The 126,179-nt window shown below is 50.6% G+C and overlaps 1 protein-coding gene across 1 annotated transcript; it reads left to right on the top strand.

Annotated features, from left to right (window-relative positions):
* Positions 1 to 53,066: 53,066 nt before the first annotated feature.
* CASTOR2 (cytosolic arginine sensor for mTORC1 subunit 2) lies at positions 53,067 to 121,539 on the top strand. Its single transcript, XM_008018305.3, has 9 exons — positions 53,067 to 53,281; positions 97,425 to 97,495; positions 107,886 to 108,079; positions 108,282 to 108,414; positions 109,250 to 109,373; positions 110,547 to 110,657; positions 112,078 to 112,160; positions 114,390 to 114,484; positions 114,585 to 121,539. Exons 1-9 carry the CDS (start codon positions 53,169 to 53,171, stop codon positions 114,648 to 114,650), a joined length of 990 nt encoding a protein of 329 aa, XP_008016496.1. The 5' UTR covers positions 53,067 to 53,168; the 3' UTR covers positions 114,651 to 121,539.
* The last annotated feature ends 4,640 nt before the right edge of the window (positions 121,540 to 126,179 follow it).

Below are 126,179 nucleotides of genomic sequence, written 5' to 3' on the forward strand. Positions count from 1 at the left end.
CATCCTTGAACTCCTGGGCTCAAACAATCCTCCTGCCTCAGCCTCCTGAATAGCTGATACTTCATGTGAATGCCACCACGCCCAACTAATTTTTTAATTGTTTGTAGAGATGTAGAGATAAGGATCTTGCTATGTTGCCCAGGCTGGTCTTGAACACCTGACTTCCAGCCCTCCTCCTGCCTCAGCCTCCCAAATTACTGGGATTACCAGAGTGAGCCACCTCGCCCAGCCTCCAGACTTTTTTGAATTCCAGAATTGAAAAGCAATCTTAGATCTATAATATGGTTTTTGGAGGACTGCTGAGGGACTCGGTAAGAAACAACAGTGGAGACAGGAGAGCTTGAGCTAACACTTACTGGAAGAAGACAAAGAAATCCTAGGCCAGGCGCAGTGGCTCATGCCTGTAATCCCTACACTTTGGGAGGCTGAGGCAGGCAGATCACTTGAGGTCAAGAGTTCAAGACCAGCCTGGCCAGCATGGTAAAACTCCATCTCTCTCTAAAATACAAAAATTATCCAGGTACAGCAGCGCGTACCTGTAGTCCTACCTACTTGGGAGGCTGAGGCAGGAGAATTGCTTGAACCCAAGAGGCAGAGGTTGCAGTGAGCCAAGATTGTGCCACTGCACTCCATCCTAGGCAAAAGAGTGGTATTTTGGTATTTTAGATACCAAAAATAAAAACATTAAAATATTAAATTAAAAATAAAAACATAAAAATCTGCCTAGAGGCCATGTGTGGTAGGTCACTCCGGTAATCCCAGCACTTTGGGAGGCTAAGGCAGGAGGATCACTTGAGCCCAGGAGTTGGAGACCAGCCTAGGCAACATGATGAAATCTCATCTCTACAAAAAATACAAAATTTAGCCGGGCATGGTGGCAGGCATCTGTAGTCCCAGCTGCTCAGGAGGCTGAAGTGGAAGGTTGGTTTGAGCCCAGGAAGCAGAGGTTGCAGTGAGCCAAGATCTCGCCACTGCACTCCAACCTGGGCAAGAGAGCCAGACTCCATCTCAAAAATAAATGAATACATAATAACATAAATAAAATATATTTTTAAATGCCTAGAACATTCTGTTGTTGTTTTTGTTTTGTTTTGTTTTGTGTTTGTTTGTTTTTTCTTTTTTTGAGACGGAGTCTTGCTCTGTCACCCAGGCTGGAGTGCAGTGGCGCTATCTCTGCTCACTGCAAGCTCCTTCCAGCCCCTGGCAACCACCACGCTATTCTCTGCTTCTGTAAGTTTGACTCTTTTTTTTTTTTTTTGAGACAGAGTCTCACTCTATCTCCCAGGCTGGAGTACAGTGGCACAATCTCGGCTCACTGCAACCTCCGTCTGCCAGGTTCAAGCAGTTCTCCTGCCTCAGCCTCCCAAGTAGTTGGGACTACAGGTGTACCCCACCACAACTGGCCTGCAGAAAAAGAAAATGTCCAACCTGACCCCCCTCCTTCCACAATTGGATAAGAGAAATACCTATTCCAGCTCCCCCAGCCTTCCTATGTAACCTAAAGGGCAGTGGGGATGGAACTGAGAGAAATCTGTGAAAGTCACAACCCTGGGGCATAGGCTCACTGAAGACTGAGACCTGGTCTGGCTTGGTGGCTTGTGAATTACCGGTGCTATTTTGGACAGCAGATCTCAAGAATTGACTCACCTTATATAACAGAAACTTTGCACCCATTGAAGAACAATTATCCATTTCCCCTCCTCCCAGCCCCTGGCAACCACCACGCTATTCTCTGCTTCTGTAAATTTGACTCTTTTTTTTTTTTTTGAGACAGAGTCTCACTCTATCTCCCAGGCTGGAGTGCAGTGGCACAATCTCGGCTCACTGCAACCTCCGTCTGCCAGGTTCAAGCAGTTCTCCTGCCTCAGCCTCCCAAGTAGTTGGGACTACAGGTGTACCCCACCACAACTGGCTAATTTTTGTATTTTTAGCAGAGACAGGATTTCACCGTGTTAGCCAGGCTGGTCTCAAACTCCAGGCCTCATGTGATCCGCCCACCTTGGCCTTTCCAAGTACTGGGATTACGGGCGTGAGCCACCGCACCCAGCCAGAGTTTGATTATTTTAAACACCTTATATAGGTGGGATTTTATAGAATTGGCTTCTTTCACTTAGCATAACATCCCCAAGTTCGATCATGGTGTTGCAAATGACAGGATCTCCTTATTTTTAAGGCTGAATTAAATACTCCATTGTATGTGTATATCACATTGTCTTTATTCATTCATGTGCTGATGGACATTCTTTTCTTGCTCTTTTAAAATAATTTCACTATCTATTAGCCTGGGCAACATGGCAAGACCCCATCTCCACAAACAATAAAAAAGACTAGCTGGGTGTGGTGGTGCGTGCCTCGTAGTCCCAGCTACTCAGGAGGCTGAGGCAGGAGGAGCACTTAAGCCTGGAAGGTGGAGGATGCAGTGAGCCATGATCACCCCACTGCACTCCAGCCTGGGTGGCAGTGATATCTTCAAAAAATAAATAATAAAATAAAATAATTTCATCATTTATCCCATCTATATATGTATTCTTGAATAATATATATGTAATCTTAAATAATATTGTTTTGCCTGGCTTTTTGTTTGTTTGTTTGAGATGGAGTCTCGCTCTGTCGCCCAGGCTGGAGTGCAGTGGTGCGATCTCAGCTCACTGCAAGCTCCATCGCCAGGGTTCACGCTATTCTCCTGCCTCATCCTCCCGAGTAGCTGGGACTACAGGCACCGGCCACCACGTCTGACTAATTTTTTGTATTTTTAGTAGAGATGGGGTTTCACAGTGTTAGCCAGGATGGTCTCCATCTCCCATCTCCCGACCTCATGATCTGCCCACCTCGGCCTTCCAAAGTGCTGGGATTACAGGCGTGAGCCACCGCGCCTGGCCCCTTTTTTTTTTTTTTTTTTTTTTGACACAGCGTCTCACTCTGTCACCTAGGCTGGAGTGCAGTGGCACAATCATAGCTCACTATAACCTCAGCCTCCTGGGTTCAAGTGATTCTCCTTCCTCAGCCTCCCAAGTAGCTGGGATTACAGGTGCACACCACCATGCCCAGCTAATTTTTTGTATTTTTAAATAGAGACAGGGTTTCACCATGTTGCCCAGGCTGGTGTCAAACTCCTGGGCTCAAGGGATCCACCCACCTTGGCCTCCCAAAGTGCTGAGACTACAGGCATGAGTCACTGCACCTGACCTGTTTTGCCTGTTCTTAAATTTGACATGCATGGGTGGGGGGGAGGGGTGCTAGGGATAAAAAACAACACATCAGGTACAATGTACACTACTCGGGTGGCAGGCACACTAAAATCTCAGAAATAAAAACGTTGAACGCTATTGAAATAAGAATTTAAAAATATTAAAAAGTCAGCCTGGCCAACATGGTGAAACCCCATCTCTACTAAAAATACAAAAATTACACGGTCATGGTGGCACACGCTTTGTTGTCCCAGCTACTCAGGAGGCTGAGGCTGGAGAACGGCTTGAACCCAGGAGGCGAAGCTTGCAGTGAGCCGAGATCGCGCCGCTGCACTCTAGCCTGGGAGACAGGCTGAGACTCCGTCTCAAAAAAAAAAAAAAAAAAAAAAAAAAAATATATATATATATATATATATATATAAAAGACTTTGCATGCATGGAATCATATTTTGTACATGCTTTTGTGTGTTGCTCCTTGGTCTCATCATTATGTTCATACCTGGTGAACATGAGATACATACATGTTGTTGAATGAAGCAGCAGCTTCTTCTTTCTTGTTCCATTGTAAGAATATGCTACAATGGCCAGGCGCAGTGGCTCACACCTGTCATCCCAGCACTTTGGGAGGCCCAGGTGGGCAGATCCACCTGAGGTCAGGAGTTTGAGACCAGCCTGGCCAACATGGGGAAACACCATCTCTACTAAAAATACAAAAAATTAGCCGGGGCCAGGCACAGTGGCTCGCTCCTGTAATTCCAGCACTTTGGGAGGCTGAGGCGGGCGGATCATGAGGTCAGGAGATCGAGACCATCCTGGCTAACACAGTGAAACCCCATCTCTACTAAAAATACAAAAAATTAGCCAGGCGTGGTGGTGGGCACCTGTAATCCCAGCTACTCGGGAGGCTGAGGCAGGAGAATCGCTTGAATTCAGAAGGCGGAGGTTGCAGTGAGCCGAGATCGCGCCACTGCACTCCAGCCTGGGCGACAGAGTGAGACTCTGTCTCAAAAAAAAGAGAAAAAAGAGTATGCCACAGTGCATTTGCTCATTTCTCCTGCTGGTGGACACTTGGGTCCTTCCAGCGCCACTGCGAACAGTGTTGTGATGAACATTCCTGCACACACGCATCTTTCTAGAACATTCACCCAGGAGGGGAGCTGTTGGGTTATGGGGTATGAGTAAGTCCATTGCTGGTACTGGGGTTTCCTTGGTGTTTCTACAACTTCCATTCCCACCAGCACATATGAGCGAATTCTTTGTTTCAAATCTCTGCCAACACTAAGTATTCATGAGACTCATCTTTTTACAAGTGTAAATCAGATCATGTCACTCTCTCACTCCCGATTCAAGCCCTATTTCTTTTTTTTTTTTTTTTGAAACAGAGTCTCACTGTGTCACCAGGCTAGAGTACAGTGGCACAATCTCGGCTCACTGCAACCTCCGCCTCCTGGGTTCAAGCGGTTCTCCAATCTCAGCCTCCCAAGTATCTGGGACTACAGGCACATGCCACCACGCCTGGCTAAGTTTTTGTATTTTTGGCAGAGATGGTGTTTCACCATGTTGTCCAGGATGGTCTTGAACTCCTGAGTTCAAGCAATTTGCGCACCTCAGCCTCCCAAAGTGCTGGGGTTACAGGCTTGAGCCACCCGGCCCAGCCTAGATATTTACCTTGATGAAAGTCCTGATTTGGGAATAGAGTCAGCTCCAGAGGTCATCATATTTTCTTTCTTTCCCTTCCTTCCTTCCTTCCTTCCTTCCTTCCTTCCTTCCTTCCTTCCTTCCCTCCCTCCCTCCCTCCCTCCCTTCCCTCCCTTCCTTCCCTCCCTCTCTTTCTTTCTTTCTATGGAATCTTGCTCTGTCACCCAGGCTGGAGTGCAGTGGCATGATCTCAGCTCACTGCAACCTCCGCCTCCCACGTTCAAGTGATTCTCCTGCCTCAGCTTCCTGAGTAGCTGGGGCTACAGGCACCTGCCATCATGCCCGGCTAATTTTTGTATTTTTGTAGAGATGAGGTTTCACTATGTTGGCCAGGCTGGTCTTGAACTACTGACCTCATGATCAACCCGCCTCGGCCTCCTAAAGTGCTGGGATTACAGGCATGAGCCACTGCACCCAGCTGTGTCATCTAATTATTAATAAAAATGGGGAGCCAATCTCAGATTCAACTGAAATAAATGGAAATCTGGGAAGAACGTGGCCAAGCATCCAGTAGGGGCTGAACAAAGCCAGCGTGAAGAAGCAGAAAGCCCCTTCTCCCGGTGCCCTGACCCTACTGAAGCAGGTTCAGACAAGTCAGGACAGGCTGCCAGAGACAGCAACAGGCCAAACTCACTGCAGAAGCAATTGGGAAGGTGTGACAAATTGTTGTTTGTTTGCTTTTTGTTTGTTGTGTGGTCTTGCTCTGTCACCCAGGCTGGAGTGCAGTGGCACAATCTCGGCTCACTACAACCTCCGCCTCCTGGGCTCAAGTAATTCTCCTGCCTCAGCCTCCCAAGTAGCTGACTCTACAGGCGCCCACGACCACACCTGGATAATTTTTGTATTTTTATTAGAGCTGGGTTTCACCATCTTGGCCAGGCTGGTCTTGAACTCCTGACCTCAAGTGATCCACCTGCCTCAGCCTCCAAAAGTGCTAGGATTACAGATGTAAGCTGCCACACCTAGCTGACGAATTATATTTTCTAGAGATAGCCACAGGGATCTCCCCCATTCCCTATGCCCTTTCTCCATATGACCTCTTGCCCATCAAGAGGTGGGGTCTGGCCGGATGCAGTGGCTCATGCCTGTGAGCTCAGCACTTTGGGAGGCTGAAGCAGAAGGATCATTTGAGCCCAGGAGTTCAAGACCATTCTGAGGAATATAGTGAGGCCCTGTCTCTACAAAAAAAAATTTTTAATTAGCCAGGCATAGTGATGTATGCCTATGGTCCCAGCTACTTGGGCGACTGAGGCGAATGGATCCCTTGAGCCCAGGTGTTTACGGCTGCAGTGAGCTATGATGGCACCACTGCACTCCAGCCTGGGCGACATAGCTAGACCCTGTCTCAAAAAAACAAAAACAAAAAAATCCTGGTTGCAGTGGTTTGTGCCTGTAATCCCAGCACTTTGGAAAGCTGAGGCAGGAGGATGGATTGAGCCCAGAATTTCAAGACCAGCCTGGGCAACATGAAAAAACCCGTCTCTACAAAAAATATAAAAGTTAGCCAGGTGTGGTAGCACACACCTGTGGTCCCAGCCTCTCAGGAGGCTAAGGTGAGAGGATTGCTTGAGCCCAGGAGTTCAAGGCTGCAGTGAGCCATGAGTGTGCCACTGCACTCCAGCCTGGGCAGCACAGCGAGACCCCATTTCTAAACAAAGAAACAGACAAACAAAAAGATGAGGAGGAGGAGAGAGATGAAGAGATGAAGAGGAATAAAACATTGATAGAGACCAACCTTCCTTTTCCAATTAGCCTTTGTAATTTTGTCTGGACCCTGGGAGCAAGAGCAAGAAGTGGTTTTTTGTTTTGTTTTGCTTTGGTTTGTTTTGTTTTGTTCTGAAACGGAGTCTTGCTCTGTTGCCCAGGCTGTAGTGCAGTGGCGCGATCTCAGCTCACTGCAAGCTCCGCCTCCCAGGTTCACACCATTCTCCTGCCTCAGCCTCCGGAGTGGCTGGGACTACAGGCGCCCACCACCACGCCCAGCTAATTTTTTGTATTTTTAGTAGAGACAGGGTTTCACAGTGTTAGCCAGGATGGTCTCGATCTCCTGACCTCATGATCCACCTGCCTCAGCCTCCCAAAGTGCTGGGATTACAGGCGTGAGGCACCGCACCTGGCTGTTTTGTTTTGTTTTTGAGATGTGTCTCACTCTGTTGCCCAGGCTGGAATGCAGTGATGCAATCTCAGCTCACTACAACCTCCTCCTCCTGGGTTCAAACAGTTCTCCTGCCTCAGCCTCCTGAGTAGCTGGGATTACACCTGGACAATTTTTGTACTTTTGATAGAGATAGGGTTTCACTATGTTGGCCAGGCTGGTCTCGAACTCCTGACCTCAAGCAATGTGCCCTCTGGGCCTCCCAAAGTGCTGGGATTACAGGCGTGAGTCACCGCACCCGGACGGTTCTTTTCTCTTAGCTTTGGTGACCTGGTGCCTCTGAACTCCCTCTTCCATTCTCTCTAAATCCTAATGCACAATTTATTTGAAAAAGAGGAAACATTGGCCGGGCGCGGTGGTTCAAGCCTGTAATCCCAGCACTTTGGGAGGCCGAGACGAGTGGATCATGAGGTCAGGAGATCGAGACCATCCTGGCTAACACGGTGAAACCCTGTCTCTACTAAAAAATACAAAAAACTAGCCGGGCGAGGTGGCAGGCACCTGTAGTCCCAGCTACTCGGGAGGCTGAGGCAGGAGAACGGCGTAAACCCGGGAGGCGAAGCTTGCAGTGAGCTGAGATCCGGCCACTGCACTCCAGCCTGGGCGACAGAGCGAGACTCCGTCTCAAAAAAAAAAAAAAAGAGGAAACATTTTCTGCCCCAAAAGTCCTTTTTACTCCTTTCTTTCTCAACAAAACCTGTACCAAATTCACACACTACTATGTTCTATAGAGTAGTGGGGAGGGGGACGAGTTCTCCACTCCCCTGGTCCTGCTGACACCTGGAGGGTGCCAGGAATGTCCATGGAAACAGTAGCATTGCAGCCTTCCTTCCTTCCCCGCAGCTGTATCCGTGTGAGTCTGGACAACAAGGACTTGTCAACACGAATCTCTCTCTTCTCCCGGTATAAAACAGGAAACAAACACAAAAGACGTTGGAGTAGAGAAGATCAGGAAAGGGTGGGTTTGAGATGTTTGGGAGGGTTGAGTGGGCATTTTGACAACTTAGTTTCTCCTTGGGTGGTATTTAGTAGACGCCCTTGTGGTTTAAACTGTAGCTTTAAAAATAAAATCCATTCCTGGTCGGTGTGAACCTGGGAGGCGGAGCTTGCAGTGAGCCGAGATCGCGCCACTGTACTACAGCCTGGGCGACAGAGCGAGACTCCATTTAAAAAAAGAAAAGAAATAAAATCCACTCCTAATGCTACCCAGGGCCCTGCTGCTTGATGGAGAAACTGAAGAACATAAAGGATCTTATTTGAGGGCTTTTTATTGTTGTTGTTGTATAACTTGTTTGTTTTGAGGCAGGGTTTCGCTCTTTCACCCAGTCTGCAGTGTGGTGGCACAATCATGGCTCACTGCAGCCTCGACCTCCTGGGCTCAGATGATCCTCCTGCCTCAGCCTCCCAGCTGGGACCATAGGGACCATGCCTGGCTAAATTTTATATTTTTTTTAGAGATGGGATTTTGCCATGTTGCCCAGGCTAGTCTTAAACTCCTGGGCTTGATCTAGCCTCCCACCTCCGCCTTCCGAAGTGATGGAATTATAGGCGTGACGCACTACACACTACACCTAGTTTTCTTGTTTGTTTGTTTGTTTGTTTGTTTGTTAGAGACAGAGTCTCACTCTGTTGTTCAGCCAGGCTGGAGTTCAGTGGTGCCATGATAGCTCACTGCAGTCTTAAACTCCTGGGCTCAAGTGATCCTCCAGTCTCAGCCTCCCAAGTAGCTGGGACTATAGGTGTACATTACCATGCGTGGCTAATCTTTAAAATTTTTTCTAGAGACGGGGTCTCTGATACTGTCCAGGCTGATTTCAAGCTCCTGGGCTCATATGATCCTCCTACTTCAGCCTTCCAAGTAGCTGGGACCACAGGCATGTACCACCACGTCTGGCTTTTATATTTTTGTAGAGATGGGGGATCTTGCTACGTTGCCCAGGCCAGGCTGGTCTCAAGCTCCTGGGCTCAAGCAATCATCCCACTTCAGCCTCCCAAAGTGCTGCAATTACAGGCATAAGCCACTGCACCCAGCCTAACAGATCTTTTTTTTTTTTGAAACAGAGTCTCGCTGTGTTGCCCAGGTTGGAGTGCAGTGGTGCGATCTCGGCTCACTATAACCTCCACCTCCCAGGTTCAAGTGATTCTTGTGCCTCGGCCTCCCAAGTAGCTGAGAGTACAGGGGCATGTGACCATGCCTGGCTAATTTTTGTATTTTTGTGGAGATGGGGTTTCACCATGTTGGCCAGGCTGGTCTTGAACTCCTGACCTCATGTGATCTGCCCCCATTCAGCCTCCCGAAGTGCTGAGATTACAGGCACGAGCCACCATGCCCGGCCAGATCTTATTTGGAAATAGTATTCTTCATTGTAATTTTTGTTCTGTTTTATTTTTACATTTTCTTTTTACAACATATCTAGGATTTGCTTTAAAACATGCCAGCCAAGAAAAAGAGGGGAAGGGGAGAATAGTTTGAAGCACATTGGCAAAATCCTGATTGCTATTTAAGCTGGGCAATGGGTCCATGGGGGTTCACTGTACTCTTCCTTCTACTGTTATAAATGTTTAAAAATGTTTGTTGTAAAAAGTTCCTTGGTTTTCCTTATATTTCTCCAGAGAGGAAAAAAGATGTTCAGTTTTATATCTTAAAATATACAAGCTACTTTGTTAGAATAAAACTAAATGTGTATGCAACTGGCCACCGGGGCTCACACCTGTAATCCCAGCACTTTGGGAGGCCGAGGCGGGCGGATCACCTGAGGTCAGAAGTTCAAGACCAGCCTGGCCAACATGGTGAAACCCGGTCTCTACTAAAAATACAAAAATTAGCCAGGAGTGGTGGTGGGCGCCTGTAATCCCAACTACTCAGAAGGCTAAGGCAGGAGAATCACTTGAACCCTGGAGGCGGAGGTTGCAGTGAGCCAAAATAGCACCACTGCACTCCAGCCTGGGTGACAAAGTGAGACTCCATTTCAAAAAAAAAAAAAAAAAAAAAAAAAAGAGAGTTGTGCATTGGCACCAGTTGGTTTAAGACTGCTATGGGCTACATTTTGTCATCCCAAAATTCACATCTTGAAGTCCTAAGTCCCAGAACCTCAGAATGTGGCTGTGTTTGGAGACAGGGTCTTTAAAGAGGTGATTGAGTTAAAATGAGTTGTCAGAGTGGGTTCTAATCCAATATGGCTGGTCCTTATGTTAATAAGAAGAGGAAATGTGTACAGAGAGAAGACCATGTGAACACACCAGGAGAAGACAGCCACCGATAAGGCAAGTGTCAGAAATAACCTCATCTGCCAACCCCTTAATCTGACTTCTAGCCTCCAGAATTGTGAGGGAATAAAATTATATTGTTTAAACCTAGGTGCGATGGCTCATGCCTGTAATCCCAGCACTTTGGGAGGCTGAGGCGGGCAGATCACATGAGGTCAGGAGTTCGAGACCATCCTGGACAACATGGTGAAATCCCGCCTCTACTAACAATTCAAAAATTAGCCAGGCATGGTGATGGGCACCTGTCATCCCAGCTGCTCAGTAGGCCAAGGCGCAAGAATCTCTTGAACCTGGGAGGCAGAGGCTGTGGTGAGCCAAGATCGCATCACTATACTCCAGCCTGGGTGACAGAGCAAGACTCTGCCTCAAAAAAAAAAAAAAAACAAACAAACAAACAAAAAAAAACCCAGGACTAATTCATCAAAAGGCAAAATAATATGACAAACTCTACTTTAATGATTTCATCTGGTTTCAACCACTATCCACTGGTTTGATCCAGTTTCCGCTGGTTTCAAATGACTTCATCCAGTTTCAGCCAGGTTAATCCAGCTTCAGCTGGTTGTGAACAGTTTGTGGCTCCTTTCAACCAGTTTCATGTGGTTTCAGCCAAGGTCATTCAATGTTGGCTGGCGCCAACTTGTTTAACTCCTGTTTCAACTGGATTCAGCTGGTTTCCACTGTCCTTAAGGCTGTGCTGTCCAATTCAGTAGCTCCTAGCTACGTGCAACTCTTTACATTTAAATTGATTAGAATTAAAGGAAGACCAAGTGTGGTGGCTCTTGCCTGTAAACCCAGCACTTTGGGAGGCCTAAGTGGGAGGATCACTTGAGGTCAGGAGTTCGAGATCAGCCTGGCCAACATGATGAAACCCCATTTCTACTAAAAATACAAAAAACATTAGCCAGGCATGGAGGTGGGTGCCTGTAGTCCCAGCTACTGGGGAGGCTGAGGTAGGAGAATCGTTTGAACCTGGGAGGTGGAGATTGCAGTGAGCCCAGATCACGCCACTGCACTGCAGCCTGGGTGACAGAGCAAGACTCTGTCTCACATAAATAGATGAAATGAAATAAAAATTCTATTTCTGGTGTTATAGGCAGAATGTTTGTGGACTCTCCAAAATTCATATGTCAAACTCCTAACTCCCAGTGTGATGATATTTGGAGGTGAGAAGTTTGGGAGGTGATCACGTTGAGATGAGGTTGTAAGGGTGGAATTCACTGGATAGGATTCGCACCCTTTTGAGAAGAGTCATCACAGAGCTTGCTTCCTCTCTCCCTGTCTTGGTCCATTCTGGCACTGCTATAAAGAAAAACCTGAGACTGGGTAATTCATAAAGAAAAGAGGGGTGTTTTGTTTTGTTTTGTGAGATGGAGTTTCGCTGTTATCACCCAGGCTGGAGTGTAATGGCATGGTCTTGGCTCACTGCCACCTCCACCTCCTGGGTTCAAGCCATTCTCCTGCCTCAGCCTCCTTAGTAGCTGGGATTACAGGCGTCCGCCACCACGCCCAGCAAATTTTTGTATTCTTAGTAGAGATGGGGTTTCACCATGTTGCCCAGGCTGGTGTTGAATTCATGACCTCAGGTGATCCACCCACTTTGGCCTCCCAAAGTGCTGGGATTACAGGCGTGAGCCACCACACCCAGCCAAGAAAAGAGTTTTAATTGGCTCACGTTCCACAGGCTGTACAGGATGCATGATTCTGACATCTGCTTAGCTTCTGGGGAGGTCTCAGGAAACTTACACTCATGGCAGAAGGTGAAGGGGAAGCACGCACATCTCAATGGCCAGAGCAAGAGGATGGGAGAGAGGTGGGGAGGTGCTACTCACTTTTAAACAAGCAGAGCTCATGATAACCTTCCACCATGAGAACAGCACGGAGGGGATGGTGCTAACCCATTGATGAGAAATCCACCCCATGATTTAATCACCTCCTACTAGGCCCCACCTCCAACACTGGAGATTACAATTTGACATGATACATTTTTCTTCTTCTTCTTCTTCTTCTTCTTCTTCTTCTTCTTCTTCTTCTTCTTCTTTTTATTCTTTTCCTTTTCTTTTTTTTTTTTTTTTGAGACAAAGTTTCGCTCTGTCACCCAGGCTGGAGTGCAGTGACACTATCTGGGCTCACTGCAACTTCTGCCTCCCAGGTTCAAGCAATTCTCCTGACTCAGCCTCCCAAGTAACTGGGATTGCAGGCGCCCACCACCACACCCTGCAAGTTTGTATTTTTAGTGGAGACAGGGTTTCACCATGTGGTCCAGGCTAATCTCAAACTCCTGACCTCAGGTGATCCACCCACCCTGGCCTCCCAAAGTGCTGGGATTACAGGTATGAGTCACTGTGCCCAGTCTCGACATGAGATTTAAGCGGGGGACACAGAGCCAAACTGTATCATTCTCCATCATATGAGGATACAGGGAGAAGACAGCCATCCACAAACCAGGAAGTGGGCCCTCACCAGACACCAATCTGCTGGTTCCTCAATCTTGGAATTGTGAGAGAGAAATGTGTGTTGTTTAAGCCACCAAGCCTATGGTTTTCTGTAATAGAAGCCCAAATGGACTAATTCCAAAACACCAAATGGACAATTCCAGTGCCCAAAAGGGCCAGGACCACATGTGTTCAAGTGGCCAGCAGATTGGATGGTGCATTCATAGAATATTTCCATCACCACAGATGGTCCTTCTGGGCAGCTCTGCTCTTGGGAGCAGTTCAGATGTAGAGATTATGGCAGCAAAAGTCTCTCAGAGTCAGGTGAGAGGCAGAAAGATAGAGAAGTCTGTTACTGGCCGGGCGTGGTGGCTCACGCCTGTAATCCCAGCACTTTGGGAGGCCGAGGCAGGCGGATCACAAAGTCAGGAGATCGAGACCATCCTGGCTAACACGGTGAAACCCCGTCTCTACTAAAACTGCAAAAATTAGATGGGTATGGTGGCAGGTGCCTGTAGTCCCAGCTACTTGGGAGGCTGAGGCAGGAGAATGGTGAGAACCTGGGAGGCGGAGCTTGCAGTGAGCCGAGATCGCGCCACTGCACTCCAGCCTGGGCAACAGAGCGAGACTCCGTCTCAAAAAAAAAAAAAAAAAAAAAAAGTCTATCACTATGCCTTCCAACAACTCTATAGAGTGGACATTATCACCCATATTAACAGAGAAGGAAAATGAGGGTTTTTTCCTTTTTGTTTGTTAGGTTGGTTTTGGTTTTTGTTACTGAGACAAGGTCTTACTCTGTCTCCCAGGCTGGAGTGCAGTGGCACCCCTCATAGCTCACTGCAGCCTCAACCTCCCAGACTCAAGTAATCCCCCCAAATACAGGCGTGCACCACCATGCCTGGCTTTTTTTTTTTTTTTTTAGAGGTGGGGTCTCAGTATGTTGCCCAGGTTGGTCTCAAACTCCTGTTCTCAAGCAATCCTCCTGCCTCAGCCTCCCAAAGTGCTGAGGTTACAGGTTACAGGCATGAGTCACTGCACCTGGCTAGGAAACTGAGTTTTTTCAGTGGTAGAGGCTCCTAGCAAGTGGCCAAGGGAAAGAGAGAGTTCTGGGTTCAGGGGCTGGCAGGAAGTTAGCAAGACACCAGGGACTCAGCTACACTGGCTGGATCTCAGGGAAGAGCAGCCACCACAGTGGGGACCTGGAGCATGAGGGGACACTGAGGCAGAAGCTGCACCACAGGGTTGGCAGTCCCTGAAAAGGAAGAGGATCCATAAGTAGGCCCACAGGTGCCCATGGCTCCCCATACCCACTGGGTACCAGGTTTAAAACCATGAGACCAGTACCAGCACCAACCTCTCAAGGAGCTGAAACGGCCGGCCCACTCTCTGCCCTGGCTAGGACTGGCCCCAGCACCCCCAGTGGGGAGGCCTCAATGATCCCAGCTGCCAAGGGCCCGGGAACACTAGCAACAGAAGAATGGCCAAAGTGACAGGGAACCCTTGAGACCCTAGTGTAGCGATGCCTGGGCCAGGCCAGATCCTCCCCACCAGCCCCCAGCCATTCCTGGCCTTCTGCCATGCTTCCTGGTTGGTCTGCAAAGTGCCTGGGGCAAACGCCTTCTGGGAGAAGAGTAGAGAGGGTACCCAGGCTCCAGGACCCTCAGGATTGGGTCCTCCAGTGGGAGGCTCCTCTCTGATAAAGGGGCCACCCTGCTCTGGCCAGGAAGCCCCTAGCCTCAGGGACATGTTGAATCTTGTCACCCAGAGGAACCAAGTGGCTGGGTGGTGGCCTGGTGCGGTGGCTCATGCCTGTAATCCCAGCACTTTGGGAAGCCAAGGCAGGTGGATCACCCGAGGTCAGGAGTTTGAGACCAGCCTGGCCAACATGGTGAAACCCCGTCTCTACTAAAAATACAAAAAATAGCTGGGTATAGTGGTGGACACCTGTAATCCCAGGTACTCGGGAGGCTGAGGCAGGAGAATCGCTTGAACCTGGGAGGCGGAGGTTGCAGTGAGCTGAAATGGCACCACTGCACGCCAGCCTGGGCGACAGAGTGAGACTCAATCTCAAAAAAAAAAAAAGGGCCGGGCACGGTGGCTCACACCTGTAATCCCAGCACTTTGGGAGGCCGAGGCAGGTGGATCACGAGGTCAGGAGATAGAGACCATCCTGGCCAACATGGTGAAAACCCCATCTCTACTAAAAAAAAAAAAATACAAAAAAATTAGCTGGGAGTGGTGGCCGGTGCCTGTAGTCCCCGCTACTTGGGAGACTGAGGCAGGAGAATGGCGTGAGCTTTCTCCAGGAAGCAGAGCTTGCAGTGAGCTGAGATTGCGCCACTGCCCTCCAGCCTGGGCGACAGAGTGAGACTCGGTCTCAAAAAAAAAAAAAAAGAAAGAAAGAAAATAGAGGCTGAGCAGCAAAGAATAAAATGGTTCCCCAGTTCAGCCTTCGGAGGTACCAATCGTCTGTTAGCAGAGCTCTAAGACCAACTGGGCTCTCACTCCAGGAAAATCTCCCTTCCCACAGGGGCTGGGGAGATGGGGTCCGGGGCTGTGCCGCCCTCTGGAGCAGCCCACTTGGACTGGCCCTCACTGTTCTCCCATGCCCTGGGAAGCCATGCAGAGAGGCAGAGGTCCTTTATGTGCCAGATGAGGCTGCTGTCAAGGGACTGCAAATCTGCTTGAGGTGTGACATATCTGTTTTTAGAACAAGAACACCATATCAGCAGGAGCCGGTAGCCAGAGCTGGGGGGAAGGGGGGATCCAGGTCCAATTCCCGTGTATCTAGGACACATGAACACAGCACCGAGGGCCACTCCAGCCCCTCCCCAGCTTTCAGAGGACCCTGCTCCCACCTGCCCTTTGCTCTGCTATCAGGTAGATGGCATTGTCTGTGCTTTGCAACTGATGAAATAGGAACTCTGACTTCTGGGCTGGGCTGAGAGGGTGCTTGATGCTGCCATTCTGGGACCAGGTGACACATTCAATTGTGAGCATCTGCAGCTCTTTCTGAGTCTCGAGCCTGCCAGAGCAGAGCAGGAACAAATGCATGAAGGCCCCCTCTCCCGGGGGCTGCTCTTAGCCAGTGACTGATGACAATGAGTGTATAAACAGCTCGGCCACGTCACCCCACACAGGTGGGACAACCATGGGTTTCCACATTCTGTACTGCCTTCCAGAGGCCCCACCAGGTTTAAGCTCAGTTGCCCACACTGGTAACTGGTAACTTCCTTGATAACACCCATTTCTCTTTTCATTCTTTTGGGGTTTTTTTTAGACAGAGTTTTGCTCTTGTCACCCAGGCTGGAGTGCAGTGGTACGATCTCAGCTCGCTGCAACCTCCACCTCCCAGGTTCAAGCGATTCCCCTGCCTCAGCCTCCTGAGTAGCTGGGATTACAGGCATGCGCCACCATGCCCGGCTAGTTTTATATTTTTAGTAGAGAAGGGGTTTCCCCATGTTGGCCAAGCTGGTCTTGAACTTCTGACCTCAAGAGATCCACCCACCTCGGCTTCCCAAAGTGCTGGGATTACAGGCATGAGCCACCGCGCCTGACCATTTCCTTCCTTCCTTCCTTCCTTCCTTTCTTCCTCCCTTCCTTCCTTCCTTTCTTCCTTCCTTCCTCCCTCCCTCCCTCCCTCCCTCCTTCCCTCCCTCCCTCCCTCCCTTCCTTCCTTCCTTCCTTCCTTCCTTCCTTCCTTCCTCTCTCTCTCTCTCTTTCTCTCTTTCTTTCATCTTGCTCTGTCACCCAGGCTGAAATGCAATGGTGTGATCTGGGCTTACTGCAACCTCTGCCTCAAGTAGCTGGGACTACAGGTGCACACGACCATGTCCAGCTAATCTGTGTGTGTGTGTGTGTGTGTGTGTGTGTGTGTGTGTGTGTGTGTGTGTGTGTGTAGAGATAGGGTTTGGCCATGTTGCCCAGGCTGGTCTCCAGCAATCCTCCTAGGCTCAAGCAATCTTCCAGCCTCAGCCTCCCAAAGTTCTGAGCTTACAGACCTGAGCCATTGTGCCCGGCTAACACCCCTTTCTTTGCAGCTTTCCTGTCCATATCTGGCCTCTCTACTCCCCTACCTGGGTTTCTGGGATGACTTGCACTTAAATCCTTGGAAGGAACTTAAAGCAGAAGGAGAGAGGAGAAAACTCAGAAATGGTGTGGGACCAGCAGCTTCCCCATTGTCTGATCTGGAGTGGAGGTGGTCCAGGGATCCGGGGACTCTGGCTCAAGCAGGATAGAGGTGACATCCAGGCTGGCCATCAGGGCTGCAGTTCAGCAGCAGAGTCTCCCGGCCTGCTCACACTTGGGCTGGTGTAGGATTCTCTTCTGGACAGCCTGTTTACGTTACAGTAGGACCTGAAGACATGAAATTGGTGTCCAGCCCTTGGAGAGGGGTCTAGCCTGGCTTGCACAGAGGTAGAAGCATAGTGTTCATCACAGCTGGAGCAAAAGCCCAGAAGAACGAACTTAACACTCCCAGCGGGTCGGAGGAAAGGCTAGCACGGGGTAGAGACAAGATTCTGCAGACAGAGGCCAGAAGACTTTTGTAGGCTACAAGATTCTGTAGACAGAGGCTTGCACCTATAATCCCAGCACTTTGGGAGGCCGAGGCAGGCGGGTCACTTGAGGCCAGGAGTTCAAGACCAGCCTGGCCAACATGGTGAAACCCTGTCTCTACTAAAAATACAAAAAATTAACCAGATGCGGTGGTGCCTGCCTGTAATCCCAGCTACTCAGGGGGCTGAATCAGGAGGATGGCTTGAACCCAGGAGGCAAAGGTTGTAGTGAGCCGAGATCGCACCACTGCACTCTGGCCTGGGTAACAGAGCAAGACTCTGTCTAAATAAATAAATAAATAAATAAGATTATGCAGACCTCATCCCCAGGAGGCAGTCTGAAATGGCTCAGGAGGAAAAAAAAAAAAAAATAGCAGGTTAAATTTGTGCAGGGGATCTTACCTGGACAAGGTTCAGAAAGACAAGGGGTTGTGCGCAAACCTCCCCACCCTCCTAGTGGCAGCTGGACCCTGGACTCCCTCACCACCACCAGCCTGCCCCACGCCATCCATCACCAGCCAGCTCATCTCCTAAACATCTCTGCATCCATCCTCTCTCCATCCCTACTGCTACCTCACTGGTCCTGGCCACCACGGCTCTCTCAGCTAGGCTGCGATCACTTCCAGGCTGGATACCCCACCTCTGCCCTTGACCTTCTCCTGCCCTCTACTCCACAAGGCAGCCAGAAGAATCTGCCAATGTATCAAGTCTTTTCTTGGCCTAACGCCTTCCGGTGGCTTCCAATCTGCACCCATCCCAGCCCTTTGTGTCAGGTACCATCTCATCTTCATAAATCCTGTTTCTATTGCCCGGAAGACTCCCCCAGCCCTTCCTTCCCCTGTTCCTAAATGACATTTTGCCACTCTTCAGATCTCAATGTCACTTTTGAGAGAAACCTTAGCCAGGCATGGTAGCACGCACCTGTAGTCCCAGCTACTCTGAAGACTGAGGACAAAGGATCTCTTGAAGTCAGGAGTTGGGGGCTGCAGTGAGCTAGGACTGCACCACTGCTCTCCAGCCTGGACAACAGAGAGAGACCCTGTCTCTAGGCCAGGTGCAGTGGCTCACACCTGTAATGCCAGCACTTCGGGAGGCTAAAGCAGGTGGATCACCTGAGGTCAGAAATTCGAGGCCAGCCTGGCCAACATGGTGAAACCCCGTCTCTACTGAAAATACAAAAATTAGCCAGGCGTGGCGGCATGCGCCTGTAATCCCAGCTACTTGGGAGGCTGAGGCAGGAGAATTGCTTGAACCTGGGGGGCAGAGGTTGCAGTGAGCTGAAATCATACTGCATTCCAGCATAGATAATGAAGCAAGAAAAAAAAAAAAAAAAAAAAGCACCTTGTCTCTAAAAAGAGAGAGAGAGAAAACCTGCATGGACCTCCATTCAGATCAGATGGCCGTTCTGTTACTAGAAGGGTCCAGACCAACACAAGAGCACCAGGAGCCAAAGATGAAATTCACAAAAGAGTAACTATGAGAAATGGGAGAAAGATGGAGGGACTGTAACATAGGTCTAATGGAAGTTTTAGAAAAACAGAAAGCAGAAAATCACAGAGAAGCAATATATGATGAACAATCAATGAGAATTTTCAAAAATTAGTCTGGGCATGGTGGCTCATGCCTATAAACCCAGCACTTTGGGAAGCTGAGGCAAGTGGATCACCTGAGGTCAGGAGTTCCAGACCAGCCTGGCCAACATGGTGAAACCCCGTCTCTACTAAAAATACAAAAATTAGCTGGGCGTGGTGGTGCGCGCCTGTAGTCCCACCTACTCGGGAGGCTGAGGCAGGAGAATCCCTGGAACTCGGGAGGCAGAGGTTGCAGTGAGTCAATATCATGCCACTGCACTCCAGCCTGGGTGACAGAGCAAGACTCTATTAAGTAAGAAAGAAAGAAAGAAAGAAAGAAAGAAAGAAAGAAAGAAAGAAAGAAAGAAAGAAAGAAAGAAAGAGAGAAAGAGAGAAAGAAGAGAGAGAGAGAGAGAGAGAGAGAGAGAGAGAGAGAGAGAGAGAGAGGAAGGAAGGAAGGAAACTAACTAGAGACATACAAGTCCTCAAATCAAAAACATACTCCAGCTGGGTGCGGTGGCTCACGCCTGTGATCCCAGCACTTTGGGAGGCCGAGGCGGGTGGATCACGAGGTCAGGAGATCGAGACCATCCTACCTAACACGGTGAAACCCTGTCTCTACTAAAAATACAAAAAATTAGCCAGGTGTGGTGGCGGGAGCCTGTAGTCCCAGCTGGGAGGCTGAGGCAGGAGAATGGCATGAACCCGGGAGGTGGAGCTTGTAGTAAGCCGAGATCACGCCACTGCATTCCAGTCTGGGAGACACAGCGAGACTCCGTCTCAAAAACAAACAAACAACAAAAAAAACATACTCCAAGAAAAAACAGCATAAATTAATATGCCTGTATAGGGTTCTATATTATTAAACCACTTAAAATCAAGGATAAAGAGGAATTTTTTTTCTTTTTCATTTTTTTTAAATTATACTTTAAGTTCTAGGGTACATGTGCACAACGTGCAGGTTTGTTACATATGTATACATATGCCATGTTAGTGTGCTGCACCCATTAATTCATCGTTTACATTAGGTATATCTCCTACCTCCCCACACCCTGCACCCCATGATAGGCCCTGGTGTGTGATGTTCCCCTTCCTTTGTCCAAATGTTCTCATTGTTCAGTTCCCACCTACAAGTGATAACATGCGGTGTTTGGTTTTCTGTCCTTGCGATAGTTTGCTGAGAAAGATGGTTTCCAGCTTCAACCATGTCCTTGAAAAGGACATGAACTCATCCTTTTTTATGGCTGCATAGTATTCCATGGTGTATATGTGTCACATTTTCTTAATCCAGTCTATCACTGATGGGCATTTGGGTTGGTTCCAAGTCTTTGCTATTGTGAATAGTGCCTCAATAAACATACATGTGCATGTGTCTTTATAGCAGCATGATTTATAATCCTTTGGGTATATACCCTGTAATGGGATGGCTGGGTCAAATGGTATTTCTAATTCTAGATCCTTGAGGAATCACCACACTGTCTTCCACAATGGGTTGAACTAGTTTACAGTCCCACCAACAGTGTAAAAGTGTTCCTATTTCTCCATATCCTCTCCAGTACCTGTTGTTTCCTGACTTTTTAATAATCACCATTATAACTGGTGTGGGATGGTATCTCATTGTGGTTTTGATTTGCATTTCTCTGATGGCCAGTGATGATGAGCATTTTTTCATGTGTCTGTTGGCTGCATAAATATCTTCTTTTAAGAAGTGTCTGTTCATATCCTTTGCCCACTTTTTGATGGGATTGTTTGATTTTTTTCTTGTAAATTTGTTTAAGTTCTTTGTAGATTCTGGATATTAGCCCTTTGACAGATGGGTAGATTGGAAAAATTTTCTCCCATCCTGTAGGTTGCCTGTTCACTCTGATGGTAGTTTCTTTTGCTGTGCAGAAGCTCTGTAGTTTAATTAGATCCCATTTGTCAATCTTGGCTTTTGTTGCCATTGCTTTTGGTGTTTTAGACATGAAGTACTTGCCCATGCCTATGTCCTGAATGGTATTGCCTAGGTTTTCTTCTAGGGTTTTTATGATTTTAGGTATAACATTTAAGTCTTTAATCCATCTTGAATTAATTTTTGTATAAAGTGTAAGGAAGGGATCCAGTTTCAGCTTTCTACTTATGGCTAGCCAGTTTTCCCAGTACCATTTATTAAACAGGAAATCCTTTCCCCATTTCATGTTTTTGTCAGGTTTTTCAAAGGTCAGGTGGTTGTACATGTGTGGTATTATCTCTGAGGGCTCTGTTCTGTTCCATTGGTCCATATCTCTGTTTTGGTACCAGCACCATGCTGTTTTGGTTATTGTAGCCTCATAGCATAGTTTGAAGTCAGGTAGCATGATGCCTCCAGCTTTATTCTTTTTGCTTAGGATTGTCTTGGCCATGCAGGCTCTTTTTTGGTTCCATATGAACTTTAAAGTAGTTTTTTCCAATTCTGTGAAGAAAGTCATTGGTAGCTTATTGGGGATGGCATTGAATCTATAAATTACCTTGGGCAGTATGGCCATTTTCATGATATTGATTCTTCCTATCCATGAGCATGGTATGTTCTTCCATTTGTTTGCGTCCTCTTTTATTTCGTCGAGCAGTGGTTTATAGTTCTCCTTGAATAGGTCCTTCACATCCCTTGTAAGTTGGATTCCTAGGTATTTTATTCTCTTTGAATCAATTGTGAATGGGAGTTCACTCATGATTTGGCTCTCTGTTTGTCTGTTATTGGTGTATAGGAATGCTTGTGATTTTTGCACATTGATTTTGTATCTTGAGACTTTGCTGAAGTTGCTTATCAGCTTAAGGAGATTTTGGGCTGAGACAGTGGGGTTTTCTAAATATACAATCATGTCATCTGCAAACAGGGACAATTTGACATCTTCTTTTCCTAATTGAATACCCTTTATTTCTTTCTCCTGCCTGATTGCCCTGGCCAGAACTTCCAACACTATGTTGAATAGGAGTGGTGAGAGAGGGCATCCCTGTCTTGTGCCAGTTTTCAAAGGGAATGCTTCCAGTTTTTGCCCATTCAGTATGATATTAGCTGTGGGTTTGTCAGAAATAGCTCTTATTATTTTGAGATACGTCCCATCAATACCTAATTTATTGAGAGTTTTTAGCATGAAGGGCTGTTGAATTTTGTCAAAGGCCTTTTCTGCGTTTATTGAGATAATCATGTGGTTTTTGTCTTTGGTTCCATTTATATGATGGATTACATGTATTGATTTGCATACGTTGAACCAGCCTTGCATCCCAGGGGTGAAGCCTACTTGATCATGGTGGATAAGCTTTTTGATGTGCTGCTGGATTTGGTTTGCCAGTATTTTATAGAAGATTTTTGCACTGATGTTCATCAGGGATATTGGTCTAAAATTCTCTTTTTTTTTTTTTTTTTTTTGTTGTCTCTCTGCCAGGCTTTGGTATCAGGATGATGCTGGCCTCATAAAATGAGTTAGGGAGGATTTTCTCTTTTTCTATTGATTGGAGTAGTTTCAGAAGGAATAGTACCACCCCCTCCTTGTACCTCTGGTAGAATTCGGCTGTGAATCTGTATGGTCCTGGACTTTTTTTCGTTGGTAGGCTATTAATTATTGCCTCAATTTCAGAACCTGTTATTGGTCTATTCAGGGATTCAGCTTCTTCCTGGTTTAGTCTTAGGAGGTGTATGTATCCAGGAATTTATCCATTTCTTCTAGATTTTCTAGTTTATTTGCATAGAGGTGTTTATCGTATTCTCTGATGGTAGTTTGTATTTCTGTGGGATCAGTGGTGATAACCCCTTCATCATTTTTTATTGCGTCTATTTGATTCTTCTCTCTTTTCTTCTTTATTAGTTTTGCTAGCAGTCTATCAATTTTGTTGATCTTTTCAAAAAGCAGCTCCTGGATTCATTGATTTTTTGAAGGGTTTTTTGTGTTTCTATCTCCTTCAGTTCTGCTCCTGGATTCATTGATTTTTTGAAGGGTTTTTGGTGTCTCTATCTCCTTCAGTTCGGCTCTGATCTTAGTTATTTCTTGCCTTCTGCTAGCTTTTGAATGTTTGCTCTTGCTTCTCTAGTTCTTTTAATTTGATGTTAGGGTGTCAATTTTAGATCTTTCCTGCTTTCTCCTGTGGGCATTTAGTGCTATAAATTTCCCTCTACACATTGCTTTAAATGTGTCCCAGAGATTCTGGTATGTTGTGTCTTTGTTCTCATTGGTTTCAAAGAACATCTTTATTTCTGCCTTCCTTTTGTTATGTACCCAGTAATCAGTCAGGAGCAGGTTGTTCAGTTTCCATGTAGTTGAGAAGTTTTGAGTGAGTTTCTTAATCCTGAGTTCTAGTTCAATTGCACTGTGGTCTGAGAGACAGTTTGTTATAATTTCTGTTCTTCTTCTTTTTTTTTTTTTTTTTTCTTTTGAGATAGGGCCTCACTCTGTCACCCAGGCTGGAGTGCAGTGGAGCAATCATAGCTCACTGTAGCCTCAAACTCCTGGGCTCAAGCAATTCTCCCACCTCAGACTCCCAAGTAACTAGGACTACAAGCCTGCAAGCAGGCACCACCATGCCTAGCTAATACTTGTATTTTTTGTAGAGATGGGGTCTTGCTATATTGCCCAGGATGGAAATCTTTTTGTTGTTGTTGTTAGGGGTTTTTTTTTGTTTTTTTTTTGTTTTGTTTTTTTTTTTTTGAGACGGAGTTTTGCTCTTGTGGCCCAGGCTAGAGTGCAATGGTGCGATCTCGGCTCACTACAACCTCCACCTCCCAGGTTCAAGTGATTCTCCTGCCTCAGTCTCCCGTGTAGTTGGGATTACAAGCATGTGCCACCACACCCAGCTAATTTTTTTCTTTTTTTTTTTTTTTTGTATTTTTTTAGTAGAGACAGGATTTCTCCACATTGGTCAGGCTGGTCTCGAACTCCCGACCTCAGGTGATCCGCCCGCCTTGGCCTCCAAAAGTGTTGGGACTACAGGCGTGAACCACTGCACCCGGCCTCAGGATGGAAATCTTAAAAGTTATCAGGCCGGTGCGGTGGTTCATGCCTATAATCCCAGCACTTTGGGAGGCTGATGCGGGCAAATCAGCAGAGGTCAGGAGTTTGAGACCATGCTGGCCAACATGGTGAAACCCTGTCTCTACTAAAAATGAAAAAAAAATGAAAAAAAAAAAAAAAAAAAAAAAAAAACTTAGCCAGGCATGGTGGCGGGTGCCTGTAATCCCAGCTACTTGGGAGGCTGAGGCAGGAGAATCACTCGAACCTGGGAGGCCAAGATTGCAGTGAGCCGAGATCATGCCACTGCACTCCAGCCTGGGCAACAATCTGTGAAGAAAAATAAAAGAAAAAGAGATAAGAGAGAAAGAGAAAGAGAGGAAGGAAGGAAGGAAGGAAGGAAGGAAGGAAGGAAGGAAGGAAGGAAGGAAGGAAGGAAGGAAGGAAGGAAGGAGAAACACACACACACACACACACACACACACACACAAAACAGGCAAAGAATATGAACAAGCAATTCACAGAAGGAAAACCCAAATGTCCCCCAAACATGAATAGATGTTCAACCACAATGACAATCAGAGAAATTGTAAAAATAAAACAGCAACAAGATATCATTTTACATTCATCAGCTAAGCAAAAGCTAAAGTCTGATAATACCAATTATTGATGGACATGTAGAAAAAGGAAATTCTGATACATGCTGGTAGAGTGTCAGTTGGTATAAGCTCTTGGAGAACAAAGCAGAGATATTCACCACCCTCTTGTCCCAACTATTCCACTTACTATTCTAGGTAAATATCTTGCAGAGCTATCCCAGCACTGGTGCTATAGAATACATTTACAGGAATGTTTATTGCAACATTGTTTAAAACAAGAGAAAAAACAACAAACATAAACAAAGTAAATATTCACCAACAGGAGACTGGATAAACAAAGTATAATGTATAATGGAATACGTTGCAGCAGTTAAATAAAGAAAAGCTACATGTATCATTATAGTCTATGCAGTATCAACTTGGATAAACCTCAAAAGTCATTAGTAGTGAGCAAAAAAAGCAGGTTGCAGAAGAATACATACAATATGATACCAGTTATATACAATGTTTATGGTTCAACTTTTTCAGTCTGGTTTATTGAGCTACAATTTGCAGACAGTGAAATTGACTAGCCTTTGTGTACAGTTCTGTGAGTCTGGGTGAATGCATACCCTTAGGTAGACATCATCACAATCAAGATATAAAAGGGTTCCATCCTTCTCCAGTATTGCACACTGCCCTATTGTAGTCGAGTCTTTCCCTCACCTCACATCTCCTGTAAACAGGGAGTCCGCGGCATTTTGAGTCTGTCTTCTTCCACTTAGCATAATACCTTTGAGATCCATTCATGTTGTTGAGCATCTCAATCGCCTTTTTTTAACTGCTGAATAGTAGTCTACTGTGTGGATGTACCAATTTATTTATCCATTCCCTAGTTGAAGTGCAATTGACTTGTTTGTAGTTTTGGGGCAATTATAAATAAACCTACTGTAAATATTTGTGAACCGACTTTTGTTTGAATACAAATTTTCATTTCTCCTGGTTAAACACCTAAAAATGGGATTGTTGGGTCCTGTGGTAAGTGTATGTTTTATTTATTTATTTATTTATTTATTTATTTATTTATTTATTTATTGAGACCGAGTCTTACTCTGTTGCCCAGGCTGGAGTGCAGTGGCACCATCTCGGCTCACTATAGCCTCTGCCTCCCAGGTTCAAGTGATTCTCCTGCCTCAGCCTCCCAAGTAGGTGGGATTACAGATACCAGCCACCATGCCGGGCTAATTTTTGTATTTTTAGTAGAGACAGGATTTCACCATGTTGGCCAGGCTGGTCTCAAACTCCTGACCTCAGGTGATCCACCTGCCTCAGCCACCCAAAGTGCTGGGATTACAGGCGTGGGCCACTATGCTTGGCTTTATGTTCACTTTAAATTTTTTTCTTTTCCTTTTTAATTTAAAATTATTTTTATTTATTTATTTTTTTGCTGAGGCTGGAGTGCAGTAGCACAATCCCAGTTTACTGCAGCCTCAACCTCACAGGCTCAACTGATCCTCCTACTTCAGCCTCCTAAGTAGCTGGGACCACAGGAACACACCACCATACCCAGCTACATATATTTTGTAGAGACAAGGTCCTACTGTGTTGCCCAGGCTGGTCTTGAACTTCTGGGCTCACGCTATCCTTCTGCTTTGGCCTCCTAAAGTGCTGGGATTACAGGCATAAGCCACTGTGTTGGCCTATTTGGCCATTTTTAGTTTAGTTATTAATTTTCTTACTACTGACTTTTGAGGATTCTTTACATTCTCAATAAAAGTCCTTTATCATATATGTGCTGTGCAAACATTTTTTCCTGGTTTGTGGTTTGTTTTTCCATTTTCATAAGAGTGTCTTTTGAAAATCAGATGTTTTTAATTTTTATGAAATCTAGTTTAGCATATGTTTTTGTTTATGCTTCATGGATATAGAAGCTATATCTAAGAAACATTTTTCCTAATCTCAGCTCGCAAAGGTTTTCTCCTGTGTTTCCTTTGGGAAGTATTTTAATTTTGAGGTTTGGATTTAGGTCTATGATCCATTTTGAAATAATTTTTGTTAAGTTGTGAGATAGAGGTGGTCAAGGTTCTTTCTTTTTTTAAAAAAATATGCATAACTAGTTGTTCCAATATCATATGTTGTTTGTTTGTTTGTTGAGACAGAGTCTTCCTCTTTCAACCAGGCTGAATAGAGTGCAGTGGTACAATCACAGGTCACTGCAGTCTCAAACTCAAGCGATCCTCCCACCTCAGGCTCCCAAGTGGCTGGGACTACAGGCACATATCACCACACACAGCTGCTTTTTTTTTTTTTTTTTTTTTTTTAAGAGACAGGGTCTCGCTATCTTGCCCAGCCTGGTCATGAACTGCTGGCCTCAAGCCATCCTCCTGCCTCAGCCTCCCAAAGCATTGGGATTACAGGCGTGAGCAACCATGCCTGGCTGCAACACCATTTGTTGACACGACTACTATTTATCCATTTGATTGTCTTTGCCATTTTGTAAAAACCAACTGACCTTGAGGCGGGCAGATCGCTTGAGCCCAAGAGTTCAAGACCAGCCTGGGCAACATGGTGAAACCCTATCTCTATTATTAAAAAAAAGAAAAAAATCAACTGACCATGTATGTGTTGGTTTATGGAGTTTCAAAACATGGTTAACAGGATAGAGCTTTTCCTGTTAAGGAGAAGGAAAGGGGAATTTAGAATTTAGATAGATAAAATTATTTAATTTTTTTCAAGATTTTTTATTTAGTTAGTTAGTTTAGTTTAGTTTTTGAGATGGAGTCTCACTCTCGCCCAGGGTGGAATGCAGTGGCACGATCATGGCTCACTGCAACCTCCATCTCCTGAGTTCAGGCAATTCTCCTGCCTCAGCCTCCTGAGTAGCTGGGATTACAGGCATGTGCCACCACACCTGGGTAATTTTTGTATTTTTAGTAGAGACGAGGTTTCACTATGTTGGCCAGGCTGGTCTCGAACTCCTGACCTCAAGTGATCTCTCCACCTCAGCCTTCCAAAGTGCTGGGATTACAGGCATAAGCCACCGCACCTGGCCTGTTTTGTTTCAATTGCAAATAAGAATGCATATATTTATGGGGTACCTAGGGATGTTTTGATACATATGCACAGGTGTATGTGCAACCTCACAGATGACATTCCCCAGGAAACACTCTGAGATGGATTGAGCAAGCAGGATATTTATTAAGCAGTGCCCTTGAAGGCCAGGCACAGTGGCTCATGCCTGTAATCCCAGCACTTTGGGAAGCTGAGGATCACTTGAGCCCAGGAATTGGAATTCAAGACCAGCCTGGGCAACATAGCAAGACCCCCACCTTTACAAAAAATAAAAAATTATCTGGGCATGATGGTGCATACCTGTAGTCCTAGCTACTCAGGAGGATGAGGCAGGAGGATCACTCAAACCCAGGAATTAAGAGGCTGCAGTGAGCCATGATTGCACCACCGCACCTACAACCTGGGTGACAGAGCAAGACACTGTCTCTTTTAAAAAGGCCGGGCGCAGTGGCTCACACCTGCAGTCCCAGCACTTTGGGAGTCCAAGGCAGGCGGATCACGAGGTCAGGAGTTTGAGGCCAGCCTGGCCAATATGGTGAAACCCCGTCTCTACTAAAAATACAAAAAATTAGCCGGGCATGGTGGCGGGTGCCTGTAGTTCCAGTTGCTAGGGAGGCTGAGGCAGGAGAATGGCATGAACCTGGGAGGCGGAGCTTGCAGTGAGCCGAGATCCCACCACTGCACTCCAGCCTGGGCAACAGAGCGAGACTCCGTTTCAAAAAAAATAAAAGTGTTCTTGAGAGCAAGAGGCCGGAAGGAAGCAGGAGCAAGCAATGGAGAAATGGCGAGAAGGTAAGCTTCCACTGAGCCCAGAAGGAGAACAGGAGCTGAAACAGCCATTCACACTTGTCCAGGCTTGGCCAAGATGGCTGGGCCTCCACCCCTCTACAGACATGGGATATTGGGAGAAGGAGCTCTCTGCAGTTGAGACAGTTCCTGTGGACAGCATTCACAGAGGAGTCACAAACCCTTCACGGAAGGTGGTGTGAACCACGTGCCTCTGCAATCTGCCATAGTAGGGTTATACTTTGTGTTTTATTTTTCTTTTTTGAGATGGAATCTCACTCTTGCCGCCCAGGCTGGAGTGCAATGGCACGATCTCAGCTCACTGCAACCTCCCCCTCCCAGGTTCACGCAATTCTCCTGCCTCAGCCTCCCCAGTAGCTGGGACTACAGGTGTGCACCACCACGTCTGGCTAATTTTTGTATTTTTAGTAGAGACGAGGTTTCACCATGTTGGTCAGGCTGGTCTTGAACTCCTGACCTCAAGTGATCCTCACACCTTAGCCTCCCAAAGTCCTGGGATTACAGGCATGAGCCACCACACCTAGCCCCATCCTTTGTGTTTTCATCCGCATCTGCCACAAATGAGGAAGAAGGCCTTTTCATATTCTTGGAGGGAAGTTCTGGAGAGGGTGACCAAGTGGCTTCGGGCCTTCCTGGGACACAAGGGAACCCCGCTGGAGCAGCCTCTAGAGTGGTGGAAGGCCAGGCAGACCTGGATCTAATTTTAGTCTTTTGTGACCTAACTCTGTGCTCTGAAGGGAGTGACTCGACTTCTCTGAGTCTCAGTTTCCCTCTCAGAAAATGACTGGGAATGCGATTGGGGTGGGGGATAAAAAGGAAGGGAAGGAGATGTCCTTGCTTTAATCTAAACTCTGATCCTGTCCAAAGGATTTAAGGACATTTAGTCAAATTCAGAAGCCCGGCAAAGTTGTTCCCATGGGTCAGTTTGCAAGAGGGAACCAAGAACTAGGAAGAGGCTGGGCACAGTGGCTCACACCTGCAGTCCCAGCACTTTGAGAGGCCGAGGTGGGTGGATTGTTTAAGGTTAGGAATTCAAGATTAGCCTGGGCAACATAGCAAGATTCCATCTCTGAAGAAAATGGGCCAGGCGCGGTGGCTCACGCCTGTAGTCCCAGCACTTTGGGAGTCCGAGGCAGGTAGATCACGAGGTCAGGAGATTGAGACCATCCTGACTAACACGGCTAACACGGTGAAACCCCATCTCTACTAAAAATGCAAAAAATTAGCCGGGCGAGGTGGCGGGCGCCTGTAGTCCCAGCTACTTGGGAGGCTGAGGCAGGAGAATGGCGTGAACCCGGAAGGCGGAGCTTGCAGTGAGCCGAGATCGCGCCACTGCACTCCAGCCTGGGAGATTGAGCGAGATTCCGTCTCAAAAAAGAAAAAAAAAAGAAAATGAAAAAAAAACTAGCCAGGCATGGTGGTATGTGCCTGTAGTCCCAGCTACTCGGGAAGCTGAGGCAGCAGGATCCCTTGAACCCAGGATTTTGAAGCTGCAGTGAACTGTGATCACACCACTGCACTCCACCTGGGTGACAGTGCAAAACCCTGTCTCAAAAATATATAGATAGATAGATAGATAGATAGATAGATAGATAGATAGATAGATAGATAGATAGATCTGAGAAGGACCATTGACAACATGCCGGGTTCAGTGTGACCTTCTGAGCCTGGTTCCAGCCTTCTATCTCCTTAGGCTTGGGGTGTAGATGATGCCTGACCCGCTTACTCTGTTTGGGAGTTGAACAGTAAATTAAAGGGCTTCATTATCTCATTTGAGAGTGGAGTAAAACACTTTGGAAAGGCTGGGGCATTCATAGCAATCCAGCTCTGAAAGGTTCTCAGTCGCTGGAAGGAATATCCTCTGATAGATTGCTCTTTTCTCTGAAATGTGGTTTACATCTCATGAGCAATTCCAGCAGCGTCCACTGCAGATGTTTTTGGCATCTTCACAAAGGAGTTAAAGAGATCAGACTCCTTCCCAAGAGAGAAAATCATCTTTGCAATGTCCAAAAACATTCCCTGGGCACAGCTCCCTCTGCCGTGACCTGCCAAGAAATTCTGGGGCTGCTTAGGACGTGGGGTCATTCTCTAGCTCCAGGATACTCACCTGTGGTCAGCCACCACCTATGCATCGTGAGTCGCTCCACAAACCTTAAGTGAACATCACGTTGGGGAAGGCCATGCTTCGTCTCAGCCCTGCTCTTCCTGGGTTTACCATCCAAACTTGGCCCTGTGTAAATTCTACAGGAGTCACCCCTGGTTTTCCTATCCACTGACTCAAATGGCCAACATCTCAACACCTTCCTGGGGGTCAGACATGCACAGACTTGCATTTTAGTGATCATAAAATTGAGGCACAATGTATCCAAAATAAACCGTCAGAATCTCAGACTCCAATCCTCTCCAGAATTAGTTTACAGATTTTTAAAAATTTAATTTTATTTTTAGAGAAGGGTTCTTACTATGTTGCCCAGGCTGCTCCTGAAGGGCTGGGCTCAAGCAGTCCTCCCATCTCAGCCTTCCAAAGTGCTGAGATTACAAGCATGAGCCACCATGCCTAGCCACTTAAAAATAATAATAATAATAATAATTTCTTGCTCTGTTACCCAGGCTGAAGTGCAGTGGTGCCATCATAGCTCACAGCAGCCTCAAAATTCTAGGCTCAGGTGATCCTCCCACTTCAGCCTCCCAAGCCACTGGGGGACCACAGGTGCTCACCACTGTGCCTGGCTACTTTTACATTTTTTTTGTAGGGAGAAGGTTATGCTATGTTGCCCAGGCTGGTTTCAAACTCCTGGGCTCAAGTGATCCTCCCACCTTGGTCTCCCAAAATGCTGGGGTTACAGGCATCTGTCACTGTGTTGTTCCAGTTTCCAGAATATTAAAGAACTTAAGTTGGGTTAGCCTTAGGAACAGGCAAAATAATAACAGCAACAATTTTCCTCTGTTAGGTACTTCCCATTGGCCAGAACTGTACTCAGAACCAACACACATCACCCAGAATCCTTATAACAATCCCAATTTATAGATGGAAAAATTGAGGCATGGAGGTATGAATAGCAGGGGTGTGGAGGGCCAGCAACCTCTGTCTTTCACCAGGTCAACCTTTTGATTCTTAGAAACTGTGCAGGCAGGATAGGCATGATGGCTCATACCTGTAATCCCAGCACTTTGGGAGGCCGAGGTGGGCAGCTCACCTGAGGTCAGGAGTTCGAGACCAGCCTGGCCGACATGGCGAAACCCCGTCTCTACTAAAAATACAGAAATTAGCCAGGCGTAGTGGCATGCACCTGTAGTCCCAGCTAGTTGGGAGGCTGAGGCAAGAGAATTGCTTGAACCCAGGAGGCGGAGGTTGCAGGGAGCCAGGATCATGCCACTGCACTCCAGCCTGGGCAACAGAAACCACACGCAAGTCCTCAGTCATGGATTAAGACCAAAAAGAAAGAAAAAAAAAATGTTGAAAGGGCACAAGCTGAGGAGTGGGGAGGAGAGGAGAAGAGACAGATGGAGGTGAGCCCAGGTGCAGACAGAAATAGGAGGGAAAGATTGAGTGGCCTCTTGTCCTGCTGCAGCCTTGCCTACGGACAACCCGGAGCTGTCACCCTCACCACGGTGCCTAGTGTTCCCTCACTGATCCGACCCATAGCTGTTCTTCATCACCTCTGCCTGCTCAGCCCTGGCGCAGCCCTGGGGAGACCCAAGGAAAGCTGGGTCCACGTGCTCCTTTCCTCCTAACCTCCTCTAGCCTCAGTCTCCCCATCTGCAGAAAGAGCACACGAATCCCCGTCTCTCCAGAGGATCAGATGCAACAATGTACCCACGGGCACCAAGGAGAAGCCCTGGACACACTCGTTTCTTCCTCTCCTCCTTCATAAGTCAGGAAAGAGTACAGAATACAAGCCACAGAGGGAGCCTGCCCTTAAGCAGACTGCCAAAGAATTGCTTTGTCCGTGCATACATTCATTCATTCATTCAACAGATACTTCCTGAGCATCTAGTGTGTGCCAGGAAGATCACTGAGGCTTTTCTTTCCTAAAAGCATTTTCCTTCCTTCCTTCCAGGCTGGAGTGCAGTGGTGCGATCTTGGCTCACCGCAAGCTCCGCCTCCTGGGTTCACGCCATTCTCCTGCCTCAGCCTCCCGAGTAGCTGGGACTGCAGGCGCCCGCCACCACGCCCAGCTAGTGTTTTGTATTTTTAGCAGAGACGGGGTTTCACCGTGTTAGCCAGGATGGTCTCAATCTCCTGACCTCGTGATCCGCCCGCCTCGGACTCCCAAAGTGCTGAGATTACAGGCGTGAGCTACCACGCCCAGGCTGTTTTTTTTTTTTTTTTTTTTTTTTTGAGACAGAATCTTGCTCCGTCACCCAGACTGGAGTGCAGTGGTGTGATCTCGACTCACTGCAACCTCTGCTTCCTGGGTTCAAGAGATTCTTGTGCCCCACGACCCGAGTAGCTAGGGTTCCAGGCATGCATCGCCATGCCTGGCTAATTTTTGTATTTTTAGTAGAGACGGGGTTTTGCCATGTTGGCCAAGCTGCTCTCGAACTCCTGGCCTCAAGTGATCCACCCGCCTCAGCCTCCCAAAGTGCTGGAATTACAGGTATCAGCCATTGCGCCCAGCTCTAAAGTCATTGTTTCATGTAATTCCCATGCACACACACACAGGCATGCACACGGCGAGACAGGCACCATTATGCCCATTTTACAGATAAGTCAACAGAAGCAGAGAAAGCGGAAGTAACCACAAAGCACAGAAAGCGATGGAGACCAGATTCAGACGGGGCCTGGCTCTCTGGGATGCAAATGTCTGCTCGTTTTCCAAATGCCACACTGTCCACCATGGTAGGGCTGAATGATGCCTGGTATCTGTGTCTAAGTGTGTGAGTCTGCACAGAGAGGCTGGCATCTGGTCCTTGGGGGTTCCTGCAAGGCTGGGCAGGCCTGGGAGCACTGGAGAAGGAAAGCCTTGTTCCCAAGATCAGGATAACGGCTGATGTGGATTAAGCCATGCCTGTTCACAATAATACGTCTCCTGCACTTTGAGAACCAGTAATCCTTTCCCGTGGGGGTGCAGGGGAGAGCCAGGAGGGAGGTGGCATCTCTAGCAAAGAATCAGAGAAATCTTCTCTTCCTGAAGCGCTGTGTAAAGTGTGAGAAAGGGAGGTGACGGAGGCCTGGGCTTTCACAGATGAGGCCAATGGGACATCCATTCCATCTGACTCCTCCCCTGCTCAAGAACCCTCAATGACTCCCCATGGCCCTCAGTGTTGTTTGTCAGACTCAGAGGAGGCGATGCAAAGTCAGCTCACCTAGAGACTAGCAGAAGAACCAGAAAGAACCTGAACCCCAGGAAAAGATGCCTGACAAAATAGAGCTAGCTCTCTGTTCCTTCCCCCCCGCCCCCAAACACGAGGAGCCCACAGCCCTCACATCCAGCACTCATCCCTTCCCAGGATTCTGGGGAGGCTGAGGATCTTAGGGCTCTAGGCAGAGTCAAACCAAGGCTTTAAGCATTCCCCACAGTTTGGCTCCAACCCTCAGCTTCTCAAATCAAACCTGCCGGTGGAGATCCCTGAACAATTCCCGGCCACCATTCACCCTCGGTGGTATCCTCCCAGATACAGGACAGGAAACTCACTACCTCAGAAGATAGCACAGCACTTGCCTGTAGGCCCTCATACCCTCACCATTCCTTCCACTTGCAACTCTTTATTATTATTATTATTATTATTATTATTATTATTATTGAGATGGAGTTTTGTTCTTGCAGGCTGGAGTGCAATGGTGTGATCTCGGCTCACTGCAACCTCCACCTCCTGGGTTCAAGCGATTCTTCTGCCTCAGCCTCCCGAGTAGCTGGGATTACAGGCATGCGCCACCACATCCAGCTCATTTTGTATTTTGAGTAGAGACAGGGTTTCACCATGTTGGTCAGGCTGGTATCCAACTCCTGACTTCAAGTGATCCACCCGCCTTGGCCTCCCAAAGTGCTAGGATTACAGGCGTGAGCCACTACATCCAGCCTGCAACTCTTCCAGATCTTTGCAGGATGGGCTCCTTGCAAATGTCCCCACCTCAGAACATCAATCTGGTGTATTGCCTTTGGAGCATGTATATGTCTTTTCTTTTTCTTTTTCTTTTTCTTTTTTTTTTCCAGACAGGGTCTCACTCTGTTACTCAGGTCTGGAGTGCAGTGGTACAATCACAGCTCACTGCAGCCTCAACCTCCCAGACTCAAGCAGTCCTCCCAGCTCAGCCTCCTGAGTAGTTGGGACCACAGGCATGAGCCACCACACCGACTAATGTAAGTAAATTTCTCATATAGACAGGGTTTCACTATATTGCCCAGGCTGGTCTCAAACTCCTAGGCTCAAGCAATCCACGATTTCAGACTCCCAAAGTGTTGGGATTATAGGCATGAGCCACCATGCCTGGCCTCAGAGCATGTATATATCTTTACTTGCTTCTGGACTAGAACCTTTCCCCCAATTAGAATGTCACTCTTTCTCACCTCTGAACACCCAATAGGACCCCTTTCCCCATCCACTCAGAATTTGCCTTTGATTGCCACCTTCTGACCCAGTGTAACAGATACACATGAAAAGAGCATCATCTCCCAGGCATGTCATGTGTGTTTAAATAGGTGGCCACACAGCTTTACACTTACTTGGTGTCACACGGATTACCTGGGGCTCCTACCAGTGCCAGTTCCACGAATCCCACAATAGCTCTATGGAGTGGCATTATTATCCTCATTTTATAGATGTGGAAGCTGAGGCCAGGTGTGGAGGCTCCTGTCTGTAATCCCAGCACTTTGAAAGTCCAAGGAGGGTGGATCACGTGAGGTCAGAGGTTTGAGACCAGCCTGGGCAATGTGGCGAAGCTCTGTCTCTACTGAAAATACAAAAATTAGCTGGGAGGCTGGGTGCGGTGGCTCACGCCTGTAATCCCAACACTTTGGGAGGCCGAGGCAGGCGGATCATGAGGTCAGGAGATCGAGACAATCCTGTCGAACACAGTGAAACCCCGTCTCTACTAAAAGTACAAAAAATTAGCCAGGAGTGGTGGCATGCACCTGTAGTCCCAGCCACTTGGGAGGCTGAGGCAGGAGAACTGCTTGAACCCAGGAGGTGGAAGTTGCAGTGAGCCAAGATCGTGCCACTGCACTCCAGCTTGGGCAACAAGAGCAAAACTCCATCTCAAAAATAAAAAAATAAAAAAAATAAGCTGGGCATGGTGGCAGGCACCTATAGTCCCAGCTACTCACAAGGCTGAGGGACAAGAAGCACTTGAACCTGGAAGGTAGAGATTGCAGTGAGCCAAGATCATGCCACTGCACTCCAGCCTGGGCAGCATAGCAAGACCCTGTCTCGGGGAAAAAAAAAAAAAAAAAAAAACTCTGAAAGGTCATGTGATTTGCCCAAAGACACTGAAATCCAAACACACCAACAACTCAGTCTAAGGTTCTTTTTCTTTTCTTTTTCTGTTCTTTTTTTTTTAAGACGGAGTCTGGCTCTGTTGTGCCAGCTGGAGTGCAATGGCACAATCTCAGCTCACTGCAACTTCCACCTCCCGAGTTCAAACAATTCTCCTGCCTCAGCCTCCCGAGTAGCTAGGATTACAGGCTCCCGCCACCATGCTCTGCTAATTTTGCATTTTTAGTACAGATAGGGTTTTACCATGTTGGACAGGCTGGTCTTGAACTCCTGACCTCAGGTGATCCGCCCATCTTGACCTCCCGAAGTGTGGGATTACAGGAGTGAGCCATCACACCTGGCCTGTTTCTTTCTTTTTTGTTGTTTTTAATTTATATTTGTTGGTTTGTTTGACCCGCTCCTTTGACATCTGTTTGTTTTTGTTGTATTGGTTTTTTTTAGAGACAGGGTCTCATTCTATCACCCAGGATGGAGTGCAGTGGTGTGATCACAGCTCACTGCAACCTCCAACTCCTGGCCTCAAGTGATCCTCCTGCCTCAGCCTCCTGAGTGTCTGGGATGCAGGTACGTGCTGTCACACCCAACTAATTTTTTTAATTTTAATATTTTCTTTTAGAGATAGGGTCTGGCTCTTTCACTCACGCTGCAGTGCAGTGGCAGTAGCATAGCTCACTGCAACCTCAAATTTCTATGCTCAAGCAATCCTCCTGCCTCAGCCTCTTGAGTTGTTGGGGTTACAGGCACTTGTGATTACATTTGGCTGATTTCTTTTTTTACGATTACATTTTGTAGAGATGGGGTCTTGCTTTGTTGCCAGGCTGGTCTTGAACTACTGGCTTCAAGTGATCCTCCTACCTCAGCCTCCCAAAGTGCTGGGATTACGGGCTTGAGCCACCACACCCGGCCTTGTCCGTTTTTTATAACCAAGCCATGAGTAACAAAAAGTCAGAAGAAAGTGTTGCCACCTCTGATGGCAAATCCCAATAGGGGAGCTCAGATTTATTCTGAGTGATGGTGGCATGGAACTAGAGACCTAGAAGAAGATTCACGATCACAGGCCACCCCTTCTAGTTTACAGACAAAGAAACTAAGTCCCAGCCCGGCACGGTGGCTCACACCTGTAATCCCAGCACTTTGGGAGGCTGAGGTTGGGGGGGGGGCATCACCTGAGGTCAGGAGTTCGAGACCAGCCTGGCCAACATGGTGAAACCCCATCTCTACTAAAAATACAAAAATTAGCCGAGCATGGTGGCACACACCTATAATCCCAGCTACTCGGGAGGCTGAGGTAGGAGAATCGCTTGAATCTGGGAGGCAGAGGTTGCAGTGGGCTGAGATTGCACTATTGCACTCCAGCCTGGACAACAAGAGTGAGACTCCATTTCAAAAAAAAAAGAAAGAGAGAGGCAGAAAGAAGAAACTGAGCCCCAGAGAGGAGACTCTGAGATGAGAGCCCTGTGCCATCCCCAATCCCACCAGCTGCCACTTCTCCCAGCCTCCATTTAGTTATTTGTTTGTTTGTGTATCCAATAAACTTTTTTTTTTTTTTTTTTTGAGATGGAGTCTTGCTCTGTCACCCAGGCTGGAGTGGGATTACAGGCACCTGCCACCACGCCCAACTAACTTTTGTGTTTTTAGTAGAGACGGAGTTTTGCCACGTTGGCCAGGCTGGTCTCAAACTCCTGACCTCACGTGATTCGCCCATCTCAGCCTCCCAAAGTGCTGGGATTACAGGTGTGAGCCACGGCACCCGGCCTATTCAGTAAACATGTATTCAGTCCGGACCTACTGTTCTAGGGACTGTGGACAGAGCACTGAGCAAGATAGAAAAAAAAAACAGCACCCATTCTCAGTGAGTGTCAGGAGAGCCGGCCTCAGGAGTATGGCTCGTGCAATTACACACTCGGTTTCATGCTTTACTGTAGCCATTTGGAAATCCTTAATAATGTTTCAACAAGAGCCCTCGAGTTTCATTTTGCGACGGGCCCTGCAAATGATGTAGCCAGTCCTGTGTGTCAGGCCAAACTAGCAGATAAGGAAATGAGGCACAGAGAGGGAAATAACTCCACCAAGATTCAGACAGGATGCAAGCCACATAGCTGGGATTGAAACCCAGGTTAGGCTGAGTGCAGTGGCACACGCCTATATTCCCAGTACTTTGGGAGGCCAAGGCGGACAGATCATCCAAACTCAGGAGTTCAAGACCAGCCTGACCAACATGGTATAACCCCATCTCTACTAAAAATACAAAAATTAGCCGGGGGTGGTGGCGGGCGCCTGTAGTCCCAGCTACTCGGCAGGCTGAGGCAGGAGAATCGCTTAAACCTGGGAGGTGGAGGTTGCAGTGAGCTGAGATCACGCCACTGCACTCCAGCCTGGGGGACAGAGTGAGACTCCGTCTTGAAAGAAAGAAAAGAAAGAAAGAGAGAAAGAGAGAGAGAAAGAGAGAAAGAGAGGAAGGAAGGAAGGAAGGAAGGAAGGAAGGAAGGAAGGAAGGAAGGAAGGAAGGAAGGAAGGAAGGAAAAGAAAGAAACCCAGGCTAACAGACTCCAGATAACAGCAGCTGCCCTTGAAGCATGTTGCCTAACTGTCCCCAAGGAGAAACTTCCCAGGTCTTCAGAAGCAGCAAAAGCTTTCCTGGCACAGAGCTAGAAAAGAAGATTCTCATGGTGTCTTATGTAGCAGGAACTACAGGAGCTGGGGTGGGTGATCCATTTAGGCCACTTGGCAAACACCTATTTTTAGGTCAACTCTGAGAATAGAAAGATGAAAAAGGAGTGGCCTCTGTCATCCCAGAGCTAAGTGTAAGGGAAGTGACAGCCCCCATGGAATCGGACCATTTCAACTTCATGCGATGAATGACAGGTCAGGGCTTCTGGGTGTGACTGTAGGAACGACCACAGCTAACACTGACCGTTGGCCTACTTTGTGTGCTGTTTGCTTTTTTGTTTTGTTTGTTTGTTTTTGAGACGGAGTCTCACTCAAGTCGCCAGGGCTGGAGTGCAGTGGTGCGATCTCAGCTCACTGCAACCTCCGCCTCCCAGGTTCAAGCAATTCTCCTGCCTCCGCCTCCTGAGTAGCTGGGACTACAGGCAGGCACCACCACGCCCAGCTAATTTTTGTATTTTTAGTAGAGACCGGGTTTCACTATGTTGGCCAGGATGGTCTCGATCTCTTGACCTCATGATCTGCCCACCTCGCCCTACCAAAGTGCTGGGATTTCCTGCGTGAGCCACTGTGCCCAGCCCTGCTGTGTGCTTTTTAGCATTTTCTTCAGTTTTCATTGCAACGTGTGAGTCAGGAACTCTTATGCTATTTTACCTAGGAGGAAAAGAGCAATTACAAAGATTAAACAGTGTGTTCAGGCCAGGTGCAGTGGTTCATGGCTGTAATCCCAGCACTTTGGGAGGCCAAAGCAGGAGGATTGCTTGAGTCCAGGAGTTCAAGACCAGCCTGGGCAACTTAGTGAGACCCCCCATCTCTTTAAAAAAAAAAAAATACTTTGGAAAGGCCAAGGCAGGCAGATCACTTGAGGTCAGGAGTTCAAGACCAGCCTGGCCAACATGGTGAAACCCCATCTCTACTATAAATACAAAAATTAGCCAGGTGTGGTGGCATGCGCCTATAGTCCCAGCTACTTAGGAGGCTGAGGCAGGAGAATTGCTTGAACCGGGGAGGCAGAGGTTGCAGTGAGCTGAGATCACACCACTGCACTCCAGCCTGGGCGACAGAGCAAGACTCTATCTCAAAAATAACAAAAATAAAAATAATGATAAAATAAGATAAAAATATAAATAAAAAATAAACAACATGTCTAAAATCACACAGCTGGAAGGAGGCAGAGTCAGAATTCAGCTATGTCTGACATCAGAGACTAAGATTTTTTTTTTTGAGACAGAGTCTTGCTCTTGTTGCCCAGGCTGGAGTGCAATGGGATGATCTCAGCTCACTGCAACCTCCGCCTCCCAGGTTCAAGCGATTCTCCTGCCTCAGCCTCCCAAGTACCTAGGATTACAGGCGCCCGGCACCTTGCCTGGCTAATTTTTGTATTTTTAGTAGAGACGAGGTTTTGCCACATTGGCCAGGCTGGTCTCGAACTCCTGACCTCATGATCCATCCACCTCGGCCTCCCAAAGTGCTGGGATTACAGGCATGAGCCACCGCGCCCCCTGACCTTTTTTTTTTTTTTTTTTTTTTTTTTTGACGGTCTCTGTCGCCAGGCTGGAGTGCAGTGGTACAATCTCCATTCACTGCAACCTCCACAACCTGGGTTCAAGTGATACAGTGATTTTCCTGCCTCAGCCTCCCAAGTAGTTGGGATTACATGCATGCACCACCACACCCAGATAATTTTTGTATTTTTAGCAGAGGAGTTTTGCCATATTGGCCAGTCTGGTCTTGAACTCCTGACCTCAAAGTGATCCGCCCACCTTGGCCGCCCAAAGTGCTGAGATTACAGGCATAAGCCACCATACCTGGCCAGAGACCATGATCTTTTTTTTTTTTTTTTTTTTTTTTTTTTTTTGAGACGGAGTCTCGCTCTGTCGCCCAGGCTGGAGTGCAGTGGCCGGATCTCAGCTCACAGCAAGCTCCGCCTCCCGGGTTTACGCCATTCTCCTGCCTCAGCCTCCCGAGTAGCTGGGACTACAGGCGCCCGCCACCACGCCCGGCTAGTTTTTTGTATTTTTTAGTAGAGACGGGGTTTCACCGTGTTAGCCAGGATGGTCTCGATCTCCTGACCTCGTGATCCACCCGTCTCGGCCTCCCAAAGTGCTGGGATTACAGGCTTGAGCCACCGCGCCCGGCCGAGACCATGATCTTAACAAGCATATGGACCTGCCCCAAAGAACTGTGGACATACAGATGAGAGGCAGAGGCAGCACCCCAGACTGCTGGGGAAAATCACAGAAAGCTTCCCAGAGGAGGTGATGACAGAGGTGAAATAAATATGGATCTGTCAGCCTGTACAAGGGCCAGAGGCCGTGAGAGAGTATGGAAGAGGGAAGCAGACCTCTCTCTGGAGGGTAAAGTAGTAGGCTGGGAATGGTGGCAGATGGGGCCAGAGATATAAGCAAAGACCACACCACAGTGAGCCTTGAATGCCAAGTACATCAGTTAAGGATCTTAGTTGCAAGTAACAGAATCCATTCTGGTCAGTCTACATAGCAAAGGAATTGATTGATTGACTGATAGATTGAGACGAATTCTCACTCTAACGCCCCAGGCTGGAGTGCAGTGGCACCATCTCAGCTCACTGGAACCTCCGCCTCCGGGGTACAAGCCATTCTCCTGCCTCAGCCTCCCAAGTAGCTGAAATTACAGACACATGCTACCACCTCCAGCTAATTTTTGTATTTTTAGTAGAGATGGGATTTCACCATATTGGCCAGGCTGGTCTTAAACTCCTGACCTTAAGTGATCCACCCGCATTGACCTCCCAAAGTGTTGGGATTATAGATGTGAGCCACCTCTCCTGGCCAGAAATTTATTTTTAATATGTCAAGTAAACTAACCAGGTGTGGTAGCTCACAGCCATCATCCCAGCTCTTTGGGAGGCCAAGGCAGGAGGATCACTTGAGGCCAGGAGTTTGAGACCAGTCCAGGCAATACAGCAAGACTCCATTTCTAACACACACACACACACACACACACACACACAAATTAGCCAGCGTGAGGCTTCAATGCTAACTGCATCAGTTATCAGTCTTAGTTGCAATCAACGGAATCCATTCTGGTCAGTTTACATAGCAAAGGAATTTATTTTTAAAATATCAACTAAACTGGCCAAGTGTGGTGGCTCCTACCAGTAATCCCAGCACTTTAGGAGTCCAAGGCGGGCAGATCACTTGAGGTCAGGAGTTCAAGACCAGCCTAGCCAACATGGTGAAACCTTGTCTCTACTAAAAATATGGGAGGCTGAGGAGGGAGGATCACTTGAGCCCAGGAGATAGAGGCTGCAGTGAACTATGATCATACCGCTACTCTCCAGCCTGAGTGACAGAGTGACACTGTCTCAAAGAAATTTTTTTTAGTAAACTATCACAGCCAAGAGGAACCTAAGAAGACATCACTACTAAATGTCACATGGTGTCATGCATGGGATCTTCGGACAGAAAAAGGAAATTGAGCCGGACGCAGTGGCTCACGCCTGTAATCCCATCAATTTGAGAGGCCAAGGCAGGTGGATCCAGCCTGACCAATATGGAGAAATCCCGTCTCTACTAAAAATACAAAATTAGCCAGGGTGGTAGTGCATGCCTGTAATCCCAGCTACTCGGGAGGCTGAGGCAGGAGAATCACTTGAACCCACGAGACAGGTTGCGGTGAGCCAAGATCGTGCCATTGCACTCCAGCCTGGGCAACAAGAGCAAAACTCTGTCTCAAAAACAAAAAAAAAGAAAAGAAAAGAAAAGAAAAAAGAAATTGGTAAAAATTAAGGAGGTCTAACTAAAGTATGGACTTCAGTGAATTACAATGTATTAATTTCAGTTCATTAACGGTAACAAATATACTATACCAGTGCAAGATGTTAATAAGTGGGGGAAACGGTACAGGATACATGAGAATCCTACTGTCTTAACAATTTTTCTGTAAATTTAAAAACATTGTAAGATGAAGAGTCTATTTTTAGAGTACTGAGTACATTGCATGGAACTAAACACACACGCACAATTACATGTAAAACTGATAGAACCGGCCGGGTGCGGTGGCTCACGCCTGTAATCCCAGCACTTTGGGAGGCCAAGGTGGGTGGATCACAAGGTCAGGAGATAGAGACCATCCTGGCTAATATGGTGAAACCCCGCCTCTACTGAAAAATACAAAAAACTAGCCGGGCGTGGTGGCGGGCGCCTGTAGTCCCAGCTACTCCGGAGGCTGAGGCAGGAGAATGGCGTGAACCTGGGAAGCGGAGCTTGCAGTGAGCGGAGATTGCGCCACTGCACTCCAGCCTGGGCGACAGAGCGAGACTCCGTCTCAAAACAAACAAACAAACAAACAAACAAAAAACTGATAGAACCTGAAGAAGTTCGGTGGATGGCATTGAAATCAATTTCCTGGTTGTGAGATTGCACTCTAGTTTTGCAAGCTGTTACCATTCGCGGAAATTGCATGAAGGGCACAAGGGCTGTCTGGGTATTAATTTCTTTTTTTTTTTTTTTGAGACAGAGTCTTGCTCTGTCGCCCAGGCTGGGGTGCAGTGGCCTGATCTCAGCTCACTGCAAGCTCCACCTCCCGGGTTCGCGCCATTCTCCTGCCTCAGCCTCCCGAGTAGCTGGGACTACAGGCGCCCGCCACCTCGCCTGGCTAGTTTTTTGTAATTTTTAGTAGAGACGGGGTTTCACCGTGTTAGCCAGGATGGTCTGGATCTCCTGACCTCGTGATCCGCCCGTCTCGGCCTCCCAAAGTGCTGGGATTACAGGCTTGAGCCACCGCGCCCGGCTGGGTATTAATTTCTTACATTGCACGTGAATCTACAATTATTTTAAGATAACAAGCCTAATTTTATGTATTTATTTTATAGAGACAGGGTTTCACTCTATTGGCCAAACTTGTCTCAAACTCCTGGCCTCAAGCGATCCTCCCACCTTGGCCTCCCAAAGTGCTGAGATTACAGACATGAGCTATAGTACCTAGCCAAAACGCTTAATATTAAAACATTGAATGGAGAACAGGATCTTTCGGAAAGCTGAAGAAAAAAGGTCTAGGCTTGAACTTCTAGGACCCTTAGCCAGCACCATGGGGCAGAACTGGCCTGATAAGAAAATGAAGCTGTGGGCCAGGCACAGCGGCTCACACCTGTGATCTCAGCAATTTGGGAGGCTGAGGTGGGTGGATCACTTAAGGTCAGGAGTTCAAGACCAGCCTAGCCAACATGGTGAACCCCCATCTCTACAATACAAAAATTAGCTGGTGTGGTGGTGGGCACCTGTAGTCCTAGCTACTTGGGAGGCTAAGGCATGAGAATCACTTGAATCTGGGAGGTGGAGATTGCAGTGAACCAAGATCACACCACTGAACTCCAGGCTGGGGAACAGAGCAAGACTCTGTCTCAAAGAAAATGAAAGAAAGAGAGGGAGCGAGGGAGGGAGGGAGGGAAGGAAATGAAGCTGTGGCAACTTCCACAACCACATCTTCTCCAGGACTTCATGTTTCTAAATGGTAACTGTATTTTCCCAAAATGGCTACAATAGTAACTTCATCCAACATGTTCTTCTACAAAGTAACTTTGTCACTCCTCCATCAAGAAGCAAGGTCTATGACCCCATCTTAGTCTGTTTTTGTTGCTATAAAGGAATACCTGAGGCTGGGTGATTTATAAAGGAAAGAGGTGTATTTGGCCCTGCAGGCTGTATAAGAAGTACAGTGCCAACATCTGCTGCTAGTGAGGACCGCAGGAAGCCTCCTATCATAGTGGAAGATGAAGGGGGGGCTGACAAGATCACATGGTGAGCAAGAGATATGCCAGTTTCTTTCAAAGATCCAGCTCTCATGTGAATAGAGCAAGAATTCACTCATTACCACAGGGAGGGCACCAAGCCATTCATGAGGGATCTGCCCCCATGACCCAAACACCTCCCACTTGGCCTCATCTCCAACACTGGGGATCACACTTCAACACGAGATTTAGAGGGGGCAAATATTCAGACTATATCAGTCCCCTCCCCTAACTCAAGCTGGGGTTGTACCTGTTTCAACCCAGAGAATACCATGCAAGTGACATCCCTATGATTTCTTTTTTCGTGTTTTGTTTTGAGATGGAGTCTTGCTCCATTGCCCAGGCTGGAGTGCAGTGGTGCAGTCTCAGCTCACTGCAACCCCTGCCTCCCGGGTTCAAGCAATTCTCATGCTTCAGCTCCCAAGTAGCTGAGACTGTAGACGTGCACCACCACGCCTGGCTAATTTTTGTATTTTTAATAGAGACAGAGTTTCACCATGTTGACCAGGCTGGTGTCAAACTCCTGGCCTCAAGTGATCTCCCCGCCTCAGCCTTGCAAAGTGCTGGGATTATAGGCGCGCACCCCCACACCCTGCTAATTTTTGTATTTTTAGTAGAGACAGGGTTTCACCACACTGGCCAGGCTGGTGTCAAACTCCTGGTCTCAAATGATCTGCCCACCTCAGTCTCTCAAAGTGCTGGATTACAGGCTCGAGCCACGGCATCCAGCATGATTTCTGAGGTTAGGTCATAAAAGGCCATGTGGCTTCCAGCTGACTTCTTGGAACATTTGCTCTCCAGATTCTCCCTGCGATGTCCTCTCTGGGAATCCAGCTGCCAAGCTGTGAGAAGCCCTAGCCCCATGGAGAGAGGCACCCGTCAACAGTCCCAGCTCAGCCCAACCAGGCTCCAGACATAAAGAAGCTTCCAGGCGATCCCAGCCCCCAGGCATCCAAGTCACTGCCAGCATTCAAGTCTTTCCAAGTAAAGGCCAGATACCACAGAGAAAAGACAAACTGTTCTCACACGCCCTGTCTGAATTCACAACCTATAGAATTCGTGAGTTCAGGCCAGGCACGGTGGCCCACACCTTTAATTCTAACACTTTGGGAAGCAGAGGTGGGAGACTCACTTGAGATCAGGAGTTTGAGACCAGTCTGGGCAACATGATGAAACCCCATCTCTACCAAACAATACAAATATTAGCCAGGTGTGGTGGTGTCTGTAGTCCCAGCTGCTTGGGAGGCTGAGGTGGAAGGATCACTTGAGTCCAGGAGATCGAGGCTGCAGGGAACTGTGATCACACCACTGCACTCCAGCCTGGGTAAGAGTGAGACCGTCTCAAAATAAAAAGAAGAAGAAGAATTATCCCAGCACGTGGGGATGCCAAGGCAGGTGGATCACCTGAGATCAGGATTTTGAGACCAGCCTGTCCAACACGGTAAAACCCCGTTTCTACTAAAAATACAAAAAAATTAGCTGGGCATGGTGGTGTGCACCTATAATCCCAGTTACTCGGGAGGCTGAGGCATGAGAATCACTTGAGGTGGAGGTTGCAGTGACGGAGATTGTGCCGCGGCACTCCAGCCTGGGCGACGGAGTGAGGCTTCAACTCAATAAAAAAAAAAAAAGAAAAATTCATGAGTTAATATAACGTAATTTCCTATTTTCCTTCCTTCCTGCTTTGCTTTCTTTCTCTCTTTCTTTCTTTTCTTTCTTTCTTTCTTTTTCCTTCCTTCTTTCTTTCTTTCCCTTTCTCTCCTTTCTTTGACCTTTTTTTTTTTCTTTTGTCTTTCTTTTCTTTCATTCTTTCTTTTTGACAGGGTCTTGCCCGGCTGCCCAGGCAACAGTGCAGTGGCACAATCATAGCTCACTGCAGCCTTGAACTCCTCAGTTCCAGTGATTCTCCTGCCTCAGCCTCCCAAGTAGTTGGGACAACAGGCGTTAGAGACAGGATCTTGCTAGTCTCAAACTCCTGGTCTCACAATCCTCCCATCTTAGCCTCCCAAGTTGTTGGGATGACAGGCATGAGCCACTGTGCTTACAGGTATAAGCCACCACACCAGGCTATCTTGTCATTTTTCTCCACTAAGTGTGAGCTATGTAGTATATAGTAATCGTTACCAGAACAAATCCCGGCTGCCTTCTCTGAAAGCCCATCCACGCACCTTTTGCTCACTTCTGAACCTGAGTCATACATAGGTCTGATTTGCCTGCATCTTAGCCGCAGGGAGGCTGCAGAAGCTCACCTTGTGAAGACAGGGCTCATAACATGGGAAATCAAAATCTATGCTGGGTGGCCGCCATGCACAGATGGCCACTAGGTCAGACCAAATGTGGACTAACAGTAGCCTGTAACAGAAGTGACCTCTACTCATCGCACCCTGCTCCATCATGATTTGAACCTCTCTAGAACCTGCCATGTTGAATTGGGTGCTGACTTCACTCTGCTTGCTTTTTTTTTTTTTTTTTAGACAGAGTCTCGCTCTGTCGCCCAGGCTGGAGTGCAGTGGCATGACCTCAGCTCACTGCAACCTCTGCCTACCAGGTTCAAGCAATTCTCCTGCCTCAGTCGCCTGAGTAGCTGGGATTATAGGCACCCACCACAACGCCAGGCTAATTTTTTTGTATTTTTAGTAGAGATGGGGTTTGGTTTCACCATGTTGGCCAGGCTGGTCTCAAACTCCTGAACTCAAGTAATTCACCTGCCTCGACCTCCCAAAGTGCTGCCAAAATATTAGCATTTTGGCCAAGGACAATGGTTCACATCTGTAATCCCAGCACTTTGTGAGGCTGAGGTGGGAAGATCACCTGAAGTCAGGAGTTCCAGACAAGGCTGGTCAACATGGTGAAACCCCGTCTCTATTAAAAATACAAAAATTAGCCGGGCATGGTGACGTGTGCCTGTAACTCCAGCTACTCAGGAGGCTGAGGTAGGAGAATCGCTTGAACCCGGGAGGCGGAGGTTGCAATGAGCCAAGATTGCGCCACTGCACTCCAGCCTGGGCAACAGAGCGAGACTCTGTCTCAAAAAAAAAAAAAAAAAAGCCGGTGCAGTGGCTCACGCCTGTAATCCCAGCACTTTGGAGGTCAAGGCGGGTAAATCACCTAAGGTCAGGAGTTCCAGACTAGCCTGACCAACACAGTGAAACCCTGTCTCTGCTATAAAATAAATAAATAAATAAATAAATTAGCTGGGCGTGGTGGTGAGTGCCTATAATCTCAGCTACTCAGGAGGCTAAGACAGGAGAATCACTGGAACACAGGAGGCAGAGGTTGCAGTGAGCCAAGATTGCACCACTGCTCTCCAGCCTGGGTGACAGAGTGGGACTACCATTTCAGAAGGAAAAAAAGTGTTTCAACATATAATCAATATTTTTAAATTATTAATAAAATATTTTAATTTTTTTCATAATAATCTTTGCAATCCAGGGTTCATTTTACACATGATAGCACATCTTAATTTGGATGCTTAATTTTCATTCACAGTACTCAATCTGTATTTAGAGTTCGTAGATTTACCTAACTAAATTGTTTCAAAGTCATGTGACCAACTTGTGTTCCTGCAGAGTGTCCTGGTTTCAAAAATGAAAGTCTTACATCTTGAAATTCTCCTTGGTTCCAGGGAAATCAGGGCAGTTGGTCACCCTATTCCAAACATATTTGGACATTTTTCTTTTTTTCTTTTTTTTTTTGAGACATAGTCTCACTCACTCTGTCGCCCAGGCTGGAATGCAATGGTGCCATATTGGCTCACTGCAACCGCCATCTCCCAGGTTCAGGTGATTCTCCTGCCTCAGTCTCCTGAGTAGCTGGGATCACAGGCACATGCCACTGTGCCCAGCTAATTTTTTTGTAATTTTAGTAAAGACGGGATCTCACCATGTTGACCAGGTTAGTCTCGAACTCTTGACCTCAAGTGATCTGTCCAATTCAAGCCTCTCAATATGCTGGGATGACAGGTGTGAGCCACCGCACCCGGCCGGGTTTTGTTTTTTGGTTTCTGTTGTTTTGTTTGGTTTATTTGAGATGGAGTCTCACTTTATCTCCCAGGCTGGAGTGCAGTGGTACAATCTCAGCTCACTGCAACCTCTGCTTCCCAGGTTCAAGCGATTCTCCTGCCTCAGCCTCCTGAATAGCTGGGATTACAGGTGTCTGTCACCATGCCCAGCTAATTTTTGTATTTTTAGTAGAGACGGGGTTTCACCATGTTGATCAGGCTGGTCTCAAACTCCTGACCTCATGATCCACCCGCCTCAGCCTTCCAAAGTGCTGGGATTACAGGCATGAACCACCGCACCTGGCCGGGTTTTGTTTTTTGGTTTCTGTTGTGTTTGTTTTGTTTTGTTTTGTTTTTTCGAGATGGAGTCTCACTCTACTGCCCAGGCTGGAGTGCACTGGTGCAATCTCAGCTCACTGCAACCTCCGCCTCCCGGGTTCAAGCAATTCTCCTGCCTCAGCCTCCCAAGTAGCTGAGATTACAGTCACTCACCACCATGCCCTGCTAATTTTTGTATTTTTAGTAGAGACAGGGTTTCACCACATTGACCAGGCTGCTCTCAAATTTCTGACGTCAGGCAATCCACCTGCCTCGGCCTCCCGAAGTGCTGGGATTACAGGTACGAGCCACTGTACCTGACTTGTTTGTTTTTGTTCTTGTTGTTTGTTTGTTTTTTGAGACAGAGTCTAGTTGCCCAGGCTGGAGTGAATGGCGTGATCTCGGCTCACCGCAACCTCCGCTTCCCTGGTTCAAGCGATTCTCCTGCCTCAGCCCCTCAAGTAGCTAGGATTGCAGGTGCATGCCACCATACCCAGCTAATTTTTTTTTGTAGTTTTAGTAGAGATGGGGTTTTCACCGTGTTGGCCAAGCTGGTCTCAAAATCCTGACCTCAAGTGATCTGCCGGGTGTGGTGGCAACCACCTGTAGTCCCAGCTATTCGGGAGGCTGAGGCAGCAGAACTGCTTAAACCCAGGAGGCAGAAGTTGCAGTGAGCTGAGATCGTGCCATTGCACTCCACCCTGGGTGACAGAGCAAGACCCTGTCTCAAAAAAAAAGTTGTTTTTTTTTTTACCAAGACCCACAGTAAAACATACCTTTATATCAAGTTCTAGTGCATGTAGGCAGACACACACACGCTTGCACCCCTTACACACGGACAAAAAAAATTTTTTATTTTTTTTGAGACAGAGTCTTGCTCTGTCGCCCAGGCTGGAGGGTAGTGGCGCGATCTCAGCTCACTGCAAACTCCACCTCCTGGGTTCACGCCATTCTCCTGCCTCAGCCTCCCGAGTAGCTGGGACTACACGCGCCCACTACCACACCCGGCTAATTTTTTTTTGTATTTGTAGTAGAGATGGGGTTTCACCGTGTTAGCCAGGATGGTCTCGATCTCCTGACCGCCTCAGCCTCCCAAAGTGCTGGGATTACAGGCTTGAGCCACCGCGCCCGGCCGCATGGACAAAATTAAAGTGTCCTGCGGTATAGAAAAGATAATAGTAGCCTACCCATTTTGTATGCAACACTGTGCCATTTTCTAGTCTATTTTAAAAATGTTTTTTGTTTTTTTTTGGGGGGGGGAATTTTTCCATTGTGTTGAAGAGATGGTCTCACTCTGTTACCCAGGTTAGGGTCCAGTGGTACAATAATAGTTTACTGCAGCTCCGAACTCCTGGGCCCAAGGGATCCTCCCACCTCAGCCTCCTGAGTAACTAGGACTACAGGCGCATGTCACCACATCTAGTTAATTTCTTATATTTTCATTTTTGTAGAGATGAGGGGTCTTGCTATGTTGCCCAGGTTGGTCTCAAACTCCCGGCCTCAAGAGATCCTCTTGCCTTGGCCTCCCAAAATGCTGAGATTACAGGCATCAGTCACTGTACCCAGCCTGTTTAATTATTTTTTTTTAATACTTGCCATGCCCTGCTAAATTGATTTCACCATCCACTAGATGGGTCATACATAGCCTGCAGATTCAAAAATGCTACCTTAGGCCATCCAGAGCAGAAGTCAGAAAACTAGCCAAATCTTGCCTTTAGCCTTGTTTTGTTTCACCTGCTTTTTGTTTTGTTTTGTTTTGTGTGTGTGTGTGGTTTTTTTTTTTTTTTTTTTTTGAGACAGAGTCTTGTTCTGTCGCCCAGGCTAGAGCGCAGTAGCGCGATCTCAGCTCACTGCAACCTCTGCCTCCCAGGTTCAAGCAACTCTCCTACCTCAGCCTCCCAAGTGGCTGGGATTACAGATGCATGCTGCCATGCCCAGCTAATTTTTGTATTTTCAGTAGAGATGGGGTTTCACCATGCTGGCCAGGCTGATCTCGAACTCCTGACCTTGTGATTTGCCCGCGTTGGCTTCCCAAAGTGCTGGAATTATAGGCGTGAGCCACTGTGCCCTGCCAGTTGTTTTTTTTTTTTTTAAGAAATTGAATTTTATGCCTTCAGGCAGGCTTCGCTTCATCTGTACCATATTCAACCTTTTTTTTTTATCTTGAGATGGAGGCTCACTCTATCACCCAGGCTGGAGTGCAGTGGCGTGATCTCAGTTTACTGCAACCTCCACCTCCTGGGTTCAAGCGATTCTCCTGTCTCAGGAGAATACACCACCACGCCTGGCTAATTTTTTTGTGTTTTTAGTAAAGATGAGGTTTTACCATGTTGGTCAGGCTGGTCTCAAACTCCTGACCTCAAATGATCTACCCTCCTTGGCCTCCCAAAGTGCTGGGATTACAGGCGTGAACCATCGCACCCAGTCACATTTCCAACTATCTGATAGCCAACTGCTTCACACATCTGTGTAATCTGTCTGGCCCCTGAATACATTTCTGTTTGGGCTTTCTAGATCTCTAGATTCTAAAGGCATAGATAGGTGCATTGATGCATTCCACAAATATTGAATGAGTGTCTCTCATAGGCCAGTCACTATTGCTGACAATGGGAACACAGCCGAGAGAAGACAAAAATCACTGCCTTCTTGGAGTTGAGATTGTATAGGGAAGAGACAGATAAGCTTAAAAAAAAAAATTGCTGAGGCTGGAGGATCACTTGAGGCTGGGAGTTCGAGACTAGCCTGAACAACATAGTGAGACACCCCTCTCTACAAAAAGTTAAAAAAAAAAAAAAGTCAGGCACAGTGGCTCACGTCTGTAATCCCAGCAGTTTGGGAGGCCAAGGTGGGTGGATCACCTGAGGGCAGAAGTTCAAGACCAGCCTAGGCAACATGGTGAAACCTGGTCTCTACTAAAAATACAAATATTAGCCGGCCGTGGTGGCCCACGCCTGTAATCCCAGCTAGTTGGGAGGCCGAGGCATGAGAATCGCTGAGGTGGAGGTTGCAATAAGCCGAGGTCGCACCATTGCACTCCAGCCTGGGCAACAGAGCAAGACTCCATCTGGGGGTGGTTGGGGGGGTTGGAAGTAAAAAAAAAAAAAAGTTAGCCAGGCATGGTGCTGTGCAACTGTAGTCCCAACTACTCGGGAAGCTGGGGCAGGAGGATCGCTTAAGCCCAGGGGTTCCAGACTGTAGGGAGCTATAATTGCGCCCCTGCATTCCATCCTGGGCAACAGAGCAAGACTCTGTTTCTAAAAAATAAGTAAATAAAAGAAAGAAAGTAACAGAAAATAAAGTGGGAGGGGGATATGCATGCTCTAAGATTTATCTACCACAGATTCCAGGTTTTTCACCCTTTTGTGGAAATGACAAAACCTAGTATGTTCCTACCTCACAGAGGAGGGCTGAGGGAAGGTGAGGGAGCACAGCTGCAATTTTCCCCTAAAAGAGAGTTCTCAGCCTGCCCCGGCAGCCTCACCCATCACGTCCCCAGATTACTCTGCCAAAGGTCGAAGCACCAGTCACTTTAACCCAGAACATTTCAAAACCAGACAGCCATGAAGGAGGAACCTCTGTGGTCCGGGCGCATGGGCCCTGGCGTTGGAAGTGCCTCAGACGCATTTTACATTTTCTCCGAATTCAGCCTTCGTAGTCCCCATCACCCCCTCTCCCGCGGGATAAATGGCCACCTCATTAGCTCTGCACACATGACCTTCCCGACCTGACTCCTAGTGACTGTGCCTGCCTTATCTCTTTTCTCTCCTCCCTCACATTTTCCGCTGCAACAAAACCAAACACAGCACCGTGGGGGCTTTCACGCTTCTGTGCCCTTGGACACGCTGTATTGCAGCCTGGAAGGCCTCTGTCCTCCATCCGCGCGTCCTCACTCCCTTGCTACGAACTCCCATTCATCCTTCAAAACCCGGCCTGAATGTCCCCTCCTCCGGGTCACCCCCTTTGACCTGTCAATCCCCTCCCACCGTGTCCCCAGCAAGCTTTTCGGTTTGGCTTCTCTGCACTCTCATGACCGATTGCCCTACATCTTGGCGCTCCCAGACTCGGGCCTTCTCCAGCACCGGAGTCGTCTGGGTTGCTCGCTTTACACTCCAAGCGCCTAGTACTGAGCCTGAGTGGGTGCCAGAGGGCGCACTTAGGCTTGGGCTGGCTCCACCCGCCCAGTGCCTCCCCTCGGCCTTCCCCGCGGCCCTGAGGGTGCCCGCGCTCCTGCATTTCCCGTGCACCGGGCTGCCGGTAGTTCGACCGCCCAGCCCCCGCGGCAGCAACAGCAGCAGCAGCAGCACCGGGGGAGCCCCCCAGGCGGACTACAAGTCCCGGCAGGCCGCGCGCGGGCTGCGCATGCGCAGCGGGGGCCGGCGTTTGAGTGGCAAGTTGTTTGTTACAGCGAACACCAGCTGCTCCCCGCGCCGGGCGCCGCGCGCCGCTGCTCCGCCGCTCGGCCCCTCGGTTGCTGCTCCGCCGGCGCTGCCTCCCTCGCCCCGCGGCTCCCCCTCGCAACTTGGCTGGCCTCCTCCCTTTTGTCCGGCCCGGCCTGGCAGCCGCCGCCCCCCGCGCCCGGCGCCGAGCTCCCGGGTCCCCGGGCCGGCTGTCGGTGCCGGCAGGGCGCGGAGGGGGCGGGGGCCGCGGCTCGTCCCCCCGCGGATGAGCCGCCGCGGACGGGGCGCGGGCGGACGATGGAACTCCACATCCTGGAGCACCGGCTGCAAGTTGCCAGCGTCGCCAAGGAGAGTATCCCGCTGTTCACCTACGGCCTGATCAAACTTGCCTTCCTGTCCTCCAAGACCAGGTGAGCGCGCGGGGACGCGGCGCCGGCCGGGGACAGACAAAGGGGGCGCACCCCGGGCCGCTGTCCTCGCCGCCGCGCCTCGGAAAACAACTTCGGGCCCTGGGAGCGCCCCCGCCCCGCCCCCGCCGCCGCTTCGCCCGCGTCTGACAAAGCCCGAGCCACAGGGTCCTGGCTCCCGGACCCCCCGCAACCCTCCACCCCCCGGTGCGCCACCCCCCACCTCCGTCGTACCCCCCCCATCTCCCACCCCCTCCCCCATCGCAGCCCCCTCTCCGAAATCCGGGGGGCTGGAGCGGCTGCAGTGACGGATCCGTGAATGGATGAAGGAACGAACGAATGAATGAATGAAAAACAGGTGTGAGGACGCGGCCGTGGAAAAAACAAACTAACGCCCCCATCCCCCTCATCCCTCGGTTGGGCCGGCCCCCGTCGCCACGGCGGGGGGAGGGATTCCGCTGAGCGCGGTTACCCAGAGCAGAAAATCATAAAATCATTAGTGGGTGTTTATCTCAAGGTGCCTACGAGGCTTGTTCGCGGACGGCCTGGAATTGGGGGGGAAGGGGGGCTGGGCGAGGGCCAGGGAGGGGCTGCAGAGGACGTGATTCTTTCTCCTTGGGGTCCTGGAAAAGGGGTGGGGGATGTTTTGCCCAACCGTGGAAGGGGAGGAGCAGGCGTGTTTATGCATCTGCCTTGAGGCTGGGCTTGGATGCTGCAGGGGCAAAAATAGTTGAAGGCCTTGGAAGGTAAAAGAGGGAGACACACACACTCACAGACATACACACACTCTCACTGTCTCTCTCTCACTCGGATTTTCCCTGTGCCAGGTAAAGCTTTGACTTTGTGAGCTCCGGTGGGTGCTTGCATTAGGGTTTTGTTGTTGTTGTTGAAGGAGCCTGAGCCCAGGGGAGTGTGAGGACCAGCTAGCTGCTGTAACTTAAGTCTCGTTTGCCCACCATTGTGACTGTTAAAAAGGAATGATAAAGTTGTTACTGGCTGGTTTTTCGCGGTTTGGGGCGGTGGTGGCTCTCCCTCACTGCAAAATGAATGAATACATTACAGGTCAAGGTTAGCGTGAAAATGACAGCCCCCTTAGGCTGCCCCCTTTGGCACTGAGCTCAAGGGACACAGGGAAATAATTCTATCCGAGCCTGTTATGCGCCTGTGAAAGTTCTTGCTTGGAAATCTCACTTTGATGTGTGTATCTGAGCCGGGTGCTCAGTCCGGCTATTGTTTGCGAGATGGAGCCAGATCTGCCGGTGGTATCTTGTTTACTTTCTTCTCCGGCTGCTCAGTAGGGTTTGGAGATTTGAAATCCTCGCCTAGACTCTGCCACGGAGGCTGTGCTCCCCGTTGATTGCAAAGGGTAATGATTAAACAGGTCATTTGAAAACAAAAGCCAACAGCTCGGATTCTGAACCGCGCCCCCACCCCTCACACAAAAGACCCCTCTGGCTGTTGACACTTTCAGATCCTGCTTCTGCCTGCCCTCTGCCCCCCACTCCCTAGCCGGGCTTGACGTTCCAAGGCTTGGAGGTAACAGAACAGCCTTGTTTTTCCAAGCCTTGGCCCTCAGCCCTGGGCAGCCCCCTGGCTGATTTCTCGGCCACCATTCAAATGAGGATGATGACTCAGGCTGCGGCTGTTCACTGGGCCTGGGTGCTGGAAGGAGGGGGCATTTGGGGGCTTCTTAGAAAGGTAGCAAAGGGCAGGATTCCTCAGCCCCTTCCCCTTGGTGGAGGGACTGGACTTCTTCCAACCCCCAACTCAGGGTTCCCTTTGGGGACTCATGGATAGGCATGTCCCTGGGGACAAGCCCCTCTGCTGGCCTCTGTGAACACGAGAAAACCTGCCTCTCAGTGGATCCTCCTTCCTCCCTCCTGCAGAAAGCAGCCTGTCCTGTCCCAGGCCCAGGTGACCCAGCTGACTAGTCCAGTTTCAAGATGACTCAGAGGCCAAAGGCCATCTCTGCGTTTCCTTGGTCTGGGCCTCAAAAGGTGCTGGAATATTTGTCAAATGCCTGAGGACCAGCCACCCCAAGCACTTTGAGCCCAGATAGTGGCGTCGGATCATGACCAGAGCTCCCTGCCTGTGTGGCTGAGGCGAAGTGTCTCTCCTCGGGCTCACACTTTGTCCGTCTGTAAAATAGAGATAGCACTACTTGGCCCACTCGTGGACACAGAACTGTGTGGATGGCATGGGATGATTGTGGGAAATGGCTTTTTAGCAAGTGCTAATGGGTCGTAGAGTGGGGATATAGCATTTAAGCTGTTTTCAGTAATCAGCCATCCAGGTAGAACCCCCTAGAATCCTCCTGCAATACCTGCCCCTGGGTGTTGACCCATAGCTCTGTCACCTCCCTCTCCAAAACCTAAGTTTAGCCCAGACTAGCATAGCATGCCCTGAGGGTCCCTGTGCCACCTGTTTCCTTTTTTTTTTTTTTTTTTTTTTGAGACAGTTTTGCTCTTGTCCGGGCTGGAGTGCGATGGCGTGATCTCGGCTCACTGCAGCTTCCACCTCCCAAATTCAAGCGATTCTCCTGCCTCAGCCTCCCGAGTAGCTGGGATTACAGGCGTGCGCCACCACGCCTGTCTAATTTTGTGTAGAGACAGGGCTTCTCCATGTTGGTCAGGCTGGTCTCAAACTCCCGACCTCAGGTGATCCACTCACCTCGACCTCCCAAAGTGCTGGGGTTACAGGCGTGAGCTACCGCGCCCAGCCCGTTTACAGTTTTGTCAGTCACATTCTATAGCATCAAATCATTGACATGGCATTCGAGGCCCTTTGGGATCTAGATCCTGAAACCTCATCTTTATTTTTTTATTTTTTATTTTTCTCTTTTAGAGACAGTCTTGCTCTGTTGTACAGGCTGGAGTACAGTGGCGCCATCATAGCTCAATGCAGCCTCCAACTCCCGGGCTCAAGCGATCCTCCCACCTCGACCTCCCAAAGTCCTGGGATTACTGCTCCTGGCCTTGAATCCTCATCTTTAGCCCTCCCCCAGCAAATACACAATTTGCGTTATTGTTCCCTACATACCTTTGTGCCTTTGTATCTACCTCTCTTCCATCTGCCTGGAATATTCTCCCCACCCACCCCTAGTAATTCTATTGAATCCTCAAGAGCTAATGACAGCACCCTGAAACCTTCCTGAACCTTTCCCTCCGCCCCTTAGCAGACTTAAGTCATTTCTTCCCTCTCGTGGGGGAGTTGTGGAAAGGGAATGGCATTAGGAAACATTTACTCTGTGTGGGGGTGTGGCTGGGTCCAAGCAATACAGAGATGCCTTGCCCCTTCCTTTGCCAAGCCCTAGAGCCTGGTGGAAGAGAAAGAAAGAGGCCATCACTCTACAGCAGGGGGGAGTCAGGGAAGGGCTGGTCTAGCAGGGTACCTAGAAGGCTGGGTGCCTACCTGCAGGAGGTGGTACTAGATCTTAGAACTTTTTGTTTGTTTTTAAGAGATGGGGTCTCACTCTATTGCCCAGGCTGAAGTACAGTGGCACCATCATAGCTCACTGCAGCCTCGAACTCCTAGGCTCAAGCAATTCTCTAACCTCAGCCTCCCAAGCAACTGGGACTGCGGGTACGCACCACCACACTCAGCTAATTTTTAAATTTCTTGTAGCAATGGGGGTCTCACTGTGTTGCCCAGGCTGGCCTCGAACTCCTGGCCTCACATGATCCTCCCACCTCAGCCTCTCAGCATGAACTTACAGGCATGAGCCATTGGTCCTTAGGGCTTTTGAAGGAGAAAAGCCATAAGGGCCAGTGGCTCACACTCAGAATTAACTAGTCGGAAGAGGGGATCTAGACCCCAGGACCCCCAGGTGTGTTCTGTGTATTAGGTATTAAACCTGCTTTGCAAACCAGGAACCTGGGGCTCAAAGATTAAGTGACTTGCTCAAGGTCACGTAAGAAGTGATAGACCCGGGATTTAAATGTGCAAATCTGCACCTTTCTACGTAAGCTCCGAGTTTTTGCTATTGCAGGTTGCAAGAGATGCCCCCATTGAATGGTTATGTCCAGCCCTTCTTTCTGCAGCACACTGTTCTGAAAGGCTTGGGAGCACAGAACTGAAATGCTGGCCTTTCTGTATTCCCGCCTACTTGGCCTTGGTGGGCCTTTTCTTTATTTTTTTCTTTTCTTTTCTTTTCTTTTTTTTTGAGATGGAGTCTCACTCTGTCGCCCAGGCTGGAGTGCAGTGGCGCAATCTCTGCCCACTGCAAGCTCCGCCTCCCGGGTTCACGCCATTCTCCTGCCTCAGCCTCCCTGGTAGCTGGGACTACAGGTGCCTGGCTAATTTTTTGTATTTTTAGTAGAGATGGGTTTCACCGTCTTAGCCAGGATGGTCTCGATCTCCTGACCTCGTGATCCACCCACCTCAGCCTCCCAAAGTGCTGGGATTACAGGCGAGAGCCACCACGACCTGCTTAGACATTCTACTTCATTAGAACCTTAGAGCCTATCTCAGACACTTCCTTCCAGGCACCTTACGTATTTCTCAACTTTTGCCCGTAACAACGTGTTATTGGCCTGTCTTTTTCTCTTACCTAGGTTGTAAACCTTTAGGTTTTTTGTGCGTGATTTGATCCACCCCTCCCCACCACCACCATCACCACAGTACCTACCAGTGATGATGAGAGCTGCCGTTGACTTTGTCATATTTTGCAGAGTGGTGAAGACACTAGCTTTGGAGAAGTACAACGGCAAAGCCGCACGGCTGGAAAGAAACAGAATTGGGATTTGAACCAGGTCCCGTCCCCGCTGCGCTTAGCACCCTGCTTTGTAGGCACTTAGTAAATGTCTGTCTGATGGATTTCTGACCATCAGAGTGACCCAGATTTCAGCCCAAGTATTTGCCAGAGTCTCATAGGAGTGCCCTGGGGGCTGGAAGAGACGTCGCTGTAGAAGGCAGAATCACACCTGGTAAAAGCAGAGCCCAGCGACCCTGGCCCAGGTCTGCTGAACCAAGCCTCCAGCCAGGACCTTTGGAGAAGCATCTGGGTGTGGCTGGACTAGGCGAGGAATGTGCTTATTTATTCTTAGCATAAAGCCAGAAGGCAAGACCCTGGGTAGGTGAAGTCAAGTCTGTCCGCTGAGTGTCCCTTGTCCTCTGTGGTAACCCTGAGGCTCTGTGACCTAGCTGAGGGCCCTCTGTGGCCCACCTTACCTGTCTCTCCAGCCTCACCTCGAAGCTTCCAGCTTCCAGCCACACCCTAGGGTGCCTCCAGCCTTCAGGCCTGTTCTTTCTGCCTAGAGTATTACTTCTTGCCTTACCCTTTTCTTCCCCTTGCATCCTTCTAGATTCCATTTCAGCTTCCCTGAGGGCACATTGGGCTCACTCTTCCTCTGGTAGGATGGGCTTAACTCAAAATGATGAGGCCAGGCCCAGTGGCTCATGCCTATAATCCCAGCACTTTGGGAGGCTGAGGTGGGAGGATCCCTTGAAGTTAGGAGATTGAGACCAGCCTGGGCAACAAAGCAAGACCCCATCTCCATTAAAAAAAAATTTTTTTTTAATAAATTTTTAAAAAATAGCCAGGCATGGTGGTGCACACCTGTCGCAGGAGGTTTGGGTGGGAGGATCACTTGAGCCCGGGAATTTGAGGCTGCAGTGAGCTACGATGGCGCCACTGCACTCCAGCCTGAGCGACAGAGACCCTGTCTCTGAAAAACAATAAAAAAAGAAGATGAAATGTAACCAGGGGCTATCAACAAGGATGCTTTGTGGTTTTTGTTTGTTTGAGATGGAGTCCCATTTTGTCGCCCAGGCTGGAGTATGATGGTGCAATCTCGGCTCACTGCAACCTCCGCCTCCCTGGTTCAAGCAATTCTCCTGCCTCAGCCTCTGGAGGAGCTAGGATTACGGGCACCCGCCACCACACCCAGCTAATTTTGTATTTTTAGTAGAGACAGGGTTTTGCCATGTTGCTCAGGTCGGTCTCGAACTCCTGACCTCAGGTGATCCTCCCACCTTGGCCTCCCAGAGTGCTGAGATTACAGGCATGAACCACTGCGCCCGGCCAGCAAGGATGCTTTGAGCTACAAACAACAAAAAGCCAGGACATAACCAATAAGAAGTTTGAACTTTGTGTGATCAAAGTTTATGGGTTGGGCTGCTCCAGGCTTGAGTAACTTAAAAGGCTTGATGAGGTCATCAATTTCTGCTTGGCTACTAACCGTGGCACAGAAGCATAGCCCCACTGTAATGGCTGGAGTGGCTCCGGGCGTCCTGGGCAGTCAGGAGGAAACTCGGTGAAGGAAGGAGCTGTTGCCTCTAGGGTGTCCCTGAGAAAACCTTTCCAGGGGTAACCCCCATCCCTGCACAGACTTCCTCATCTCATTGGTCAGAACTGGGTCACATGAACATGCCTCAGCCTATTACAGGCACAGGGAATGAGACCATCATGGACCAATCAGGATTCACCACTCAAGGTGGGGCGTGCCGCCTGGATGGATGGTCTCCCCCACAGGTAGGTAGAGGACCCAGCAGCTGTGGGTGATGGCCTTGTCCACAGTGGGACTGAGGCACTCGGTCCCGTAGCTGACCTACCTAGGACAGGCCTGGAGGCTGACTCAGGTGTGAGGGGCAGAGAGATTACTGTGCACAGACCTCTGTGTGACCCCGGATCTAGGTGGGATCCCAGTGTGCCCCATCTGTCTGGCTCACCCCGACCCTGCTGGAATCTGACCCTACTCCCAGAGTCCCCTCTATTTTTGTATTAATATTATTATGGAGCCACCTCTTTATTATTTGTTTATTTTGGAGACAGGGGCTCTATTGCCCAGGCTGGAGCTCACTGCAGCCTCAAACTCCTGGGCTCAAGGGATCCTCCTGCCTCAGCCTCCCAAATAGCTGGGACTACAGGCGTGCACCACCACACCTGGCTAATTTATTTTACTCTATGTTTAGTAGAGACTGTGTTGCCCAGGCTGGTCTTGAACTCCTGGCCTCAAGCAGTCCTCCCACCTCGGCCTCCCAAAGTGCTAGGATCACAAGTATAAGCCACCATGCCTGGCTAATTTTTGTATTTTTAGTAGAGACGGGGTTTCGCTATGTTGGCCAGGCTGGTCTCGAACTCCTGATCCGAGGTGATCCACCTGCCTCGGCCTCCCCAAAGTGCTGGGATTACAGGTGTGAGCCACCATGCCCGGCCGAGCAGCACCCTCCTTTTTGCCCATGAAATGCTGTTATCTTTACATTCCAGTCTAGAAAGCCCATTGGATTGGCAAAAACTATACAGACAAGTATGCAATAAGCATGTGCCCATCAAAACCTTCTGCTGAATGCCCGGATCTGCTGAATGCACGTCTCTGGTTTGTTTTGACCTTCTCTGGATCGTTCGTGTTCCTACCTGCAGGAAATCTTGCAAATGAGCCACGGTAAACCCTAAAGTCTTTTATTTATTATTATTATTTTTTGAGACGGAGTCTCGTGCTGTCGTCCAACCTGGAGCGCGGTGGCGCAATCTCGGCTCACTGCAACCTCCGCCTCCCAGGTTCAAGCAATTTTCCTGCCTCAGCCTCCTGAGGAGCTGACATTACAGGCGCACGCCACCACACCCGGCTAATTTTTTGTATTTTTAGTACAGACGGTGTTTCACCATGTTGGTCAGGCTGGTCTCGAACTCTTGACCTCGTGATCCCCCTGCCTCGGTCTCCCAAAGTACTGGAAGGTATGAGCCACCGTGTCCGGCCGGTGAACACTAAAGTCTTAAGAGACATTTATGGGAGAAAAGATTAAAAGTGCACAAAGTCCATGCAGAGCCCTCATCATTCCTCGGAGCACATTGGGCTGAGGCCACTGTCTCATTGCAGTTTAGGGAAACGACAGGCTAGCCCAAGGGAGTTAGAGCCCTGGGACACCTCGGCTGGAATCCCAGCACTGCTCATCCTGGCTGTGTGACCTTGGAAAAGTTGCTTGGCCTTTCTGTGCTATGTTTCTTACCTATAAAACAGGGATGGTGGTCATGCCTGCAACCTAAGTGGTTGTGAGGACTTGATGAGATAAACCACGTCAAACACACTCAAGAGTACCTGGTCCACTAGAAGCTCCAATAAGCATTCTTTTTTGAGATGGAGTATTGCTCTGTTATGCAGGCTGGAGTGCAGTGGCATGATCTCAGCTCACTGCAACCTCTGTCTCCCAGGTTCAAGGAATTCTCCTGCCCCAGTCTCCCAAGTAGCTGGGATTACAGGTCTCCACCACCATGCCTGGCTAATTTTCGTATTTTTAGTAGACAGAGGGTTTCACCATTTTGCCCAGACTGGTTTCGAACTCCCAGCCTCAAGTGATCTGCCTGCCTTGACTTCCCAGAGTGCTGGATTACAAGCGTGAGCCACCGTACCCAGCCATTAAGCATTAACTGGGAAGGCTCTGGGGCCACTGGCCAGCACCAGTTTGTGAGGGCAGAGCCAGAAAAGCCCAGGATTAGAAAACTTTTTACACACAAACATAATCGCATCCTGATTCTGGAAAATGGAGATGCTGTCACTGCTCTCGCAGAACTAAGCCTAGGACCTCACCTGCCACTTAGGTGTTGGCCTCTGGGGAGGGGCAGCCAAAATGCTCTAGGACCACAGAGCTGTAAGCCAGTAAGGCTTCCTAGAGGAGGCGGCACCATCTGAGCCAAGAATGGGGTGATGGGTGACATGAGAAAATGTCAGGAGGTGCTGGGGATAAAGCAAGATGAGCAAGCAGGGAACAGGAGTGGGTGGGCACAGATGGATCAGGGGAGGGGTATGGGTGGAGAGGGTACGGGGTGAGCCCCAGAGCCTTGCCCGTGCCCACTCAGGACAGCCATCGTCTGCTGCTGCCCAGAGAAAGGGGCTGGCTCAACCCCAGCTCCAAATCTTTTTCCTATGCCTTTTTCCTTTTTCCTCATCTCCTTCCTGAACTATCCAGATAGCTTCCTGCCTCCTGCCTCTAGGGCAGCCCAAATGCTCATTGCAGCCCCATCCCTCTGGGCTGGAGAAGCAAATGCCTGGAGGCTGGAAAGAGAAAGGTGTCTATAGGGAATAAGCCGCTGTCCTGTGGCAGGTGCAAATTGGTACGCTGTGTTCACGCAGAAACCCCACAGCGTGTACCTGCTGTAGGCAAGGCCCGATGGGAAGCGCGAAAGGAGTTTCTGTCCTGTGGGAGGAAAAGATGTGAGTCCTGTGTGTTCTCCAGCAAAAGCAGAGGGTGAGAGGACCAGAGGCCCACACAGGGGGCGTGGTTGGGAGTGCAGGGGTAGGGGGGAGTCCGGGAGGAAGGAGGGACACAACTGGAGTGGGTGCTGGGTGGACTTCATGCATTCCTTCCAAATCCCTGACCACATCTCTACCTTGCGTGGTTTTGTTTGTTTTTTGAGACAGGGTCTCACTCTGTGACCCACGCGGGAATGCAATGGCGTGATCTCAGCTCACTGCAACCCCTGCTTCCTGGGTTCAAGCGACTCTTACGCCTCAGCCTCCTGAGTAGTTGGGATTACAGGCACGCACCACCATGCCTGGCTAATTTTTTTGTATTTTAATAGAGACGGGGTTTCGCCATGTTGGCCAGGGTAGTCTCGAACTCCTGACCTCAGGTGATCCACCCACCTTGGCCTCCCAAAGTGCTGGGATTACAGGCATGAGCCACCACGCCCAGCCTGAATCTTTCTTGATCAGATGTCTTCTGTCTGTCCACTCTCGCTCTGTCTACTCCCTTCCCAACACATGCCCTGTTTTAGGTAACCATGGTAGTTTTGTTTTGTTTTGTTTTGTTTGTTTTTGTTTGTGGAGATGGAGTTACACTCTGTCTCCCAGGCTGGAGTACAGTGGCATGATCTTGGCTCACTGCGACCTCTGCCTCCTGGTTTCAAGTGATGCTCCTGCCTCAGCCTCCTGAGGAGCTGGGGTTACAGGTACCGCCATCATGCCCAGCTAATTTTTTGTATTTTTAATTCAGATGGGTTTTACTGGGTTGGCCAGGCTGGTCTTGAACTCCTGACCTCAAGTGATCTGCCCGCCTCAGCCTCCTAGAGTGCTGGGATTACAGGTATGAGCCACCACACCTGGCCAACTGTGGTAGTTTTGTTTTGTTTTAGATTTTTTTGTACAGAGGGGGTCTCACTCTGTTGTCCAGGCCGGTCTCAAACTCCTGACCTTAAATGATCCTTCCACCTTGGTTTCCCAGAGTGCTGGGATTACAGGCATGAGCCTTGCATGAGCCACTGCTCCCAGCTGCTGGTGGTTTTAAAAGCTAGGATCCCTCCACCCTCCTCTCCTTTAAATGTCTGTCTTAGCTACTTTCTTCTAAGTCACTGGGAGATGGTAAAAACAATGCTGCGAGACTTCCAAGGCTAGGGCACAAAAGGATAGCTTCTGTGTGGCGCTCCCTCTCTCCCGGATCCCTTGCTCTGTGGGAAACCAACCACGAAGGCCTGAGGACACCCAAGCAGCCCCATGGAGAGGCCCATATGGAGAGGAACTGAGGCATCCCGCCCGCAGCCGGCAGAGTGGGACTTTGAAAACAGATCCTTCCGCCCCAGGCAAGCCTTCCAATGGATTGCAGCCCCAGCCAATGCCTGGAACTGCCAAGTTCAGCCACACCTAAATTCCTAACCCATAGGAACTGTGAGAGAGAATAAAAGCTTGTTGTTGTTTCAAGCCACTGAGATTTGGGGTAATTTGTTATGTAGCAACAGATAAGGAATGAAATGACCCTGCCATTTATCATTGAGATGGGAACAAACAGTTTTTAGAATAGCAGGAAGTACTTAAAATAATTACTAGATTGGCCAAGCGCAGTGGTTCATGCCTGTAATCCCTGCACGCCTGTAATCCCAGCACTTCAGGCTGATCGCTTGAGCTCAGGAGTTGGAGACCAGCCCAGGCAACATGGTAGGACCCCGACTCTGCAAAAATGCAAAAATTAGCTAGGCATGATGGCGCGTGCCTGTGATCCCAGCTACTCAGGAGGCAAAGATGGGAGGATTGCTTGAGCCTGGGGGGTAGAGGTTGCAGTGAGCCAAGATTGCACCACTGTACTCCAGCCTGGACAACATAATGAGACCCTGTCTCTTAATAATAATAATAATAATAACAACAACAACAACAGCCTACAGACAACAGGGCAAACCTGGCTATGTGATCACCCTACCTTTAGTCCAGCCAGAGAACTCTCGTGAGTCTTTAAACCTAACACAGACACTTCTTGACATTGGCTTCAGCATCCTCTCCTCCGGGAAGCCACCCTGGTGCCTGGTGAGTGGCTTCCTGCGATCACCCATGCCTCGGGGTGCAGGATGAGAGGGTGAGAGGGCTGGTCCCGATCCCCTTCTGTCCTCACCCCCAGGTCCATGTCCAGGGCTCAGGACTCATCGACCCTTGGTGTTGACTTTCATCTCCCAGGGATTAAAAAAGTCACTTGTAGCTGGGTGCAGTGGCTCACACCTGTAATCCCAGCTGGAGGTTGGGAGTTCAAGACCAGCCTGGCCAACAAGGCGAAGCTCCATCTCTACCAAAAATACAAAAATTAGCCGGGTGTGGTGGCGGGCGCCTGTAATCCCAGCTACTTGGGAGGCTGAGGCAGGAGAATCGCTTGAACCCAGGAGTTAGAGGTTCAGTGAGCCGAAATCATGCCACTACGCTCCAGCCTGGGCAACAAGAGTGAAACTCTATTTCAAAAAAAAAAAAACGTTGTAAAAAGTTTAATTGGTCTCTTCTGAGCCTGCACAGGGCTGGAAAGGTTTTCTCTTACAACAGATCTGCAATATGAGGAACCAGCCCAGTTGCATAAACGCTGGGCCAGTGGGATTCTGGGTGTCCATGGTCCCTTCGGGCCTTCCACGGTGCTAAATTAAAACTTTTTGAAAAAAATTCTTGAGACAGGGTCTCGCCCTGTCACCCAAGCTGGAGTGCAGTGATGCAATCTCAGCTCACTCTAGCCTCAATTTCCCAGGCTCCAGCAATCCTCCTGCCTCAGCCCCACTGAGTAGCTGGGACTGCAAGCACCCACCACTACGCCCAGATAATTTTTGTATTTTCTTATAGAGACGGGGTCTCGCTGTGTTGCCCAGGCTGATCTCGAACTCCTGGGCCCAAGTGATCCTCCTGCCTCAGCCTTCCAAAGTGCTGGGATTACAGGCGTGAGCTATAGCACCTGGCCTACATGGAAAACTGGTGTCTAGGTGCCATATACTCAGCCTTGCCCTCACCATAACACATTGAACATACTCCAACCTCTGAGCTAGATCTCTGCCTAAAAACCCGGGGTTTTGATTGCTCACCCACATTTTTTTTTTTTCTTTTTTTGAGACAGAGCCTTGCTCTATCACCCAGGCTGGTGTGCAGTGGTGTGATCTTGGCTCATTGCAACCTCCATCTCCTGGGTTCAAGAGATTCTCATCCCCCAGCCCCCCCAAGTAGCACGCCACCACACCTGACTAATTTTTGCATTTTTAGTAGAGACAGAGTTTCACCATGTCGCCCAGGCTGTTCTTGAACTCCTGACCTCAAGTGATCCACCAGCCTCGGCCTCCCAGAGTGCTAGGATAACAGGCGTGAGCCACTGCACCCGGCCATGCATCCACATTTACAGCAACCTTATTCACTAGGGCCTAAAGGTGGAAGTGACCCAGGTGTCTACTGATGGATGAACAGATCAACAAAATGGGATGTATTCACGCAAAGGCATATTATGCAGGGGGGAACAAGGAAGGAAATTCTGACACGTGCTACAACATGGATGAACCTTGAAGACATCATGCTGTGTGAAATCAACTAGTCATAAAAAGACAAATACTGCGTGATCCCACTTGTATGAAATACCTGGTGTAGTCGCCAGAGTCACAGAGACAGAAAGAATGATGGTGGCTAAGGGCTGGGGAGTTGGTGTTTAGTAGGTGTGGAGTTCCCATTGTGTAAGATGAAGAGTTCTAGAGATGGGTGGTGGCAGTTGTGCTCAGTAGTGCAAATTTGCTTAATACGATTGAATCACACACTTAAAGATGGTTAAGATGGTAGATTTTGTTATGTGTATTTTACCACAATTAAAAACAATAAAATTTGAGGCCGGGCATGGTGGCTCATGCCTGTAATCCCAGCACTTTGGAAAGCAGAGGCGAGTGGATCGGTTGAGCTCACAAGTTCGAGACCAGCCTGGGCAACACGGTGAAACCTCATCCCTACAAAATATACAAAACGTAGCTGGGTGTAGTGGCGTGTGCCGGTGGTCCCGGCTACTCAGGAGGCTGAGGTGGAAGGATCGCTTGACCCTAGGAGGTGGAGGCTGCAGTGAGCCGAGATTGTGCCACCGTAGTCCAGCCTGGGCAGTAGAGCCAGACCTTGTCTCAAAAAACATAAAATAAAAATTAATGTTTAAAATTTTATTTTATTTTAGATTCAGGAGGTACACGTGCATGTTTGTTTCATGGATATATTGCATACCGGTGGGGACTGGGCTTCTAGTATGTCCATTATCCAAATGGTGAACATTGTGTCCGATGATAGGTAATTTCTTAACCTTCCTCCCCTTCCCAACCTCCCCTCTATTGGAGTCCCCAGTCTGATGTTCCCATCTTTTTTTTTTTTTTTTTTGAGATGAAGTCTTACTCTGTCGCCCAGGCTGGAGTGCAGTGGTGCGATCTCGGCTCAATACAGCCTCTGCCTCCTGGGTTCAAGCGATCCTCCTGCTTCAGCCTCCCAAGTATCTGGGACTACAGGCATGTGCCACCACACCCAGCTAATTTTTGTATTTTTTAGTAGAGATGGGGTTTCACCATGTAGGCCAGGCTGGTCTCGAACTCCTAACCTCAGGTGATTCACCTGCCTCGGCCTCCCAAAGGGCTGAGATCACAGGCGTGAGCCACTGCTCCCAGCCACAGCAGATCCTTCTTGAGCACCCACTATCCATGAGGCTTCCACCGGAAGTTCCCATCATTCACCCTTATAGCAGCTCTGCAGGAAGGAACTGTCTGCCCCCCAGTCACGCAGTGGGCAAGAGCAGTTTGGGGTTCAGCCTTGGCCCTCCCCACTCCCAACTCCTCCCCGCCTGTGCCCTCCTGCACTCCTTTCCACTGTTAACCCAAGATGGAAAAGGTGATGCCAAGGGTCATTTCTCAGGATGTGCACATTAACAGGAAAAGCGTCAGACAGTTCTCCTGCCTTGGCCTCCCAAAGCGGTGGAATTATAGGCGTGAGCCATCACACCCTGGCCTGGTTTCGTCTTTAAAATAGGGATAAGGTCAGGCATGGTGGCTCACACTTGTAATCCCAACACTTTGGGAGGTCGAAGCGGGAGGATTGCCTGAGCTCAGGAGTTTGAGATCAGCCTGGACAGCGTAGTGAGACCCCGTCTCTACCAAAAAATAACCGGAGATAATACTCTCAATATCCTGGGTTGTTGTGAGAGTTAAATGGGGAATGTTATGTCAGGGACTTAGTGAGGTGTTGATTACATAGTGAACCTATTATTCATATAAATTCAATGGATATTTATTGAGGTGCCCTGTACCTGATGCAAGCCTCGGCGAGGTGGCAGTGGTGGCCTCTGCTCCCGTGGCACGGATGGTCTGTTCTGCTTTGGAAGCCTGGGAAGGGCACATCTGACAATTGCAGGATGGAATGTCTAATGCTGATTTTTATTGGAGGAAGGGAAGCTGTTTATTTGTTTCAGATTGGCTGAGCTGTGGGGATGGGGGAGGCTGGCAGGAAGGGAGAGGTCTGTAGTAAGGAGACTAGAGAAACTTGGGGGCCAGGCAGGCAGCCCCCTGGTAAGAGCTGCTTCTTGGAACACAAAGAGCCATTGCGTCCTCCGGCCAGCCTTGAGGAAGGTGTGACCTCTCTGCTCTCAGTAACGTCTCGGGGACTCTTTTCTGCCCTGCACACCAGCTCTGCCTGCAGGGTGCCTGGACACTCTGGATGTCTACTGTGTCCCCCTACAGTGCTAGCAAGTCTTCCTCCCAGACTGCCCCCTACTTCTGTGTCCCTTCCCTGGTGTATAGCACCACATCCAGCCCCGCTCCCACCCAGCCCACCCAGGTCTTGCCCACTTGACCCCCAGTCTTTCTCCAGTCGCCCCTCCTCTGCACGCTGATTGCCATATCTTGTCTTCTTTTGCTTTTACTTCTTTTTTTTTTTTTTTTTTTTTTTGAGACAGAGTCTTGCTCTGTCACCCAGGCTGCTAGAGTACAATGGCGCAATCTCTGCTCACTGCAACCTCCGCCTTCTGTGTTCAAGTGATTCTTCTGCCTCAGCCTCCCGAGTAGCTGAGACTACAGGTGTGCACCACCATGCCTGGCTTATTTTTATATTTTCAGTAGAGACAGGATTTCACCATGTTGGCCAGGCTGGTCTCGAACTCCTGACCTCAGGTGATCCACCCGCCTTGGCCTCCCAAAGTGCTGGGATTACAGGTGTAAGCCCGCATGCCCAGCCTGTCTGCTTCTGTTCTAGCCCTCTCACTCCTGACCCCGTGACCCTGAGGCGTCAGGACGAGGGTCTCATCTCCAGGCAGGCCCTCCTTAGCAGGGCAGCTTCAATTCGTGTAGGGATCAAATCCATCCTGTTGGGGCTTTACCATGTTCCCCAGGCTGGTCTCGCACTCCTGGGCTCAGACAATTCTCCTACCTTGGCCTCCTAAAGTGCTGGGATTACAAGTGTGAGCTGCCACGCTAAGCCTATTTTTTTTTTTTTTAAATATATATATTTTTTAATGTGGGAGAGTTCAAATGTAAAATTAAGGCCTGGTGCGGTGGTTCACGCCTATAATCCCAGCACTTTCGGAGGTGGAGGCAAGAGGATCGCTTGAGGCCAGGAATTCAAGACCATTTGGGGCAACATAGCCAGACCCCGTCTCTACAAGAAATTTTAAAAATTAGCCAGACGTGGTAGTGTGCACCTGTAGTCCCAGCTACTCTGGAGGCCGAGAGACAGGAGGATCACTTGAGCCCAGGAGTTGGAGGCTGCAGTGAGCTAATTGTACTCCAGCCTGGGGGACAAAGTGAGACCCAGTCTTAAGGAAAAAAAAAAAAGTGGGAAGAAGTGCAACCCATCACCCTTCTTCTTTGGGGTTAGAATTTTGGGCCTGCACTAGAATCTGGAACGCTGATAGGGGATGGGGACAGGTGGAGGTGTCAGGGGTGCCCTCAGACTTAACCCTCCTTCATTGCCTTAGAGGTGAGGCTGGGGAAGGACCCTGGGGTAAGGGGATTGCCCGTGCCCACTCCCCTGCATGCAGGAGCTGGATCTCTGATTCACTCCTCCGATTTCCTGATGGGAACCTGCTCCTGCATTTGGCCCCTGGGCCTCCAGGTAACCTTCCCCAGCCACCCAGGGCTTGGCCCCAAGAAAGTGCAGCTCTAAGGGCAGACCCCACGGTGAGCTTCCTGGGCGACTCCTTTGCACATACCCAGGCTGGACTCCCTCCATCCCCTCCCAGCTGAGCCATGCTTTTGGGCTGTTTTGTCCACTAGAGTAGCACAGTCAAGAATGAAGGAGTGTATGGGCTGGGCGTGGTGACTCAGGCCTGTAATCCCAGCACTTTCGGAGGCTGAGGCAGGCAGATCACAAGGTCAGGAGTTCGAGACCAGCCTGGCCAATATGGTGAAACCCCATCTCTACTAAAAAAAATACAAAAATTAGCCAGGTGTGGTGGTACACACTTGTAGTCCCATCTACTTGGGAGGCTGAAGCAGGAGAATTGCTTGAACCTGGGAAGCGGAGGTTGCAGTGAGCCGAGATTGCACCATTGCGCTCCAGCCTGGGCAACAGAATGAGACTCTGTCTCAAAAAACAAAAAAAAAGAATGAGGGGGTGACACCTCGGAGAACAACCTGCAGGCCTGGTGTCACCTGCAGATGACAAGGCCACCATATCCATTCCTCGAGCCAGGCCTCTGAGGGGCCCTGTTGGGGAGGGTGCTGGAGGGAGAACTCAAGCTTGCAGGCAGTAAAACACATTTCTTTCTTTCTTTCTTTCTTTCTTTTTTTTTTTTTTGGTGTGGGGGACAAGAGTCTCACCCTGTTGCCCAGGCTGGAGTACAGTGGCACCATCTCAGCTCACTGCAAACTCTGACTCCTGGATTCAAGTGATTCTCCTGCCTCAGCCTCCCAGGTAGCTGGGATTACAGGCGGGCGCCATCACAATTGGCTAATTTTTGTATTTTTAGTAGAGACAGGGTTTCACCATGTTGACTAGGCTGGTCTCAAACTCCTGACTTCGGGTGATCCACCCACCTCAGTTTCCCAAAGTGCTAGGATTACAGGTGTGAACCACTATGCCTGGCCACATTTCTTTCTTTCTTTTTTAATCCATGCTTTTCTTCACACTCTTCAGACTTTGTTCTAGTCCACAATTTCCCTCCTGGAGCTTCTCTCTGACCACACACACCCCAGCCCCTCAGTCCAAATTAGCTTGATTTAACTGGCTTTGTTTGTCAGTTTCTGCAGAACAGTGAAGAAGGTGATAGCATCCACATTATAGGGCTGTTCACGGGAGGCTTAAGTGAGATCTTACAGAGAAAGTGCTTAGCAGGTGCCCGAGGTCCAGAGTCTGGGATTGGCAGTGAGTTGTGTGTTTCTCCTGCCCTGACCCCCTCTGCAGACTTGGTGTCTGAGTGCTTGAGCGCAGCCTCAAGTGCTTGAGTGAGGCACACTTGACCTGCTTATGTGATTCCCCATGGTACTATGGTGTGGGGAATATCCTCCAACAAGGCACCTTATCAAGCACTCTCTCTCCACTCCACTGTTCCTACCACATATCCCTGGGCAGGTTACCCTGCCTTTCTTTTTTTCTTTTGAAGACAGGGTCTCGCTTGGTTACCCAGGCCAGAGTACAGTGGCAAAATCATAGCTCACTGCAGCCTCGACCTCCTGGGCTCAAGGGATCCTCCTGCCTCAGCCTCCTAAATAACAGGCTACAGGTATGTGCCACCACGCCTGGCTAATTTTTAAAATTTTGTAGCTGGGCACAGTGACTCATGCCTGTAATCCCAGCAGTTTGGGAGGCCGAGGTGGGCAGATCGCAAGGTCAGGAGTTGGAGACCAGCCTGGCCAACGTGGTGAAACTCCGTCTGTACTAAAAATACAAAAATGAGCTGGGCATGGTGGCACACGCCTGTAGTCCCAGCTACTTGGCTGGGACTGGAGAATTGGCTGAAGCAGGAGAATTGCTTGAACCCGGGAGACAGGTTGCAGTGAGCCGAGATCGCGCCACTGCACTCCAGCCTGGGCAACAAGAGCAAGACTGTCTCAAAAGAAAAAGTAATAAGATATTTTGTAAAGACAGGGTCTCACTTTGTTGCCCAGGCTGGTCTCAAACTCCTGGCCTCAAACGATCCTCCTGCCTTGGCCTCCAAAAGTGCTGCAATTACGCGATTACAGACATGAGCCACCTTACCCAGCCTTTGTGAGCCATTAGCTCTTATCTGTGACTGGGGGCATTCTCAAGATCAAGGAATATAATACCAGGGTCAGACTCAGACTTTGCTTACAGTAGGCTGTTAATACTTGGGTTTTCTGCTCGGTTTCTGGGACATTGAGACTGATAGAAGCAGCTAACCCCGCTAAGGGAGGCAGGCAAGCACGTATTGTCACCAAGATACCCTGGAGATCAGGGGAGGTTATTTGGGGCTGGGGATCTCCGAGGAGGGGCAGGGAAATTAGCACCATCATTGGGCTGGAAATGGGAAGCATTTGGCTTGATGGAAGTGGTGAGGCTGGGGTGTGGGACCCTGGCCATGTGACCTCCGTGGAGTGATCTCAGTAGAAATTGGGACCCGCCAACCATGGTGGCCTGGGAGAGTTGAAATGCTGGGTGATACAGAACAACAGGCCAGCTGCTGTCTCCCCACCTTTGGGAGGGCACCCTCTGATGGTGGATCCCTGGAGGAAGGGACCCAGGAGCCCACACCCCCCTTCCTGCTCCTCTCACTGCTGTTGATGAAGATGACAGTGACGCTCCCCCTGACTCAGGTTCCTATGGGCCAGGCCCACCGCCATGCCCTTTGGATGCATTATCAACTCAGGTGGGTATGTGACCTCCCTCATGTCATGGATAAGGAAACTGAGGCCCCAGAGGGTGAGGAACCTGCCCAAAGCCATCTGTATAACTTAGTCGAAGAAGCTAGCTTTGGACTCAGAAGTCTGATTTAAGAGCCCCTCGGGCACAGTGGATCACCTGAGGTCAGGAGTTCAAGACCAGCCTGGCCAATGGGGTTAGTAGAAAACCCATCTCTACTAAAAATACAAAAATTAGCTGGGTGTGATGGTGCACACCTGTAATCCCAGCTACTCAGGAGGCTGAGGCATAAGAATCGTTTGAACACAAGAAGTGGAGATTGCAGGGAGCCGAGATTGAACCACAGCACTCCATCTTGGGCGACAGAGTATGGTCTCAAAAAAAAAAAAAAGAAGAACCACTCTAGACTGCGCCACTCCTCTCTATGCAGGGTGGGCCGGTGAGGCTCTGAAAGATGGGAGGTCTAGCGCCTTCTCGGCAGGTCTGGTTCTGGTCCTTGGGGCTCCCACAGAAGCAAAAGTTGAACCCCTTTCAAGAATCACTGTCAAGGGGTTGGGCGCAGTGGCTCACACCTGTAATCTCAGCACTTTGGGAGGCTGAGGTGATGGGACTGCTTGAGCTTAGAAGCTCCAGATAAGCCTGGGCAACCTGGCGAGACCCCCATCTCTACAAAAAAAAAAAAATACAAGAAGTAGCTGGGCATGGTGGTTCCTGCCTGTAGTCCCAACTCTTCTGGAGGATCGCTTGAGCCCAGGAGGTTGAGGCTGCAGTAAGCCAGGATCATGCCACTGCACTCTAGCCTCGGGGACAGAGATTGAGAAAGAGCCTGTCTCAAAAAAATAAATAAATAAATTAAAAAAAGAATCATTGTCAGGGAATCTCAGTTCCACCCTGATCCTCTCATCCCAGCTCTGCCCTTGCTAACTGTAATGGTAAGCATGTTCCATTACCCCTCAGGCCTCAGTGTCCCGTCTGCAGAGGGGCATGGCAGAGCCTTCCTTAGGGTGGCCTGAGGGTTAGATGGCATCATGGACAGACCAAGCCCAGCACCACATCTACCACAGGTGGTTACTGCAGATGGATACCTGGATAGCTCTTTTCTCCTTAAATCATTTTAGCCAATTTCAGCTTTTCATTGACTCCTTCAGCATATGCTTACCGAGACACCGATGCCACCTTTATTTATTTATGTATTTATTTGTTTATTTATTTATTTGGATTCTTTTTTTTTTTGAGACAGAGTCTCTGTCGCCCAGGCTGGAGGGCAGTGGCGCGATCTTGGCTCACTGCAACCTTCATTTCCCCAGTTCGAACAATTCTCCTGCCTCAGCCTCCTGAGTAGCTGTGACTACAGGCATGCACAGCACACCTGGCTGATCTTTTTGTATTTTTAGTAGAGATGGGGTTTCGCCATGTTGGCCAGGCTGGTCTCGAACTCCTGACCTCAGGTGATCTGCCCGCCTTGGCCTCCCAAAGTGCTGGGATTACAGGCGTGAGCCACTGCATCTGGCCAGCTCTTTTCTTAAATCATTTTAGCCAATTTCAGCTTTCCATTGACTCCTTCAGCAATGCTCACTGAGACACGGATGCCACCTTTATTTATTTGGAATTTTTTGAGACAGAGTCTTACTCTGTCGCCCAGCCTGGAGGGCAGTGACGTGATCTCGGCTCACTGCAACCTCCACCTTCCTGGTTCAAGTGATTATACTGCCTTAGCCTCCCAAGTAACTGCGACTACAGGCGGGCACCACCACACCCAGCTAATTTTTTTGTATTTTTAGTAGAGATGAGTTTTCGCCATGTTGGCCAGGCTGGTCTTGAACTCCTGACCTCAAGTGATCAGCCCTTCTTGGCCTTCCAAAGTGCTGGGATGACAGGCGTAAGCCACCACACCCAGCTGGATACCGTCTTTAGAACATGCTTGCAGAGGTGGATCACGAGGTCGGGAGTTCAAGACCAGCCTGGCCAAGAAAGTGAAACCCTGTCTCTACTAAAAATACAAAAAAAGAATTAGCCAGGTGTGGTGGCATGTGCCTGTAATCCCAGCTACTCAGGAGGCTGAGGCAGAGAATTGTTTGAACCCGGGAGGTGGAGATTACAGTAAGCCGAGATCGCGCCACTGCACTCCAGCCTGGGCGACAGAGTGAGACTCCGTCTCAAAAAAAAAAAAAAAAAAAAAAAAAAAAAACATGGCTGCAGGTCTCAGTGTTACAGAAGGTTCCCATATCCAGAGCCCTAGGGGCCATGCGCTGAGTTCAGATACTGCCTGTGGTGCTTCTGATCACCTTCCCCTTATGCCCCCTTCCAAAAATATGGGTCTGGGAGAAGGTGGTGATTTTCGGACAGCACAGCTCCTACCTGTACTGCAGGCCCTGCCTTGCACACCACATGTGTTCCTAGAATAGCCCATGAAATACAAATGGTTTGGCCGGGTGCAGTGGCTCACGCCTGTCATCCCAGCACTTTGGGAGGCCAAGGAGGAAGGACCACTTGAGGTCAGGAGTTGGAGACCAACCTGGACAATGTAGTAAGACCCCCATCTCGATAAAAATTTTTAAATTTTTAAAAATTAGCCAGGCATGGTGGCACACGCCTGTAGTCCCAGCTACTTTGGAGGGCAAGGTGGGAGAATCTCTTGAGCCCAAGAGTTTGGGGCTGGCAGTGCACTCCAACGTGGGCAACAGAGTGAGACCTTGACTTTAAATCCAAAAAAGTTCAACTATTAGGATCTTCCCCTGTGTTTATGCCACCAAGGAGTGTGTGTTCTGTAAAGCCAGCACTGGCTGGGTGCAGTGGCTCATGCCTGTAATCCCAGCACTCTGGGAAGCCGAGGCAAGCAGATCACGTCAGGTCAGGAGTTCAAGACCAACCTGGTCAATGTGGTGAAACCCCCATCTCCACTAAAAATACAGAAATTAGCTGGCCGTGGTGGCAGACACCTGTAATCCCAGCTACTCGGGAAGCTGAGGCAGGAGAATCACTTGAACCTGGGAGGCGGAGGTTACCGTGAGCCGAGATCACGCCACTGCACTCCAGCCTGGGCAATAGAGTGAGACTGTCTCAAGAAGAAAAAATAAAAAATCCAAGACCCCTAAATCCTCCCATAGAAGAAGGAAGGTTCTTAAGTCGTTCAGACACACATATCTGTTGGGAGGGCAGATTCCCCTGCAGTCTGGGCCTTTCTCCCGCAGAGGGCAGGGACAGGTGGCCCAAGGGAGAACAATTCAGGCAATTTGTGTGATCCAGGAAGGCCATGCGTCTGGTCCCCTGAGGGCTTGTTCTTCACCGCCATGGGGAGTCAGGCCCCTCTCGCAGTGGCTGGGGAAGACGGAGATGGAGCAGTGAGAAGATTCTTTCTGGTTTTCTTTTAATTTAATTTATTTTTTAATTTAATTTTATTTTTCTAGAGACAGAGTCTTGCTCTGTCACCTAGGCTGGAGTGCAGTGGCGTGAGATCGGCTCCCTGCAACCTCCACCTCCCAGGTTCAAGCACTTTTCCCACCTCAGCCTCCTGAGTAGCTGGGATTTACAGGCACGCACCACCACAGCTGGCCAATTTTTGAATTTTTAGTAGAGATGGGGTTTTGCCATGTTGGCCAGGCTGGTCTTGATCTCTTGACCTCAAGTGATCCACCCGCCTCGGCCTCCCAAAGTGCTGAGATTACAGGCGTGAGTCACTGCGCCTGCACTTTTGTTTTTTTAAATAATATTTTACAAAAATTGATATTAAACTATACTCACTGTTGGCCTCTGGCCTTCATCGCTCATTGTTCATCTGCTGTCCGGAGATGGCTGATGGTCACGGGCCAGTTCTTTTTTTTTCTTTTTTGAGATGGAGTCTCATTCTGTCACCCAGGCTGGAGTTCAGTGGTGCCATCTCAGATCACTGCGACCTCTGCGTCCCGGGTTCAAGAGATTCTCCTGCCTCAGCCTCCCAAGTAGCTGGGATTACAGGTGCCCACCACCACTCCTGGCTTATTTTTGTATTTTTAGTAGAGATGGAGTTTCACCGTATTGGTCAGGCTGGTCTCGAACTCCTGACCCCACCTTGAAGGCAGCCCTGGAGCCCTAAGTCATCCTACAGGAACTTACCTCCACCTCGTTGGTGCTCTGGGCACTGACCTCACCATTGGTCACACACTGCCACTCATTACCATCCAGGAAGTTAGATGCCCTTAAAACCCAAGGCACTGAGCACCTTTGGGGGTCCAGGAAAGGAAAACAGCCTATCTCTAGGCCAAGCTTGTTTTATTTGGCCCACCCAGTGTATTTTTTAAAAATTCCACCAGCATTTAAACATTGAGAAAGAACATACAAATCTGGCCTTCCATCTTTTCTTGAAAAACTGGGAGACCCTACAACCCAGGGCCCATATGGCAACAGTTTATCGAGTGAAGTGGCAGCTGTCCCCCCCGCCCCCACCTTTCAGCAGGGAGGGGGCCCCAGGTGACCTCAGTTCCTTCCACTCCCGGGTGTCCCCTGACACAGAAGCCAGGTCGTGGGTGCGTTTGTCGTGGTACTCATACCGCCCCGTTCCTTGGGTACAGAAAAGATGCCTCTACTGTTCCTTCCCAAAAGTGCAAGGAAGAGAAAGAGACTCAGCGGGGCCCCCAGTTTCTTCGTGAACGTGGAGAATGTTCCCAGGTGTTTACTAGGCGAATTGTGTCTGAGCCCTGCACCTCTTCACCTGAGTATCTCAGCTGCCCGCCCTTTGCAGGCCTGTGAGCTGCAACCCCTGCTCTAGACGCTGCTTTTGGTTTCTTTTGAGACAGAGTCTCAGAGCAGAGTCTTGCTCTGTCACCCAGGCTGTAGTGCAGTTGTGCCTCGGCTCACAGCAACCTTCGCCTCCCAGGTTCAAGCAATTATCCTGCCTCCGCCTCCCCAGTAGCTGGGACTATAGGCGCGTGCCACCACTCCCGGCTAATTTTTTGTCTTTTCAGTAGAGAGACGGGGTTTTGCCATGTTGGCCAGGCTTGTCTCAAATTCCTGACCTCAAGCGATCCTCCCGCCCCGGCCTCCCAATGTGACGGGATTACAGGCATGAGCCACCGCTCCCGGCCCCTGCTCCAGACGTTTCCAAGTTCTTCCTTGATCGAGGTCCTCTCCCTCCTCCTCCACCACCAGAACCTGCTGCAAAAACACAAGCATATCTATGTCGTGACCCTGATCCCTCGCAGAGCTCTAGCAGGCACTGCTGACTTCAGTGGCAGTGATGGCTGGGATGGCTCCTCTTGACACTCCTGGCCATTCTTCCAGGCTCTCAGCTGGAAGGGCACAGAGGCTGTGGTCTGCTTCACTGTCAGCCCAGACTCAGCCAGGCTCGGGGGCTTTGGTTTCTGGGTCCTGCATCCCCTGGGGTCTCTTCTCTGGGCCACAGTGGATGGAACCTGCAATGGTTCATTTTAGGCAGCTGCTTGCCTGGATGGAGGGATGTGCAGATAATGGGTAAGGCGTTATTTCTGGGTATATCCAAGGGTGTTTCCAGAAAGATTGCCATTGGAATCAGCGTGGACAGGTATCATCCAGTCAGCTGAGGGCCTCGGTAGAACAAAAAGAGAGAGCTGAATTTTTTCTCTCTCTCCTGGAGCTGGGACACCCTCCTCCTTCTGCCCTTGGAAATCAGGACTCGGGGCTCCAGGCTTTGAACTCTGCACCAGCAGCACCCCGGGTTCTCAGGCCTCTGGCATGGGATTGAGAGTTACACCATTGACTTCCCTGGTTCTGAGACCTTCAGACTTGGACTGAGCCACAATACCAGCTTCCCTGGGTCTCCAGCTGCAGATGCCCTCCCGGGGGACGTCTCAGCCTCAATAATTGCACAAGCCAATTCCCCTAATAAATTCATTCTTATGGATCTCTGTCTATTTCCTAGTGGTTCTGTCTTTCTGGAGAACTCTGACCAGAGCAGATCCTGAGCCTGGCTCCCCTGCTTGAGAGAAGACGGAGTCCAGAGAGGAAGCACAGGAGGGGTGTTTAGAGATTGAACAGGGCAGTCTTCCCTGAGCTGTAGAAACCATTCTTTTCCAAGCAGCCAAAGTGAGCTGCTTAAAACAGATCCCACCTAGGCCAGGAGCAGTGGCTCACACCTGTAATCCTAGCGCTTTGGGAGGCCGAGATGGGTGGATCACTTGAGGCCAGGAGTTCGAGACCACCCTGGTCAACATGGTGAAACCCTGTCTCCACTAAAAAGACAAAAAATAAGCCAGGCATGGTGGCACGTGCCTGTAATCCCAGCTGCCCGGGAGGCTGAGGCAGGAGAATCACTGGAACCCGGGAAGGGGAGGCTTCAGTGAGCCGAGATTGCGCCACTGCACTCCAGCCTGGGCGACAGAACGAGACCCTGTCTCAAAAAAAAAAAAACCAGGTCATATCTACTGTCACCTACCCTCAAACATTTCAGACCCTTTTTATCTTGTTTTTGTTTTTGCTTTTTGTCTTGTTGAGACAGGGTCTTGCTCTACCCAGGCTGGAGTGCAGTGGCACAATCATGGCCCACTGCAGCCCCAACTCCAGGGTTCACAGCCTCCCAAGTAGATGGAGCCACAGGTGCACACCATCACACCCAGCTTTTTTTTTTTTTTTTTTTTGTAGAGATGGGGATCTTACTGTTTCCCAGGCTGGTATAGAACTCCTGGACTCAAGCGATCCTCCCGCCTCAGCCTTGCACTGTTGGGATTACAGGCGGGAGCCACCTCACCGGGCTCCTTTTTTTTAATGGACCTCAGGCGTGCAGAATTTGATGACTCATAATTTTTGGTTCGTGACATACTTATGGATCCTGCTTTTACTTTATGTTTGTTTATCGTTTGAATAAGAATGTCCCCCACAGCAACCATGACATTGATGGTAACTGCTGTCTACCTGCATTTATCTTTCCCTTGATTTTTGCAAAGGCTTTTGTCCCATTTATATGTATGGAAAGGATACCTGGCAGCCTGTGATATTCTGAGACATGCTTTTTTTTTTTCTTTCCACATTGCATTTCAAAATGCAGAAGATAGTCTGTGTTTCTATTGCTGTAGGGTATTAGGTCATTCAGCCCTACCGTCAGAGGGAATTTCTTTTTTTTTTTCTTTTTTTTTTTTTTGAGACCGGGTCTTGCTTTGCCCAGGCTGGAGTGCAGTAGTGCAGTCATAGCTCACTGCAGCCTGGACCTCCTGGGCTCAAGCAATCCTCCTACCTCAGCCTCCCAAATAGCTGGGACTACAGGAGCATGCCACGATGCATGGCTAATTTTTGTTTTGTTTTTGAAATGGAGTCTCGCTCTGTCACCCAGGCTGGAGTGCAGTGGCACAATCATAGCTCACCACAGCCTCTACCACCTAGGCTCAAGCAGTTCTCCCAACTCAGCCACCTGAGTAGCTGAGACTAACCACCATGCCCACCTAATTTTTTTTTTTTTTTTCTGTAGAGATGGGATCTCACTATGTTGCCCAGACTGGTCTTGAACTCCCAGCTTCAAGCAGTCGTCCCACCCCAGCCTCCCAAAATGTTGGATATGGGCATGAACCACTGCACCCAGCCTGGATTAATCTCAAAAATAATATATTGAGCAAAATAAACCAGGCAGAAAATAGTACACAATGTGTATGTTTCCATGGATTTGAAGCACAACACAGACACAATGAATCCATGGCACTAGAGACTAGAGCAGTGGCTGCCTCCGGTCATTGGGAAAGGAGCACAGAACACTTTCTGCAATGATGGGAATGTCCAATATGTTTATCGGGGTACTGGTTAAGTGCGGGATATACACTTGCCAAAAGGCATCTAATTGTCCACCTGAAAATTGTACATTTTATTATAGCAAGTTATGCCACAATTGTAAAAACCGACTTTGGGGTTAAAAAACGTATGTATCTATAAGAAATCATGGCCCAGGCTCAGATTTTATCTGATTAAAAACACGAAAACACGTTTTGACTGGGTGCAGTGGCTTCTACCTATAATCCCAGCAATTTGAAAGGCCAAGGCAGGAAGATATCTTGAGCCAGGAGTTCAAGACCAGTTTGTGCAACATAGCGAGATCCTGTCTCTATAAAAAATAAAAAATTAGGCTGGGTGCGGTGGCTCACGCCCGTAATCCTAGCACTTTGGGAGGCCAAGGCGGTGGATCGCTTGAGGTCGGCAGTTTGGGACCAGCCTGGCCAACATGGCGAAATCCCATCTCTACTGAAAGTAAAAAAATTAGCCAGGCTTGGTGGTAGGTGCCTGTAATCCCAGCTACTCGGGAGGCTGAGGCAGGAGAATCGCTTGAATGTGGGAGGCAGGGGTTACGGTGGGCTGAGATCTTGCCACTGTACTCCAACCTGGGTGACAGAGTGAGACCCAGTCTCAGAAATAAATAAATAATAAAATAAAATAAGAAATTAGTTGGGTGTGGTGGCACGCGCCTGTAGTCCCAGCTACTCAGGCAGGAGGATCACGGAAGCCCAGGAGTTCGAGGCTGCACTGCGCTATGATTGGTGCCATTGCACTCCAGCCTGGGTGACAGAGCAAGACCCTGTCTGAAAAAAAAAAAAAGAAAAAGAAAATCCCCACGTACCTAACGACCAGCCACACAATAGTTGGGGGAGCTGGAAGGTGTGAGCGTCTGTAGGTCCTCAGCCCATGAAGGTGCCCTGCCTGCCTCGTGATGGGAGACTCAGTGGCCTTTATCACATTCTCCATAACTGGATATGTGGGAAGCATGGGACTGTGACCCCTCGGGGATTGCCCACACCAGTCATCTCACTGTACAACTAGAGAAACTGAAGCCAGGACAAGGAGTGGGCCAAGGTTCCATAGTGAGCAGGGGATGCTCTGTCTGCCTGGTGCACCACCCTCCTGTCCAGCCCCCAGGGCCCCCACCCACATCACCACAGGCCAGGAGCACCCCCTGGCACCCAAGGCAGGTGCAGAGTCAATCAGCAAATACTGCAAGGCTCGCCCAGAACTGGGAGCTGGGGTAGCAGTGACGAAGCCGCCTTGGCCTCTGCCCACTCAGCAGCTGAGACCAGGATGGAGTTGGCAAACTTCAGCCCTGACCTAATGGCCAAACACCTCCCTACGTAGGCACTGATGGTTGGAGGGGAGATGTGGGCAGTGTTGAGGAGAGGACGTAGTGGAGCGTGGTTCGTGAAGGTGTCCACCCTGAGACCTGAAGGCTGGGGAGTGGAGTGAGGGTCCCATGGGGAGGATATGGCACACTAAGGAACGAGGAGGGGCCCAGCAGTGGCCACATGGGGGCTGGACAGAAACACCCCAAATCACAGAGCTGGGAGCCACGCTGGGGCCCTTGGTGTTCTCGTGGAGGCAGTGGGAGCCATGGGAAGTGCTTGACCCAAGGAGCGAGGTCATCACATTTGTGCTTTGAGAAGTGCCTTTGCCTGTACTGTACAGCGTGGACGGACAGGGTCTCAGGAGACCCAGGAAGAGGCTTGGGAGATGACAGCAGGGATGAAAAAGGCTGGATTTGAGGTCCCCAAGGGGTCGATCGAAGAGGGTTTGGTGAAGGGCAGTCTGGGGGCATGGTGAATCGAGTGGCACACAGCAGGTGGACCCCAGGAAGAGTCTGGGTGGGTGTCAGGGGGATGGGCCACTGCTGGAGGTGAAAGATCTTCCCAGTTCTGGTCCTGGCTGGTGCAGGGTGTGACCTCTGGGTATAAGGTGTGACCTCTGGCAGATCCCATCCCGTCTCTGATCCTGAGTTTTTGTCTAAAGATGATCTATTCCATGCTAAAATTCTTGCCCCTTAAAATGCTAATCAAGGGACTCTGGGTCCCTGCATGGTGGCTCAATCCTATAATCCTAACTCTTCCAGAGGTGAAGGTGGGAGGATGGCTTGAGGCCAGGAATTCAAGACCAGCCTGAGCAACATAGTGAGACCCTGTCCTGGTATGATGGTGCATGCTTGTAGTCCCAGCTCCTTGGGAGGCTGAGGCAGAAGGATTCCTTGAGCCCAGGAGTGCAAGGCTGCAGTGAACTATGATCGCACCACTGCACTCCAGCCTGGGCGACAGAGTGGGACACTGTTTCTTAAAAACCAAAAAAGGGCCGGGTGCGGTGGCCCACGCCTGTAATCCCAGCACTTTGGGAGGCCGAGGTGGGTGGATCATGAGGTCAAGAGATCGAGACCATCCTGGTCAACATGGTGAAACCCCATCTCTACTAAAAAATACAAAAATTAGCCGGGCATGGTGGCACGCACCTGTAGTCCCAGCTACTTAGGAGGCTGAGGCCGGAGAATCGCTTGAACCCGGGGAGGTGGATGTTGCCGTGAGCCGAGATCGCACCACTGCACTCCAGCCTGGCGACAGAGCGAGACTCCGTCTCAAAAAAAGAAAAAGAGAAAAACGGAAGCCACATAGAGCTTCTAGAAATCATCTACCCCAAGATGGAATTAATTGCTCCAGAAAGAAGGGAGTTCACCATCCCTAGGTGTGTGTAAATGCAGGCTGGGCCACTGTCTGTTCAGGATTGCATTGCTGGAGGAGGCAACACAGAATAGCTTTCCAAACTTCATTTTGGGCTTCCTCGTGCCCCACCCCTACATCTGAGTGGCTCCCTAAAGGTCCTCCTTTGAGGGTTTTTGTTTTTTTGTTTTTTTGTTTTTTTTGAGACGGAGTCTCACTGTGTCACCCAGGCTGGAGTGCAGTGGTGTGATCTCGGCTCACTGCAACATCCATCTCCTTGGTTCAAGCGATTCTCCTGCCTCAGCCTCTGGAGTAGCTGAGATTACAGGCATCGGCCACCACGCCCAGTTAATTTTTGTATTTTTAGTAGAGACAGGGTTTCACTATGTTGCCCAGGCTGGTCTCAAACTCCTGGTCTCAAGTGATCCACCCGCCTCAGCCTCCCAAAGTGCTGGGATTGCAGGTGTGAGCCACCATGCCTGGCACCCCCCTTTCTTATTTGATGGCGAACTGTGCCACAGATTAAACAAAAAACGCTTGTAATTCTCTTCTCTCTGCTACTTTAGCTGGTTACATCTGACATCTCAGAAAAGGTTTGGCCAGGCAAGTTTACCTGGAGTGTCTCTCCCCTGCTGCACCCTCCCTCCCCGTCTGCCTTGGGGTTTCGGGTCTGTTGCTGGAACAGGGCTCTGGCTGGGCCAGGGCTGCTCGCCCAGGATGCCCGGGGAGAGGCCCTGTGTGAGGGCCTCACTCTGCGGGCTTAGGAATCCCAGAGTAAACAGATCAAGTTACCCGTGTCAGCCGGGCGTCCACAACAGGCAGCCGCAGCGATTGAAGATGGGAATGTTCTTCTCAGAGATGACTCAGCTACTCAGCTTCTCAGCCCAGATCAGGGGCCGCCCTGGGCCTCAGCTCTGCCCTGGTGCTTGGCTGCAGGCCAAGCCCGGGGTTGGGTGGTGGGGGAAACAATGGATTTTGAGAGTCAGCGACTGGTGTGCAATTCTCTTTCACCCTGTCAGGGTGAGGGTACGTGTCAACAACTCTGGTAGGGTTGAAAGAACCCGCTGTGACCTGGGTCATCTGTAGGGTGGTGGCTCAGTCTCTCTAAGCCTCAGTTTCCTCATCTGTCAAATGGGCAGTAACAACTATGTCAGAGAGTTGATGGGAAAAATGAATCAACCGCCCGGGTGTGGTGGTTCATGCCTGTAATCCCAGCACTTTGGGAGGCCGAGAAGGGTAGATCACTTGAGATAAGGAGTTGGAGACCCCATTCCTACTAAAAAATACAAAAATTAGCCGGGCATGGTGGCAGGCGCCTGTAATCCCAGCGACTTGGAAGGCTGAGGCAGGAGAATTGCTTGAACCCAGTAGGCAGAGTTTGCAGTGAGCCAAGATTGCGCCACTGCGCTCCAGCCTGGGCAACAAAGCAAGACTCCGTCTCAAAAAAAAAAAAAAAGGAATCAACCAAGATTGTTGAAGCCAGGGTGCAGGCAGAGAAGTGCAAGTCTGCAGGGAGAGCCTGGGCCACAGTGGTTGGAAGCCCAGGAGTGAGAATCTGGGGAGAGGGTGTAATAGGAGATGAGAGAGGACCCCTTGAGAGCTGCCTACACTGGGGAGGAAAAGAGCAACCACCACAGGAAGCAAAAGAGGATTGTCAGTGTCCAAGACGTCAGAGGAGACTGTGCGGGAGATTGCAGATTCCAGGGAGGCCTTGACCAGCCATGTGGGTCCAGGCAACAGGTCAAGGGCAGGAAGGCGCGAGGGAAGACGTCATTGGGTTGGGCTCAGGGAGGTCACTGATGAACAGAGCGGGATGCCCTGAGGAGCTGGCCCAATGGCAGGGGTTTGGGGTAAGGGGATGAAGGAAGACTTTTTTTAGGATGGAAGAAACTTGATCCTGTTTGTTGTTAAGACTAAGAAGCCAAGTATGAAACAGACAGTTCAGGGAGGTGCTTGGGAGTAGTCACAAAAAGGGGAAGGAGTTTGCCAGGGTGCTGATTCCTGAGGCCAAAGGGAAGGGATAAGATGGATGGACAGGTCGGGCATGGTGGCTCACACATGTAACCCCAGCACTTTGGGAGGCTGAGGCGGGAGGATCACTCAAGGCCGGGAGTTCGAGACCAGCCTGAGCAACATAGTGAGACCCTGTCTCTACAAAAAAATTTAAAAAAAACAAAAACAAAAACAGGCATGCTGGTGTGTCCCTGTAGTTGCAGCAACTTGGGAGGCTGAGTTGGGAGGATCACTTGAGCCCAGGAGTCTGAGGCTGCAGTGAGCTGTGATTGCACCACTGCACTCCAGCCTGGGCAACAGAGCAAGACTTTATCTCAAAAAAAAAAAAAAAAAAGATGGGTGAATGATCAGAGACTTTCTGAGAAGGTGCCCTCCCCAGTTGGTCTGTGTCTTAGGAAATCTGGGGTGCGTGTTGGGGTTGCTGAGTGTGGCAGAGGGGCAGGGGTGGGAGAGGTCTAGGGGAAGGAGGGTTAAGCTGACCCAGCAAGGGGTGGATGGGCCCCGGTGGCAGGGAGGGGGATTTCTGAGCTGGAGGTCTTTGCTGACGGTGGGTTTGGGCAGGGGTCATCTAAGGATGGGGCCAGCTGAGGGGGCTCCCAGGAACACCCAGCCCCACAGGCCAGCAGTACATGGTAGGGTTGGAGTGGTGGTGGCCGCAGGAGATGAGTGTGACCGGGAACCAGGGCCACTCCCAGAGTTACCAGGTGACAGGACAGCAACTCCAGCCCATGCCCGAGCATGTCCCCTAAGTCCTTTAATAGCAAAGCCTCCAGAGAATGTTGCGTCCCAATTCATAGTGTCAGGGCAGGACTGCAGGTTGCTTTAGGGTCAAATATTTCCATTGTGGTCTTCAGCATGTTGACACAAACTGTCTGCATGCTTGGAAAGGTCAGAGGTTGTGTGTCTCGGTGTGTGTTCTCAGCTGTGGTGTAAGGAACACAGAAGGTTGAATGAGCTTCCGGTTATGTCGGGAGAAGACCAGGGAAGTGTCGTGCCATTATCCAAAAACAGAAATGGTGCTGTTTATGAAAGCAACCACAGCATGCCTGCTGCTTTTATTTTTCATTTTTTATTTGTTTTTTTTTGGAGACAGAGTCTCGCTCTGTCACCCAGGCTGGAGTGCAGTGGTACGACCTTGGCACATTGCAACCTCCGCCTCCCAGATTCAAGCAATTCTTTCCTGCCTCTGCCTCCTGAGTAGCTGGGATTACAGGTGCCCACCACCACACCCGGCTAATTTTTTGTTTTGTATTTTTAGTAGAGACAGGTTTCACTGGCCAGGCTGGTCTCAAACTCCTGACCTCAGGTGATCCACTCCCCCTCGGCCTCCCAAAGTGCTGGGATTACAGGCATGAGCCACTGTGCCCGGCTGCCTGGTGCTTTTTTTATTTTTTATGTTTTGGGACAAGGTCTTACACTGTCACCTAGGCTGGAGTGCAGTGGTGCAGTCACAGCTCATCACTGCAGTCTTGACCTCCTGGGCTCGAGCAATCCTCCTTCCTCAGCCTCCTGAGTAGCTGGGACTACAGGTGCATGCTACCAGGCCCTGTTAATTTTTTCTTTTTTAGATTACTTTTTGTAGAGACAGGGTCTCACTATGTTGCCCAGGCTGGTCACCTGGTGCTTTTATCTACAAAGTGACACCGATTCCCCACCCTGGTTCCTGAAGGCAGACAGTATATGGCCCTCTTGGAAGTTTGGGGAACAGGCTCAGGAGCTGTGTAAATATGCCCAAGACCACAGGATCGGATCGCCAACTCCAAAGCATTGCTTTTTTTGTTTTGTTTTTTTTTTTTTTTTTTTTTTTTTTTTGAGACAGAGTCTCGCTGGGCCAGAGTGTAGCAGCACGATCTCGGCTCACTGCAGCCTCGAACTCCCAGGTTCAAGCGATTCTTGTGCCCCCAGTAGCTGGGATTACAGGCATGTGCCACTACGCCCGGCTAATTTTTGTATTTTTAGTAGAGATGGGATTTCACCATGTTGGCCAGGCTGGCCTTGAACTCCTGACCTCAAGCGATCCACCTGCCTTGGCCTCCCAAAGTGCTAGGATTACAGGCATGAACTACTGTGCCTGGCCAAGTGTTTTTTGTTGTTTTTTTTTTGATAGTTATAGGTACTTGTAACTCTGTAAAAAGTATACCCTGCCTTACACAGTGTTTGGGGACTTGTTTTTCCACCCTCAGTGCTGTGATATTGCTGACACTTGTTTATCTGTTTGCTTAATACTGTGGATGGTTCATGTTGCCTGCTGGGTAATATTCTGCCATTCTTCGTGTCCTCTCCTGCCGATGGGCGTCTGGGCTGTGGCCAGGTTTTTGTTACCGAGAACAGGCTGTCACGGATCCTCTCGTCCGTGTCTCCCGTTACACGTCTGTAAAGGGTGGATGTCTCAGACTGGAAACGCTGAGTCATGGTGCGTATGCTACAAGTCCCACCTGCCTTCAGGAAGCCCCCAACCCGTAGAGGCAGCTCAGCCCCGGCTCGGCAGACCCCAGGCAGCTAACTGCTTTAACCCAACTAAGCTTCAGTTTTCCCGTCTGTGAAATGGGAATCATTCCACAGCACATTCATTCAGGTCACACTGATTACAGACCTGGTACCAAGCCCTGTGCTGGGCATGGGGGTCCCGGAAGGGGGAGATGCAGCCTTGTCTCTTGCTCATCAAAACAGAAATGGGGCTGGGCGCGGTGGCTCATGCCTGTAATCCCAGCACTTTGGGAGGCTGAGGTGGGTGGGTCACCTGAGGTCAGGAGTTGGAGACCAGCCTGGCCAACATGGCGAAACCCTGTCTCTACTAAAAATACAAAAATTAGCCGGATGTGGTGGCACACACCTGTAATCCCAGCTACTCGGGAGGCTGAGGCAGGAGAATCACTTGAACCTGGGAGGCAGAAGTTGCAGTGAGCCAAGATCGCACCACTGCACTCCAGCCTGGGCTACAGAGTGACTCCATCTCCGAAAAAAAAAAAAACGGAAAAAAAGGCAGACAGACCTGGAAGTGATGAATCTCATTACTATGATGGATATTGCCATGGCTGGGGAGGTGATAAGCTGGTGGGGATGAAAGGAAGTCAGGCTGGGGGCTATGAGAATTAGGGAGACCCGAAATCAATGATCATTTTGCACCAAGAGCTGACAAGCAGAAGGTATATTCTCCTGGGAGGAAGCCTGGGTCCCTGGGGCTTTCCCCAGATATTTGTGATTTCTTCTGCCCTATCTGTCCCCTTTGGTAGTCCTGCCGCTCCATAATCACCCTGGAATTTGCCAAGCGCCATCACCCACGCTGTCTGATTGGATTCTCCTGGTCACCTGTGACACAAGCACGTTTTCTTTTTTTTTTTTTTTTTTTTTTTTTGAGACAGTCTTGCTCTGTCGCTCAGGCTGGAGTGCAGTGGCGCGATCTCCGCTCACTGCAAGCTCCGCTTCCTGGGTTCACACCATTCTCCTGCCTCAGCCTCCCGAGCAGCTGGGACTACAGACGCCCACCACCAAGCCCGGCTAATTTTTTGTATTTCTTTTTTTAGTAGAGACGGGGTTTCACCATGTTAGCCAGGATGGCCTCGATCTCCTGACCTCGTGATCCGCCTGCCTCGGCCTTCCCCAGTGCTGGGATTACAGGCGTGAGCCACCGCGCCCTGCCTTATTTTCTGTCTTAAAGCAAAATAACTCCTGTTCAGGATCGCCCTTCCAATTGCAGATCCAATTAAGGGCTTTTTTCTAAGTAAAACTTGAAAGGGCAGCTTCTAGTTGCTACGAAGACAGGAGAAATGAAACGTAAATAACACGAGAGACCCACTGAAAACCCGGGAGAAACAGGTTAAAAAACTGCAGCTGGTTAGAACAAAGCCTGGCACTCACCCTCCCCCTGATTTTCCTCTGGGAAGAAAAACCCCATGAACAGCAGTGGCCCCGAAACACTTCTATCACTCACTGCTTTTTTTTTTTTTTTTTTTTTTTTTTTGGAGACTGAATCTCTCTCTGTCGCCAGGCTAGAGTGCAGTGGTGTGATCTTGGCTCACTGCAACCTCTGCCCACGTTCGAGTGATTCTCCTGCCTCAGCCTCCTGAGTAGCTGGGACTACAGGCGTGCACCACCACACCTAGCTAATTTTTATATATTTAGTAGAGGCAGGGTTTTACCATGTTGGCCAGGATGGTCTTGATCTCTTGACCTCGTGATCCGCCCGCCTTTTCCTCCCAAAGTGCTGGGATTGCAGGCGTAAGCCACCACTCCCGGCTGCTCACTGCATGTTTTAAAATGCCCCTGTCAGCCGGGCGCACTGGTTTGCACCTGTAGTCCCAGTACTTTGGGAGGCCAAGGCTTGGGAGGATCACTTGAGGCCAGGAATTTGAGACCATACTGGGCAATAGAGCAAGACCCTGTCTCCACAAAAATTTAAAAATTAGCCAGCCATGGTGATGTACATCTATAGTCCCAGCTACTCAGGAGGCTGAGGTGGGAGGATCGCTTGAGCCCAGGAGTTGGAGGCTACAGTGAACTATGATTATGCCATTGCACTCCAGCCTGGGTGACAGAGCAAGACCCTGTCTCTAAAGGAATGAATGAATGAATGCTACTATTAGCCACATCAGAAAAACATCAGCAGGGAGACAGCCAGAAGTTGGCTGGCAGGGGCAAGGGTGGGTGGTCTCCGGAAGCAGGTGAGGCCCTGATCCCTTCGTTCCCTCACTTGGACAGGCTGCAGGAGATGTGGCCAGACCTCCCTCATTCCAGACAGAACAGGCCACACTTTGCAAGAAACACCCCTGTCCTTCCACGCTTGTGCTGTTACCCAAGTAGGCTGAGAAAGGACCTGCTTTAAGTAAGTCCCGAGACGGTTTTGTAAACAGGTGCCCGTAACATCCAAGATGCCTGTCTCGAGGCCTGTTTGCAGAGCCTCTCTGGTTTGGGTGGGTGGGTGGGTGACTTGAGCAGTGAAGGCCCTGGGCTTGTTTCAAAACCCCACTGGCCAGGCGTTTTTTTGTTTGTTTGTTTGTTTTTGAGACAGAGTCTTGCTCTGTCACCCAGTCTGGAGTGCAGCGGCACGATCTCGGTTCACTGCAACCTCCACCTGTGGAGTTCAAGCAATTCTCCTGCCTCAGCCTCCCGAGTAGCTGGGACTACAGGTGCGCGCCACCATGCCTGGCTAATTTTTTGTATTTTTAGTAGAGGTAGAGATGGGGTTTCACCATGTTGGCTAGGCTGGTCCTGAACTCCCGACCTCAGGTGAGCCGCCTGCCTCGGCCTCCTAAAATGCCGGGATTACAGGCATGAGCCACCGCACCCGGCAGGCCAGGCTGTTAATTCCAAAGGTCCTGGCTTGTTCCCAGACAAGCTAGTAGGTGACCTTGGCAGAGTCTGGCTGACACAGGGCATGGTGACCCTGCAGGAATCAAGCTTGCATCTTTTTTTTTTTTTTGAGACAGAATCTCGCTCTGTCGCCCAGGCTGGAGTGCAGTGGCTGGATCTCAGCTCACTGCAAGCTCCGCCTCTTGGGTTCACGCCATTCTCCCGCCTCAGCCTCCCGAGTAGCTGGGACTATAGGTGCCCGCCACCTCGCCCGGCTAGTTTTCTGTATTTTTTTAGTAGGGACGGGGTTTCGCCGTGTGAGCCAGGATGGTCTCGATCTCCTGACCTAGTGATCCGCCCGTCTCGGCCTCCCAAAGTGCTGGGATTACAGGCTTGAGCCACCGCGCCCGGCCGCGTCTTTTATTTTTTAAGACAGGATCTCACTGTGTCACCCAGGCTGGAGTGCAGTGGTGCTATCATGGCTCACTGCAACCTCTGCCTCCCAGGCCCAAGTGATCCTCCCACCTTCACCTCCTGAGTAGCTGAGACTACAGGGTCTCACCACCATGCTCAGGTAATTTTTAAATTTTTTTGTAGAGATGGGGTCTTGCCATGTTGCCCACGCTGGTCTCAAACTCCTGGACTCAAGTGATCCCCCTGGCCTGGCCTCCCGCTTGGAGTTTCTTAAAAGCACTTAGCACCACACTGGGTACTTTCTGGCATTTGCTCCTCTTTCCAGCTGTTTGTAGACAGAGTACAGAGAGGCCACAAACCCCAGGGGCCTGGAATCTGGGATGTGGACCTGGCCATGACTCATTAGAAAAGGCAGACAGAGAATTAGAACTGGAGACCTTAGCCTGTCCCAGAGGAGGATTAAGTCAAGGTGATATCGGCCGGGCGCGGTGGCTCAAGCCTGTAATCCCAGCACTTTGGGAGGCCGAGATGGGCGGATCACGAGGTCAGGAGATCGAGACCATCCTGGCTAACACAGTGAAACCCTGTCTCTACTAAAAAATACAAAAAAAAAATAGCCGGGCAAGGTGGCGGGTGCCTGTAGTCCCAGCTACTCGGGAGGCTGAGGCAGGAGAATGGCGAAAACCCAGGAGGCAGAGCTTGCAGTGAGCTGAGATCCGGCCACTGCATTCCAGCCTGGGCGACAGAGCAAGACTCCGTCTCAAAAAAAAAAAAAAAAAAAAAGTCAAGGTGATATCACATGAAGGCGGACAGGGTTTGTTCTCATTGACGCGTCTCTGAATTTGAAGGCAAGTGTGTGGCCACAGTCCGTCCCTTTGCTCAGCAATCCTTGAGTGTTGATTCCATGCCCAGCCAGTGTCAGATATGAGGGGTGTGTACGGAGGACCGTCTGTCCTTGCTTCTGAGAGCTGTGGTCTACTGAGGGAAGTAGACCCTTAAAGTATAATTTGTAATAGATCGTGGGAAGCATTTGGCACCATCATGCACAGTTGCACAGGTTGTGCACTGCACAATTCTAAGGGCATACTTCACATAGACTGTGAGATGAACTGTCTCCTAGGGTTGTGATGCACCAACAGCCCAGCTGTCCATAGTGGCAGGAAAGTCATCTCATAGACATAGTGTGGGACTGTAGGCTGTCAAAGGAGGACAACCTCTATGATAGGAGATGAGGGAAAGAAAGTGGCTGGTGTTGATCAGGCAAGGTTTTTTTATTTTATTTTTTGTATTTTTAGTAGAGACAGGGCTTCACCATATTAGCCATACTAGTCTCAAACTCCCAGCCTCAAGTGATCCATCCACCTCCGCCTCCCAAAGTTCTGGCATTACAGGTATGAGCCACCATGCCTGGCCAGGAGAGGTTTTACCCCAGAGGAGATGTTTGAACTGGATCTTAAAGGATGAGCATGAAGTCTTCAGCCAGCAAAGTTGGGAGGCCATGCCGGGTAGTTGAAAGAACATTCAAGCCAGGCGCAGTGGGTCATGCCTGTAATCCCAGCACTTTGGGAGGTTGAGGCGGGTGGATTTTCTGAGGTCAGGAGTTTGAGAACAGCTTGGCCAACAGGATGAAACCCTCTCTCTACTAAAAATTCCAAAAAATTGGCCGGGCATGGTGGCGGGCGCCTGTAATCCCAGCTACTCGGGAGGCTGAGGCAGGAGAATTGCTTGAACCCCAGAGGCAGAGGTTGCCGTGAGCCAAGATTGCACCACTGCGCTCCAGCCTGGGCAACAAGAGCAAGGGGCGTTGAGGCCAGGAATGGAAGAGGGAGACAAGACCGGAGGGTAGTCCAGCCTTGAGTTTGCTTTATGGGGAGTGGTGGAGAGGCAAAAACAGATCTCAGAGTGACCTTCAAGTAAAGAAGACATAAGGCCATGTGGAGTGGCTCACGCCCATAATCCCAGCACTTTGAGAGGTGGAGGTGGGAGGATCGCTTGAGGCCAGGAGTTCAAGACCCACCTGGGCAACATAGCAAGATCCCATCTCTATAAAAATTTTAAAAATTAGCCGGGTGTGGTGGCATGCACCTGTAATCCCGGGTACTTGGGAGGCTAAGGATGGCCCGTAAGGGGGTGCTGTGCTTGGACTGGGGAATGGCCAACTGCCTGGCAGTATGGGGAAGACTTCGAGAAGCACAGACAGGACGGGTAAGCTTGGTAAGACAAGAAACGCAGCAGATGTAATCCAAAGGCAAAGGGGCACCCGTAGCTTGAATTAAGAAGTGGTGTGGGCCAGGTGCAGTGACTCACGCCTGTAATCCCAGCACTTTGGGAGGCCAAGGCAGAAGGATCACTTGAGCTCAGGAGTGCAAAACCAGTTGGGGCAACATAGTGAGACCCTGTTAGCCAGCCGGGCATGGTAGTGCACACCTGTAGTCCAAGCTAATTGGGAGGCTGAGCTAGGAGGATTGCTTGAGCCCAGGCGGTCAAGGCTGCTGTGAGGCAAGATCACGCCACTGCACTCCAGCCTGGGCAACAGAGCAAAAGCTTATCTCAAAAAAGAAAAAAAAAAAGGCCGGACCGGTAGCTCATGCCTGTAATCCCAGCACTTTGGGAGGCCGAGCCAGGTAGATTACAAGGTCAGGAGATCGAGACCATCCTGGCTAACACAGTGAAACCCCGTCTCTACTAAAAATACAAAGAATTAGCCGGGCGTGGTGGCGGGCACCTGTAGTCCCAGCTGCTCGGGAGACTGAGGCAGGAGAATGGTGTGAACCCGGGAGGCGGAGCTTGCAGTGAGCCGAGAGATCGCGCCACTGCACTCCAGCCTGGGTCACAGAGTGAGACTCTGTCTCAAAAAAAAAAAAACAAAAAACGACATGGAGGTCAAGGAGAGGGAGGAGTCTGGGGGCTGACTCCTGAGGGTAGTGACCAGAGCGACGGCAGCAGGTGCCTCCAGCTTATCTGCCCTCCCCGAAGCCTGCCCGTGCCAAGGTGCACATTCTGAGATGTCCCATAGCTGGCAGAGCCACAGAATCGCTCAGCCCCTGGGGACAGGTCACTTCAACAACATATTTATATTCCATTTACACACAGGCCGCTGTTGCCTTCTGCTGGTGTGTATGCCCTCCGGAATAATTTGTGTGGTCTATTTCTGGAGCGTCCCTCACAGCCGAGGGCGCCGAGAGCAAGGGCTGTGTCTGTTTGCCTCCCCGGGGCTCTCGGGCAGCTGGGCAGCCTCGCCCCACCCAGGGAGTACCAGCTCATGGCAATCTGGTGACTTGGGGCGGGGGGGTCCAGGGCTCTTTCTGAGTGCATGGGGGTCCCTAGGAAGGGTCCAGGCCTGACCAGTGATTGCCACTTCCTGTGGTGATAATTTGCTGTTGTCCTCGAAGCAATTATAGATTTCATGTATCCAGGCAATACTTGCAAATTGGATATGGGACAGGCAGGGACAGAGACGTAATTTGAAAACCAAAGAGCCGGAGGGAAATTGATGAGCGTGGGCTGTTGTTCCAGCAGAGCTCCTTACACCCCTTCCAGGGCGGGTGAGGCCACCTCATGGGTGACCCTAGCACAGGCAATTTTTTTTTTTTTTTTGGGAGATGGAGTGGCTCTGTTGGCCGGGCTGGAGTGTAGTGGCACGATCCAAGCTCACCGCAACCTCCAGGGTTCAAGCAATTCTCCTGCCTCAGCCTCCCAAGCGGCTGGGATTACAGATGCCCACCACCATGCCAGGCTAACTTTTATATTTTTAGTAGAGATGGGGTTTCGCTATATTGGCCAGGCTGTTCTCAAACTCCGGACCTCAAGTGATCTGCCCATCTCAGCGTCCCAAAGTGTTGGGATTACAGGCCTGAGCCACCCGGCAGGCCAAGGATTGTCTTTACATTCAAGTTTATCAAAGGATCACTGACATACAGCAAAATTCACCCCTTTTTAGCAGACAGTTCTTCGGGTTTTGACAAATTCATATGATCTTGCAAGGTTTTTTTTTTGTTTTTTTGGGATGGAGTCTAAATCTAATCACCCAGACTGGAGTGCGGTGGTGTGATCTTGGCTCATTGCAGCCTCCACCTCCCGGGTTCAAGTAAGTCCCCTGCCTCAACCTCCCAAGTAACTGGGATTACAGGCGCCCACAGAAATACCCTGCTAATTTTTGCATTTTTTGTAGAGACGGGGTTTCACCATGTTGGCCAGGCTGGTCTCGAACTCCTGACCTCAGGTGATCCACCCACCTCTGCCTCCCAGAGTGCTGGGATTACAGGCGTGAGCCACCGCACCTGGCCTAAATTTATATGACCTTGTAACCACTGCCACAATCAAGAGGCCCATCCCCCCCCAAAATTTCCCAGTGCCCCTCTCTAGTCAGCACCTACCCGTCCCCTGGCAACCGCTAATCATTTGTCCCTGTAGTCTGGCCTCTTCCAGAATGTCATATAAATAGAATCATACAGTATGGAATCTTTTGAGCTTGACTGCTTTAACTTAGCAAAATGCACTTGAGATCCGCCCATGTTAATGCATGAATTAGTAGTTTATTCCTTTTAATTGCCGACCCGTATTTCCTCATGTGGACGTGCTGCAGTTTATCCTCTCTCCAGTTGAAGGAAGGACATTTGGGTCGTTTCCAGTTTCGGGTAAATACAAACAAAGGCAATACGTATTTGCATCTAGGTCTTTGTGTGGGCACCTGTTTTCACTTCTCTTGAATGAATACCCAGGAGCAGGATAGCTGAGGCTGGATGGTCAGTGTGTGCTGCACTTTATAAGAAACTGCCGGCTGGATGCAGTGGCTCATGCCTGTAATCCCAGCACGTTGGAAAGCCAAGGTGGGAGGATCGCTTGAGGACAAGAGTTCAAGACCAGCCTAGAGAACGTAGCAAAGATCTCATCTCTACAAACAACTTTTAAAATTAGCTGGACAGTCTGGGCACAGTGGCTCACGCCTATAATCCCAGCACTTTGGGAGGCCAAGGCAGGTGGATCACCTGAGGTCAGGAGTTCGAGACCAGCCTGGCCAACATGGAGAAACCTTGTCTCTACTAAAAATACAAAAATTAGCCAGATGTGGTGGTGAGCGCCTGTAAGCCCAGCTACTGGGGAGGCTGAGGCAGGAGAATCACTTGAACCTGGGAGGCAGAGGTTGCAGTGAGCCGAGATCATGCCACTGCACTCTAGCCTGGGTGACAGGGCAAGACTGTCTCAAATAAAAAAAAAAATTAGCCAGACATGGTATTGTGTGCCTGTAGTTCCAGCTACTCAGGAGACTGAGGCAGGGGGAATGCTTGAGCCCAGGTATTCAAGGCTTCCATGAGCTGTGATTGCATCACTGCACTCCAGACTGGGTGACAGAGCAAGCCCCTGTCTCTAAAAAGAAGAAAGAAACTGCCAAATGAATGTTTGAAGCACCGGGCCATTTTGTACTCCCACCAGCAGTATAAGAGAGTTCCAGTGGCTCCGTATCCTTGTGAAAATTTTCAGGAGTAAATTTTAAAACGGAACTGGAGAGGTTCCTATAGATGAGGGGGCTGCAGGGAAGCTTGCAGGAGAGGAGGCCGGGGAGGAGGGTGACCCATGGATACACCAGCCACCCCCATCCCCTGCAATACTGTCCACTTGGAGATCCTGTTTCCGTTTGCATATTTGAGAGAGTGATCCTTGCCCTTTGCCTGGTGATACTGTTTGGCTGTGTCCCCACCCAAATCTCACACTGAATTGTAATAATTGCCACGTGTCACAGGTGGGGCCAGGTGGAGATAATTGAATCATGGGGGTGGTTTTCCTCATACTGTTCTCATGGTAGTGAATAAGTCTCATGAGATCTGATGGTTTTATAAAGGGCAGTTCCCTTGCACATGCTCTCTTGCCTGTTGCCATGTAAGACATGCCTTGGCTCCTCCTTGGCTTTCTGTCATGATTGTGAGGCCTCCCCAGCCATATGGAACTGTGAGTCCGTTCAACCTCTGTCCTTTATAAATTACCCGGTCTCAGGTATGTGTTTATTAGCAGCATGAGAACAGACGAATACACCTGGGTTACTCATGGACCTCTTTCTGTCCCGGCTCCCCTCAGCGGGTGAGGGTGCAGAGCCCATGCCTGGCTTTGTGCTGGAGAGCTGGAACACCAGATAAGTGACCAGGGGTCAGTTTCCTGCCAGCCTCTGCCTGTGCACGCTTGGACTTGCCATCTCTGCCTGCAGTACTCTCTAGGTTGCAGTGGGGGTGGTTCTGGCTAAATGGGGAACAGGGACACGGGCGTTGAGGGGGTGATGACCCCCCTCAATCACCCAAGGACCAAAAGCCTCGAAACCCAGCCCAAGGGCCACCTGGACACAGATACCAAAAGCATGCCCAGGACTGAGGCCAGCAGGGTCAGGGTTCCGTCCCCTGTTTTTGGGGAATTGATGGTCTCCTTTTGGGGGTAGATGAGCAACATATCTCTCAGGCTGAGCGGTGATATCAAAGGTGATGTGAGGTGGGGCGGAGATCCATGTCCCAGAAATGTCACGGATGGCCACACTCCTCCCTCTTCAGGGATGGAAAGTAAACCAAGGGCTGGGCTGTCAGTCAGCTGGTGGGAATTAGGCATTTTTGTGACTGGGAGCTCCAGAGTTGCTGAACTGGAGGCCATGACAGTGGGAGGGGAGATGGGGACAGACACCTAGAGGTTACAATGGCAGGGCCATGGAAAAGACGGCTGCTCTGCCTGACCCACACTGGAACCACCCTTTGGCCACTTCTTCCCTCCGAGAAAATATGGGATCTCAGGCCCTCAGGCCTGGACGGAATCACAGGGGCTGACTGGCTCAGAGATCCCCAAAGATTGGGGGGTGGCAGAGTGGGGACAGTCGGCATCTCTGTGCCTGTCCAGAGTCAGCACTCAGTAGGGGGACATGAAGGGAGAGACAGACGACTTACCCGAAGTCACCCATCAGCCTGGGGCCGGAGCGGTGGGTAAACTGAGTCATCATCCCCGGGGCACGGGTGGGCAGCTGCCCCAGGGGACCTGCCTGGACTAATGAGATCTTCTGTGTCTGTCTGTCTGTCCATCCAGGTGCAAGTTCTTCAGTCTGACGGAGACACCAGAGGATTACACTATCATTGTCGATGAGGAGGGATTCCTAGGTAAGCGCTTCTCTCCCCAGGGACTCGGCTGAACCACACCCTGAAGTCAGGGCTGGCCACCCACCTCCTTATTTCTGCTCCCACCTACCTCCTTATTTCTTCCCTCATCTACCGGTCAGCTAGAAAAGCAGCAGAGTATATTTCCTTCTCTCCCTGGGTTCTGGAGGGTCCCTTCCCCTCCTGCTCTTGAGATTGCCCTAAGAAAGACTTCTGAGCTAAAAGAGTTAGTTGGCATGGCACTACCCAGCTGAGAATTAGATTAACCAGGAAGGAAAAGGAACATGTTTCACCGAAGCCTGCAAAGTGCTTTAAAATAGCCTCAGTCGGGCGCAGTGACTTACGCCTTTAATCCCAACTCTTTGGGAGGCTAAGATGGGAGGATCACTTGAGCCGAGGAGTTCGAGACCAGCCTGGGCATAGTGAGACCCCCATCTCTACTAAAAATTTACTTTAAATTAACTGGACATGATGGCATGTTCCTGTGGTCCCAGCTACTTGAGAGACTGAGACAGAAGGATTGTTTGAGCCCAGGAGTTGGAGGCTGCAATGAGCTGTTATTAAATCACTGCTTTCCAGTCTGAAAGACAGAGCGAGACTCCATCTCTTAAAAAAAGAGAGAGAGGCCGGGCGCGGTGGCTCAAGCCTGTAATCCCAGCACTTTGGGAGGCCGAGACGGGCGGATCACGAGGTCAGGAGATCGAGACCATCCTGGCTAACACAGTGAAACCCCGTCTCTACTAAAAATACAAGAAAATTAGCCGGGCGTGGTGGCAGGCGCCTGTAGTCCCAGCTACTCGGGAGGCTGAGGCAGGAGAATGGCGTAAACCCGGGAGGCGGAGCTTGCAGTGAGCCGAGATCGCGCCACTGCACTCCAGCCTGGGGCACAGAGCAAGACTCCGTCTCAAAAAAAAAAAAAAAAAAAAAAAAAAAAAAGAGAGAGAGAGAGAAGTGTCTAGATGGCAAGGGCACAGTTTAAGAGGACTTCCCGGAGAAGGCAACACTTGCAGTCAACACAGCTACGAGTAAAGAGCCAGGCATGGTGGTGCACGCCTCTACTCCCAGCTACTTGGGAGACTGAGGCAGGAGGATTGCTTAAACCCAGGAGTATGAGACTGTAGTGTGTTATGATCACACCTGTGAATAACCACTGCACTCCAGCCTGGGCAACGTAATGAGAACCTGGTGGTTTGTTTTGTTTTGTTTTTGAGATGGAGTCTCATTTTGTCATCCAGGCTGGAGTGCAATGGCACGATCTCGGCTCACTGCAACCACCACCTCGCAGGTTCAAGCCATTCTCCTGCCTCAGCCTCCCAAGTAGCTGGGATTACAGGCGCCCACCACCACACCCGGCTAATTTTTTGTATTTTTTTAGTAGAGATGGGGATTCACCCTGTTGGCCAGGCTGGTCTCAAACGCTTGACCTCAGGTGATCCACTACCCCTTGGCCTCCCAAACTGCTGGGATTACAGGCATGAGCCACTGCATCCAGCCTGAGAACCTGTTTCTAAAAAAATAAAAAATAAAAAATAAGTGGCCCCCCCCCCACCAGGTGGAAAACATTAATGGAGGGGCACTTTCCAGGCAGAGAGAACCCCATGTGTGTACAGCCACAGCTTCCAGTACTGGAGACGCACTTGGCATCCCCAGGGAACTAGAGTGTGAGAAGAGAGAGAGGAGGACAGGGCTTGCCTGGAGGAGGGGGGATCAGGAAAGATTCCTCCATGGGGCTGTACACACATGGGCTTCTCTGCCGGGAAAGCACCCCTCCCTTTGTGGTTTCTACCTGGCATGCAGGCCCTTAAATTTTTTTTTTTTTTTCAGAAACAGGTTCTTGCTATGTTGCCCAGACTGGAGTACAGTGGCTCATCACAGGTGTGATCATAGTGCACAGCAGCCTCAAACTCCTGGGCTCAAGCAATCCTCCCACCTCAGCCTCCCGAGTAGCTGAGAGTAGAGGCGTGTATCGCCGTGCCTGGCTCTAGACTTTTTCCTGAACTCCCCTCCTATACTGTATTTGGGTTAGAAGCAGCATGGGGGGACTTCTACAGCATGGCTGTTTCTGGAGGCTCAAAAGAGGAAGTTCCTGGTGAGCTCACATGGTCATGGAGGACTTCCTGGAGGAGGTGATATTTTTGCTGGCCTTGTGGGGAAGGAAGAAAACATGTCAGAGGAGAGTTGAATGAGAAAGTACAGCAGCAGAAGCAAGGGCCAGGTTCAGTCTCTAAAAAAGAAGACAGAGGCAGGCAGGGAAAGTTTGGATCTTATTCTTTAGGCACTGGGGAGCCATTGAAGGTTGTTGGGCTGGGTTAGGGCTGAATTGGGGTAGAGTCTGCTGAGGTGTGTGTACAGGAGAGGGAACAGGGAGTGAAGTAGGAAATTCCCAGGGGTGAGTAAGCTCTGTTCAAATAGAGGTCCTTGGGCCCAGGCTGAGACCCTCGGCTGGCCCGGGGAAGGAATTGCCCTCTATCCCTCAACCCTGCCATTCCCCAGAGGCATCCATAATGTCCTTGTGACTTTTGAAACTGCCTTGCCCTGCCCCTCCCTGAACCTTTCCCAGCTGCAGGCACAGGCACAGGCTCAGCACTGAGGAACACGGAGCACTGGGAAAGCAGGTTTCAATTAGCCCAGCAAGGCCTGAGGCTAGGCAGCCAGGCTTACCCCTGTGACTTCAGGGTAAGGGCTTCCCTTCCAGGGTGCTTTTCTGGTCAGCAAACCAGGCTGCTTGGAAATCCATTATTGCCCAAGGAAAAAAAAAATTGAGTGCTTTGTCTCTCTTTTCTTTTCTTTTTTTTTTTTTTTTCTTTTTTTTTGAGACAGAGTCTCACTCTGTCACCCAGGATGGAGTGCAGTGGCGTGATCTCAACTCACTGCAACCTCCACCTCCCAGGTTCAAGCGATTCTCCTGCCTCAGCCTCCTGAGTAGCTGGGATTATAGGCGCCCACCACAACGCCAGGCTAATTTTTCTTGTATTTTTAGTAGAGATGGGGTTTGGTTTCACCATGTTGGCTGGGCTGGTCTCAAACTTCTGAACTCAAGTGATCCACCTGCCTTGACTTCCCAAAGTGCTGCCAAAAATTAGCATTTTGGCCAAGCATAGTGGTTCACATCTGTAATCCCAGCACTTTGGGAGGCTGAGGCGGGCAGATCACCTGAGGTCAGGAGTTCAAGACAAGCCTGGTCAACATGGTGAAACCCCATCTTTACTAAAAATACAAAAATTAGCCGGGCGTGGTGACGCATGCTTGTAGCTCCAGCTACTCAGGAGGCTGAGCAGGAGAATCACTTGAACCCAGGAGGCAGAGGCTGCAGTGAGCCAAGATCATGCTGCTGCACTCCAGCTTGGGCGAAGGAGCAAGACTCATCTCAAAAAAAGAAAAAAAAAGAGTTCGAGGCCGGGCACGGTAGCTCATGCCTATAATCCCAGCACTTTGGGAGGCCGAGGCGGGCGGATCACAAGGTTAGGAGATCGAGACCATCCTGGCTAACACGGTGAAATCAAGTCTCTACTAAAAATACAAAAAAAATTAGCCAGGCATTGGTGACGGGCGCCGATAGTCCCTGCTCCTTGGCAGGCTGAGGCAGGAGAATGGCATGAACCCGGGAGGCAGAACTTGCAGTGAGCCGAGATCACACCACTGCACTCCAGCCTGGGCGACACAGCAAGACTCTATCTCAGAAAAAAAAAAGGAGTTCGAGACCAGCCTGACCAACATGGAGGAACCCCATCTCTACTAAAAATACAAAATTAGCTGGGTGTGGTGGCACATGCCTGTAATTCCAGCTACTCAGGAGGCTGAGGCAGGAGAATCGCTTGAACCCAGGAGGTGGAGGTTGCAGTGAGCCGAGCGTGCGCCATTGCACTCCAGCCTGGGTGACAGAGTGAGACTCTGTCTCCAAAAAAAAAAAAAGAAGAGTAAGGACCCATTTTACAAGTGAGAAAGCAGACATTAACTTGCCCAGAGTTAGTGACAACCAAGCCAGGACGGAAAGTAGGAAATGCTCTCAGGGCGTCTCTAGCCTAAATAAGGAGAAAGGGCTGCCGGAAAATAATGTGAGAAGGCAGGGTATACCACCATGTGTGACCCAGGACTCGCAGGGGGCTGCGGCAGGATTTGGGGTGGGCCTAGGCACTGCAGTGTGCGGCTAGGAGGACAAGTTCTACCCCTCATCTCCTTGGAGGCTCTGTTTCAGAAGGAGAATTTAGTTTTAGTTTGCTTGCTTTTCTCAAGATATTCTTGCTGTGTTCCCCAGGCTGGAGTGCAGTGGCGCAACCTCTACCTCCCAGGTTCAAGCAATTCTCTTGCCTCAGCCTCCTGAGTAGCTGGGATTACAGGTGTGCACCACCACACCTGGGTACTTTTTTGTGTGTATTTTTAGTAGAGACAGGGTTTCACCATGTTGGCAAGGCTGGTCTTGAACTCCTGACCTCAGATGATCCTCTCGCTTCGACCTCCCAAAGTGCTGGGATTACAGATGTGAACTACTGCACCTGGCCCACTCGGTAGTTTTTGGGGTTTTTTTTCTTTTTCTTTTTCTTTTTTTTGTTTTTTTTGTTTTGCTTTGTTTTGTTTTGAGACGGAGTCTCACTCTGTTGTCCAGGCTGGAATATAGTGGTGCGATCGCAGCTCACTGCAACCTCCCCTCCTGGGTTCAAGCAATTCTCCTGCCTCAGCCTCCTGAGTAGCGGGGACTACAGGCATGCAACACTATGCCCAACTAATTTTTGTATTTTTAGTAGAGACAGGGTTTCACTGTGTTGGCCAGGCTGGTCTCGAACTCACGACCTCAAGTGATCCACCCACCTCAACCTTCCAAAGTTCCAAAGTGCTGGGATTCCAGGCGTGAACCACCTTACACGGCCCACTGGCTAGTTTTTGTGTTTTTTTGTAGAGGAGTCTCACTGTGTTGCCTACGCTGGTCTGGACCTCCTGGCCTCAAGCAGTCCTCCCACCTTGGCCTCCCAGAGTGTTGGGATTACAGGCGTGACCCCAAGAAGAAGGATGCTGGCTCTAGCATGGGGAATGAAGGCCGGTGCCCTGTCACCCTGTTCTGCAAACCTCCAGCGCTGCAAACATTGCTTTTCCACCAAAGGGCCACTTCTGCCACTCTTAACATGAGCCAGGGTGCGTGTTCACTGGCACCTTTGACAGTTAGAAGCTAGCAGCTGGCCATGGTTCAGTGGACCCTGGGTCTTTCCTGGAAGGGCAGAGGATGGCTTGTAAATGACACTAACCAGCAGAGTTCCTTGTTCAGTGTGAACGTTGTTAAGGGATTCTTGATCTGAGCACAGTGGCTCATGCCTGAAATCCCAGCCCTTTGGGAGGCTGAGGCAGGCAGATCACTTGAGCCCAGGAGTTCAAGATCAGCCTGGGCAACATGGCAAAGCCCCGTCTCTACAAACGATACAAAAATTAATCTGGTATGGTGGCGCATGGCTGTGGCCCCAGCTACTCAGTGGGCTGCGGTGGGAGATCACTTGAGCCTGGGAGGTTGAGGCTGCCGTGAGCCATGTTTGTGCCACTGCACTCCAGCCTGAGTGACAGAGCAAGACCCTGTCTCAAAAAAAAAGAAAAAAGAAGGTCTTGGCTCAGATGGATGCACTATGTCTGTGTGGCAGACAGAGGGGTTGTACGTGTGTATATTCTGATTTTTTACGTGTGTGTGTCTGTGTGTGGGTGTGACTGAGTCTTGCTCTGTCACCCCAGCTGGAGTGCAGTGACACAATCTCTGCTCACTGCAACCTCTGCCTCCTGGTTCAAGCGATTCTCATGCCTCAGCCTCCTGAGTAGCTGAGATTACAGGCGCCCACTACCACGCCCAGCTAATATTTATATTTTTAGGACAGACAAGGTTTCACCTATGTTGGCCAGGCTGGTCTTGAACTCCTGACCTCAGGTGATTCCGCCTGCCTTGACCTCCCAAAGTACTGGGATTACAGGCCTGAGTCACCGTACCCGGCCTCTTTTAAGTATTTAATGAGCACCATTTGCAGTGCTAGGTGTCCTGATAGATTCAGAAAAATGTTAGAAGCCTCTGGGTAGTGGGTAGAAGCTTAGATTTGGAGTTAGAGGGACCCAGTGCTCATCTGGGCTGTCCACATCACCAGCCCTCACCCTTCACAGTCCACTTGCCTGTGAACTGGGGACAGCGGTACATCATTGTGGTCCATGCCACACGTGGCAAGGCTTGGTCAGCAGGCAGTGACCAATCAAAAGGTGGAGAGGTGGTCAGGCAAGGTGGCTCACACCTATAATCCCTGGAATTTGGGAGGCCAAGGCAGAAGGATCGCTTGAGGCCAGAAATTTGAGACCAGCCTGGGCAACATCTCAAGACTCCATCTCCACAAAAAAATTAAAAATCAGCCAGGTGTGGTGGCGTGCACCTGAAGTCCTGGCTACTCGGGAGGCTGAGGTGGGAGGATCGCTCGAGTCTGGGAGTTTGAGCTGCAGTGAGCTGTGATTGCACCACTGCACTCCAGCCTGGGCAACAGAGCAAGACCCTGACGCTAACAAAAAACGAAGAAAGAAAGAAAAAGAGGTAGAGGGAGGAAGCTCGAAAAGAACTCCTGGCCTCGCCTCGTGCTAAGATGGGAAGAGCTAGGTTCAGATCGAAACTCTGCAGCCTTCCCTGCGTGTGAATCTGGGCGAGTTGCTCCACAACCTGGAGCCTCCGTGTGTTTGTCTGTGTCACAGGGGTCACCGCGCCTCCCTCTCAGTTCTGCAACTCCGCAGATGCTCAGTAAGCGCCCGGGAATTGTCAAGTTCATTCTGTGCATCCAGTAGCAGCGCACATCAGAACTCCCGCGTCTTCCTCCGAGCTCTAGCCCGGAATCTGCCGTGTCAGTAAGCCAAGGTGCAAAGTAGCATCCCTGGCGGGGATCACCTCTGTGTGAGGGTCAAGCCAGTAAAGGAGCTTGCATCTTGGTCAGAATGGATGCCAAGCCTCAGGGCCGGTGGTTCTTACCGTACCCCGAATCCAGCCCCGGCCGTGAGCACAAACCAGGGCTCACTGCACACCTGCATTTGGAGGGTCAGCCCCGTTGTTTAAAATAACAGCTGGGGCTGGGTGCAGTGGCTCACACCTGTGATCCCAGCACTTTGGGAGGCCAAGGCGGGCAGATCACTTGAGGTCAGGAGTTCAAGACCAGCCTGTCCAACATGGTGAATCCCCATTTCTACTGAAAATACAAAAAAAAAAAAAAAAAAAATTGAACCAGGCATGGTGGTATGCACCAGTAGTCCCAGCTACTCAGGGGGCTGAGACACAGGAATCGCTTGAACCCAGGAGGCAGAGCTTGCATTGAGCCAAGATCGTGCCACTGCACTCCAGCCTGGGCGACACAGCAAGAAACTCTCTCAAAAAAAAAAAAAAAAAAGCAGCAGTTCTGGGTTCCGTCCAGGGCTGAGGCCGTGAGCAGGGCGGGTAGACCAATCCATCAGACAAGCTGCCTGCTTCTGGCCAGCTGCTGATTGACCTACAATCCTCCAGCCAGCAGCAGCTGCCGCTTCCCCCACACCCACGTTTCCAGCTGGTCTCAGGCCTGGGCTTCTCCCCAAGACCACTCTGGGAATCATCCAAACCTGCTGAGAGACTCCTAGGGGCAGAATCCTGGTTACGTAAGCACCCCCTCAGGGTGCACATATGCACCCCAGCACTTCACCGCCTCGAAGGCTGTATCAGCAGCCGCTTCCGCTGGGGAGGACAGAGCCAGGATTGGCCCCTCGGAGCCCGAAACCTGTGCCTTTGATAAGAGATAGGCCTCCCACTGCTCAAGACTGGGGCTGCCTTTTCCCATTTCTGTGCAGCCATCTGCCTCTCTAGCCACCCACTGGCTGACCACTGGTCCTTCTCAGCCAGCGGGACCAATGGGGTCCCTGGGCTGCAGTCACCATGGTGACCGGAGCTGGGCAGGTAGGAACAGCCATGGGCCTCACTCAATTTCCCTCCTCTCAGGCCATCTTGCCTGCCAGCAGAGCCCAGCTCGCCTTTCCCCAGGAATCTTCATCATCACAGCTACCTGAGCTTGCCCATCTCTGAGCCCCTCTCTCCCTTTTTATCTATTTATTTTTTGAGACAGGATCTGGCTCTGTCACCTAGGCTGGAGTGCAGTGGTGCAGTCATAGCTCACTGCAGCCTTGACATCCTAGACTCAAGCAGTCCTCCCACCTCAGCCTCCCAAGTAGCTGGGACCACAGGCATGTGCCACCATGCCTGGCTCATTTATTTTCTATTTATTTTTTTATGGGCTACGTTGCCCAGGCTGGTCTCAAATTCCTGGCCTCAAGCAATCTTCCCACCTTGACCTCCCAAAGCAGTGGGATTACAAGCGTAAGCCACTGCCTCCAGCCTCAGCCCCTCTCTTTTTAGCCCCCTGTTTTCTTAGGGACTTGGTACTTTTCATTTGATGCCCAAGACAGAGCCTGGGTTTTTGAGTCAGACCTGCACTGGAATCCTGGCTCTGTTATTTCCTAAGTGAACTTAGGCAAGTCCCTGAGCCTTCCAGGGTTTCTGGACTGTTGAGTGTACAGTGAGCAAAATAACCCTGCTTTGGCCAGGCACGGTGGCTCACACCTGTCATCGCAGCACTTTGGGAGGCCGAGGCGGGCGGATCACTTGAGGCCAGGCGTTCGAGACCAGCCAGGCCAACATGGCGAAACCCCCTCTCTACTAAAAATACAAAAATTAGCCGGGCATGGTAGTGGGCGCCTGTAATCCCGGCTATTCGGGAGGCTGAGGCAGGATAATTGCTTAAACCAGGAGGCAGAGGTTGCAGTGAGCCGAGATAATGCCACTGCACTCCAGCCTGGGTGACAGAGTGAGGTTTCTTCTCAAAAAAAAAAAAAAAAAAAACAACAACAAACGCTGCCTCCTTGTGGGTTGCAGTGTCAGAGTCCACCTCCCCGTGCCGTGCCCCCTCCCCACTCAGGGCCTGGAACTGGGTGGGTTTAGGCAGGTGCCTGGTGATGTATGAAGAGTCCCATGTGCAGCCTGGGCTCGAGTCTGCGGCTGTGTGTGGACACACACGTAGTGTGTGCCTGTGTCCTGTGTTCAGGGCTACTCAGGGACTCTGTCTGCAGGACAGGGTGGAAGGGATGCCTCAGACATTTGGATTCTGGGTTTTCATGAGCTAGGTAAGGAGTCTTAGCAGTTGCTGCTGCTCTGGCCTCCCCATCCTGCCAAAGTCAGTGCCAGCCCCCGGGACTTCCAGGCTCTCAGGAGGGACATGGGTGACAGTCACTGCCCCCCCATGATGCAGCATCTTCGGGGGCCCTCCTGGAGCTGCCTGTTCTTCCAGAGAAGCCCAACGTGCAGGGCTGGCGAAAGCGGGAAGAGAAACCCCAAAGCCCCACCCAGCCTTCTCCTGACCTCCCCTCCACCCGGAGCCTCCCTGGGAGGTCTCCAGGAACCCAGTTTGAAAGCCAGTTGCACGTGGGACACTGGGCGTGATGACAGCACCAGACCCACAAAAAGGGGTGTAAGAACTAAAGATAAAGGCATTACCTACTACTGACGCCATCGTTTTATGGCTGAGGAAACTGAGGCTTGGCTCAGATCAACCACTTGCCCACGTGGCTCCCGCTCTACCAAGCTGTCTGGGATGTCCTGCGTCATCTGAGGGCCTTCCCTGCCCAGTCCTCCCAGGAAGCAGCCTTTGATTCAAATCCCATGCTGTTGAAGGCCGGGCACAGTGGCTGATGCCTGTAATCCTAGCGCTTTGGGAGGCCAAGGCAGGAGGATCCCTTGAGATCAGGAGTTCGAGACCAGCCTGGCCAACATGGGAAAATGCCATCTCTACTAAAAATACAAAAAATAGCTGTATGTAATGGTGCATACCTGTAATCTCCGCTACTCAAGAATCACTTGAACCCAGGAGGTGGAGGTTGCAGTGAGCCAAGATCATACCACTGCACTCCAGCCTGGGTGACAGAGCAGGACTCTGTCTCAGAAAACAGTCCCATCCAGCGAGCGCGGGGGCTCACGCCTATAATCCCAGCTCTTTGGGGGGCCGAGGTGGGCGAGTCACGAGATTGAGACCATCCTGGCCAATAGGGTGAAACCCCGTCTCTATTAAAAATGTAAAAATTAGCTGGGCATGGTGGCATGTGCCTATAATCCCAGCTACATGGGAGGCTGAGGCACGAAACGCGCTTGAACCAGGAAGTCGGAGGTTGCAGTGAGCTGAGATCGCGCCACTTCAGGCACTCCAACCTGGCGACAGAACAAGACTGTCTCAAAAAAAAAAATCCCATCCTGTTGGAAAGTGAGGCAAGGCACAAGGTGGAGCCGGCCCCAGAGCCTCACTCCTCACCTCTCTGGCCTGCCTTGCCCTGCCCTTGGGACAGCTGGAACCCCAGCAGTCACAGGGCTACCTTCTGTGTCTCCCTCCAGAGCTGCCCTCCTCGGAGCACCTGAGTGTGGCGGATGCCACCTGGCTGGCCCTGAACGTGGTGTCCGGCGGTGGCAGCTTCTCCAGCTCCCAGCCCATTGGTGTGACCAAGATCGCCAAGTCAGTCATCGCCCCACTGGCCGACCAGAACATCTCCGTGTTCATGCTGTCCACGTACCAGACAGACTTCATCCTGGTGAGCCGACCGTCACAGGCACACCTTACACACACACACCAGCCTCTCACACACACAGTCGTTCTCATCTCCCACCCCTTACAGCCTCACCCTTCCATGCTACTTCGCGGGGGGAGCAGAGTCTCAGGGTGAAAGGCCGGTGCCCCGGGCCCACATCCCCCAGGGCCACCAGGCACACACAGCCTCAACTTCTTGCCCCTAGGTGCGTGAGCGGGACCTGCCCTTTGTCACCCACACGTTGTCATCAGAGTTCACCATCCTGCGGGTCGTCAACGGCGAGACCGTGGCAGCCGAGAACCTCGGCATCACCAACGGCTTCGTGAAGCCCAAGTTGGGTGAGCTGGGGGCGGGGGTTTGTGCAGGAGAAACCTCACGAAGTTACCAGACCCAGCCGCAGACCAGCCTTGCTCTCAGCACGGGCTCCTGCCCACTGAGCATGAATGGAGTGCCAGGCAGAACGGGATGCAAAGGGCCTGGCGCGGTGGCTCATGCCTGTAATCCCAGCACTTTGGGAAGCCGAGGCAGGCAGATCACCTGAGGTCGGGAGTTCGAGACCAGCCTGACCAACATGGAGAGACCCTGTCTCTACTAAAAATATAAAATTAGCCAGGTATGGTGGTACATGCCTGTAATCCCAGCTACTGAGGAGGCCGAGGCAGGAGAATCGCTTGAACCCAGGAGGCCGGAGGTTGCGGTGAGCCGAGATCGTGCCATTGCACTCTAGTCTGGGCAACAAGAGCAAGACTCCATCTCAAAAAAAAAAAAAAGAATGTGATGCAAAGGTCCTAGGCAGGCCCTGCTGCCGTGTCTAGCAAGGGTGGTGGACGTGCATGCAGAGAGCAATGGCCAGAGGCCACTCCTGCGGTGGGTTTCCCTGGGCAGGGACTGTGATGCTGAAGCCTGGAACACAGGTAGGAACAGAGCCAGGTGGTGCCGGTTGGGAAGGGCATCCCAGACAGCCAGCATAGCATGTGCAAAGGCCCGTGGGCCTGAGGGCGAGATGGAGAATCAGGTCAGTGGTAATTGGTGGTAGAGGCTGGAGAAGCAGCAGTGACTAAGTCTCGGGGCCTGTGGCTGAGCCCTCCCCAGCCCTCTTCCCAGACCTTGCACCCACCCAAGCTGCCGCTTTCAGTCCCAGCCTCAGTGCCTGATATCTTTGTGCTCTTACAGTCCAGAGGCCGGTCATCCACCCACTGTCCAGCCCAAGCAACAGGTTCTGTGTCACCAGCCTGGACCCCGACACGCTGCCTGCTGTTGCCACACTCCTCATGGATGTCATGTTCTACTCCAATGGGTAGGGCCGCCTTGGGCATGAGGGGCCGCAGGGTGGGCCGGGGGAGACACGACTCCGCCTAGGAGTCGTAGTCTGAGAGAGGAGGCTTTGCCAGGAGCTCATCTGAGGGAAGAGATACAGACCTGCCCCAGAGCTGGCCTGAGCAAGAAACACGGAGAGCTCACCCTGGAGCTAGTCTGAGTAGGAAGGCAAGGACCCACCCCAGAGCTAGTCTGATGGGGGGACAGAGATCCGCCCCACAGCTAGTCTGCAGCTAGTCCGAGGTGGGGGACAAAGACCCGCCCCAGAGCTAGTCTAACGGGGGAGACAAAGACCCACCCCGGAACTAGTCTGAAGGAGGAGACATGGACCCACCCTGGAGCTAGTCTGAGGTGGGAGACACGGACCCACCCCAGAGCTAGTCTGAGGTGGGAGACAGACCTGCCCTGGAGCTAGTCTGAGGTGGGAGACACGGACCCGCTGTGAAACTAGTCCAGGGGGGAGCCATGGACCTGTCCCAGAGCTAGTCTGAGGGGGGAGACACGGACCTACCCTGGAGCTAGTCTGAGGGGGGAGACACGAACCTACCCTGGAGCTAGTCTGAGGGGAGAGACACGGACCTGCCTGACGCTGAGGAGGAGATACAGCTCTACCTAAAAGCCCCAGTCTCAGAGGGGAGACATCCTACCCTGGGAACCCCAAAATTTGGTGAAGCCCCAAAGACACACTGGGAGCTGTAACAAACTCCCCACTCCCCACTGAGCTCCAAGGACAGGCCCAGTCTGTTGAGGAGCCGAGAACTCAGATTGTTTCATTTGGTGAACAACAGACATTGTGTCACTTCCCCAGCGGACGTTGTAAAGTGTAGGCCAACGCGAGGTGGGGCGGGCCGGGGTCCAGCGTGCGGACAGTCACCACAGCCTGGGCTCTGAGATGCGGGCAGACCCGGGAAGGGGGCCATGTAGCCTGTGTTGGGGGCCGGCCGGGCCTCCAGCACTGCAAGGTGGAGCACCCGCCTCTGTGAATGCCATGAAATCATCCCCGTTGCATAGCAAGCAGAATGAGAAGGACACTGACCCAGGGTCACCCAGGTGGCATCAAAGCCTGGGCAGGGAGGGCCCAGCTTCCCTGGGCTGGTGTGAATGTGCAGGGGCCACAGGGGCCCCATCCTTACCAGCTGTCCCCGGTCCCCAGAGTGAAGGACCCCATGGCCACCGGGGATGACTGTGGCCACATCCGCTTCTTCTCCTTCTCCCTCATCGAGGGCTACATCTCCCTGGTGATGGACGTGCAGACACAGCAGAGGTGAGCCAGGCCCTGGGGTGAACGTTCAACCCAGGGTGGGCCCCAGGATCTGGGGGGACTCTGTGAGGGCACATCACCCACTTTGTCTTTTTTTCTTTTTTTTTTTTTTGGGTCTCGCTCTGTCGCCCGGGCTGGGGTGCAGTGGTGTGATCTCGGCTCACCACAACCTCTGCCTCTCAGGTTCAAGCAATTCTGCTGCCTCAGCTGGGATTACAGGCACATACCACCATGCCCAGCTAATTTTTGTATTTTTAGTAGAGACAGGGTTTTGCCACGTTGGCCAGGTTGGTCTCGAACTCCGGACCTCAGGCGATCCGCCCACCTCAGCCTCCCAAAGTGCTGGGATTACAGGTGTGATTTTTTTTTGTTTTTATTTTTATTGAGACAGGATCTTGCTCTGTCACCCATGCTGGAGTGCAGTGGCGCAATCATAGTTCACTGCAACCTCTGTCCCCCGGGTTCAAGCAATCCGCATGCTTCAGCCTTCTGAATAGCTGGGGCTACAGGTGCCTGCCACCACACCTGGCTAATTTTTGTATTTTTATTTATTTTTTGAGACGGGGTCTCACTCTGTCGCCCAGGCTGGAGTGCAGTGGCGCGATCTGAGCTCACTACAACTTCTGCCTCCCAGGTTCAAGTGATTCTCCTGCCTCAGCCTCCGAGTAGCTGGGATTACAGGCGCACACCACCATACCCTATTTTTTTCTTTTTTTTTTTTCTAGAGACAGGGTTTTACCATGTTGGCCAGGCTGGCCGTGAACTCCTGACCTCAAGTGATTCACCCACTTCAGCCTCCCAAAGTGCTGAGATTACCGGTGTGAGCCACCGCGCCTGGCCTGGTTTTGTATTTTTAGTAGAGATGGGGCTTCGCCATGTTGACCAGGCTGGTCTCGAACTTCTGACCGCAAGTGATCTGCCAGCCTCGGCCTCCCAAAGTGCTGGGATTACAGGCGTGAGCCACCACACCTGGCCACTTTGTCTGTAATAAACCCTCACCATAGCCCTTCATCATAAGTGAACTGGCCCCCCAGCTCAGAGAGGTACAGCGGTTGTCTGAGGTCCACTGTGGGGTGGTGGCATAGTGGGGATTTGAACCGCAGCCCCGGTGCTATTTCTCCCTCAGCTTCTGCTCTGGACCTGGGAAGAGGTGTCTAGACCAGCCTTAGCAAGGGTTTGGTCTTGTTCCAAAGCCCAGCTTGACATCACCCTCCCTATCTGCCTCCCCGCAAGACGAGGAGGCTGCGGGCTGAATGGGTCCAGAGTGTCTGGCAGGGATTGTCTTTGGGGGGTCCTGAGCTCTGCCCAACCCATCCACCTGTCTGGCCAGCCCCATGCCTTGCGCTGGCTGGTGCACCAGCACGCCAAGGAGGGAGCGCAATTTACATCAGCCTCGGGGATTCTTCTCTCGATCCTTTCGAAGGTTTCCTAGTAACTTGCTGTTCACAAGCGCATCCGGAGAGCTCTGGAAGATGGTCCGGATTGGAGGACAGCCCCTGGGGTTTGGTGAGTCCTGCGGGGATTGCACGGGGAATTGAGGGGAGCTGGCATTGCTGAGCTCACTCACATACATTGTCCGCAGTGACTCAGCCCCTGCTGGGGGGTACAGATGGGGAGACTGAGGCTTGGGGACCCTGAAGTTTCTGTTGCTCCCCAGTGTGTGGTAGGTGTACACAGGCCTCTTGGGGATGGGGGGTGCAGGCTTCAATCAGAGCGCTTTTATTTTGCCCCCTCTCGAAAATTAATATGTTGCTTATTATTAGAAAATTAAACAGCTGGGCGCAGTGGCTCATGCTTGTAATCCCAGCACTTTGGGAGGCCGAGGTGGAAGGATCCATTGAGTCCGGGAGTTCTATACCAGCCCGGGAAACATAGCGAGGCCCTGTCTCTACCAAAAGTTTTAAAATTAGCTGGGCATGGTGGCCGGTGCCTGTAATCCCAGCTACTCAGGAGGCTGAGGCAGGAGAATTACTTGAGCCCAAGAGTTCAAGGCTGCAGTGAGCCATGATCATGCCATTGTACTCCAACCTGGGCAACAGAGCAAATCTTTGTCTCTGAAAATTAAAAAAAAGAGGCCGGGCGAGGAGGCTTGTGCCTGTAATCCCAGCATTTTGGGAGGCCAAGGCAGGTGGATCACCTGAGGTCAGGAGTATGAGACCAGCCTGGCCAACATGATGAAACCCCGTGTCTACTGAGAATACAAAAGATTAGCCAGGCGTGCTGGCGTGTGCCTGTAATCCTAGCTACTCAGGAGGCCGAGACAGGAGTATTGCTTGAACCCAGGAGGTGGAGGTTGCAGTGAGCCAAGATCGTGCCGTTGCACTTCAGCCTGATAACAGAGCAAGACTCTGTCTCAAAAAAATAATAAATTAAATTTAAAAAAGAATAAATTGGGGCTGTGATAAAAATTAAAGAGAAAAAAAATCATTACTTAGTTCCACAGCTCAAAGATAATAGCTGCTGGCAACTTTTTAACGTGTTTTTTTCACATAAATACATGTAGTTGTCAGACATCTCCCAGAGAGTCTGACACCCACCACTTTACCCCTAAATGCCTCACCTTTTCCATCCTGGGAAGAAGCACTTTCTCCTGTATAACCACAATGACAGGATTCCACAGGAGAAAATTGTCAGTCATTCCCTAAGACTCAGTCTTTCCTCTGTTTCCACAATTGTCCAGACAGTGTCTTTGGTGGATAACATTTTTTTTTTTTTTTTTTTTTTTTTTGCTTTTTTTTTCTTTTTGAGACAGGATCTTGCTCTGTCACCCAGGCTGAAGTGCAATAGCATAATCTTGGCTCACTGCAGTCTTCGCCTCCCGGGTTCAAGTGGTCCTCCTGCCTCAGCCTCCCAAGTTGCTGGAACTGTAAGCGTGCGCCACCACACCCGGCTAATTTTTGTATTTTTAGTAGAGATGGGATTTCACTATGTTGGCCAGGCTGGTCTCGAACTCCTGACCTCAGGTGATCCGCCCGCTTCAGCCTCCCAGAGTGCTGGGATTACAGGCATAAGCCACCACGCTCAGCCAAGGTGCTACACTTTTAAACAGCCAGATCTCGTGAGAACTTACTGTCACAAGAACAGTACTAAGAGGATGATGCTAAACCATTCATGAGCAATCCACTCCCGTAATCCAGTCAGCTTGCACCAGGCCCCACCTCCAGCACTTCAGATTACAATTGGAGGATTTGGGCAGAAACACAAAGCCAAACTGTGTCACTGGCCAGCAACCAGAGAAGGCTCTTGGATGGGGGACATCTGGGTTAAGCCTTCAAGAGGGATGGGGATGGCGAGTGGGAGGCCGGGTGCGGTGGCTCATGCTTGTAATTCCAGCACTTTGGTAAGTTGAGGTGGATGGATCACTTAAGGTCAGGAGTTCGAGACCAGCCTGGCCAACATGGTGAAACCCCATCTCTACTAAAAATACAAAAAAAATTAGCTGGGCGTGGTGGTGCACACCTATAATCTCAGCTATTTGGGAGGCTAGGGCACGAGGATTGCTTGAACTCAGGAGGCGGAGGTTGTAGTGAGGTGAGCTCACGCCAGTGCACTCCAGCCTGGGTGATGGAGCAAGACTCTGTCTCAAAAGAAAATAAAAGGGATGGCAGATGGGAATCTCTAGGAGGATGGTGGGTGCAGGGTAGGCATTGCCCACTGAGGGTAGAGGCTGAAGAGCCACAGAGGCCAGGGTAGCCAGGTTACACAGAGGCTAAGGACGGTCTCCCCTGTCCCTAGATGAGTGTGGCATCGTGGCCCAGATCTCAGAGCCCTTGGCCGCCGCGGACATCCCAGCCTACTACATCAGTACTTTCAAGTTCGATCATGCACTTGTGAGTGTCCAGACCCAGACCCCTCCAGGGCAGGGCCGGGGCGGGGAAGCAGGTTTCCTGGGCTCACGGGCAGGCATCTGCCTCCTCTCCCCCCGCACAGGTCCCGGAAGAGAACATCAGTGGTGTCATCAGTGCCCTGAAGGTCAGCCAAGCAGAGAAGCACTAGAAGGACCTCTTCTCCTCCTCCCTGCCGCCGCCCGGGCCCAGCCCTAACCCCGAAGATTGATCTTGCAGTATTTCTCTACAGACTGGAAAATCGGCCTGGGGACCCCGAGAAAGGGGCCTCTCCGGGAGACTCCGTCGATTGCCAATCCCTCCAGGCCAGGGGCCCACGCCAAGGCCTCCCCATGCCCTCCTGCCTTCCCGGAGCCCCCTGGGCCCTCCAGAGGACGACCTTTCTCTTCCCCGCCTCCCCACCCCAGAAAATGCTTTCGGAGGCCCAGGGAGCTTGTGAGCTGATGCGCCTTTTCATCTGGCCTCACCCGTGGTCAGGGGCAGATGCTGAGGGAAGCCGGTCCCTCCTACGAGACACCGGCGTGCCAGCTGTCATGTCACCTTGCAGGGTTGGAGCTGGCAGGGTGGGGCCGAGTTTGGGGCACCTGGGAAGATTTGGGGGTGAGTACTGGTCTCTGCTTCCATCAGCTCAGGGCTGGTTCCCTCAGAATGGAGGCCAGCACGGCCCCCTCAGGTCATCGGGGCTGGTGAGGCTCAGACAGGAGCCCAGGTGGGATCCTCGAGCTGGGAAGGACCCAGACTCCCCCCGTACCCCGCCTGCCAACCACAGGGCCTGGGCCCAACCCCCAGCAAGACTGCCAAGAGGGCCCTGTCCAGACCCTCCCCCACAAGCACCCAGTCCTTGGGGGAGGAGGGAGGGTCCTAGGAGGCCCACCAGCCTGGAGCACCAGCTCCTGTCCCCTCGGCTCTCCCTGGACCAGACTTGGGCAGGTAGAGCCTCAGCTTCCCCCAGCAGGGACATCCCTGGCTTTCCGGGCCTGGGGTCTCTTAGATGGTGTCCCACCTCCCCAACAGACGACTAGACCAGCATAGGACTCCCGCCGTCCTCCTCCCTCCCGTGCCCCCAACTCACCTGCCTGCCCGCCCGCCCCTCGGTCGGGGGCTGTGGCATTCATGAGTACTTGACCCAGGAGGCAGCTTAACTGAGCCTTAATAGAGAAAACCATACTTTGTTTTAGTTTTTTATTTAATGTATTTGCACCCAGGCTGCTGTTGGCGGTAGTTCCTGTTTGGCGAGGATAGGACCTATTTGAGTTCTGTCAAGGGGGCCTGGAGGCTCCGTGTCCCTAAGCTGGTGCTCTGTGGCTCCAGGGACAGGCATAGGAGTGGGGAGATGTCACAGGAGCCTTGGCCCTGTCTTCTGAAGGGAAACTGGGAGCAGAGATTAGTTGCAAGACGCTGGAGCCGCTGGCAGCCCACATAGGATCCCCCCCAACCAGCTGTGGTTCTGTCTGAGCAGCGGAGGGGGTGAGGGAACCCGAGGGCCATGGGGAGGTGGACAGCGGGTGGTGGGCGAGCTCAGTGTTCATGTCCAGGAGGCATGGGGTTAGCCAGGGTGTCCCTTCCAGTGGGATGGCTTTCTGGATGAGCAGGACCGAGGGCCCCTGTGGCTTTAGCTCTGGTGATTGAATTGTGCTGTTTTGTTTTGTTTTTTTCTTTTTTTTTTTTTTTTTTTTTTGAGATGGGAGTCTTGCTCTGTTGCCCAGGCTGGAGTGCAGTGGCACGATCTTGGCTCACTGCAACCTCCTTCTCCCAGGTTCAAGTGATTCTCCTGCCTCAGCCTCCCGAGTAGCTGGGATGACAGGCACGTGCCACCACACCTGGCTAGTTATTGTGTTTTTAATACAGACGGGGTTTCGTCACGTTGCTCAGGCTGGTCTTGAACTCCTGAGCTCAAGTGATCCGCCCGCCTCGACCTCCCAAAATGCTGGGATGACAGGCGTGAGCCACCGCACCCGGCCAAGTTGTGCTGTTTCTGAGGTCAGAGGAGAAGGGATATTTTCTAGTCCTGGCAAAGTGCTCCCCGCTGCTCTGAGCTGAGTGGGACCCTTGGTGCCCTGGAAGCCCACCAGATAGAGAAGCTGTTCTTTAAGATCCTTGTGGGTGTTCGGGACCCACCACATGAATTAGAAACCAACTTTTTTTTTTTTTTTTTTTTTTTAAGTTAATTCGTTTTGCACAAAACTCCAAAACAAAACTCGTACATTACTGGTCCCAAAAGGGAGGCGGCCGAGTGGGGCAGGGCTGCGGTGAAAGCCCTGAGTCCCCTTTCTGACCTTGCAAGGCCTTGATTTTCCTTTCTGTCATTTCCCCCTGACGGTGTCATTTCTCTGCCTTTCCTTCCCGCCGTGCAAGTGTGTCGGCCCCGTGACCCCAGAGTCGTGTGTCCCCTAGACTTCCTAGGACGTATCTATTGTACACACCTATAAATACTGTGTTTTATGTTGATAGAGATATATACTGTAAATAGCATATATACTTGAGCAATATATATGTTAATATATACTGTGTGCGCAGTCCGTGGACACAGCTCCCTGCTGTGTGTGCACACGTGTGTGGGCGTGACGGCCTCCACCCCGCGCCGTCTGCCATGCACGCGGGCACGTGAGCCACCATATATTTTTAATTCAAGTATATAGGCAATACGATTATTAGAGAAGCCGACGGGTTCCCTCAGACCTGACTGGAGAGAACAAAGCCAGCAGCTCAAAGAGCCTGCGACACGGGACGTGGGATGGGTGCTGAGAGCCCGCTGTGGCGTGGGTCATGCCTCCCGCAGCCCGCTTTCCCCAGCCAAGGTCCCTGGGTACCCTTGTTTTATTTGGGGGGACGTTGATCCCGAGGGAGGAATATTTGGAATTTCTTGCTTTTAATCAGAATACCCCCTCTCCCCTGTCCCCCACCAGCAGCCTCACCCTGAAGACCTGGGCCTGCTGAGTGGGCCACACGCTGCCTGCATCCCGCCTCCGTGGGTGGCAGTTTTTACACAGGTGGCTTATCTGTTTTTTTGTTGTTGTTGTTTTTTGTAACCTGCAAGCTTAGAAATCTCAGGTTCTGCTCCCGGGGCGCCTCCTCGGGACTGGCCTTGTGTAATGGAGAAAAGCACGCATGTTGGGGCGCGCCGTGGCCAGGGTATGGCTCTCCGCCCTGGCTGGCGCTGCAGGGGTGGTCCCTGTTCCAGCCCGATCCATGGGAGCTGCCCCCCGGGGACCCCGCTCCTCGGTCACAGGGGGCCCCTTTAGTTTTCCCGTCCCCATCCTGCTCGTGTAAAGCTTGGTTTATCTTCTCGGCGTCCTGTGTGTAGTGTCGTTTTGGTTTGATCTCCACAGCTCTTTGGGGGTGGGGCGTGAGTGTGATTTTCCCTAGGCAGGGACCATCTGCCCTCGTCCCCCAGCCACCTCCTGGTCTGCTGGGTGGGAGCGTCTCTCCAGGCCCCAGACCCCACTTGGAGGTGCGTGTGTTTCTCGGAGGGGCTCCATCCGCAGTGGCGTGGAACTCTGTACCTATCTGCTGTCCATCCCTCGGAGGGAATCAGAGGATTGGGCCCGTTATCTTGGCGCTGGCGGATGGGGCAGGTGTCTGGCGGGGAGAAAGAGGGCTCTCCATCCATGATGTGGATTTTTTTTGTTTTGTTTTTGAGATGGAGTCTTGCTCTGTCACCCAGGCTGGAGTGCAGGGGCACGATCTCAGCTCACTGCAGCAACCTCCACCTCCTGGGTTCAAGCGCGTCTCCTGCCTCAGCCTCCCGTGTAGCTGGGATTACAGGTGCCCGCCACCACGCCTGGCTCATTTTTGTATTTTTAATAGAGACGGGGTTTCACCATGTTGGCCAGGCTGGTCTTGAACTCCTGACCTCAAGTGATCCGCCTGCCTTGGCCTGCCAAAGTGCTGGGATTACAGGCGTGAGACACCGTGCCTGGCCTCGTGGAATTTCTAGGGGCGAGCAGGTGGCCCTGGGGCTGCCACTTGGGCTCCTGGAGTGTGTGTCTTGGCCCCTGTGTGGTTCTCCAGTAGGAAAAGCTCAGACAGTCTCAACCCCCACCCTCTTCCCTTGCTGCACACTGAGTACCAGTGGGAACTGAAGGATGGGGAGGAACAGAGCAGTGACCACCCGCTCCCTGCCACTGAAAAGTTCTGCCTCGTCGTGGGGCTCCCCTGGTTTCCAAGACACCCCTTTTTCCCTCATTCGCTCATCCTGACCCAGCGAAGATCTGGGCATTGCTGACTCTGCACCTCCTTCCTCCATGGGCATCTCTAGGACTGCCCCCCTTCAAGGGGCACTGCCCATGCCACCGTCCTCAGCCCAGGGCATGCATCCGAGCTGGAGAGGTTTGCAGGCCTGACCCCGGTAGCCTCCCGTCCCCAAGACTCAGAGGCGGGGGCCCAGAGCCTCAATCCAAACCACCGGCACTCTCACCTCCAGGCACCAGGCTGTTGGTAGGAAAGGAAGGAGCTGGGGGATCACAGGCTCCCAGTGTGGCCTCCGGAAGCAGCAGCATAGCCACAGTGATATTTGTTTAGCAGGAGGAGGCTTGGTCTGGAGGGGCTTGCCCCTCTGAGGTGACAGAGGATGCCCCGGAGGTCAGGAGAGAAGACTGGGAAGACAGGAAGGGCCAGGCCTCTGTCAAGGCCTCTGCAGGGCACTATTTGCCTGGTGATCTTCAAAGCTGAACCCCGGCCCCCTCCCACCAGCCCCCTCCTCCTGGCCACATTTTCCAGGGATACCCTGGGGAGTCCTAAGGCCACCCTGGGCCCCTTTCTGAGCCTTGAGATCTGGATGTGGGGACAACCAGGGCTTTTCCCAGCCCCAGCTAAGAGAGGGGTCTTTAAGGCAAGAGCACTCCAGCCCTGCAAATGGGGGGGGGGGGTGTCTGTTTTTGGTTTTTTTTTTTTTTGAGCCGGAGTCTCACCCTGTCACCCAGGCTGGAATGCAGTGGTGCGATCTCAGCTCGCTGCAACCTCTGCTTTCCAGGTTCAAGCGATTCTCCTGCCTCAGCCTCCCAAGTAGCTGGGATTACAAGCACCTGCCACCACGCTCAGCTAATTTTTGTATTTTTAGTAGAGACGGAGTTTCGCCATTGGCCAGGCTGGTCTCGAACTCCTGACCTCAGGTGATCCATCCACTTTAGCCTCCCAAAGTGCTGGGATTACAGGTGTGAGCCACCGCGCCCAGCCGGTGGGATTTTTGACACCACTTCCTGAGTGAAGCACTTTGCATGGGGATGGGAAGAAGCTCCCCCAACCTTCTAACCCGCTCCGAGCAGGCCTGGAGCAGTGGAGACAGTGAATGGTGTAATAGGCAGAGCCTGAGTGAGGCCAGTGGGCTTCTCCAACAGAGAAAATACATTGGCTTTGGGTACCATGCTGAGGGAGGGGGTTAGGCCTGGCGGGGGCCCATTCAAAGGAGGCCAGGCCCGGTGGCTCAGGACTGTCATCCCAGCACTTTGGGAAGCCAAGGCAGGAGGAGAGCTTGAGGCCAGGAGGTCAAGACAAACCTGGTCAACATAGCAAGACCCTGCCTGTACAAAAAATAACAAGAGGCCCCAGGGAAGGAAGCCAGCCAGGTGCAGCCTGGAGCAGAGGCAGGAGCCTGAGGCCTGAGCCCTGGCATCCGGGGGCCGCCTGGTGGCCAAGAGCTTGTGGCTGTCGCTACAAGGGAAGAGGAGCTATGGAAATTGGAAGTGCAGGTCGGCCTGTGTGCTAGGAGTGGGGACACAGGCCTGGGTGGTTTGTGCACATGCGTGTGCATGTACGTGTGAGCGCGGATGTGTTCCTATGCATTAGTGTGTGCGTGCACGCGTGCTGAGATAATGGGACTGGCTCTTGGAGTATTTTGAGTTCTCAGTGGCAGTCTTGCTTTCGGGCCTCGAGTGCAGAAATTAGGTGAGTGAGGTTAGGACTCGAATGCAGGCCCTGGCTCCAGGGGAGAGGGTGGGGCATCTCTGGTAGGATGGCCTCACCCCATTTGTCAGAACTACTCTGGAGCGGGGCAGAGGTGTGAGGAACAGTTTGAGCAGTTCTGGCTCAGGGTCATTCATGAGGTTGCTATTGTCCGAAATTTTAGCTAAGGATTGGAGGATGCACTTCTGAGTTAGGCCTGGCTGTAGGCAGGAGGCCTCAGTCCTTCCCCAGGTCGGCCAATCCACGGGGCTGCTTGAGTGTCCCCACAATATGGCGCTCGGCTTCCCCCCAGAGCAAGAGCTTCAAAGGCACAGGGTAGAAGCCGAAGTGTTATTTTTATCCCTAGCCTCAGAATTCACACACTGTTGCCTCCACCATGCTCTGGTGTGATGCAGCCCAGCTCTGACTTGAAGGGACTGGGGCTGCCCGTGCCGACTCTCCAAAGGTCCATCCTAAAGATGGCGTTCACAGGGAGAGTTTTTGGGGGCTGGTGCTCCCTCATCTACTGGGGCTCATTCTGGAAGAAGGTCCAGAATTGGAGACCACCGCCCCTCACCCAACTTTGGAGGTGGCAGGGTGAACAGCAGACCAAGTTCAGGTCCCAAGACAGGCCAAGGCCAATGCGGTTTCCCTTCCATTGCCTCAGTTTACCTGTATTCAGAAGACGGTCCAGGAGGAGTTGAGCAGAGTTCCCTCTAAAAGAGTAGGGAGCTGATAACAGTCCCAAGCCCTCCTCTTTCTCTATGCCAAAATCATTTCCGTTATCCTGAGATGGGGGTGATTGGATGAATGGTGTACTGAGGGACCTCTGCCCTGCCCAGAGCCCCCCATCGTAGTGGGGACAGGGGACTTCCTGCCCACGGCCCCCTCCAGCCCTCACCTGGCTTGCCCGAGTCACCAGCAGCAGCAGCGGCGTTTTGTCGGTCCCAAGATCTGGGTGAAGGGGAGAACCCGCCATCTTATCCCTACCCCCCGGGGCCCTCAAGCTTATTTTCTTGTTGAAGAAACACAAAACCCTCGAGATTCATGTACTGTATGTTGGAGAGAAAAAAAAATTACCTAATGTTCCCCCAAAAAAGACAGTATATTTTGTACTTTGTAAAGTGTTAATTAAAATGAAAAGAAAGAAAAAAAACGATGCTGGCTGGTGGCTGTCTGGTTTTTTGCTGATCTAGCCAGAACTTGGTCTCATCTCTTTCTCCTCCATACTGTGGTTGGGGGAACACAGACCAGGGGCTAGAGGCGGGTAGAAAAACACGCGGAATCTGAGGAAGGGCCCCCAGAGCCAGAGGGGTTGTATTAGTTATCTGAGCTGCATAACAAATTGCTCCCAAACTTAGCAGCTTAATATGATCATTATTTATGGATCATTTTCTGTGGGTCAGGAATTCAGGAAGTTTGGCTGAGCAATTCTGGCTCAGAGTCACTCATGAGGTTGCCGTTGTCTGAAATCTTAGCTAAGGACTGAAGGATGCACTTCTAAGTTAGGCCTGGCTGTAGGCAGGAGGCCTCAATCCTTACCCACGTGGGCCAACCCACGGGGCTGCTTGAGTGTCCTCACAATATGGCGCCCGGCTTCCCCCAGAGCAAGAGATGCAAGGGTCCAGGTTAGAAACCAAAGTGTTATTTTTATTCCTAGCCACAGAATTAACACACCATTGCCTCCATCATGCCCTGGTGTGATACAGCCCAGCTCTGATTTGACATGGGAGGGAACTACATAAGTGGGTGGAAACCAGGAGGTAAAGATGACTGGGGGCCATCTTGGAGACCAGCTACTATGCCCAGCATCTCCACCCAGACCTTGGGCAGAGGCAGGCCTGGGAGTTGGGGGCAGTGCGGGGAAGAAGTTGGACAGGGCCTTTCTGATGGTAGGGGAAGGTCAGGGGCTGGTTGCCCAGCTGAAGGGTCTCTGACCCAAACCTAGAGCCCTGCCATGGACATCACGACAACAGGTAAGTTCCAGAAGCCCAGGAGCTGATACCTCCAGATTAGATACCCTGCGGGCAGGAGAGGGGGCACCATGCTTCTGGCTCCTGCCCTCTTGGTAGGCGGGGCACTGGGGCTGTGCCAGCAAGAAAAGATGGGCTTGAGACCAGCAGGTTCTAGACCTGAAACCCTTCCCCTTCTCCTCTCTGAGATTTTCCATGGTGGGTAGCTGTGAGCAGGGCAGGGCTGAAGACCCATACCTGCCCTAGGCCCCATCAACCCCCGCCCCAACCCTGCCTCACTGCTGGCCCACAGGAACAGAACTTGGAGACCATAAGTGAAAATGGAACCTGAATATTCTTCCCTCACCCTGAGCCCAGGAGAGTTCTAGCTGCTGGGAAAGTTTTATGCTTGGGGTCTGAAGACAAGTCCTGTCGCTCTGGCCTTCAGATAATACCACAGGAGGGCCGGGTGCAGTGGCTCACACCTGTAATCCCAGCACTTTGGGAGGTGGAGGTGGGAGGATCACCTGAGGTCGGGCAAGACCACCCTGGTCAACATAGTGAAACCCCATCTCTACTAAAAATACAAAAATTAGCTGGCTGTGGTGGTGGGTGCCTGTATAATCTCAGCTACTTGGGAGCCTGAGGCAGGAGGATGGGTTGAATCCGGGAGGTGGAGGTTGCAGTGAGCAGAGATTGTGCCCCTGTACTCCAGCCTGGGCATCAGACTTGTCTCAGAAAAAAAAAAAAAAAAAAGATAATTCCACTGGAGCCGGAACATCCATGGGGGATCTTGACTGTCCCAGAACTCTCAAAACCATCCCCTTGTGCTGGTGCTGGGGGCCCACCATATCCCCTGCACCAGGCGTCCCTCCCAGAGCATTACAGGGGGTGCAGTGCTAGGATGGACCACAAGGGGGTGTTGTGCTTGGACCAGGAAATGAAGAGCCGCCAGCCAATAGTAGAGGGAAAACTTTGAGAAGCAGGGAGGGACAGAGGAGTTAGGCTTAGTGAGACAAGAAACACAGCAGGTAGAATGCAAAGAAGGACCCGTAGTGGGAATTCAGAAGTGGGGTGGGCCAGGTGCAGTGCTTCACGCCTGTCATCTCAGCACTTTGGGAGGCCAAGGCAGGCAGATCATGAGGTCAGGAGTTCAAGGCCAGCCTGGCCAAAATGGTGAAACCCCGTCTCTACTAAAAATACAAAAATTAGCCAGGGGTGGTGACAGCCACCTGTAATCCCAGTTACTTGGGAGGCTAAGGCAGAAGACTCACTTGAACCCGAGAGGCAGAGGTTGCAGTGAGCAGAGATTATGCCACTGCACTCCAGCCTGGCAACAGAGTGAGACACTATCTCAAAAAAAAAAAAAAAAAGAAGAAGTGGGGTGGACCAGGTGCAGTGACTCATGCCTGTCACCCCAGTACTTTGGGAGGCCGAGGCGAGCAGATCCCTTGAGCCCAGGAGTTCAAGACCATCCTGGGCAACATAGGGAGACCCTGTCTCTACAAAAAATAAAAAATTAGGCCAGGCATGGTGGCTTACACCTGTAATCCCAGTACTTTGGGAGGCCGAGGCGGGCGGATCACCTGAGGTCAGGAGTTCGAGACCAGCCTGGCCAACATGACGAAACCCCATCTCTACTAAAAATAGAAAAATTAGCCAGGCATGGTGGCATATGCCTGTAATGCCAGCTACTCAGGAGATTGAGGCAGGAGAATCGCTTGAACCTGGGAGGCAGAGGTTGCAGTGAGCCGAGACCATGCCATTGCACTCCAGCCTGGGCAACAGAGCGAGAGTCTGTCTCAAAAAAAAAAAAAAAAAAAAAAAAAACGAAAAAAATTAACTAGGTGTGGTGGTGCACACCTGTAGTCCCAACCATTCAGAGGCTGAGGCCAGAGGATCACTTGAGCCCAGGAGTTCGAGGCTCCAGTGAGCTATGATGGCACCACTGCATTCCAGCCAGAGCAACAGAACAAGACCCTGTCTCTAAAAAGCAACAAATGCAAAAAAAAAATAAATTAATTAATTAATTAAAAAATAAAGCAAAAGCCACAAAAGGAAAGGGCATCATCTTTGGTCACTTTGCCGACCCTGGTTTTGTCATGTGAATTTCAGCTGACTGGGGCAGGGGAGGGAGCGTCGGGTCAGCTCCCATGGTAAAGAAAGCGGAAAAAAAATATGCACCAAAAGGGAATGTGTGCAATGAAATCATGGTGACAGCTGCACAACACAGTTTGCGAAAAACCACTGAGCTGTGGGCTGTAAATGGTTTTATGTTATGTGAGTTACATCTTGATGTTTTAAAGAAGGAATGTGGTAGAAAAAGCAGCAGGTCTGGATGCATGTGTGGAGAACAGCTGAGAAAGAAAGGTGATTGTGACCAGGCGCAGTGACTCACACCTGTGGTCCTAGCACTTTGGGAGTCCGAGGCGGGCAGACCGTCTGAGCTCAGGTGTTCAAGACCAGCCTGGGCAACACAGTGAAACCCCGTCTCTACTAAAACACAAAAAATTAGCCAAGCATGGCGATGTGTGCCTGTAATTTCAGCTATTTGGGAGGCTGAGGCAGGAGAATCGCTTGAGCTAGGGAGGTGGAGGTTGCAGCGAGCCAAGATCACGCCACTGCACTCCAGCCTGGGCAACAGAGCGAGACTCTATCTCCAAAAACAAAACAAAACAAAAACGGTGATTGCTCTGACGGTTCTTGGCAGCTGAATGTGGTCTTCGCCTTGTAAAAGTTGGTAGCAGAACATCACATTTGAGATGTTTTTCCAAGAGATGTCTACCTGAGCTGAGCAGGAAACTCGAGCAGCAGCAGCTAGACCCAGGGCCTGGTTTGTTTGGTTTTTTCTTTAAATGTATTTGCTCACTGCAGCCTCGAACTCCTGGTCTCAAGCAATCCTCCCATCTCAGCCTCCAGAGTGGCTGTAACTATAGGCGTGCACCACCACATTTGGCTAATTTTGTTGTTGTTGTTGTTGTTGTTGTTGTAGAAATAAGAGTCTTGCTATATTGCCCAGGCTGCCCTTGAACTCCTGAGCTCAAGTGATCCTCTCACCCCAGCCTCCCAAAGTGTTGGGATCACAGGCATCAGCTACCATGCCCAGGGCCCATTTCCAAGTACATGGTCATTATAAGCTCTGATGACTACTGGGCACCAAGAGGGGTCCCTAATTTATTTATTGACATTTATTTAGAGATGGAGTCTCACTCTGTCACCCAGGCTGGAGTACAGTGGCATAATCTAAGCTCACTGCAGCCCCCACCTCCCAGTTTAAAGTGATTCTCGTGCCTCAGCCTCCTCCGTAGCTGGGACTATAGGCACACACCACCACACCCGACTAATTTTTGTATTTTTAGTAGAGATGGGGTTTTACCATGTTGGCCAGGCTGGTCTTGAACTCATGACCTCAAGTGATCCACCCGCCTCGGCCTCCCTAAGTGCTGGCATTACAGGCATGAGGCACCGCGCCCCGCCTGGGTCCCTAGGTTAGAGGCAGAAACACAAGAAAAGCAGGTAGAAAGCCTGCCAAGAGCCTGCAAGGAACAGTCCAAGTTGTATGCAGGGAAATAAATATTCAGTATCTTGGAACTTACAGAGCGTGTTGTAGATTAAATGATGCAAATGTCAAAACTCAAAAAAATTTAAATGAATGAGCCGGCAACTCCACTCCTAGCTATACATCCACGAAAATTGAAAACTTATGTTCACACAAAAACATTCCAGAAACAAAACACTGGGCCAATGTGAAACTTATACATGAATGTTTTGACATTATTTATAATGGTCAAAAAGTAAAACTAACCCAAATGTCCAGCAACCGATGAATAAATATGCAAAACGTCATA

Source organism: Chlorocebus sabaeus, chromosome 28, assembly GCF_047675955.1.
Source record: "Chlorocebus sabaeus isolate Y175 chromosome 28, mChlSab1.0.hap1, whole genome shotgun sequence".
Lineage (NCBI taxonomy): Eukaryota > Metazoa > Chordata > Mammalia > Primates > Cercopithecidae > Chlorocebus > Chlorocebus sabaeus.

Excerpts from the sequence above, each read along its gene's own strand:
- CASTOR2 (XM_008018305.3), top strand. The coding sequence starts at position 53,169 with ATGGAACTCCACATCCTGGAGCACCGGCTGCAAGTTGCCAGCGTCGCC. Across the intron at positions 97,496-107,885 it reads CGATGAGGAGGGATTCCTAG|AGCTGCCCTCCTCGGAGCAC; the intron begins GTAAGCGCTTCT and ends GTCTCCCTCCAG. Across the intron at positions 112,161-114,389 it reads AGGACAGCCCCTGGGGTTTG|ATGAGTGTGGCATCGTGGCC; the intron begins GTGAGTCCTGCG and ends CCCTGTCCCTAG.